We start from the raw sequence: 134,006 nt of genomic DNA on the forward strand, positions 1-134,006 counted from the left end.
CTAAGCACTGAATCAAGAGCCCCTTCTCAGTTTCCTTCCTGAACGAAACAGTGAATCAGGAGTACCCAGCTTCATCATCAAACAGGAAGCTGCAAAATAGCAGTCGCAGACAACATTAATAGTGATAATAACAGCAGTGTTTGGCAGACACCCAAACCTTCATATTGCTACACACATAAAAATTAACTCAGTAAATAAAAATAATTTGGAAATAGGAGCTTAACAGCAAATCCATAAGAGCCTCTACTACTATTACAGACTGCTAGGCTTTGCACTACCCCCACAAAAACAAATCTTAACTCTGATACTACAGGCACTAGCCAGCCACATGGCATTAAGGGTTGTGCCTAGGAGGCCCACAGAGCCCTCTCAGGTGGTCCTCACTCCTAGGAATCCTGCCCTGCCATTGGCTTCATGGAAACTTCAAGCCCCACCCCTCAAAGGGAGCTTGCTATAAATACTGCAAGCCTCACTACCTCCTCTGGCAGTAATGGAAATGGTTCTGGTGGGGGTGACTGGTCCCATGTGCTAGGGTTGGCACGCTGTGAGGTGTTGGGGTCCATAGCCTCCTAGCGGTCACTGGGGTATGTGTGTTAGGGGGAGGGAGGGTTGTGAATGCTGTGCTCTGCTGGTTACTTCAAGGACCTTTTGTGCCCTTTTGACAGTACCTCAGGTGGCAGCTGCTAGCACAAGTACAAGGCAGCAGGGAGTAAGCTGCTCCTGAGTGTCCCACCTGGCATGGGTGAGGAGGGGATGGGGGGAGGGCATGTCTTCAGTGGGAGGAACTGAGCATAGCTTGACTGGATGGGGAGGGGGCAAGATAGGGTGACAAGGAGGGGAGGTATTGGGGATGGTCTCTGCTTCTTAAACTCCTTAAACATGAGTGAATCAGTCCCTCCCACAATAGTGCCCTGATCTGGATCCTTTAGCACCTATGCGGTGTCTGTCTGAGGACAAGGCTAGGGGCTGAGCTGGAGTGATTCCTTCTAGTAAGAGAAGCCACTTGCTACAGCTGCTGACAGGGCCAGGAAGCTTTGCAGCCTCTACACAAGCCAACTGCAGGTGGCCCTTATAAGCTGGTGATCACCTAGCATTTCTCACTGCTTGTTAAGTAGGCCTTTAAGTCAAACAGTTGCAAGGAGACCCACAGGTTTGTTTCCATTATACTAAGTAATACCTCTGTCTGGAAGCTCAAATAGATTTGACTTTTTCAGTATTGTGTATGTTATGGCATTGTGCACAAGACTTAAAGGGTGAAATGACTTTTTTGTTGTTGTTTTGTTGGGGGGGGGGGGTTCATAGCACCTTCTTAAAAATGTGTGTGTAAGCTAGCTTTTGGTGGGAGAGAAATGCTATTTTAGCATGAAATGATGCATGCAACAAGGCTCAGGAAATACAAGCTGTTCTTCAGAATTGTTCAATCTCTGAAGCTCTTGGTATAGCGAGGAAACTTCAGGCTGCCAAATTCAAGGCATTATGTTAAAATGTGATGCTTGTCTTTTCACTTTTTAAACCCATGCTGGTCCTTGGAGTTATTTGTAAGACTGGTGACATGTAACAAAAACAAGTGTTCCTGTCTAGAAAAGAGGGTGGAGATGTGTCCGTTTAGAAGTTCAGTAGAACATGAAAGGCATGTGGCTTTGTATTGTTTGCATACTGTTCTCATCCCTTAGTGGGAGTGTTTTCTAGGAGCATATCAAGTGATACTTCTAAGAACTGTCACATCTTTCTTTTTTTCCTTTTGGTGCATCTCTTGCCAATGAGCTTTGTTCCTGTTAGGGTATCTGGCACTTGCTATAGCTGATTATTGGATAAGAAACTGAAGTGAAAAGCTGGCAAGACCTATACTATAACTGACCTTCAAATAGTGAAATCAATGGTCTTCTATATTGTAGTCTTCAATATTTTATATTCTTTTACTATATATCTTGCTAAATCTTTCCTGCTCTCAAATCTACCTGTTAAGAGTTGCTGATACTAACCAGTCTTTAAATAAGAGGTACAGCTCTATCTTTTCAATTTCATTTTAGGTCTTTAGTTTTTAAAGAGAATTAATTTGGGGTCCTAAATGACTTGCAATTCCAGGCATGTTTAGTGTCACACAGCAGTGGCTTCATGCTGCATATAGTCTCTCTTTCTACACAGTAGAAACTTCTTTTTCTTTCCGTTTTCAAGACCCAGAAGAAGCCAATCAACAGAATTAAAGCAACTTTTAACTAGAGTTAAATACTGAGTGGGCTGGCAGAAGAGAACAGTCTTCCCACCAAGTCAAACTTCTCCCTCACAACTCCAATCGAATACCAGTCTTAGCACGGTGTTCACATGATCAATTTAATGATTACTAAGTGCAGTTAAAACTCAAGCAGTCAAAATTTAAAGCAGTCTGGTACCTGTTAAGTGCCCTCTTAGTGTTGCAAAATTGTTCCCCTTCAGTCAAGGATTATCTCCTTAACATGCCCTCACTTTTAATAGGTCACTGCATCCCAATGACTTGCAGATGTTGAGAGCGAACATATAACATCCCCCTAACCCACAGTGACTTTAATACATTACAGTATTGCAATGACTTATGACGCTTGTGAAACTGGTTACTGATCTCTGTCAGATCTAAAAATACTACCCACCCAGCAGCAACCACAAAACCTGCACTGATTGTTATTTCTGTGACTCAAATCCCATATCTTGGGCTGCTGAATAATCTTCAGTGTTTTGTGGCGAAACAGTATTTTGTGATGGCTTTTATTTCACTCTTGAGTAAAATAAATTGATCACTCCTGGGTATGGATTGTAGCGTCACTCCTTAGGAGAGGATGAACAGCTGATTCCTTCCCCCCTCCCCCCCCAGCTCCCTTATCTAAATGCACTCTTATTTGGGGTTAACATTTATATTCCTTGTGCATTTGTTTCCTTTTTTTTTAAAGGAATAATATACAAATCCCAGTCATAATGGGACTAAACTAGCTGTTTAATGTATCAGATGTAAAAAAACTAGTTCCAAGTTCAATTTTAAAACTAAAGTGTGGAACGTTCCTTTTCCGAGGGAGGCCTAGAAGTTTTCAATTGTCAATCTAGCTTTAATTTTTCCTACACTACTATTTTCTGAGGAAAATGCCCCCAATTTATATTGAAACCTTAATATCAGAGACTGTATTCTGAGAGTCAGTTAATTTGGAGAGAGAACTTTCTTTTCAACTTGGTAACCCTCATGATTAGTATAGAGTTCCAGGGAAATCTTAAGGTGACTTTCCTCCCCACTTCCCTCCCCTCGCATGCATCATGAAACATTATACTGATGTCAGTGTAATGACTGCAGCACATAAAGTGTTTTGCAGTTTCAAAGTTGTATCTTTTTTTTCTCTGCTTAAGTGCAGTACAACTTTTCATAGTTTCATAGTAGGTAGGGTCAGAAGGGACCTGAGCAGATCATCAAGTCCGACCCCCTGCCATGGCAGAAAACAGCACTGGGGTCAAATGACCCCAGCAAGATGTTCATCCAGCCTCCTTTTAGACTCCCAGGATAGAAACCAGCACCACTTCTCTTGGAAGTTGGTTTCAGATCCTAGCCACCCTGACAGTGAAGTAGCGCCTCCTGATATATAGCCTGAATCTACCCACTGCCAGCTTGTGTCCATTATTTCTAGTCACTCCTGGGAGTGCTCGGGGGAACAGGGACTCCCCCAATGCCTGCTGGCCCCCTCTGACTAGTTTGTAGACTGCCACTAGATTTCCCCCCTTAGCCTTCTCTTGTGGAGGCTGAACAGGTTCAGGTCTCTTAGCCTCTCCTTGTAGGGCCTGCCCTGCTGCCCCCTGATCATACGGGTGGCCCTCCTCTAGACCCTCTCCATGCTGTCCACATCCCTCCTGAAGTGCGGCGCCCAGAACTGGATGCAGTACTCCAACTGCAGCCTAACCAATGTTGCATAGAGGGGGAGGATCACCTCCTTGGACCTGCTCAAGATGCATCTGTGGATGCATGACAAGGTACGGTTGGCTTCCTGACCACATCCCCACACTGTTGGCCCATGTTCATATTGGTCTCAATAATGACACCAAGATCCTTTTCTGCCTCTGCACTGACGAGAAAGGAGTTCCCCAGTGTGTAGGTCGTCTGCTGCTGCTTCTTCCCGGGGTGCAATACCTTGCACTCTTCAGTGTTGAAACGCATCCTGTTCTCATCTGCCCAGCCCTCTAACCTGTCCAGATCCAATTACAGCCTATTCCTTCCTTCTAGCATGCCTACTTCATGCCACATTTTAGTGTCATCTGCAAATTTAAACAGGATGCATTGTACCCCTTTGTCCAAGTTGCTGATAAAGATGTTGAACAGTGCAGGCCTGAGGACTGAGTCCTGGGGAACCCCATTGCCCACATCCTTCCAGGTCAAATAAGATCTGTCCACCACCACTCTCTGGATGCAGCCCTCCAGCCAATTAGTGACCCATCTGACTGTGTAGGCATCAACACCGCAGTCTCCTAACTTTTTAATGAGAATGGGGTAAAAGACCGTGTCAAAGGCTTTCCTAAAGTCCAGAAAGGCTATATCCACTGTGACACCTGCATCCAGGGATTTGGTGACCTGGTCATAGAAGGCCACCAGGTTGGTCTGACAGGACCTGCCTCTAATGAACCCATTTGGTTGCCCCTAAGCATAGTCTCCCATGCTGGCCCCTTGGGGACATGTGCCAGGAATATTTTCTCAAAAAGCTTCCCCGGGACCGAGGTAAGACTAATAGGCCTATAGTTTCCTGGGTCTTCCTTCCTCCCTTTTTTTGAAAATGGGAACCACGTTGGCCCTTTTCCAGTCCTCCAGCACATCACCAGAGCACTGTGAGTGCTCGTAAAGCTGTGCCAGAGGTCCCACAATAACCTCTGCTAGTTCTCTCAGCACTCTGGGGTAGAGATTGTCAGGACCTGCTGATTTAAATATGTCCAGTCCCTCCAGAAGTTCCCTGACTAGGTCCTTGCTGACCCTAGGTCTGGGTGTGCCTCCTGCTGGGCCTACGGGGGTCCCAGTGGGGGAGGGATGACCAGGTCCCTACTCAGAAAAATGGAAGCAAATAAATTGTTAAATAGGTTAGCTTTGCTGTCTGGTGCAATAACCAGATTTCCTAGCGTGTCCTACAGAGGCCCCATGTTACCTGGTACCTTCTTTTTACCCCCTTTTACCCTCTTCTTTTTACCTTTTTCAAAAGGTAAGGATCAGTATATCAAACTGTCTGTGTAAACTATGTTAATTACATACTAGTCATGCTTTCAGAACTATCTGGAAGTTATTTTACTGATGACAATATGACTATTTAAATATTATTTTATGACATACCATTGTCAAAATAAAGATTATGAGTAAATGGTTAGATAAAATTGGTTGCCAAGCCCATGGAAAACCTGAGTCTGTAGAGTCTTATCATAGGTCATGTCATTCATGAGCTAGAAGATATTTTTCAGGTGAATTTCTTGTAGTTTACAATTTAATACTCATGTGAGTGAGATCAGTGAGTGATACAATTTTTTTTTTTTTTTTTTCACCAGCAGGGCTAGGTGAAAATATGCAAGGACTGGGAAGAACTAAAAAACAGAAAGAGTCAGTGAAGACAGAATTTAAAGACGAACAGAAGAGATTCTTACAACATAACTTAAAAGATGAAATGTCTAAAAACAATTTGTTTTTGATTCCAAAAGATCTTAAGGGAAACGATTTTTCCTCTGACCAAGATGATCAATGTAACCCTCCTCAAGTACTTAAACAGCCTGCTGTTTCATCATCTAAACACTCTAATCATGCCTATCCTTTTGCATCCAGTAAATATGTTCTTGACCATAGTTGTCCAGCAACTGACCTTGAATATGATCCATTGCTAAATTATTCTGCAGGCTTACTTAGCTCTTCTTTAGCAAAAGAGGATGAAAATGACAAACAGCAATTTCAGCAAATGGAAGCATCTCCTTGTGACAATCAACAGATGTTTTTGGAGACTGTATTTGAAAACAAACATGGTTCTCCAAAGAAGAGAGCAAGGAGCTCTTCACCTATAAAACTTGAAATAAACCTCCAAGAATCTGATGACGATGATGTTCTTGTAATTGATGTTCCTCCGTTGACTCTCACTAAGAAGCCAAAAATAAGTAGGAGCTATAAAAAATTGGAATGGGAAGAAAAATGTGCTTTTGTAACCCTTGCAGATAATCTGCAGAACAGAGACAGAGCAGAAGAATGCAAGTATGCAGAGGAAAAAAGAACATTGGGCAGTGGAGGTCTACAGAAAGATAACGAGGGTTTAGGCAACACTGAAGAAACACTGAAAATGTCATCAAAAACTCAAAGCACAAACTTTCTGGATGTGAAAAGCGATATTTTAAAGGTTTCTAATAACCTCCAGGAACACAGTAACACTCTTACTAATTCTACTGAAAATAACATGCCTTCACTTTATCATACTGTGGTAGGAATGCAGAAAGAGACATTGAATACAGGTAGCACACAGACTGAAATACCCGTGAAAACATCTAATGTTGAAGAACATACTAATTATAACTTCCCAAGCACCCAAAGTATGGTCCAGAGAAGTTGGTGTTCTGAAGATAGTTTAAAAGATAAATCTGCAGTAAACCGGGGTATTCCTAAGAAATTATCAGAAAATACAAATGAAGCTCTGCGTAGCTGGGAAAATGGGAGACATAAACTGCTGGACAACATATCTAGCCATCCATCTGATAAATTAAATTTGTTCAAAGAAACTGGTCCTGATACAGGTGTCTTAATTAAAAACTTTAAGGAAGGAAGTGATAGTTGTAGGATTCAAGCTAACAGCAAAGAAAGTGAAATAATTGTATTAGATTCTTCTTCTGAAGAGATGGATTATAGTGAAGAGGATTCATCGGTCTCTGAATCGGATGATCCCACAGAAGAATGCCGGAGAATTTTCAATGAGTTTGTTGAAAGTGAAGCACTGAAGGAAAAGATGGCTAACCAGGTGCTTTCCTTTGCTTCCACACTTTGTGGTGCTAGTGAGTGGGGAAAAGAGGGAGAAGAATCATCCATATATTCCATGTTATGTCAAATCATGTAATTTGATCTAATGTCCAACTGTATATTTCTCAGACTTTAATCTAGCGTTCCGTGCTCAGAATTGATGAACACATTCAATGTTCAAAGGTGCATGGAGATGCTGATACATGAGATGCTGTGGGCTCTCACAGCTACTCTAATTAAAGCACCGCACCCCTCTCCCCCCACACTCCCAACCTCCCAGAGCACATGTAAAAATGCCTTTCGTACCCAATGCTGTTTGCAGTCTCAGAAACACTTATTTCTGTGTACCCGATGTTGTTCTAACAGCAGCTACATTACTAGGTGTTTTGGCATGTAGCCTGAATGGAAGGGACAGAGTCAGGGCATCTTTTCAAGGCAACACTTTTGTGCACTGTTAGGACATGTCTACATCTCCTATAAATCATGGGGAGCTGTGTCTATTAGCAAACTTGAAGAAAAATTCTAAATGACTCCTTTGGGCACTCGAGCTGAAATTTGATATATGGCGACCTTACATTGTGACTATGCTATTGTATTTTTTTTTTAATGACTTTTTCTCAAACTTGGCGATTAGCTGAGTATGAATTAAATTGAAGTTTTTATGTTCATAGTATTTCATATCTAGAAATATCTTAAGCCTTGAAAATGTTCTACTTTTTCCTGAACATGAGCATAAACATGAATTTCTCACCATGGATCTATGATACAAGAATGCATATATTTCTGCCTAGGGTACCTTTAGATTTTTTTTTATATGTCCAGATTTTTTTTTTCTATTTGTTGCAACTATGAGTAGGAAATTGAGCAAGCTATCAGAGTTTAGGGACTTCATATGGGTTTGTACACTCTTCCTGTAATTAAAAAGAGAATGCATGTTCTCCTTATTCTTATTTTTAATAGGCCCATGGAATAAATACTGAAGCTGAGGCATTGGATTCCAAGACAAATACAGGTTTTGGGCAGAAGAAAAGAATTGCTCATACTGCAAAATTTGATGTGAGTTGTTCTGGTAACTTTTAAGAGCATTTGCTCTCTGCTCATATTATGTGTATATGTGCTAGTTTATCTTCTTCGTTGTAGGTTAATACCTTTTGGGGTGCAAGGTGAGAGATAAATTAAACTAATAGATTCATTCAGTTTTTCTAAGTTCTGTTCTCATTTGTGCCAGAAAGGTTCTATGATGGACAGCTGTACTATTCAGATACTTTTCAGTAATGAAACTCTCACCATAACAAAGTAGGACTCAAAGCTTTGCTCCATTTCAACAAAGCAAGAGTCCATAGTGAGCTAGTAGAGTTTCTTAAAATGAATCACTTTTACCATTTTTTTTTTTTTCAGTACAGCTGTTTCTAAAATACTGCATACATGCCCTCTTCCCCTCCCCCCTCCATTATTGAGCTAAAAATTAAGTCAATTGCGGAATGGTAAGCAAATGAGTATAGTCCCAATGAACGTGATTTGTCTAAGTATAAGCCTGAGATCAGTTATGTTAACTAGCAATTCAAAGCACAGAACAGTCATCCTTTATCTGAAGTGCTGGGAGCCCTGATTTTATAAATTAAATTATTCTTCAAGCGAAAATGTCTATCGCGATAGCTTTAACAGATGTTACGTTTTTATATACCCTTGACAAACATGTAGTACCTGAACATTTATGGAAGAAATGCATTTGGTTCTAGGCTGTTCTTAATTTACATTTTATGCAATATGCAAAATAGGATTATTTTGTACATGGCTTTTGTGTATATATATATTTTTTAGATGTCTAGTGTTAAATGTCTGTCTTATAACACTTATGTGGACATGGAAAACTTCACAAAATAAGCAGTTTCAGAGTAGGAACTCAATCTTTATGGCTAGGGACAGAAATTACATATAAACCAGTATAAGTAATTAGAAACCAGTTCAAATCTAACAACAGAAGTTCAGTGCAGATAAACCACTTTCAAAATGGCAGAAACTGGTTTAAGATGAACCTGGATGGATGTACTATCAGACTTTACTGCTTTAGGTTAAAATGATATTTATTGAACTTCTGCCCCAGATCCCTTCCAGATTCAAGTTAACTCATAGTTGCCCAGCATCCCAGGATGCTTTGCATCTCTCACAAGCCCCACCTCACAGGATGGGTGGGCTAGTGTTGGCCCAAGCTCCAGTGAAGCAGGGAGATATGCTGTAGTGACCTCTGGTCTGGGCCATTGCAAGCATGTGGCTATATTTCCAGAATAAAAAGTTAATGTCTGTTCACTTGGTTATCAACTCAGTCTATGCAGTTTAGACTAACCTGTGAAGATTGAATTGGTTCAGCCTTGGGCTTTTTGACTGTCTGTACATACTGAGCCTAGAAATCTTCTGTTGTCATCCTAACTACATAAAGTGTTATGGGAGGAGAGGATGAGGATAAGGATGAAAATAATAAGAATGTACAGTTGCTTGAGTGGAGGGGGGCGGGGAAACGCACTTAAAAGAAAAGAAGTCTGTAGGGTCTGAAACTCAGTTAGTATGGATTAATGTATCTCCACTCAGGTCAATGTGGCTATGTCACTTTATGCCCATTGAAGATCTGGTCTTGTAGGGTTTTTGTTAATTCTTTTTGAGAGGGAATATGATTATGGGAGCATGGCATTTGGTTACATCTTGTAAATATGTGGCATACTAGTTATCCTTGTAACTTGAAACTGTATTTGACAGAGAGAATATACAGATCAATTATTTAACTTCTAATGTTTTCATGTCTACCAGGTACAAACTAGCAAAGAAATAATTGTGCCTTTTAAAGCACCTCCTCCACAGCAGGCCAATGCCAGAATCCTGCAGGTACAGCACCAGGCAGCGCAGATAACAGCTGCTGTTAAGAGTGGCCAAGCTTTTGTTGCTGCAACTTCTGGGCAGAAGAAAAATGTGTCTGGATCATCAATGACTCAGAGTCAAAGTGTAGGATCAATGGGTATGAGAACTTGAGAAACTGAGATAAACCAGTACTTTTTATTTTTAATAAAATTGTCACTTGGATCAGCTTGGAATCTGTTTTATGAAAATTTTTGTCCTAAATGAGCATACTTTTGAATGTTAGATGCTCCAGTGAACTCTCTTGCTTCACTTCATTATTTAAAATATTACCCATAATCAAGATATTAAGTGTCAGGATAATGGCATTCTTACAAAGGTTCTTGCATTTGTTTTTAGCTGAAGCTTGGTCTAGATTGTTTCTTCTTCTGAAAACAGTTTCTAAGCATTTTAGTACAATTGCAAGTAATCACTTAAGTGGGCAGGACTTTAGAAAAGCCATATAGTATGATACCTCCTCTTCTGCTGCTTCCCCCTCTGAATTTATTTTTCTTTTCCTTACAACTCTCTCTGTTGTAAGAAGACGGAAGACCAAAAACCTTTTATCTTTTTTTTTTTTTTTTTTCATGCTGATGTTGGAACTAAAATAGTGCTATAATAGTTTTACAAGTCTACTGACTTTAATTGAACTTTAATTTTTAAACAATCATGTCAACAAATGGTGTGGTTTTACAGTCCTCTTTTCATGTGAGGGTTTTCCCCCTTTCATTCCACAACAGTTAAGTAGCTGCATTAACTACTGTGGCTTAAAAAACAAAACAGAAACACTTCAGATAAGTAACTATGGGGGAGGGAGGGAACTACTATTTTCCCAGTTTGGGGTTTGTTTTTTTTACTCTGTATTTGAAGTAACGTTTAGTGAGTTTTCATGTGTGGAGAAGGGGGTGGGGGGAAACCAAACTAGCCTCAGAACAGACTGAGCTACTTTTTCATGTTGTGTAACTATTTCCCTTTCTTTCCCCTTTGAAGTGGTACATTGCTTGTGCCAAGCATACATATTAAGTAGAGGTGTGCGAAGTGTTCAATTCTGATTCAGCCTGATTCAAGGGACAGTGATTCAACTTGTTGATTCGGATCACTGTCCCAATTTCAATTCGGCCGACTCCAAATCTGAAGATTCGATGCTGATTCAGAGAAACAGCGATTTGGCCATAGACGCACCTTCATCTAGGTTTTTTTTTCATTTTCTTTTCTACATGCCTTGAGATACCAGGTGCAGCTCATGAACGCTCTAGATGGTTGGGTGAATGGAGCATCCCACAGGAGGAAGGGGGGGGTGGCGACAAATGCTTGGCAGCAGGACCTGTAAGTGGACCAGAAGAACTTCCAATCCACTTCTGGGTCCACTGCCAAGCACATGGGGTGACCCCTCCTCCCATGCCCCCCCACTCGGTGATTGGCTGGGGGGGGACCCTGGATGCCCCCCCACAGGCCCAGGAGGCACCAGTCACTGAGCCAGGGGGTGGGGAGAAGGGCCCCTGCATGCTCTGCAGCAGACCCGGAAGTGGACCAGAAGTACCTCTGGTCTACTTCCAAGTTCGCCACCAAGCACGTTGGGGACCCCCTTTCCACTCCCGTGGGATGCTTCATCTGCCCCACCATCTTGGCGTTCATGAGCTACCTGGTACCTTGGTATGTAGAAAAAACATAAAGCTGTGTCTATGGCCGAATGTCGATTTGTAGAGATTCAGAAGCCTCTGATTCGATTTGGAGAGATTAACGGGTCTCCTGATTCATGTCAGACATTCAGCCGCCAAATGGGGCTGAATAGAAATGGCAACCAAAGTTTTGCACGGCCCTCATATTAAGTATAATGGATATGTCCAGAGTGTAGTGTTTTGAATTAAAAGGCCTGTGTCTAGCAACTTGTTTCCTTAGTCTCTGAGGTTGCATTTTACTTGCTTCATATTACTAAAAAGAATTAGTGGTTGGAAAGTGCTTTATGAGTGAAATTTGTGTAAAAGGTTCGTGAAGTTAAGATATAACTGAATGAATTTTTTTTTCTTTACTTTCCTACTTTACGGTTTGAGCATGCACTTGCCTAAACGCTTAAAGATAATCTTTAGATCCAGTTACTTAGTCACTTCTCTTAAACATTGATATTACTACATATTACTGTAATATCTACATATCTTCCATATAAAATTTAATGAGAAAGTGTAAAGTCCTTCTTATGCTACCTAGACCCTGGCTATTCCTAAAGCTTGGCTAACCCACTTTGGTTAGCAAAGGAAAGGTGGGGGTTTTTTTATGTGCATCTCCCTTCAATGGGAGTAGATTGAGCTAGTAACATTTAACTCTTCACCATGATAAACAGTCTTTCTTTTTTTGTTTTTTTTTTCTTCTTATTTCAGTCTCTTTAAATATGCTTGAAGTTCAGCCTGTTGCAACCAGTCAACTGAATGTGGTTCTACAAGGAAATGCTGTAATGGGAATGCCATACAGATCTTCTACTCTCTCGGTAAAAAGGACTGCACCCATGCCTATGAAGGTACTGTAGCAGGATGAAAACAAGCATTTGTGTGCCCAAATTCTGTAATTGCCATGTAAAAGGCTGTTGCTTTAAATACTGCATAATTTGGCATCTAATAATAAATATTAATCCATGTTTTAAATAACCTCTTGTACTATGTATGCTACTTTGAAATTTGTTATAACAGTAAGTTAATTATTTTGTCACATTTTTCAGCACTAGAACTTTAAGCAGTATTTTGAAATATACTGATGAGAGAATTCTTATTGTCATAGCTAGGAAAAAAATTGAGAAGGAAAAACTGAGAGCTAATATTTTTAATAGAACTTTTAAAAACTTGAAATATATATTTAGGAAACCTGTGGAGTCTTACACAAAATAAAACCAAACTGCTTTGTTCTGTTCTAAGTAACAATCTTGAGAATATATCAAAATAACAAGTCCCTTTAAAAAATCCAATTCAGTATCCCAGGCGGAATAAAAAATAGATGGGAGATAAAGGCCAAAGAGGCAAATTACTGACTATAAATAATAGCAGTTAATATTAACTCCTGCTTTGGAGACCTGAACACCCTATTGTCTTCTGATTTGGCTTTTTGATGCCTCCTACCTCTTTCCCATGCATCTCTGATCTAAAAGTTTCTATGTAATTTTGGACAAAGTATTAATTTTTATAGGTTAAGTAAAAATGTTTCAACTGTAAGTTTTTTTCATACCCTTTTATGCAGCATGTTACCAAACAATAATTTGAAAAAAATCTACTTTTTAAGGTTTCTACACGGAGGAGGCCTTCTGTAATTCCAGAATCCGGATCCAAAGTATCGCATGACACAAGGCAACGATATGTCAACTTCTTTGTTGAAGAATATATGAAAATCTGTAGAACAGTAAATGAAGCATTTGACAAGGTTTGTCACTATTTCAGTTTTTTTTTTTTGTTCTTGAAGTAAATGCAAAGAATGATACAGATTGTATACCCCTGTATGAAGAGATTTGCATAATTAAGGAAAATATCATGTGTATTTAAAAAAAAAAAAAAAAAAAAGTGAAATAATTTCCAGTTAATTTCAGAATGCTGATGAGCTACTTTGACAAAAAAGAGCTGGCAAACCTTACAACTGCTTATTCTTACTCTTCCCTTTCCCATCTGCTGTTCCAGTGCAACCCCCTCTTTTTCTCCCCTGCCCCCCACCCCCAAAGGAAGGGACTTTGCCAAAATATTTGATTTTGAAGTAGTCAAGAAAATTTTCTTCTTGGAATACATAAAAATCTGACTATTTCATTGTCTGGTGAGAAATTTAAAACTGCTGACTTGAAGTTTTGTAATCACCTGCTTGGGGAAATGTATCTTCCCCTGGAAAGCACCCACAACACTTGATTGTTGTGTTCAGTGGAGGCTTATTTACAGTTTATATCAAACCAAATAATTGTCTTAATTGACAGTCTCCCCATGTGAGTGACAAGCATGAGAAGTCTGAACAGATGTTTTGAGTACTGAGTTCTATGAAGACCTTTTGGGAGGTTCACAAGTAAAAGCCTGAAAACTTTAATATCTAACTAAACCTTAAGACCTCTAATTAAAGGTTTTAATAGGGTGTGTGTTTGGTTTTGTTGTTTTTTTTAAATTCCCTTAAATGAAATAACTATTTGCTTGTTCTTGCTTTACTTTTTTTTTCTATTTCCAAACTATATAAGATAGTATATTTCTTTTTTCAGTGTGTATTCCCACTACATATATTTCTTTAATTGTTCAGTAACTGTTCCCTGTGTTACCTTCTCAATCACTTTCTTGTAATACTGTTTCTTTCAGACGTCCTTACTGTTTGTGTGGTGGTGGTGTTATTTTTTTTAGGCTAGAGACAAATTGTATACAAACTAGTATGTGATTGGAAACTAGTTCAAATCTGTAACAACAGAAGTTCACTAGACATAAACCACTTTCAAAATGGCTGAAACAGGCTTAAGATAAACTTGGATGGATATACTATGAGACTTGATTTGAATCTGGAGAGGATCTGGGACAGAAGTTCAATAAACTTATTTAACCTAAATCAGTTAACTTGCAGTCCCCCAGCATCCCAGGATCCTTTGCACCTGTCCCACAAACAACCTCACAGGATGGGTGGGCTAACCTTGGCTCAAGCTGTCTGCTTCAGCCAAGCAGGGAGGCATGCTCTAGTGCCCCCCAGCTTTTGGCCTGAGCCACTGCAGGCACATGGCTGCAATTCTGGAATCAAAAGTGAATGTCACTTGCTTATCAGTTCAATCTATACTGCTTAGACTGACCTGCAAAGATTGAATCCATTCATGGGCTTTTTGATTGTCTGTACTTGGCTGTAATGTCTTCCTCACTTTTGACTTGTCTTCTAATGCTTGTAGTTTTAAACTGTTTTTTGTCATTTCCTTCTTGTTTTATATTGATCTCTCCCTCTTAACCTAGGCATTGGCTGAGGAAAAGGCAATTTATGACCGTTGTGGCAGTAAAAATATGTACCTGAATATTACTGTGAACACTCTTAAAAAGCTGAGGGATCACGGTAGCCTCTCTTCCAATGGTAAGCTATTTCATAGTGGGCATTTCAGATGGAAGGAACAATATCTGATTATTGTTTTGTGTCTCTTCAGTAGGGGAAATTATGCTGCTTTTTACATTCTTCTTGAGTAAACTTATTTCTAAAACTTTCCTTCTGATGCAGTGTATGACGTGTGTGTATATGTATGCTGTAATGTAAAAGATTACCCATGCTGTAATCATTACAGTGAGCATGTGTGTGCTGTAACAATTAGAGCATGGGTTTCAAACTCATCTGGCCCCATGGCTTGGTTGTTGAGCCAGACCAGGACCATTCCCATGGGGAGTGCCCATGGTACCACATCTAGCCCACGTGGTAAATGCATTGCCCCCAAAGCTTGCTGTGCATGTGCGGCCAGCATGGGGTGTGCACTGCTTTTAGTGTGAAGGCTGGACCTGACACTCCAAGTAAGACAGGAGGTCAGCCTGGGGTGCTACATGCAGCTGATCTCTTCCCTGGACCACCTATTGCATGCAGTGCCAAGTCCAGCCTGTGACCAGTCTGCACCTTGTTCTGACCCAATGTGCACAGGAGACCTAGAACCGGCACAGGCAAGCCATGTAAGGCCAGGGCCGGTGTATGGAGTTTAGAGATTCATGGGTCAGAGTCGGCCAATAGACCTTATGTTTAAAACTTGGGTTACAGGAAATCTGATGTTTGGCAAATGCAATTAGAAAAATATTTTTAAATGTTTCTATATTTAGGGCAAGCTAGTGGCAGCAGATCTACCAATGCAAATGGATCCGGAAAGTCAGAAGAGAAAAATGGTAAAAATAGTTGTGTTGAATGCCCTTACTTTACCTCCATATATCTGTATAAAATAGGCTAACCTTATTTCAAGGTGAAAGCCATTTCTTTCCTAACTTCTGGTTTTAAGTTCTTGGATGTTTTTGTTGCACACAAATACCACTCATGACTAACATTTATTTTTTTTCTTCAGGGTTTTGTCCACATTCCTTTGGGGTACAAATGTACCTTAAGTGTTTTTGAGATGGGAAAACTTGTTAACCTCACAATTTGAATGCATACTTCCTTTCATATAGAGTGTATAAGGTGGTGCAGGTTCCCATTCCTCAGTTTCCCTTCAATCACATTGACCAGAAGGTAGTGTCTGTTCTAGACTGCATGCTTGCCCTTGCCCTAGAGTGTCTCTTTCTTTCTCTGGGTAATGCTCTTTTCCTTGTGTGTCCTTCTTTTCCCTCCTCCCTTGCACACTTTATTTTTTCAGGGACAATTATTTTCAGGAATATTTGAGGTTCTCATGGCCTGAATGGCTCACTTTCTCTAGCTGAGTATGACTCCATTTTTATCCTCTCTCCTCACTCTTCATAATGGTTACAGACCCATTCATGGGGTATACCTCCAGAGCCTTTAAGTTTCTCCTGGCAGTCTTATTGCTTGTCCCAAGGAACAGACTAAGGTTTGTCCTGGGATAATTCCTTATTTCTTCAAGCCTCAGCTCCACTGGCCTTATACCAGCCCTTACTTATAGCTACAACAAGGCAATCTCTAGGTGGATTCCACTTGGGTTGTAAAAGAGATTTTAGGTCCTTCTTCCTTAGAGAATGGGCCCCCTGGAAAATCACTCGCCCAGAGATCACTCTTCATTACAGGCAGTCAGCAAGGAGACGGACAACAAAAGCACTTATTATATAGGATAAAGGAGAACAAGAAAAACAGCCCATAAGTTTGGAAACGGAACAAAATGACAAGTAATGTTTCATACTCCCTCATCTGGCTACCACCTAGCCCCTTGGGAGTCCTGCTAGTGTCTTCTGAGATCAGCCTTCCTGCTCATTCTACCAACCCTGACTGCTGGGAACCAGGCCTCCTCCAAAGCCTGAGGAATATCTGAAGACCAGGCTTGTCACACAGGAAGCCTCTGAAATAAAATACAGCCTCTGCCTCCAGTCAGCATTGTCCAAATTGCTCCCAAGTCATAGAATCCTCCAGAGATTTATTTCCCTAGGACATCTGGTTGCCACTTCATTCAGATGTTCTTCCCATTACAAGTAAATAATAACTGGCGTGCCTATCCCAAAAATGTCTGTGTAGTTTAGCTTTTGGCCTAACAACACAATAGCAAGAGAGATTTAGCAGTTATCTACTCCATTTCTTAAGCATGTATCCCTCTGTTCCTTTGAACCATGCCCAAAATCATAAAGACATATACAGACTATGTAACAACCCATATAGAGATGAAAGCAACATAAATGGATAGACCATAACATGGGCTTTTCAAGGAGACTACATGTGCCATATCAATACAACAAACGCCAGAAAAATCTGTATGACACCCCAAGAACTCTTCCCCCTGCCTTAAGACTTGATAGGGTTTGTGACCATGACAGCCACTGAAGTCACTGATTAAGTTGTGGTATCAGCTGGACTTTGCATGGCTTGTAATTTTAAAACCTTAGTACAAGGTGTCTTTTCGTGAATACAATGCAGGACACGAAACTCCTCAAAAGTGGTATTGAAGCATGCCACTCGTGTAAAGTTTTAAAAGTGATATTTTGCCAACACAGCATCAAAACTGATGAGGCATCTTTTATGTTTTCAGCGTGGAATGTCAGCAGAAGGTGCAGATGCTCTCCAAGGATATCTGTAGGGTAAAAATGTAAGCCCAAGTGTTTGAAGTACATGCACATACACTATAGGAATGTGCATATAGATAGCAATTCTTTAAAAAATCTGGCTAACAATAAGTGTGTTCTCTTTTCAAATTGAAGGAAAATACTGATTTTCTAGTACAGGGAATGCTCTTCAGTATGGTCTTCAAATTTAGGTACAATTTATTTAGCACTTTGAGGTATTTTTTTTATATCTGAAACTGAGCTGTTCTTTTGTTTTGGCTGTTGTCAGAGATATTATAAATGGATAAGGTAAATGAGTCAACAGGGATCTGGGCTTTATTTGCTGTGGAAAAATGTGGATTTTCTCATTTAAAGGGGGTTTTACTCTGCAGGTAGCTGCTTGGGGCTGGAGGGAGGGTGATTTTGGAGGCAGGGGACACCATGTACATGCACATGACCAGCATACAGCTAGGCAGGGTGGTGGGAGCAGCTCTGGCACCTGGATACAGGTAAGTCTATTGGTGTGGCAGGAGAGTTGGAGGGACAGGGCTTGGGCACTATCGGGGGGGGGGGCGGGCTGTGGGTGTCAGAGAATGTGTTGAGAAGGCAGGGTGGAGGGAGAAGGTGTCTGGGTGCTGGGGCTGCAGGGATCTGAAGCAGTGCTTGGTGCTGCCAGTGATCCCAGTACTGTGCCATTGCCAGCAGGCCCTACCTGGAGGCACCTGCCCCACCAGTGGGGGAAGGGGGCAGGGGCATCTTATGGGGGTGGTGGGGAGCTGCCAGGGCAGGCTGCTGGCACCAGGGGCTGGTGCCTGTGCTATTAAGGGCAGAGTGGCTAGGAGATGCTGCCCTGAAGTGGGAGACCATGGCCAGGCTACCTGGTATAGCACAGGAGCCCCAGCCTGGAGTAGGTAGTGCCATAGCCATCACCTGGCAGGGTGGGGGCAGCTGCAGGCCCCCTCTGGCAGGGCTGGGGGGAACAAGTTGGCTGCAGGTTGGGAGTGAGGGTCAAGGGCAGGGCTGGGTGTAATAGGGAACTGCATTGGGAGTGAGGGGCAATGGCACGTACAGGGGTAGGGCACTGGTGCATCAGAGTTGCTTAGCTTCACAAAGCAGTATGGCAGGGGATGCAGCTGCAGTTGGACCCACATCCTGGTGAGTGAAGGGGGCAAGGGGAGCTCTTATTTTTCCATGATGATAAAAACAAACCAACAAAAAAACAAACATCTAAAATATAGGTGTTTAGAATTTATTTTATTATGATTAAGGCACTGGTAGGCTTCCAAATTGCTTTAAAATATTAAGTATATCAATAAAACATTGCATGAAATATATTAGTGGTTTTTCATTTTAATTGCAAAAAAGTAAATGTTGGGGTTTTTAGCTAGAGAATTTGGAATTTTTAAAGAGGAAGCCAGGATCCCTGGTGAATCCAGTAAACTTAGAACTGCAAAACAATACCACAACTGAAGTAAAACCTTAAATGTACAATGCAGATGGTTAAGTGACACACTTGTTTAGAGCTCATTTTGACTATATGTGCTTAACCTATTATACGTTTTTACTAGATCTTACAGGAATTGTTCTCTATAGACTACTGAAAGACTACATCCTGACTGACGAACAACTAAATGTAAATCATTTCCCTCAACCAAATCCTGAAAAGCCTGGCAGTGCTGTATTGAACGGAGTTACAAAAACGGCTGTATCTGACCGTGAGTAAATGAGAGTAGGATGTCTGAATGCCTATCCAGAACAATTAAAATAAGAATAGAACTTCAAAGAACACTCTTACACTGGACTTTCTATTTTCCAATCTGCTAAAGTAAAAACTGCTTAAATTTATGATAAAGCATGTTGCTACTGAGGCCCTGATTTCCTTACGAACATTTCCAAAACTAGTGTTCACAAACTGATTTCAGTACACCTAAGCATGTTCTAGAACTAGAATTGTGTACATCTTTGATGCTGCCTACCAGAAAGCTTCAAGACTGACCCAAGTACTTGGAATTGGGCAAAATGTCACCTGTATCTTTGAAAGACCTTGGTGTAGACACTTAGTTTCTGGAGACAGCTAGGGTGTACCGCTGCTACTTGTCCCTGAGGAACATGTGTGCCATTTGTGCTTTGGCACACATCAAGTTACCAGGCTGGGGCCAGCACTGGGCTGGCACCAGCAGCCTTCAGGTGGAGGGGCCTTCTAGGGCTGTAGCAGCAGCAATCCTGGCTGGCATCTGCAGCGTGGCTGTAGCCAGCCCCGCTCTGCCTTTTTTTTTCCTACCCCCTTCCTGCCATGGGTTTTCTTAAACTCTCTGTACTGCTCCATTTGCAGTGCAGAGAACATTCGAATGTGCAGTATGTAGTGGTGCAGATGTGTTTGCACTGCCACATACCACGTGATTGTGCTCATCTGGATGAGGCCCTTGTGTAAGGAGTAAAAAATGTTAATGCTTCTAGTAGATGCCACTATTGATATAAGAATTCATATTGTAATGATACCTTTGTATTGTATACACCTTGAAACAGATTGCTTTTTTGTCATAGTTTCAACAAGCCTTGCAAACAGTACTAAGGGTATATTTGTTTAAGTAGAGTAATTACCTGCTCATTGTTTACCCTAATGATAAAAATCTAATTAATTCAGTTCTTCAGGTTGAATAACTTCTTCCTGGCTGACCATGTGGAAAGTACAATTTTTTTTATTTTTTTATTTTTTTAAGGCTGAACTTTGATCATGAAATTATCATACTTTGTTTCAGCTTGCAAAAGAACATGCTGTAGATGTGGAAAAATATATGCTGTAACTTCTTCAGGAAAGCATATTCGTAAAGAAGAATGCAACTACCATTTTGGTAGAGTACAGAGGCATAAAGGCAAGTATACTTGTTGACATGTAATAAGCCACCATTACCAATCCATAAAGGGAAGACTTTGCTTTCAGTTACTGAATATTAACTGTTCTGACCTTATTTACAGACTTTTTAAGTCTTGCTTTTGCCAGGAGTCAGTTAAAACCAGGACTGTCTTCTGTTCTCTGTGGTTGTGGTTACCTGGCAATGTATCAACCTTTCTTTCTAAAGAAGCTATGTTCTAGGGCTGTGCGAAATTTCACCAGCAGTTTTGTTTTGACTTGTTTCAAGCTCAAGACGGAGAGCTTCAAAACAGCCTTGAAACTAAATGAGGCAAGTCAAAACATTTGAACATTTTTTAAAACATTTTGAAGCTCGAGCTGGGCTTGCCTGTAGGGAAGCAGAAGCTAAAGTAAGGGGGGGGGGGGGGGGGCAAAGGACTGCTTTCATTAGTGACTATGTAGCTGGACAATGACTGTCATCCTTTCCTGAGATCTCTTCCAATCCCAGTGCTCTGGGGGAGGGATGGAAAAACTGCCTAAAAGGCAACATTGTTTGAACTGCCCTGCTTGCTGCCTTGATGTCAGCTGAGCCAGAGGTGCACTTTCCCTGAAACCCCTACACCTATCTCCTTGAAACTTGGCAGGCTTCATGCCCTCAGAAGGGGCTACCATCCCTGCACGTTTCATCCAATTTGGTCCAGAAATGACAGTTTTATAGGCTGTTTTTGAGCTTCCCATTATAGCCTATGGACAAAACATTGAAACAGCAAAACTGTTTCAACGAAATGAAACGGAACAGCAGTTTCAAATCAAAATGAAATGTTCTGTCAAAATGGAACGATGCCATCTCACGCAGCCCTACTATGTTCTTCTGAATTCTCCTATTTAGAGAAAAAAATCCAGCTGCATTCTTAATGTTTCCCTTGGAATAGGGAAAGTTGGCTTCAGTACAGCGTCACTATAGGGCTTAGTTAACACTAAGTAGTTAGTGTTTAAACTACTACCCATTTAGTTGAGTAGTTTAAACACTATTTCCTGAAATATTCTACTAACTTAAATAATGCAGTTTAAATTGCAAATTGAATTGCTCCCAAAGTTAAGAGCTAGTAGAACGTATGTATAGCAAGACTGAATGTACCAGGTTGCGGACTTAAGACTTCAAAAGAAACTTACCTGTTGCCATTCCATGATCTGTCAACTTAAAATGCTGTAAGTGGGCTTTTTGTAGATAGCAATGTAGAAATTAAAACTTATTAAACCTTCTATCATGTGCCCAATACTGATCATAAGGGCTAGGGACAGATATTACACACAAATTGGTTTAAGTGATCAGAAACTAGTTTAAACCTGTAACAACAGGTGTTCAGTGCACATAAACCAGTTTCAAAATGAATGAAACTGGTTTAAGAGAAACCTGGTTGAATGTAGTATCAGACTTAATGGATTTGGCTCAAATTGGCTTATGCAAGGTCTGTCCCAGACCCCTTTCTGGCTTAAGATGAATCAGACTCCCCCAGCATCCTGGCATGCTCTTTGGGCTGGGTGGGGCTCTCTGGTCCACAGCAGAGCTGGGCCCTCCCCTCTGCTCCCTAGCTGGAGGTTGGCACAAACTTGCAGACACAGCAGGGTCTGCTGTTTTCTCCTGTGCCCCCCACCCCCACTTGCTGCTTAAGCAGGGATCCCTTCCTCTTCTCTGCCACAGTAGGGACCATAGCCAGCATGTGGTATGCTAGCTAATACAGAGAGGTGTGTGTGTGTCTCCGATTTCAGTAGGATAGGCAGATAAAACAGTGACTGCTTAGGGTTTTTGGAACTAATTGACAGATCACCCAGTAAGCTGTTTAAGAAGTTTGAACGAATGGAGAGAGGCCATTGTTTTGTTAATTGGGTGATTTTTAAAGACTCCTATTGGTTCCTGGCTGTCTTGCTTGCCTGTCAGTTTGCTACAGACGTTGTAAAGAAGCAGGGAAGGAGATTGAAAAGCTCAGTGTCATCAACAGATGTATGCACTGTACATCTCTTCCCCCCCCCCCCCCCCCCCCCCCCCCCCGAGCAGCCAGCAGAGAAAAGCTTGGGACCATGAGGGCAGACCTCACTAATGAGAGAGTCCTGCCAGGGCCTGGCCAAACCCCGCTTAGCTCACTTCCCTGCCAAAGGGAAGGGAGGGCTGCTATAGTGCTCCCCAGCTTCTAGCCTGAGACACTGCAGGCATGTGCCTGCATTTCCTCAATTCAGAGAGAATGTCTGTCCAGTTTTAAACCAGTTCAGCTTAAGTCAGGTTAGATTAACCTGCAAAAATTGAATCGATTCAGACTCAGGCTTCGTGACTGTCTGTCCCTAGCCAGGAAGTCAATATTGCTAAAAATGTTTTAGCTTGCAGCTTTTTACTTGCATTTAAAGTTAATTACAAGCATTAAAACTTTCTAGTGACTGGTAGAATATGTTAAAATGTTTTAATTTTTGTATGGCAGTTCCTGGTGGCATGGAATCCCGCTACAGTTGTTGTGAAGGAGTTGTGGGGTCTCCCGGATGCCAAGTTGTAAAGGTAGGAACGTTCTGTAATAGGGCCTCTCATGGTTTTGCAGTAGTTTACGGTATTGGATCATACTTTTAACAGGCGAGGCCTTGAGACGCTGTATAACTTTCTAGTAATGATCATATAACAACCCTGTGACAATGACAGTTGCTTTCATGAAAATAGTTGGAAGTTATTATATGGTTTTAGTTACTTTTAATACATTTTTGGAAAATGAGTTTGTCAAATAATTGTCTATTATAGAACCTCCTGTTTCTATATTAGATGTAGTAGGTTGCATGAACAATACTTAATAAGTAGTCTTCCTTTGTTTTGTTCACCAAAGTTGTTTTTAGTGGGCTTTTTTTACTGAAGCACCCATCCATTTGGTTAAAATACTATTATACTCAATTTTTAACACTACTGGGAATTTTACAGCTCCATGTCCATGATGGACGAAAGGAAAACCTAGAAGGTTTTATGAAGACCTTTATCAAACCACCTCCACCTGATGGGAACCATGGGGTGTATGCACTGGACTGTGAGATGGTATGGTCAACTCTTTCATATTCTGAACTTAATTTCAAGATGGGTGTAGGTTCATAGGAAATACTGTAAATTGACTGCTGGTAGCAACATGAAAACCCATTCTACCAACAAGGTATTTAGGCTAAGAGTTGGCTTGTATTCTCTCCTACAGAACACAGTAAACTGAGGGTTGCTACTTAAAAGTTACCTGCTTTCACAACATCAGAGCCTTATTTACAATTTTTAAAGTAATATTTGGTGAATTTTCTTATTAGTTTGCTCTTTTTTTCCTTTGATGGGGAAAATTAGCCCTGCTCTGGGGTATACGTGTTACTAAATATAACGGTCGGAAAGGTTGGACAATTTGATCAATAGCCTTTGTTCCACTATATTAGAACTGAGGAATAGCTGCTACTATAGGCTCCAACAGAGGGAAGCATATTGCCTGATTTGCCAAAGTTGTATGCTGTCAATGTCTCTCTTCCCTCCTCCCACCCCCAAAAGGAGGCAAATACAAAGCTTTTGTACAGACCTCATTTAGAGAGCTACCTTAAACCTACATTTACTTTTGCTTTTATTTTTTAATAACTTTTACTATAGTATACAGGAATAACTCCTAAAAGTTGAATATTTAGAGCAATGGTTTTCAACCTTCTTTTATTTGCGGACCACTAAAAAACTGAGTGGAAGCACAGACCCCTTTGAATGGTAAGTCTGGGTGGTCACATACTTTTGATTTGATAAGTCACATTTTGGGGACCACTTAGATATAATTTGCAGACCTCCAGGGGTCCATGGACCACAAGTTGAACACCACTGATTTTAGAGCATCCTTCATTGCCCCCTGTCACGGTACTCTGTTGGGAGCCACTAAAACTCAAACCACTTGAACCTATTGTGCCTGTGTGGTCCTTCATGCCAGTGATCCATATAAACAGATCAAACAGTAATGTTGAATCTTTCTTTACCACTTGTGGTATTTGTTTTTCTTAGTGTTACACAACACAAGGCCTGGAGCTTACTAGAGTGACAGTGGTAGATCCCGACCTACAGGTTGCCTATAATACATTTGTTAAGCCTGATAATGACATCATAGACTACAACACAAGGTATCCATATATTTGAAAATATCATTATTCTTTTTTTAAAAGTTGTGCAATTTTTATTATGTAAGACTGCCTCTAGTTGAATGAACTTTTCTTGAGACTGTCTTCTACATTACTGTGTATTTATATGATGCTGAAGAGTCCCAGTCATGCCACCACATTATTCCCAGGCACTATAGAAATACAGATCAAAAAGATATACACCCTGACTCAAAGAGCTCATAGCTTAAGTAGGTATGTTCTATTTTGAAAGGCAAGAATTCTTGTGACTGATTTCTCTCCTTATTGGTTGGGATACTTTAGGCAAGTTTCTGAATATCACAATACCCTTCCTTGGGTCTCACAGTTTATCCCAACTGTGCAGTTGGTCTGAGAGATACCATTGACACATTCCTACTGCTTGAATTGCTCAGACGCTCATAGTTACATCACTTCAACACTCTTTTATTTTTATACTTCCAAGAGGTTTTTTTTCCTGGCCATTGGATGGATATTTCAATGCAGAAAAAAAGGCTAGGCTATTAAGCTGGTAAAACCTCATCTATAGATGTCCCAAATGGGTGAGTTGCTCTTTCACACCTAGCTCTTATTAAAAAAAATATATATAGATATTGATTTGTGTAGTGCCATTTTGGACAACATTCTTTTTAGGCAGTGTGCAGTATTTTAGAACGTACAGAAGTACAGGCATCTTATCAAGACTTACTAATAGCCACTGTAGCTGTCACTTGGGCACGAGGTGTATACTCTGGATACAAATAATTTGGCTTTCATGCTCTCCCACTTCCTCATGCAACTCATTCTTGGTTACTCTTTTCGCTGAGGAAGCAGTAAGTGTTTGGGCAGGGCATAAGTTTCAAGGCCTTTAATTTTTTTTTAGCTGCTGCTTCACCATAAAAAGGAGGAAGTGGCTCAGTTTGGCTCTTCTGACATCTTTCTGTCCATAGTGCTTATGTACTCACTTCCTTAGTTGATCAGTCTTGGGCTCATGAGAACCAGCTCGAGTCAGTTGTCCTCAGTAGGTGATCTGAAACCCAGGTCTCTACATCTACTGTGGCACGGTAACATAATGAAGGGTGGGTGACCAAGGCAGCAGCCCTAGATGCCCATTTAGTGGGGGTCCAAGAATGGCAGCCACAGCTGCAGCCAGCCCAACCCTTGCTGCTGCTGCCACTGCCTAGGGTACAACCCCTGATTAGTTATGCCTCTCCTGTGGAACTCATCCCTGAAGAAACGGAAAGAAAAAAATCTACTTGTCTGTCTGAAATGAATGTATGGTGCTTCCGAACCTGACTTGAATAATTTTAGCTGTTCACACGCATTTGAATTGGATATGTTGTACATTTTCTCACTTTATTGAGATTTGCTTGTTTGTATTTAATCTGAGATTTTCTGGAGTCACAGAAGAGGACCTGAAGAATACTACAACAACTATTCGGGATGTACAGGCCATCTTGTTAAACTTGTTCAGTGCAGCTACTATTTTAATTGGTCACAGCTTGGAAAGTGATTTATATGCTGTTAAGGTAAGACATGCAGGGATCAGTTCTGTGAAGCAAGGTCTCCAAGATTGTTGGAAACTTGTTCTGTTCTTAACTTCTATCTTGGGTGTTTTTAAGAAGAGAATTTATTACAGTGTGTACTATAGCCCAGTTAAAAATCAGCCAAAAAAGTGCACCTCCACTTTTTCAGATTAAACTGCCCATGTTATACCTTTTAAACATATAATAAAATATATAGCATGACTATTTCAAGCCATTTAATCATTTTAATATAAGCTAGGAGCAGACATTGTATTTGTCCCTGGACAAGTTATGCCTGTTTGTCCTGGGACAGAAATGTCCTGGAATTGGTGAGTACACACATCACTCTAACTAGGCTGTAGCAAGTATCTAATGCACTACTGCTCTTCTGCCACTGATTCAATGATGTAATCCTGGAATAACCAGGCAGGCACACTCTGCAATGTCCTCTGATAAACTGCTTGTGCTTCTTATCCCATGAACCATTTTTGGATGTCTCATTTATCTTATTTATGGGTCCCTGAACAGTTGCACTTGTCCCTGGATAAGCCATTTTATCCCAGGACAAGTGCATCATCTGTCTGTTGCAGGGGTTTAGGTTGTAGCCGTGTTGGTCTAAGGATATAGGCAGACAAGGTTTCTTGGGTGAATTTGATATCTTTTATTAGACCAACCCAAATGGTTGGAGAATAGTTATTAAGCAAGCTTTCGGGTTCAAAAACCCTTCGTCAGGCTAAGGACGCTGCAGCAGTTTCTGCGTGCTCTTCCTGGATGGAATGAAAAGTAAACAAGCCAGGGGCTGGGCTGGGGAGTCAGTTGCCAGGCAGATTATAATGTATCAAAAATCCAATGTCTATGTTTAGTCCACGATCTCTAGTATCCAGCAGGTTGATGAAATGGAGCTCATAGGCTCGTCTCATCTGTCTGTTACCATAGAATGGAGAAGTTATCACACTATAGATCCAATGTTAGCAAGGCAGGAACCTTTTGCTATTCCATAAGCATTTGAATAGTGAAAGAAATATATGAAACACTCTAAGCTTGAAAACATACTGTTTGCAAGCCAATGCAAGGTTTTCTTTGCTTTTTTTTTGTTTTGTTTTTGTTTTTAGCTATTCCATAACACTGTTGTGGACACATCAATAGTGTTTCCTCATCGGCTAGGTTTGCCTCATAAAAGAGCACTTAAAAATCTAACAGCTGACTATCTCAGAAGAATTATTCAAGATGATGGTAAGAGCCTTTGAGTTTTTATATAAGTGGTATGCATAATGAAGGGAAAGTACTAAATTAATTGAGTAACATAAAAGCTTGTCATTTGTCATAGGTACTTCTGTCTCTCTGCTGTGTCTTCCATAGTAAAGAAAGAATGCTGAAAATGAAGATGTGGGGTGGTAGTTTTCAACCTTTTTGGACTCAAGACACACCCCGCCATAACTTTCGTGAATTGAGTGGCACCCAGTTTCAAAAACAGATTTATATATTATGGTCCTTATCTTCTTCCAAGTGTTTTGAGCAGAGAGGTTAGGAAATCCTTCAGGCAGTGACTATCCTGTGCTGGTGTTATCCACCTTGCTTATCTCCTCCTTTCTGCATTCTCCAAAGCACCCCAGGGTGCCCCAATACTCTGGCTGAGAACCACTGATTTTTGGGGTGAAGTTGTTGCTCTTAAAGTTGTTAACTATTTGTTGGAATGGCCTAAAGAGAGTACAGATCTGAGTACTCTCATCAGCATCTTAAACTAGTAGCATGTTTTTCTTAAAAAAAAAACAACAACCCCCCCCCCCCCCATCTTGGAATATTTGTTCCCATATCTCAAAATGGATTTACCAAAAAAAAAAATATGCAGGTTCTGTGCCTAGGCTTTAGTCATTCTGTTGATGCATAAATATTACTTGAGATGGTTACTTTTAATCCAATAGTTGGTATTTTTCCCTTTCCAGGGTTCAGTTTTAAAGTAAACTTTTAAAATTTAATTTCATATAATTTGTCTCCAATGTGTAGATGCCTGTAAGCAATAATATTATAATATTTTGCAGCTCTGAGCAGCACTCAAACCAGATTGTTTCAGTGAAGTGAAATAGCTTTATGCAGACTTCTGTTTTACCACAGACTGCTTCCAGTTCCCCAGGCTAGCTTGCATAGCATATGCCACAGGCCTACATTGCATTGGGTGCATCAGATGCTACATCACCATGTGCCCATTGTAACAACCTTGGATTGTTTGTTTGCTATGGTAGGGTGCTTAACCTTTTGACCCTATGGTCCAGCTAAAGGCTATGGGGCCAGTATGGGCTGGATCGAGCTCTGGGAACCCTGCACTTCCCTCGCCCAGCCACACAAGCAAGTATCAAGCTTTAGGGCCCTTGTGCTGCCTCTGCCCAGCTTTGGAGCCATGAGAAGCCCTGTGCGCCAGATGACATGGCACTGGGGACTGAACACCCCTGTTTTTTGGCAGTCTTTTTTTAAAATGAAAAACAAGGGTGCTGGGAGGGATTTAAGGAAGTAAAAAGATCTTAAGTAGAACTAGATACAAGCTTCAGCCGTATTACATGGAAGATTTGTTTTGACTATTGTGGCAGCTGAGGTCCCTGTAGCAAGGCAACATGACTGGCTCAGCAAGCTCACTGCCAGTGCTAGCCAGAGGCTTTGGCTTGGAGCTTGCTCAGTGGCAGTGGGGGCAGCAGTGGGAGGGGGAAGGAGACCTTGTGCTGCTAGAGGCGGGGAGAGGTTCACATGACGGTGGGAGGGGGGTGGGTGCTGTACACTGGAGGAGTCCCAGGGAGCCTGTGCAGCTCCTGGCTACTCTGAAGTTGGACAGCCCTGTTCTAGAGGTTTAAAGCTCATCTTTACTTGCCTTTACAGAGACTACCTGCTGATTACAGTCCCTGCCAGTTAAACTGCCAGCAAAAGTCAAAATGGTTAGAAATGAATTCATTTTTGAAGCTGCAAATTTTCATAAGCAAGAAAAAATGTAACTTGGTAGGAGGAGAGGAGAAAGAGGGCACCAACCCTGGGTGCTGATTTTTAGAAGGGCATCAGAATGGCAGCCCCCAGGGAGCCTCCACTGTTAATGCCAATGCTGCAGTGTGTTCACAGAGCTTGTGCTCGGGTAGTAGCAGCCCCTGAGTCAAATGGTAAGGGCCTGCTTCCCTTACTCCTGCCCTGCTAAAAAAAAAAAAAAAAAAAAAAAATTATGACTCTGCAGTGAAGTCTTAATGAATCTTGCAGACAGCTCACATTTTTAGAATAGACTTTGTGAGCAGATCACTTTTCATGGGGTTCAAAAGTGTATACCCAACCTAAGCAGTGAGGTTATAAATGTGAACAGGAAACTGCTATGTTGTGCAGGAAACAAGATATGGACATAAATTTCACTACTTTGGAACAGTTTGTATGTAGTTTTGATATTCAGTATCAAAGGTTCTATTACTATTCTAACAAAAATGAGATTTCAGTAGAGTCAGACTAAATGCTTGTATTTTGATAAATAGTGATGGCTAGCAACATTCCAAGTTGCATATTAATTAATGCCACTTAAGTCTTATCATGGCTTATAGCTCTTTTCTTTTTTTCCCCAAGGTGTACTCTTTCATTTGCTTCTCTAGCTGCTCTTAGTTCTGCTCTACCCAGGGTTGTGTAGGTTTTTTTGTTTGTTTGTTTTTGCTGGGATAACTATTTCTTGGCTATTCTAGAGTAACACTTTTATCAAAGTAATTAAAATAAAACACCTGTTTAAACTTTCTAGTAATGTAAATCTTGCAAGATGGACACCTGCTGCTTTTACTACAGTTTTTTAGAATATAAACAAGAACTCCATTTTTATTGCACAAAGTTAAATTAGTTTTAATCATTTTGTCTCAACTCATTCCTTACTAGACTTTTTTAAATAAAAAGAATGGGAAGGAGGATTGCCCAGCTTTTCTTTCTCTCTCTCTCTCTCTATCTATCTCTCTCTCTCTCGGTAGAGAGAGAACATTCTTTTAAAATCTTGTATACAGATGTGGAGGTGAATAAGAACTCTGAACTTTGGTATCAGCTTGAAGCAAACTTTTTTGTCAGTAAGCATTTCTCTCTAGGAGCTCTATTTGCAGGAAAGGGATTAGTTGGGAGTTTCTGCTGCCTGTATCACTGCTTGTAATTGCCAGGGTTGTTTTTTATTAGTTGAGTGCCTGACATACCTTCCAGTCATAAGTATGAAGCACACCACTGTTACACTGGAAAAATAAGAAATGGGTCAGCTTCATTAGACTCCTGGCCCCTGCACATAGTATCTATGGAAGGATATTGTGTAGTTCAAATACTGCTGTAATGTCTGCCAAATGATGAAGACTATTTAAATAAAGATGCTTTTACATGTGATGTGGAGGAGCTATGAAAGACCTCTAATATTTTGGTTCATCATCTGAGATGCATTTTCTTTCTTTGGAAGTCATTGGGACTCATACAGCTACTAATGCCCTGTATTTTACCTTAGCTGGCTCCAATTATAATACTGTGTATTATGGGGAATGGAATACTGCTTCCCCAAGATCTTGTTCTATTTTCATTTTAAGTGGGTAGAAGTTTTGTCACTGGCTTCAGTGAATTGAACCAGTTCTGTGCAAAAGGAAGCTAGATTACATTCTTATATGCTGATAACTTTTTTTTTTTGTATTCTGTCTTCTCTGTAGCTTTGCTTTCTTTATCTAATGGTACTGTGTTCTAAAATGTGTCCAGTATTTTGTTTCAATTTTTTGGAAGCTATTATTTTATGCCAAAAATTTTTCCTCTTCACTTCCCAGGCTAATGCTTAAGCAAAGCATTAGCCTGGGAAGTGAAGAAGAAAAATTTTTTCTTCACTTGAAGAGGAAAAGGTGTGTTTAAGGTGTGTGATGAAAGCATCACACACCTTAACATTTTCTGAAACAAACCCTCACCACGTAAGTATCTAAACCATGTGTGGCTCGAGTATCCACCCCAACCTACCATGTAGGAACATTCTTCCTCTTGGAGGAATAGAATGACAGTTCAAGTGCTGGCTAATGTAGGTTTGGATGGATAAATGTTGTTTGCACAGACATACAACAGGGGTGTGCAAAACAGGCCATATTAAATTCAAATTTGGCCCCAATCGGGGACAGCAATTTGGCTCACTGTCCCTGATGTATTTTGGCTGAATCCAAATCTAAAGATTTGATGCTGATTTAGACGTAGACACAACTTTAAATGTTGTTTCTACGTACCTCAAGGCACCAGGCATGGCTCGTGAATGCTGCGGCAGATGGAGCATCCCACAGGAGCGTGGGGGGGCTCCCCATGTGCTTGCAGCACTTCTGGGTCCACAAGGGAGCATGGGGGGGGGGGGGGCTGCACCCCCTCAGCTCAGTGATCAGCTGCAGGGGGACCCCAGGTGCCCCCTCCAGACCCAGGAGGCACCAGTCGCATGCTAAGACCTACCTCTGGAGGTGTAGGTTTACCCAAAAGTGAGATTTGTTATCCCCATGCATACTTGAACCATGCCCTCTCCCTTATCTTTCTCAGTCTTAAGTTCTAGTGACTTTGCAGTTGACGAAAAACTGAAGAGCAACATGTATGCACAACCGCTATCTTTTGGTATCAGAAGGATGGAAAACTGCTATGAAAACAGCTTCTGAATATTGTGAAAGCCTGAGGTTTTGGGGGGGTTGTTTTTGTTGTTGTTGGTCTTTTTTTTTTAAACCAAAGACTTGGAACCTAAGCATACTCTCAGAAGGGAGTCTGTCTGTCTGATGATGCATCTAGAAGAACTTTGGTTACAGATTTTCTCTTTCTCTATATGGAATGGAGGGGCTAAGTGCACTATAAAAAGCAGTGAAATCCCTATTCTTCTTTCATAGCTGAATTTTATTTTACAATGGAGTTGCATAACTCAACAGCACAAGTAGCTGTGAGAGCAGGGATGAAACAAATTAGTTTTGATTATCAGGAATTCATCAGTTGTGTTTACATCCTGGGGTGGGGAAATGATTGCAGGGTGCCTTTTTTAATAAATTGTTCTGCTAAACTCTTTCTAGGATGAATATACCTGTATCGAAGTCAAAAGCAAAATACATAGGCACCTGTGTAAAACTTCTCTCAATGAATTAATATAAAAAATAAATCTCAGCCTAATACTGCTTCAAAAGTCTGGCTCCCCTCATGCAGTTGCCACAGTTGACCAACTGTTTTTATGCAAACTTTAGAACTAGAAAATTCAAAGAAATGGCCACATGCTTTCTTACAAGCCACTTGATTTTGCTTCTTTTTTTAAAATTTGAATGTGTATTTAAAAAAAAAAATGACATAAACTAGTTGTGTGAACACATTAAGAATTTTGCCAAAAAAAAAAAAAAATCAAGGCTTATTTTCAAAGTACAATGACTCTAATATTAGTACTTAATTTCCTCAATTCTGTCCCAATGTGACTTTCATGTCCCCAATAGGTCATGAAAACTAATGTTTTGGGATGACACCTTGTGTGTAATAGGAAAATAGTGTCTAAATGAAAGAGTCTGTCATCAGTTATTGTCCCCAAACTTACAAATCCTAAACTTCATGTGGTAGAAATATGCCATTTGCATCATCTGATCCCACCCCGTTTCCCCTGAAATTTTTTTTTTCTCCCCTCCCACCCCCTGCTTTTTTTGGTTGGTCTTTATCAACAGCTTTATTATACTCTCAATTAGGGTTAAATGCAATGTTAGTATACTCCTAGATATTCCAGTTACTCTGGTATGGTGTTACTTTTACCATGCCATAAGTCACCAGGCTTGCTTGGTCAGTTCTAAACTTTTCTAAAGTGTAATAGTTGACTTCCTCCTCTAACCTACCTGATTTTTATGATGGGCACTAATGGAGAAGTATTGCTGTCCTAATATTGTTTTTCTCCCTTTAAATATGGTTTTGTCTCTTATCAGTTGGTGGTCATGATTCTAGTGAAGATGCTGCTGCTTGTATGGAACTAATACTTTGGAAAGTAAAAGAAGATAATAAGGGTAGAAAGTGGTGATCTCTTCATTTCAAGAATGACAGAAGAAATGTGAAACTACTTACTCTTCCATAACTTTCCAGTCCCACTCCTTCATGCAATAGGCAACAGATGATACTAGGAGAACCTTTTTTTCTGTTACTTGTTCACATTTGAAACTTGTATTAAAAGACCAAAATGCTGTAATTATGCTTCATATCCCATGTGTAACTTACTCATTGTATCTATAAGTACTTCTGTATAAGAATGTTAAAGCTTTGGGTGTTGACTCTTAAGGAAATGCTTTTTTTTTTCTTTTAGTATGAAAGTGTAGCTGATAGAACTGAACAAAAATCTATGCTGAAATTGTTACACTGATCTAAACCAGTCAGAAGTTAGAAACTGAAAAGAAGTATTTATGTAATATCTATGTTTTCAGTTTCTGAAAGCTTGTCCCAAACTCTTTCATACACTACTTCAAACAAAAGCTGCATGTCACCTTGCTCTTAACCTCAGAATACCATTGCTGTCCAGGCAACAGATGGATTGGTTTCCCTTCAACTCTTTGGGCCCTTCCCCTCATACATTCTCTTACAAGGTGGAATAAAGACCTAGAGCAGAAAAAAAGTGGAAGAATTCTATGGTATTACTTACCTTTAGAAACAGCTTTGAGGTAATTTAAAGTGGTATGATGTAGTTGTACTCTAGTGATTTATGTTTGTTTAGTTAGCACCTTGTTAATTTTACCTTGCAAAGGTAAGTTCATTTTGTAATTAAGAAGAGTTTTAAAAAACAAAGGGAAAGAAACCCCTTATTTTGCCAGCTGCCTATAGGAACTAAAAAAAAAAAAAGAGTAAAATGTGTTTGTTTATTGTGTGCAGGGTTCATATTGTCTATTCCTTTAGTTTAGTGGGGAGAGAAAATATATTTTATTTGAACGTATACTATGTAAAGAAAAAAATAAGGTTAGACTTGCTGTCATTTGTAGGTTCATGGTGTTAAGGAATAAAGAAGAAAATGGCAAACTGATCTCAGCCTAAATCCAAGATGAAAATAACCATGCCAATCCTTTGTAATGATGCTATGCTACAGGACAATATGTACTTTTACCTGGTGTTCACTAACTTAGCAGTATATGTGGCAGTGGTATTTAGCTGTTGCAATTCTTAACTCTACATCTATGCTACTACTTAGACTAACCATTCTCTTAAGTTAGGCATGTTGGGTACCTCCAGACACACAGTTAGAGGTATAAGTATAGGGTACATGAAACCCAGCCATAGCCTAAGGGGTGTGGGGGATTAGAGAGGGAATTGGCACTGGAGTTAACTTAAAAGTAGGACTGGAATCATGCCCACCTCCCCCAGAGTCTTATTTGTGCCTGGAGTAGCCCTGCCCTGCTCTGGCTAGAAGAGCTGAGCTGCAGCAGCCCTGCTGTGCCTGACCATAGGCACCAGGTGTAAGAAGCAGTGGGTGTCTTGCAATTTAGATAAGACTCTGCTGTGGCCAGATGGCACAGGGCTGCTCTAGTTCAGCTTGTAGGGCACAGGGTTGTTACTGCTTTGTGCTGGAGCTGGGTGGTATGGGGCTGCTTCAGCTTGGCTCCTATGGCCATGGAGCTGAGGCCTGCTCCAGATGTGACAAAGGAGTGCTTGCTCTTGCCCTGTCTGCCCTCCCTCCACAGCAAAGGTTTGCTCAGGCTAGCAAAAGTTATGTTACTCCTCTAGGACCCAGCCTGTGAAGCAAGTTGCATGATGGGATTTAACACTGTCTTTTGTCCCCACCACCCCATGACCCAAAGGTAATCAAATGCTCAAGTCCGGGCTGGAGAGAGGCATCTTGCTCTGCTTGGTATCCTCAACCATGGAACCTGCCCCTGCTTCCCCAACCCTTCTGCAGTTAAGCTTTTAAGCACCCACAAGCCTTTTTTTCTTTAAGGGAGGGGGGGATGAAGGCCAGGCCACCTTCCCTTTGCATTATAGCTAATACCTCAATGCATATGGTGTCATTTACATTGGCCTTATGTTTAAATATACACCGTTCCTGTGCTGGAAGCAGGTATTGTAGCTAGCAGGCTATGAATACAATGGGGGTTCCCAACTGTTGAAGTTGCCCTCTGTGTAAATCAGTTCAACAGAGAGATAAACTAGCAGCTGCTACATCTTCAGAGAATCATGGAAGTGGAGAGCTGGAAGGGACCTCTGGACAATTGGCACGAGCAACAACAAAGCCCTTGAGGCAGCAATCAGCACCTTGCTGAAAGGCCAAGGGCTGGGCTGCTGGACCACGGAGGTAATGGCCTTTGCTGCCTGTCTCTTTTCTGCATATCTAGTATGCCTACCTGCACGGTAGCAGAGTAGCAAGAGGAGCCTGGAAAAGTCTCTGTGGGCCAATAACCTGGTGGATGGGGCCCTCTCCTTGAATGTTAAAGTACTGAGTTCAAATCCTCCTTACATGTTCATTGTTACATAAGCATGGGTAAATGCCAACTCCACATTTTGCAGAAGAGTGAGGGAAAACCCAGATATGAAACAGTAGCAAAATGTGTCTTTTACCTTGCATAGACATTAGCAAAACAGCCGTGAGGCAGGCAGAAAAACAGACCGTTGGACATGTGGCTGTCAGGTGAAGGGCCAGACCACTAGACCATAGTCTGGGCTATTTGCTGTTGCTCTCATTCTGACCTCCTGACTTCCAAGCCTAGTAGCATGGCTTGAACTTGCTGGGTATGCCCTTGTACTCTGGTGGCCTAGTTATATACTTGGGAGCAAACTGATGTGGGTTTGAGTCATCTTCATGGCAGGAGGTCATTGGATTTGCAGCTGCTTCTCCAGTCACATGCTCTTCCTCAGGCCAGTCCAACTGGAAAGGGTAGATTGGAAGTGTGGGGAGTCAGTGGCCATCTAAGCCTAAGAGGCAACCAAAGCCATATTGTCACATTTAAGGGAAATAGGCTAGCATAGTTGGCATTTTACACTCAACAGACTTCGCTCAAAGGGAAAAAAATGGAACATGCCAGCAGGTGCTGTAGGTACCAGGCCCCCATGAATATGTCGTCTCACCCTGGACTTGCTTCTTGGAACTCCTTCTGGCTCCATAAACATCACAGTCTTGCCTCCTTTGGCACACAAGCTCAAAAGGTGACTTTGAGGGACTTCCCATTGCTATCCGTGAGCTCTGTCACTGGTCTGTTGATCAGGTCATGGTAACAGTCTTTTCTGTATGGTACTATGGCTTCAGGAAGGTTGGGCTCGTTTTTCTAGATAAGCTGCAGGCTTCCTCTGTAAGTTTGTTACTCTCATCTTTATGCTTCCATTCTACATGAGGTGTAATCATAGCTTTGACTACAGGGCAGACTTACAAACCCTTGGTCTGTATGTTCCAATTAGTTAGTAAGCTCCTCAGGATAGGGCTTTCTCTTGCTACTTGTCTGTAAACTGCCTAACACAATGAAGAGCTGCTCTTAGCAAGACCTTTATGTAAAGTACAAATAATACGTGTCACGTAAATACCAATAGTTTCTCCCCCATATTCTTAAAAGTATTGAAATTTACCTTTCTCATACAACTATTGACAACAATGTTGTCACAGACACTATATGGTAGCTTGCCCTTTATTTATTTCTTTACTGTCAGTCATCTATCTATTTGAGAGCCTATTTAGTAGATTCAGTTGTCAGACACAACCTCTCAAAGTTGCTTTGTTGAAGAGCAAAATAGTCCTGCTTTCCTGAAAATTACGTACACTAACTGATCGTTGTCTAGATTTGAAAACCTTTACATAAAATCATTGAAGAAAAACTGGTACAACAAGTTAGTACAGTATGTGTTAAAAGCCACACAGCAAATTATATCCTTTCCCATAAAGGACAGGGAAGGGAGAAGAAATTAGGTAAACCTTACCTGTTTATAATCAGAAAGTAATCTATAACTATACATTACGTTATTAAACTCAAATGGAAAATGAAGTTTTCTACCCAAACTAATGTGTTCTACACTGTTTAACATATTTATAAATGTCCATAAATGCCATCTTTCTTCCTAAAATAGCAACATACTCTTTAAGATATATACTTTCAAGTTAAACAAACACTGATATTTTAATACAGAAATTGACTGTTAAACTTAACAAAAGAACAAATAGCATTTACCTTCTTCTCACAGGCATCAGTTAGTTCAAAAATTGTAGTAACAAATTATTTTCATAGCACGCTTTTACTGCCAGTTTCAAAGAGCAGTTATAATAACTAATTATCTTTTGAAATTGCTACTAATAAGAGTTGTTCTGTGTAGGCAAGCAACTGTTTTATCACTGGTACCAAACATAAAGCATTTCTGTTTGAATCACAATAAAGTTTGGATAACACTTGTTATGAGATACTGAAATTCTTATTATTAATTTGGCACACACAAAAAAATTAGGAGGCAATGCACAATGCATTACAATAATTGTGTCCAATGAGCAACATACAGAATTGATCACATTTCCAAAAAAAAACATTGTGGATGAAACATATCAGAGTTCATTACTCGAGTTCATTTCTAGTCAAAACAGTATACACACTCCTACAGTTTATGGAGGCAGAATTTCCTGGAAGATATGCGCATTGGTATCTGTAGTTAAACAACTACAGATATTATACAGAGAGAGCTATACACAATTCTACATGGCACATCATAATTCTAGACTCCTGTTGGTTTTGAAGTTTGTTTAATATATAATCATTACATGAAGATTTTCTGTCTTATGCAGCTTCTTCAGCAGAGCAATCGATGCCTGCATAGGTAAACTTCTCATACAGGGTTGTATTCACATAGGTCTGAAACAATAAGAGAGGTTAAGGTAGGATGGAATGCATGTTTCTTAAGCTCCTCAAGCTGTAGAGAAATTATCCAGTGGTACATTATTACCTTTCGTTCTTCTAACATCCTGTTCAGGGACACCAATATCTGAGCGAAGGATGGCCTTTCATATGGTTTCTCCCGCCAACATTGTCTCATTAGGTCATACCTAAAAGTCAGGTGCAAACCCATTATGACTTGGAAGCCTCTCTCTCAGTACAGTGAATGAGGGTTTCATCTTAAAAATAGAATAAATATCGTATACTTGCAGGTTGGGATTTCCAAAGTAAACTAAGGATTTTAAGTCCTTTAGGCTTCTTCGGAAAGCTGACCTCCAAATACCTAACATGGAGGTTAAAGCTCAATTTTGAAATGAAAGAGAAGTAGCCAAACATAAGACCTTTATACACAAAAAGGCAACTAAGATCCAAAGATCAGGAGAGTGTTGGAACTTCCTAGCCACCCTCTTGCAAGCAAATTGTGTCCTCTGTACCAGAGGCCAGGAGGAAAATGACATAACAGTTACTGCAGAAGCTCTACACCTGAGACTTCTGCTAGGTTCGGTTGGTTGTGTGGCATATGTATGGGCTAATGATCTGTTCCATTGCTTCAGTCACTGCAGTAATAATTACACTGGGCACCAGCATTACTCATTTCTGCTATAAACCCATTTAAATTAAAGCTTTCCTTATTTTACTCAGTCAAATTTCAGGAACTTTTCTATTTGGGCTTAAATTTCCAATGGCTGATCTCTATCTGAAATGGAATCTGTTTTGGAAAACTTAAGTTCTTTGCAAAATGGAGGCAACCCATACTTCATAATAAGTTGAATGCTTCAGAAGTGGGGAAGTGTCACTACAATTTTCCAACCATCCGTACTTACTGTATGAAAAAGGCCTCAATAGTTACCATAACCTGGGCATGTCTACACATGCATATTAATATGAAGCAATAATCATTCTGGAGGTTATTGCCCTTGCCTGCACTGTTTGCACATGTGCCCAGGACCACAGCATGTTGAGCCATGCTGGAACAGCCCTTGCCTCAGGCCTGGGCTGGCTCCCCCTCACTACCCCAGCTGTTATAGTCAGGGGGGCAGGGGGGCATGAGGCAACTGGGCTCCATTCCATCCTCCCCACCTCCAGTTTGGCATCCTCCAAGGAGCACCCCCACTTATTGGCCAGGGCCCATGCAGGCAGGCTCAATCCCCCCCTGACCCAACAGGCAAACATCTGTTTGGTTCTGGGGGGTGGGGGCAGGCTCTAACTTATGGTGCTTTATATAATGCACCATGAGTTTGAGAGGGTGCCTGAACATCTCTAGGCATCATAGGCAATGCATAGAGGGGGCACAGGGGTGGGACACATGCCCCTCTGAGTTTGGCCCTCACCAGCAAGGGAGTGGGAAGCGCCAGCTGGTACCTCCTGTGAAGCGCCAGCAGTACTTCCGGTTTTGCCAGCGGTGCTTCTGAGGTTGGCAATCAGCCGCTGAGGGACTCCCCCTGGTTGGCAATTGGCTGCTGGTGCCCCCCCAGAGTCAGAAGGCACCAGTCACCCATAGTAGGCATCCTAAAAGGTTACATGAGATTGTTTACTTACACTTCGTCATCACAATTGAGAGGCTTTTCCAGTCTGTATCCTTGTGGCAATTTCTCATAGAGTTCAGCGCACGTCATTCCACAGTATGGTGTTCCACCTAAAACATACAATTTTAATATTATGCTAAGCAAATTCTTCTTGTAATGTCATGAAGGAAAGAAACTTGTGATTCAGGCCCCTGGCATACATTACACCTAAGACATGATTAAACAGTTCATCATATCTTAAGTTGTTACTGGTTACATGTCAAAAAATGTGTAATAACTTTGTGGCTGGTTCCTATCATGCCCTTAATTGAACATGTGGCCAGGCGGAGACTCCCTCTGTGGCTGGGAAACCCATCAGCTGATGGGGCTCCTAGCTGTGTGAGCTTGCTACTTGCTGGTGCAGGGGGAGCCCAGGATCAAAATCCCAGGCTCTCTCTGCACTGGCAAAAAGGTGTGATGGGATCTGATGCTCAGTCTCATAATCATGCCTCCTGCCATGCACATGAGATATAGCAGGAAACGTTATTGTGCAGATTGTGCATCAGATCCCATGCCACCTTTACTTGCACATCAGCCAGAGTCCTGAGGAGCACAAGAGGAAATATCTGATGAGGACAGGCAATGCTGATTATCCCAGCTCAGAAAGAAAAATGCACTGAGTAACCATACTAAATAAAAAATATTGTATTTATTATGTGTGCTCTGTTAAAACATGCCTAGTGCCACACCTAGTAGCACTTCCCTCAGCACTCTTCTACCCTCTTTTTTTCAGTCCCTCCATTTCAAATCATGGAAATGAGGTAACATGGCGGCCTTAGATTGGCACTGAGGGCACACCAACAAACACACCTGAGACAGGGAGCCAGTGTGACCATTCACAGTGGGTCCCTGTAAGCACTAAGTATTTGTGGATTCAGGCTTTAATATTATTTGAATAATACTTTTAGAAGCTGTCCATTAAAATTCCTAGAAAAGATGAAAGGGAGCTTAAATTGAAGTACAGCAAACTCTGTAAAAAAACCCTCTAAAATGTAAAATGTAACACTTCTTAAACTGTAATAATTGTCTTTATTTCTTCAAAGAGTCTGATCTAAAGCCCATGCAACATAGAATACTGCCCATCAGCTGCAAAGGCATTTTGATCATGCTCTAAGTCAAATGATATGCTTATTTTTTTAGATTCCAAATTGATGTACTTTTTAAAGTGTGTTATTTAAAAAATAAATTGTTATTTTAAATTCTTTAATGTTTGAAAGTGAAAATATCATATCTTTACTTTTGTAACATGGGGCATGCACAGGACTTGGAAATGTGACCATGTCTGTTTTATAAGGGTACCATGATTAGCTAATGAATCAAAAGAAAACATTGGAAAATGTTTGAAAGAAAGGAACTGCTTAGTGGGCTAAGCCCACAGCTGAGAGCCAAGAATATTTTCTTGGCTACTCGAATATTCTCTCCCAGCTTTCTCCAAGCTGATTTATTTGTATGCTGGTAAAAATCAATACTTACCTAAACTAACAATTTCCCATAGTAGGACACCATATGACCACCTACAACAGGGAGGAAGGAAAAGCGTTCAGAGCTCAACAGGAACAATGAGCAGGTTTGTTATTAAAAACATTATTTAAGTATAATTATATTTTCAAACATAAAATGTCAATGACACGTTTGAGAATACACAAAGAACACAAGATGTGATTAGTTCTTTTCATTATTTGTACATAACTTGCTGTTTAATAGCAGGAACTTGGACTTCCTAACATAAGGGGCTGGATTTTTCAGCAGGCCTAAATCAGTGTAAACAATATTGACTTTAGTGTAGCTGGACCACTTTATGCCTCCTGCCAAAGGTCCAGTCTGTAAACTCCATCCTTTTTTTTCCCCTCGCTCTGTGCAGGCACCAAATTCTTACAGTTTTATGGTGTAAATGCAGGGCAATGTTGCTGAGGTCAATATAATTACTCTAGGTTTCCATTGCTAGAAGCCAGAGAGAAATTCAAATCCAAAGAGCCTAGTTTCACTTCAGTCTTCCAGAGAATTGCCCGTTTTGTTCCTTCTTATTAATGAACTCTAATTCTGAATTCTTTTAAATGCCTCAGATTGCTTAGGACTCCCCTCTCCCCTGGTTTTTTGCTTTTTTTCCTTTGACCAAAGTTGTTGGTGAATCCTGATCATGTTAATCATTTATGAAGTTCTCTGGTCCCAAATTCTGCTCTGTTACACTAAGAGAAATCCACAATGGCTTTATTGCCTTTTGAGTCACTCCTGGCTTACAACCACGTACATGAGGACAGAACCAAACCCACTGACTTCAATCCAACTATTCATGTAGGAAAAAAACTGGCCTTCAATGGGTCCCATTAATGTTTTCAGGGTTTTATAATTTTACTTATGTTCTCTTATTTCATTTATCTGACTCCAAAGAAAATTGTTATTCAAAGGTGATTTATCTTGTGCTTCCTTTTTTCCTCTTCATTTAAAGATTTACAGATGCAAGCTCAAAAGAAATTATTTGGGAAATAATTAAACACTACAGCAGTTGCATAGGAAATGAACTCTATCATCTATATATAAACATCTCAGTAAGTCATGTCTTCCAACATTACCTTCTCCTTTTGTCCCAGGAACTCTGATCCAGTAAAGAACATAAGCATGGGTGTGCCTTTAAAGCTCATGAGTAGTCCTATTGACTTCAATGAGACTATTAGAGCACTTACAGCTAGGTGTGTCCTTTGTTATGACAAGGCCATGGTCCTTGGTCAGATCAATTTATCATACCCTGAGGGGTACCTTTTTCAGGTTATTCAGAGCTGGAGTTCTAGGTGGCCCATCTGACCCAGAAGGGACAGTGAAAATTGTCATGAGACCATAATCAGCCATGGAACTGGCTGACAGAGGTTTGTAATCATTACAACCTAAACTGTAAAGAAAAGCAGCACAGAGGGGACAGCAACGTGGACATGAAACATTAGGACAGATGAAAAAAAAGCACAGCCAGGAATAGATGAACTTGGTTTGGAAACCTGTCACCAAGGGAAGCAAGGCAAGTGCTTGACTATACAGCATCATTTCTAGCCCAGTTTTTGTCTGGTCTATCCCTCCCGGTGACCTTAAGGGGGAAATGGTGGCCTGGATGATGGCAGATCATGAATCCTTCTAATGATCACGGTGTCTAGCCCTTAATTAGCTGAAGCAGCACTGATATCAACTCTTACATCCATCAATTCCAGTATCCCCAAGAGGAGTGGGAGAGGTGCTTGACAATATGGCAAGCTAGTCAGCTCACCTCTAATTCAGTTTCAGTTAGGTCAATCCCTCCTGATGGTCTTAAGAGGGGAATGATGTTACCTCAAGCCATGAATCCCTCAAATGGCCGCAGTGCTGTGCCTATAAGAAGAGCCTAGGCCTACCAATGTTGCTTCAGGCATCCATCAAATCCCAGTTTCAGCTGCCACAGAACTGCTGTCTTCGCAGTTTTCTGACTGAGATTGGTGCCCCAGTGGGCCTTGCAAAGATACAGTTGAGCTCTGGATCCAGACTGAAATGCAGCCATATCTAAGCATCCCATGGACTTTGAAGGTCAGATCTGGATTCACACCAAACCTTAGCTTCACTTATCCATTCTGGTCCACCCCAGCTGTCTGATCATGTGCCAATACACACTCCTGTATCTTTTGAGCTGCACGAAGTAATGACTATGAAACTGACATTAATACCCTGGCTGAACACCTTCTGCCAGGCCAGTGTTTCTCAACCTGCGGGTCATGACCCAAAAGGGGGTCACAAGAATATTTCAAAGGGTCGCGAGCTATAACACAGGGGTGGCGGGAAGGACAGAGGGGCGGTGGGAAGGCACCTGCCCCTTCCAGAGGGGGAAGAGGGAAAGGGAGAGCTGCATGGCCAGGCTGGTGGCACCAGGGCCATTGTCTGTGCTTGTGGGGTTGGGGCAGCCAGGGAGACATTGCTCAAGGGACAGGAGGGGCCATGATCAGGCTGCCTGGCACAGCTTGGCAGCCTCAGGCTGGCAGGGGGGAGGGTGCCACAGGCCTCTCCTCCTCCTCTCTCCAGCCCATGCTGGTGCTAGGCTAGCTCCACTGCTGCCCATGTGAGCCAGAGCCACCTCAGCCACTGTGCTCTGACCTGAACGGGAAGTGAGCATCTGGTTCCCTCTGGCAGGACCGGGGGGGTGGAGAGGGGAGGTTGCAGGTTGGGTGTGAGGTACACTAGCATGGCGGGGCAGGGGACTGGGGGTCAGGCACTGGCAGGACCAGGGGCATGTGGGTTGGGACAGGCCATGGATCTTTACAAATGGGTCCTGGCAGGAAAAAGGTTGAGAACCACTGTTCTAGGCAGAGGTAATGTTATTGTCACTTAGAAAAATGGCTAAAAACGTGCACTTACACATCACTGTTTGTGGTATACACACTGTAATTTAAGGATTCAATCGCCATCCATCGTACTGGAAGTCTTCCCTGGAAAGACATTTGCATTAGAGGCTATCACCATAGACAACGAGTAAAGGTTGACAGTGGAGGAGGCACAACTCCACACCAACTACACCACCTCTGCTGCTGCTGGGTGCTGGCTCTGGCTGAGCTGCATCCCCGTGCCCCATTTTAGGTGCAGAAATCATGCCGCCGCTGCCCCTGCTGCTGCCAGACTGTAGCTCTGGCTCTGGCTCAGCTGGGCTGGGCTGGGCTGGAGCCCCACACCCCACTGTCGTCACAGAAATCTGGGGGGGGAAGCACATGCCCCCTGTGGCTCCCCATGCATCGCCTATGGCTATTACACTAATAATAGCTGTCATTTCTGTTTCAAAATGACCAACCTGAAACCTACTCCACAGGGATTCACGTTCACAATTGTAATAGTATGTGTAAATGACTTCATTCTAAGCAAATATTTCTTTCATTAAATAATTAACAAACAATATAGAGAGTTACTTTGGTCCTCTTTATGATGCAAATGGTATGCCCATCTGGACTGCTCTCTGTGGTTGGCACACACTTATTTAATAGGTCACTGCATTAGCTGTGGAATGATGCTACCACTTGGTGGCAACTTTGGTTTCTTCTCGTTCCCATTTTTTGTTGCTGTTGGATTTCATTTAACATCTTAGCATTTGTGGGCTCATAATCATTGAAATAAAATTGAGGATTGTTTTATTTGTCCTTCATGTGACTTTTTACACCCAAAAACATTGAACACTTATTTAGTAGTAATGTCATACATAACAAAATTTACCCTGATTCAAATGTCTAATCTGAATTTTCCGGACACTGAATTGTCACACCTGTTGCACAGGAGAGGCCATAGCTTGACATAAGGCAACACAGCACTACATAAATCACTAGAATTAGGCCATTTGAAAATTTGCCCCCAAATCTAGTTTTTATTTCATTCTGCTCACACACCCCCACATATACCCATACACACCCTAAATATAGCTGTAATGAAAGTTTTTATTGTTAAGGATACTGACAGGCCTTGGCCAGAATCCTGCATCCAAACAGCCTGAAACTTTGCATGTGTCTCCAAATTCAACACTACTTGGACTTTAAGGAAGGTTCATATCTCAACTTTGTGTCTTAAATTAATCTTTAAAAAAAACAGAGTGATGACCCCTGAGAAAGTATGACTAAGTAGACAACTTTGTTTCAATCCTTACCATTGTCTTTTTAACATAAACTTCTTGACCTCTAGACAATCCAAAATCTGCTATTTTTGCAACATAGTTTTCTCCAACCAAAATGTTTCTTGCTGCTAAATCCCGATGAATAAACTAAAAAGAACAAGCAGAAATTCCCATGTGAGCCATGACCCTTGAGTTTTGTTTTATACTATGTGCTACATTCAAAATTATTGCCACATGCAGAAATGCAGAAGAGTTGACAAAGGAAACCTCTTGGCATGACAACAGAATAAGAAAATCTCTTTTAAACTTTTTGGTGTAATAAGGAAGAGGCGGAAGACAGTTGTGCTATCACCTGCAGATCTCTTACCGCCTCGTAACTTACCCTCCCTGACAAAACATTTTTATGGAGCCACAACATAATTTGGCTAGCAAATGGATGTTCGTATAGGCTGAAGTAGCAACCTGTATGAGCTCATGTTACGACTGATGTCATGTAGTGTTTTTCTCTCTCTATGCAAAAGTTATTAAGATAACATTTAATGTATTAATAAAAGTTAGATTTTAGTTCAGTGGAACTGTGTGAGGCTATTCCCCATTAAACTCTGGGTTGATTATACGTTGACAATCCTTTAGTGCCATGGGTGCATAACAGTCCCTCTGGGGCTCAGAATGGGGGTGCAGACAAAGATCCCTGGAAATGCTGGGGCAGGGTGGGTGGTGGGGTTTGATACAAGCTACCTGCAGGGCTCTGTGCCTGCACTCCTCTTCCTGCCACTACCCTTGCCTCCATTCTCTGGCACTACACAAGATCTCTGCCCAGGGTGCTGAAATTTCTTGTTACACTTCTGCAAAAAGGTGATAATTCATGGCCATGAAACAACCCTGACAAGTGTGCAAAGGAGCAGTGAAGCAGTTGTAAGTAGCAATACATTATTATGTGTAGGAACCTACTGAATTCATGGTGGAAGTAGAGTGCATGGCGGCTCATTTAATCTTGCATGTTCCCCCACGCGCATCTTTCCCCTTGCCCCCCTTCCTCGCTGCTGATTAGCAGGGGACCACTCTGCTCCCTCCTGTTCAGCAGGGAGACTAAAACCATGGTTTTAAACATGGAGCCATTTTTGCCCCCCTGCCAGTCGGCAACAAACAGCAGGGCTGTCCGGGGCCTCTCAGCCAATCAGTGGCAAAAGCAAAAATGTTGCCAGATTTAAAACTGCAGTTTCTGCTTCCCTGCTGATCCAGAATGAGCCACAAGCAGGGCCCCTCCACCAATCCATGGGACAGGGGCATGGGAGAAACTGCAAGATTAAAGGAGCTACAGTGCATCCCACTTCCGCCATGAACTCAGTAGGTCCCTAATTATGTGGAAATATCCCTTTCATTAGATTATTTTTTTTCATTTGGAACTACAAGACAAAGCTGGGTGGGGATGAAATGGCCTATAATACACATTAAGAATAAAATAAAATAAACCAAATTCTGGAGATAAATGTACATGCCAAAGGCCTTCTTGGGGAATGATCTTCAATCGTATTTTGATTTACCATGTTTTTTGAAGTGCTACATAGGTTCCCAAATTATGTAGTGACAAGACCCATCTAGATAAATAAGTGGAGGTGGACAGGTAGAAGAATAGACAAATCAATTCACATTGTAAAAGAAAGAAATATAAATTGGAGGAACAAATAATTAATTGCAGAAATCCATCAAGTATCAATTAGTCATGGCACACATATTACTGTTACGTTACTGAATATATGTAACAAATAATAGAACAAAGCATTTCCAAATCAACTCTTTATGTTTAAAAGGAAAGGAGTTCAGAACTGACCTGTTTTTGGCTTAGATAGTCCATCCCCCTGGCCACATCTGCTGCAAAATGCAGAAGCTGCTGAGAGGACAGGGTGGAGGCAGTACTGTTGGCAATAGCGAATGCTGGGTCTGTCTCCAGCACTCTGCTTTTCCTCAGAAAATCAAGTAAATTTCCATGGGGAGCATATTCAATAGCAAGGTAGAGATACCCTGTTGTAAGCCAGATAGTTTTTTATTACTAAGCAAAAAAAATGGGCAGTAACAAAGTCTGTGCATTTCCATGGATGGCGCTGAGTATCAGATTTAGAAAAAGACAATGAGGTAAGGTTGATTAATGTAGTAGTTTCAGAAGAATTCTTGTGGTTCTGTGGCTCAAAAACAGCTTTTCATTAGAGACATGGTACAATTCATCAGTTCACATTGGTGAGGGCATGGCCAGATAATTAACTGGTATAAATTGATGTACCTCCCATGTAAGGTTCTCTTATGAATCCATCTCAATCGAATGACCACATTGCTTGGTTTTCAAAAAGATTCACTCTTTAAACCTCCTATACCACCAACTATTGTTTTAGCTATATCAGGCTTTTTGTTTATTACAAGCATCAACTTTATTTAACCTCTGCTTGTATTTTATGTTTTAAAGAAGATTTTTTTCTTAACTGGTCTGAGGGCAATAACTTGCTTAATACTAGGAAAATGTTTGGATTGGAAAAATATCTAATTCTATAGTTTCTTGCTTTTAAAATAGTTCTAAAATGACTCTTGCTCAGGAAATAAGAGTATCTTACCCCGATGTTCACATGCTCCCAAAAGATTTATGATATTAGGATGATGACCAAGTTTACACAGAACCTCAAGTTCCCCAGCAAAGTCTCTGTGATCATCCTTTGAGGCATACTCTGGAAATCAAATAAGCATTTATTTATATAGTCCTTTGAATTGCAGTTGTAACCACATGCTTGCTACTATTAATTATGAAAAGACTTTGGAACTGTCTGGGGAATTACTGGTAAAAAGGGAAACTCCATGGTGCTCACTTGAATAATAATATCACTCTTCAGTCCAAAAACAGGAGGCACCTGTTTTTCCATAGCTTTACCAAATAGAGAATTTACTGCAAAATTTAAATCATTGTCTTATTGTCTGGGGAGATAGCAAGCCCAGATGTGTTCTATAACACATATACGGATTCATCAGCCTAAGAAAATGGTCACCAGAAAGACTCTAGTCATCAATCTTCATGCTGAAGCCCCCAAATACCAGTATTCCTTAAAGCATCCAATTCAAGGGCAATAAAGCAGTGAAGCAAGCAAACTCACATCAAAATCTATCCCTAGGCCAGGGAGATCAGTACACCAGTGGTATTTTTAACTTAGCACAGGTACAGACATTACTCTTTTATCAGTATAAGTGATTGGAAACTGGTCTATATTCATAACAGAACAGAAGTTCAGCACACATAGACTGGTGTAAAGATAGCAGAACCCAATCTAGGATTTGCTCCCTTTGCCCCCACCATCCCGGTCCCAAGGGGGGGGGGAGGGGTCTTTTGTTTGCTATTGATAAATTATGCTGCTTACAGAAAACCAAGAAATTTATATTGATTCCGCCTCAGGCTTTTTGAATTGCCCAGGAGGCAAATATTGCCCAGGCAACAGCAGAAATGATCTAACTTTTCATTTATATGAATTAATATGTATGTTTCAGTAGTGCCTGAAGGCTCTAGGTTCAGGATTCTCTTGCACCAGATGCTTTACAGGCATGGATAAATTTCATGCCCCTGTGTCAAAAAAGCTACAATTTTAAAGAAATTTCACATATTTATATCACCGACCTTTCATCCTTTTAATGGCAGCATCCATTCGTAAGCCATCTTTCTTAATTCGTGCTTTAAGAACCTGGCCAAAGTTGCCCTCCCCAATCACATCTTGAAATTTGATGTCATTCCATTCGAGAACTGGATAAATAGTGGGGTCCGGGCTGTTTTTGGCTTTCCTGCTCAGAGTGAGTGTCCCTGAATTAAACTGGACAGCTGGTTCTTCTCTCTGTACAAACAGAAGGCAGGTGTTATTAGCTGTGGCTTATACCACAGTAGCCGTGTCTACATGACACAGTTACTGTGCAGTAGCTCATAACTACTGCACAGTTGTGTTGTTGGGCATAAACTGTGACATGACACTACTGCTCAGTAGTAATGAGCTACTGTGCAGTAAGCATCACTAGGCAAATGTGCCAGGATGCTACTTCACAGTAATACTGGTTACTGCGCAGTCATTTAGTACTTGGTTATGCAAGTACTAAATGACTGCACAGTAACAACTGCACAGTGGGCAGCTCATGTAGATGTGAGCAATGCAGACAGAACTCATGGCCCCAACTATACAGCCCTCTCAGCATATATACATGGGTCCTTCTCTCTCATATACCAGGGGTGAGGTCTATTCTGATACAGTTCTCAGAAAAGGTGTGGCCTGCCAAATACAGAGATACTGAGGCTATAGTAGGCTAGCAGGAGATATCCCTGTAGCTCATCTCCCTTCTGTATATCAGAACCAGGCTTTGTACAATCCTCATCCCTACACAGAGCTGGCAAAGGTGTGGGGCTGCCATTGGCTGCCTCCTGACCTAGTGTTCCACATATGAAAGTTGTGTAGCAGCAGTTACTGGTTCTCAAATTAAACCCATTTTGCAACACAAAATACAGCTTCCCAGAAACAGAATTGGCCCGAGAAGTTAAAACTAACCTTCCTCATGTCTAGCATTCCCTCAGCCACTGCACATATCAGAACATGTAACCTGGTGGTGGAAAGGACTTAGAAAAAGCAAGGCAGAATGGGAGATGTACTGTGCAGGTGCCTTGTTCTTGTAGTGGACCTTCTACTTCATATTCCACAACTGTTATCCCTTCCTCAGCTCTGGGTCAGTAATAGGTGAGCTTTATAATATTGTTCCTTACATAAGTATGTGGGGGGGAGGGTTTATTTGGAAACTCCAGGGTTGAGAAGGTGAGGCCTATTGGGAAAAGATAATAGGTGAGGCCTAAATGAATGGTAACATTGACAAAAAAAACCCACCACCACATTTTGGAAGGCTTGAGCCATTCGGTGCTGGAAGTTAGCACGCTTCAGCTGAAGCATGATAAGAAAGGCCAGGAGGATTGTTAGGCAGGTCATCCCAGCAGAGCCAAGAATAGCAATCAGCAGCATTTTCCCTCCCTTTGATTCATGTTGAGCTGTTAAAAGTGGGAAAAAATGTTATTTAGTAGCATCCAATTAATCATGACTATCCCATGATAGGTAAATATAAGCACCTCCATTTTACAGATAAAACATAAAACAAATAGAGTAGATTTCTAAAAGTGGATACTGCTTTTGGACGATTTAATTTTTTGATGCTTGATGTTAACCACATGGGGTTTGAGTTTCAAAAGTACTAAGAACCTCCTACTCACACCTATTCCAAGTGGAGCTGGAGGACTTCAGAATCTTTTCAAATTAAGATGCTGGGGCCTCATCTGGATGAAACCACTGGTCTGTGGTACCCAAGAGGCCAGACTTGGTGATCACCCCTCTCTGCTTAAACCCTATATATCTATGAAATGTTAGGAACTTAATATAGTTAAAGCTTACAAAGTCAGTTGAGACATTGGCAAATTTTGTCCAATGTGATTTTTCCCAAGACACACAATGTGCCCATAGCAGAGATGAGAATCAAATTCTGGAACATGAGTCTCTACGTAAATTGTGCACGTTTTTCTTAAAATCTGATAATAATTCAGAGGAAATTAGTAAATAAAAAGCTCAGGTGTTAGTAGCCCCTGCTGTGTCCTTAGCTCACTAATCTACAAAATGCCTCTGACCACCTTCACATGGCTTGGGGTGAGTTAGGAATGGTGGACTGACCAACCTTTTGCTTCTGGAAGAGTCTTCAATTGAACAGAATTGTTAGGACTACTTGATCCTACGTTGTTCTGGGCACTAAGCTCAACCTCATATACGGTGTTCGGCTCAAGGCCTTTGAGATGGTATTGAGTAATGGTGGTGTTTCTGATGGTAACATCAATGTGATTGTACTCTGCCTTGCCACAAATTTTGTAGCTGATGATGATGGAGGAGATGGACTCTCCCTCAGCAGTTGACCAAGATATTAAAACAGAGGTGTCTGTAATGTTGCAAGTCTTGATGTTGTTGGGGGCAGGAGGGAATGCTGTGTATAAAAAAAAAAACAACAACCATTTCAGTTTACATCAATCCTTTTTCCTGTACCCAGATAGCCAAGACCTTTACCATTGCTCCCATTGCCTTAAACATAACAAGGATCTGGTTGACAGGATATGAAGTTTGATCGGGTTGTCTGTAAATTTGATATTGCAGTACCACCCTCTTTCAGAAGAGGTCATTCTGCCATTTGGCATGCATCTGGCCAGGTTAGAAGAGGGAAGAGAATATGTCAGGTATTACCATATGCTTTTTTGAATTAAAGTAACATATTTTACTTCCCCACTCAATCAGGATCCTTTATGGTTTCAGTAACCCTTACTTACCCTAGCTAGAGGAGCTATTTCCCTTGTCAAACCAAAGACTAACAGAAAGGGGAAATTCAATGTCAAAACTCATGTTTTGACATTTCATGAGGAAAAGGGCTGAGCTGCTGAGTAGGGGCTAGAGCAACAGCTGGAAACATAGCTTTCTCTTGGAATAACATAATTCTAGTGATATTCTTATAAGCAGATCAGCATAGGATACTAAGAAAATATTGCCTCCAACTGTAAGCACTGTCACTCCTGTAATACATTTAAGGATCAAGTTTTGCAGCCCTCATGAGTGAACACTTACTTTTGTGATCTTTAGGGGTTAGCACAAAGCCGACAGTAGTGGCCCATAAAAGCATGGTGATTTTATGAGCACCCCTGAAGTATGTCTGCTGTGACACCATAACAGGGAGCAGGTAGGAAATGGTTTTAACATTGGTTAACAACTGTTTTAAGGATCCTATCGGCAGCAGTATGACAGACTCAGCTAGATTTTGCTTTCAGGATAGTGCAAAGACAGTGCATTGATTTTCAGAGATGCCGAGTAACAGAAAAGCCTCTTGCTACGAGAAGTACTGTAAGTGCTCATCACTTTTGGGAAACAGGCCATGAAGATAGGATTTTCAAAAGTACCTGCATGATTTAGAAGAACAAGCCCCACTAGAAGGCAGTGAGACCTATATTCTCAAGTCACTGCAAATTTTTTGGATACTCTTTCCTTGGTCTATGCAAATTCCTAGGATAAAAAATAGCTATTCATCTTAACAATGACACAAAACCCAGCCCCAAATGTACCATAAGAGCTTTCCTATTAGTGCAGAGGATTATATTTTTATGGAGACCTCTGATGACATCAAAATTCTACTAGAGAAAAGATAAAGGACTAAAAAGAAAGAAGTGAATCCAGATACTTACTGTCACTGTAGGTCCATGCATACAGATAGTCACTCCACTCTCCAGGGGACCTGGTATTCACACGCACCCGGCACATGTACTGCTGTCGGGGTTTTAATTTATCAATGATCACAGAAGATATATTTCCTTGAACTTTGGTGACAATATGGTCACTGTCGTCATTCACATTCCTCCCTTCCACTTCAATTGAAATGTCATCTTCTGGTTTCTGTGTTATTGGGTTCCATGACAAATTCAGAGATGTCCTGCTCTTAGGAAGGAGGGAGAGACCTTCTGGTGGGGGCAGACCTTGAAAAATCCAGATAAAGAGAGCTTTATTTTACGTCCTCTGCATATTTGCCTACAAATAAATGCTAGTATGAAACTAATAATTTGGGTCTGATCACTAGGCCTGTGCAAATAGGGAACTATTTGATTTGGGTTCAGATTTGACTGATTTGGATGCCAGCTATTCGATTCGAAGCTCTGAATTGGTTTCCCACTTCAATTCGGAGATTCGGCCATAGGGTATAATGGGGAATCAATTAAATATCTGTAACTGTTGTTTTTCTGTCTAATTTGGATGAAACTTGCAGAGATGGTAGCCTCTGCTCAGAGCGTGAAGCCTGCCAAGTTTCAATGAGATAGCTGCAGGGCCTTGGGGGAAACGGCACCCCAAATTTATGAAAGCAAAGCTCATGTCACATGTATGTGTTAAGCCACAGTGGGGTCAAAACTGCAGGGATGGTAACCCCCACAGAGGCCACAAAGCCTGCCAAGTTTCAAGGAGATAGGTGCAGGGGTTTGCGGGAAACTGAACCTCAAGCTGCTGACAGGCAAAACTCATGACAGATGACCCTGTGTGAGATAAGGTGCAGCGGGGTGAAAACTGGAGGGGTGGTGGTCCCTGCAGAGGCCACAAAGCCTGCCAAGTTTCAAGAAGATAGGTGTAGGGGCTTGGGGGAAACTGTACCTCAAGCTGCAGACAAGCAAAACTCATGACATGGGTGACACTGTGTGTGTTAAAGCACAGCAGTGTGAAAGCTGCAGGCCTGTTAGCCCCTGCTGAGGCCACAAAGCCTGCCAGATATCAAGGAGATAGGTGCTGGGGTTCTGGGTTCCTGCACCTCTGGCTGCTGACAGGCAAAACTTGTGTCATGGGTGCTTGTGCAACTGTGTCTGTCTTGGGGCATGGGGGAGGGGAAACTACTGCAGGCCTGGCTGATAGGCCCTGCTGTGGCCACAAAGTCTGCCAGCTGTCAAGGAGATAGGTGCAGGGGGGTTCTGGCGCCCTGCACCCCTAGCTGCTGACAGGCAAAACTCGTGACATGGGTGCTTGTGCAACTGATTGTCTCTGTCTTGGAGCAGAAGCAGTTTGTCTCTGTATTGATTATTTCCTCTCCTTAGTCTGTGGTTTTATAGGTGTTAATCCTTGCTCATTAACTCGTTATCTAGTAGCTAGCTACTTTGTATTGAGGTGGTCCCTGAGTGAATCATGACTGATTGGTAACTCAGTAACTTAGCAGACAGGCCTGCAGTGGCTTTGACCTCTCCCAACCCCCAAGACAGACACAGTTGCACAAACACACGTCACGAGTTTTGCCTGTCAGCAGGTAGGGGTGCAGGGCCCCAGAACTCAGAATCCCTGCACCTATCTCTTTGACAGCTGGTAGGCTTTGTGGCCTCAGCAGTGGCTAGCAGGCCTGCAGCTTTCACCCTGCTGCGCCTTAACACACACAGTGTCACCCATGTCATGAGTTTTGTTTGTCTGCAGCTTGAAGTGCAGTTTCCCCCAAACCCCTGCACCTATCTCCTTGAAACTTGGCAGGCTTTGTGGCCTCAGAAAGAGGCACCATCCCTGCAGTTTGTACCCCAAGGTTCTGAAAGCAAAACTCATGTCACGTGTGTGTGTTAAGCCACAATGAGGTGAAGTTTCCCAGAAACCTGTGCACCTATCACCTTGAAACTTGGCATGCATCCTGCTCTCAGCAGAAGCTGCCATCCCTGCATGTTTCAGCTGAATCAGCCAATAGACAACAAAGTTATAGATATTTCATTGATTCCCCATTATACCCTATGGCCGAATCTTTTCCAAATCGATTCGGAGCTCCAAATCGATTTGGAAGGCCTAAAGCTTCCTGGGATTCAGTTCAGATTCATAGATTCGGCCTCCAAATCATCTGAATCATCTCCAAATCTGAATCATGATCTGAAGCTTTGCACAGCCCTACTGATCACTCAAGTAATAGTTTACACTTTCAAGCAAGGCCTGAGTCTATCCATAATTCTAGTTATCCAGTCACAGCAGAGGCGAGGACTGCTATTGCAGTACCATGTTCAGACCAAGTGGTGAGAACAGCAGGAGACTGACTGGTGACCCAAGGACTTTTTTTGGATGCCTCAAAATCAAAAGGAAATCACATAGGCTGTGTGTAGATGAAATGAGAGGCGTGTGTGCACTACACTTTAAAGCGGGCTAAATGCTTTTGCACTGCTTTAATGGTGTCAGTGTTTGAATGCCTCAGCAGTGTTTTGTGCATTAATTCCAGCCACTGTAGGAAATTTGGTGGCGTAATGTGCCTTAAATGACTTGAGGCGCGGCCAGTGGCAATGCATAGGGGGTACACCCTGATAGCACTGGTGCTCCCTGTGACTGGCTGCACTCACTGCTTAGGGGGGGGCAGGCAGGAGTGTCAGTATGTCCCCTGCAACTACTGGCTGATGACTGCAGTCACTCCCAGAAGCGGCTGCAGCGATCATCAACAGCGATCGACTGTCACAAGATCGGGCAGCGAGATCAGCTGCAGGGTACCCCCCCCCCACCGCCCTGCTTGGTGGGACTGGTCATGGGGGGCGTTAGGGTGCCATGGGCACAGCAAACTAAAACTCTTTTGAGGAGTTTTAGTTTGCTGTCCCTACAGCCCTGGGCTCCATGCAGCTCCATGGCTCTGCAGGAAGCCTTGCAGACAGCCTGACAGCAGCCCAGGAAAACATCTCTGCCCAAGAAAAGCAGCAAGCCTGATCTTTTTTTCCCCCCTGCTCTGGAGCCTGCCTGCCTGCCTGAGCTGTGCATGGGCCTGGTGGTTCCCTCCACAGCTGCAGTGCCCCCCAGGACCGCCTGAGCTGGGTGCCTGCAGGTGGGTGCTGCCTGGGAGGCGGGGGCCACAGCTGCTGTGGAGGGAAGCACCCCCCACTCCCTCCCTGCAGCCCAGGAACCGCTACACCCCCTAGCAGCTTGCCCTCCCCTCCCTACTGAGAGGCAGGTAAGACAGTGGGGTGTGTGCACAACATGGGGATTTAATCAGCCCTAAATTGAAGCGGTGTTTTTTAAAACCCACCACTTTCATCTAGGGCCCCTGTTTCATCTACACATGCCCATAGGCAATAGAAGGAAGGACAAGGAGGTCAAGGAGAAAGGGATTTGGTGCTAGGGGTCTGCTACAGACCCCCACACCAAGGGGAAGAACTAGATTCGGGGCTCCTGAGGCAGCTCTCAGAGACCATAAAAACTAGGGAGGCGGTAGTCATGGGGGACCTAAACTACCCAGAGATCTGCTGGGAGACGCAGACAGCAAAGTCCCACAGTTCACATAGGTTTCTATCCTGTGTACAGGACCTCCATCTGACACAGGAGGTACATGATCCCACTAGGGGGAATGCCTTACTGGACCTGGTATTGGCAACGGGGGATGACATGGTAGGAGACCTACAGATCGGTGGTCACCTGGGGGACAGTGATCACCAAACAATAGAATTCACCATAAGACGTCGAGTGGGTAAGGTAACTAGTAGGGTGAAAGTGCTAGACTTTAGGAAAGCTGACTTCAATGAACTCAGGCGTTTAGTCAAGGACGCACTGCAGAGTAAGAGTTTTGTAGAGTTGGGAGCCCAGGAAGGGTGACTGTGCCTTAAGGAAATGATCCTTCGGGCACAGAGGGAGACAATCCCGATGCGGGGAAAAACGGGGAAAGGGGCCAAGAGGCTTCCTTGGCTGACCAGAGAAATCCAGAGCAGTCTACAGGCTAAAAGGGGGGCATATAAAAAGTGGAAACGGGGAGAGATTACTAAAGAGGAGTATACCTCCTCTGCTCGCACTTGTAGGGAGGCAGTTAGACAGGCCAAAGCTACCATGGAGCTGAGGATGGCATCCCAAGTAAAGGATAACAAAAAATTGTTTTTTAGATATACAGGGAGTAAAAGGAAGGCCCAGGTTGGAATAGGACCTCTACTAAATGGGCAGAAACAATTGGTGACGGACAGGGGGGACAAGGCTGAACTCCTCAATGAGTTTTTTGCCTCAGTGTTCCTAAGTGAGGGGCAAGACAAGTCTCTCACTGGGATTGTAGAAAGGCAGCAGCAGGGTGCCAGACTACCAAGCATAGACCCTGAGATGGTGCAGAGGCACTTGGAGGAACTGGATGCGTTTAAGGCGGCAGGCCCGGATGAGCTCCATCCGAGGGTACTGAAGGCATTGGCTGACGTCATTGCGCAGCCACTGGCGGGAATATTTGAACACTCGTGGTGCACGGGCCAGGTCCTGGAGGACTGGAAAAGGGCCAATGTGGTCCCCATTTTCAAAAAGGGGAGGAAGGAGGACCCAGGCAACTATAGGCCAGTCAGTCTCACCTCCATCCTTGGCAAAGTCTTTGAAAAAATTGTCAAGGCTCACATTTGTGAGAGCCCGGCAGGACAAATTATGCTGAGGGGAAACCAGCACGGGTTCGTAGCATGTAGATCATGCCTGACTAATCTAGTCTCTTTTTGTGACCAGGTTACAAAACGCCTGGATGCAGGAGTAGGGGTTGACGTCATTTACTTAGACTTCAAGAAGGCCTTCAATACAGTATCCCACCCCATACTGGTGAACAAGTTAAGAGGCTGTGACTTGGATGACTACACAGTCCGGTGGGTGGTGAATTGGCTAGAGGGTCGCACCCAGAGAGTCGTAGTGGATGGGTCGGTATCGACCTGGAAGGGTGTGGGCAGTGGGGTCCCGCAGGGTTCGGTCTTTGGACTGATACTTTTCAATGTCTTCATCAGCGACTTGGAAGAGGGAGTGAAGTGTACTCTGTCCAAGTTTGTGGATGACACAAAACTGTGGGGAGAAGTGGACACACCGGAGGGCAGGTAACAACTACAAGCAGACCTGGACAGGTTGACATATGGGCAGAAAACAACAGAATGCAATTCAACAAGGAGAAATGCAAAGTGTTGTACCTAGGGAGGAAAAATGTCCAGCATACCTACTGCCTAGGAAATGACCTGCTTGGAGGCATGGAAGTGGAAAGGGATCTTGGAGTCCTAGTGGACTCCAAGATGAACATGAGTCGCCAGTGTGACGAAGCCATCAGAAAAGCTAATGGCACTTTATCTTGGATCAGCAGATGCATGGCGAACAGAACCAAGGAGGTGATACTTCCCCTCTATCGGGCACTGGTCAGACCAGTTGGAATACTGTGTGCAGTTTTGGGCGCCGCACTTCAAGAGGGATGTGAATAACCTGGAGAGGGTCCAGAGAAGGGCCACTTGTATGGTTAAGGGATTGCAGGTCAAGCCCTATGAGGAGAGACTAGGGCATCTGGACCTCTTCAGCCTCCGCAAGAGAAGGTTGAGAGGCAACCTTGTGGCTGCCTATAAGTTCATCACAGGGGCACAGAGGGGAATTGGTGAGGCTTTACTCAGCAAGACACCCCTGGGGGTTACAAGAAATAATGGCCACAAGCTAGCAGAGAGCAGATTTAGACTAGACATTAGGAAGAACTTCTTCACAGTTCGAGTAGCCAAGGTCTGGAATGGGCTCCCAAGGGAGGTGGTGCTCTCCCCTAGCCTGGGGGTCTTCAAGAGGTTAGATAGGCATCTAGCTGGGGTCATCTAAACCCAGCACTCTTTCCTGCCTATGCAGGGGGTCAGACTCGATGATCTATTGAGGTCCCTTCCAACCCTAACATCTATGAATCTAAGAAATAGGAAAAATATACAAGGATAAAATCAGGGAAGCAAAGATTAAAAGTGAGTTACAACCATTGAGGGAAGTCAAAGACAATAAGAAGGGGTTCTATAAATATGTTAGACACAAAATAAAGACCACAGAAGCTATGCATCTACTGCTAAATAACCAGAAAGCTATTATTTTTAAGAAAGAAGAAAGAGGCTTATAAACAATGGAAGCTTGGGGCGGGCCTCGAGGAGAAGGAATAAAATTAGAATACGTCATAGTAGATGTTTGATTTTTTAGCATATGGCTTGTTTTTATCTATAATTTGTTAATATGATATCCTCCAAAACATTTTGTGTGTGCGGTCCTCAACAACACAACAAAACTTAAGTCACCCAGGGTTACCATACATCCAGGTTTTCCTGGACATGTCCTCTTTTTGGGCCCCCTGTCCTCATGTCTGGGTGGGTTTTTAAAATCCGAGCAAATCTCCAGGTTTTTGTTTTGCCTCTGCTTCTCCCAGGCACAAGCAACTTGCATGCATAGGGCTGGGAGCAGCTGGCAAGGTGATTGACTGTCGGGGGTCACGTGCTCTGCGCACAAGCCCTGGCCAGTAAGTGCATGTGCATGTGTGTGTGGTGTGTGTGCTTGTGCGTGCGTATACATGTATGCGCAGTCAGTAGCTGCATGGGCAGCAGGGCTGTGGGAGTGAGGGGCAGAGGCAGGGCACAGGGATATCACTGCACACCCGCCCCCATAATCGTATAGCCCTCCTCCTATAGCACGCAGCGAACCGGTACCAGCTTCTCCAGTCCGACTGGTGAACAGGTACGAGGCCCTGGCGACCCTGCAGGAGATGGAAGGGGAGGAGGAAACCCTTGGGCAAGAAGAAACACCACGTTCTTCACACTCCAAACAGATCAAGAGATCCACGAGGACCCAGAGGAGGAGGCGACGAGTGCTCGTCATAGGCGACTCCATCCTGAGAGGTACGGAAGGACCCATCTGTCGCCAGGACCCCTCGGCACGAGAGGTATGCTGCCTCCCTGGAGCAAAGATTCGGGATGTGATGGAGGTAATCCAGGCCAGGATCAAGCCCACCGATTACTACCCCATGGTCCTAGTCCATGTGGGTACTAATGATGCGGCCAGGAGAACCCCTGATCACCTGATGGCGGACTACAGTGCTCTGGGTGGCGTGCTGAAGGAGTTCGGTGCCCAGGTGGTTTTCTCTTCCATCCTACCAGTGACCGGACAAGGAAGACAGCAGGAGAACTGCATCCGAGAAACCAACTGGCGGCTTCAGCAGTGGTGTCTCAAGGCAGGCTTCGGCTTCCTGGACAATGACCCGCACATCACGACGAGGGACATGCTCAGCTGGGATGGGCTTCACCTGTCCCCCAAAGGTAAGCGTGTGTTTTCTACTAGATTGGCGGATCTCCTCCGGCAGGCTTTAAACTAGGCTCTTCGGGAGGAGGGGAGTACGAGGGCAGGGGAAGCTGTGGACCACCAAACCATGTGGCACTCACAAGGACAGCCCAGCTTGAAGAAGGAGGACATTGGAAACCTGAAAGCTATGGGGAGACCAGCACTACAGAACAGGTAAAAAACAAGAAGGTAAGAAACAATGGGCCCCTTGGGACTCGGAGCAGGGGGGCAGCAAAGGCACCAGTCGCAGGGCTCAAGTGCCTATATACTAATGCTAGGAGCATGGGGAACAAGCAGGATGAACTAGCGCTCCTGCTTGCACTAAACACCTATGACTTAGTGGGGCTAACAGAGACCTGGTGGGATTCATCCCATGACTGGGCGGTACATATTGAGGGCTATAGATTGTATAGAAAGGACAGGTCGGGGAAGAAAGGGGGGGGGGTTGCACTTTATGTCAGTGAGCAATATGCATCAACCCTCATCAAGACAGAATCCGAGGTTGAGGAAGTAGAAGGATTGTGGGTTAGGCTACATGGGGGGCAAGGAGAAAGGGATTTGGTGGTAGGGGTCTGCTACAGACCCCCACACCAAGGGGAAGAAATAGATGTGGGGCTCCTGAGGCAACTCTCGGAGACCATAAAAGCTAAAGAGGCGGTAGTCATGGGGGACCTAAACTACCCGGACATCTGCTGGGAGACGCAGACAGCAAGGTCCCATCACTCACGCAGGTTTCTAACCTGTGTACAGGACCTCCACCTCACACAGGAGGTACACAGTCCCACTAGGGGGAATGCCATACTGGATCTGGTATTGGCAACAGGGGATGACATGATAGGGGACCTCCAGATCGGTAGCCATTTGGGAGACAGTGATCACTTAAAAATAGAATTCAACATAAGACGGCGAGTGGGTAAGGTAACTAGTAAGGTGAAAGTGCTAGACTTTAGGAAAGCTGATCTCAATGCACTCAGGCGATTAGTCAAGGACGCACTGCAGAGTAGGAGTTTTGATGGGATGGGAGCCCAAGAAGGGTGGCTGTGCCTTAAGGAAACGATCCTTCGGGGACAAAGCAAGACGATCCCCGAGCGAGGCAAAAAAGGGAAAGGGGCCAGGAGGCTTCCATGGCTGACCAGAGAAATCCAGGGCAGCCTAAGGGCCAAAAGGGGAGCACATAAAAAGTGGAAACGGAGAGATCACCAAAGACGAATATACCTCCTCTGCTCGTGCTTGTAGGGAGGCAGTTAGGCGGGCCAAAGCTACCATGGAGCTGAGGATGGCAACCCAAGTAAAAGACAACAAGAAATTGTTTTTTAGATATATTGGGAGTAAAAGGAAGGCCCAGGGAGGAATAGGACCCCTGCTAAATGGGCAGAGACAATTGGTGACAGACAGGGGGGACAAGGCTGAACTCCTCAACGAGTTCTTTGCCTCAGTGTTCCTAAGTGAGGGGCACGACAAGTCTCTCACTGGGGTTGTAGAGAGGCAGCAGCAAGGCGCCAGACTTCCATGCGTAGATCCTGAGGTGGTGCAGAGGCACTTGGAGGAACTGGATGCCTTTAAGTCGGCAGGCCCGGATGAGCTCCATCCGAGGGTGCTGAAGGCACTGGCCAACATCATTGCAGAGCCACTGGCGGGAATATTCGAACGCTCGTGGCGCACGGGCCAAGTCCCGGAGGACTGGAAAAGGGCTAACGTGGTCCCCATTTTCAAAAAGGGGAGGAAGGAGGACCCGGGCAACTATAGGCCAATCAGTCTCACCTCCATCCTTGGTAAAGTTTTTGAAAAAATTATCAAGGCTCACATTTGTGAGAGCCCGGCAGGGCAAATTATGCTGAGGGGAAACCAGCATGGGTTTGTGGCGGGCAGATTGTGCCTGACCAATCTAGTCTCTTTCTATGACCAGGTTACGAAACGCCTGGACACAGGAGGAGGGGTGGATGTCGTATACTTAGACTTCAGGAAGGCCTTCGATACGGTATCCCACCCCATACTGGTGAACAAGTTAAGAGGCTGTGATGTGGATGACTGCACAGTCCGGTGGGTGGCGAATTGGCTAGAGGGTCTCACCCAGAGAGTCGTGGTGGATGGGTCGGTTTCGACCTGGAAGGGTGTGGGCAGTGGGGTCCCGCAGGGCTCGGTCCTTGGACCGATACTCTTTAATGTCTTCATCAGTGACTTGGACGAGGGAGTCAAATGTACTCTGTCCAAGTTTGCAGATGACACAAAGCTATGGGGAGAAGTGGACACGCCGGAGGGCAGGGAACAGCTGCAGGCAGACCTGGACAGGTTGGACAAGTGGGCAGAAAACAACAGGATGCAGTTCAACAAGGAGAAATGCAAAGTGCTGCACCTAGGGAGGAAAAATGTCCAGCACACCTACAGCCTAGGGAATGACCTGCTGGGTGGCACGGAAGTGGAAAGGGATCTTGGAGTCCTAGTGGACTCCAAGATGAACATGAGCCGGCAGTGTGACGAAGCCATCAGAAAAGCCAATGGCACTTTATCGTGCATCAGCAGATGCATGACGAATAGGTCCAAGGAGGTGATACTTCCCTTCTATAGGGCGCTGGTCAGACTGCAGTTGGAGTACTGCGTGCAATTCTGGGCGCCGCACTTCAAGAAGGATGCGGATAACCTGGAGAGGGTCCAGAGAAGGGCAACTCGTATGGTCAAGGGCCTGCAGACCAAGCCCTACGAGGAGAGACTAGAGAAACTGGACCTTTTCAGCCTCCGCAAGAGAAGGTTGAGAGGCGACCTTGTAGCTGCCTATAAGTTCATCACGGGGGCACAGAAGGGAATTGGTGAGTGTTTATTCACCAAGGCGCCCCCGGGGGTTACAAGAAACAATGGCCACAAGCTAGCAGAGAGCAGATTTAGATTGGACATTAGGAAGAACTTCTTCACAGTTCGAGTGGCCAAGGTCTGGAACGGGCTCCCAAGGGAGCTGGTGCTCTCCCTTACCCTGGGGGTCTTCAAGAGGAGGTTAGATGAGTATCTAGCTGGGGTCATCTAGACCCAGCACTCTTTCCTGCTTATGCAGGGGGTCGGACTCGATGATCTATTGAGGTCCCTTCCGACCCTAACATCTATGAATCTATGAATCTATGAATCTACCCCTCCCCCCCGTTGGCTCCCCAACCCCTCCCCGCTCCCCCACAGGTTTCTTCTTTTTTGATTCTAGGAATATGGTAACCCTAAGTCACCCTCCAGCTGAAATAACTGCCTGCCCCTGATCTACAGAAAGAGCTTGTTACTAACAGCCAGCATGGATTCCTTAAGAGCAAATCATGTCAAATTAAATTAGCGTCCTTCTTTAACAAAGAAGTGGATGGGTGAAGGGAAAGCAGGGCAGATGATGTACTTGGATTTTAGTAAGGCTTGATTAAGTCCCATGTGAAACTCTCATAAGGAAATGGGAAAAATGCAAGCTAGATAAATTTCCTACAAGATGGGTATGCAATTGGCTCCATAACTGCCAGCAAAAGGTAAATAGATTAATGTCAGAATGGCAAGAGGTTTTGTGTGGGGTTCCAGAGGGTTCAGTCTTCATTCCAGGGCTATTTAATCTGCTTATTGTCACAAACATTGTTATGTTTGAGGGGTTCATAGGGTGTCACAAATGTTTCCTCGGGTGTAGTTCATTGCATGTGGTTTCATTGAAAAGCCTGTGTTTATGCTGTACCCATGTACGTTACTGTTATCATTATATAGATGATGTTATTCTGTCTGTATATACCTTTATGATTTTGGACATGATTTAGTAAGAGGAGCTTACGGGTATATAATTAAAGAAAAGAGAGTAGGTGTGACTGCTAAATATCTCTTGCTATTGTGATACTAAGGTAAGGACAATTGCTACTCTTAGACGGGTAGAATGAAACATCATTGGGTTGGGCACCCAAAGTATTGTCTCCCTTCAATGTGGAAAACAACTCCTTTATAGCAAAGGCATGTGAGGAAAATGACGTTCATCTAGAAGAATGCCAGATATCCCAGGAAGAGAAGTTTGGGGAAGATTCTGGTGACTCATGAATGATTAGATTAATGCTGATATGGGAGGAAAGAGGAATGAGGGCTGACTTGGAGGTTTTTTAGAGTCTAGCTATGATAGAACCACAGTCTTTTGGATTTTTCCAAAAGAAAGAAGAAAACTGACAAGTGGATCTGAGGCTCTGGTGGAACTGCTTAACAGCTTTGGGCAGGAAATAAAGAAACTTTGAGAATCACCACTCTAGTTTCTCCACCATGTCATTTACTTCCAAGATAATCTGAATTTACCTTGTTCACTTCTAAAGGATTCAGGTGATATTTACTCTGTTTCTGCAAAAATGATTAACATTGTGTAACACAGGTTTTACAAACAGAAGTGCTGCTATGTAACTTGGAGACTGATTTTCCACAGCCTGGACTCTGGTTTCAATGACTAACACCAGTGAAAAGTGAATGCAAAACATTTCTCTTCAACTTGGTAGTATTTCACATGCACTTTCACTGGTATAAACAGTTGCACAAGGCATAAGGCAATGGAAAATCAGGTCCTGGGATTTTATTTCCTTACCACAGTTCCATTACCTCAATCAGGATGGCCAAGATTAGTAGCTCTTTGATTTTCTTTCATGGCTCCTGATCCCATTAGGAGGGCTAATTAATTGTTTAATATGCATGGTTACATAAAGCAATATAGCTACAGGCCAGTAAAAGGGAGACTTTCTTCTTGGGGCTTGATTGAGAACCCACTGAGGTCTAATGAAAAGCTCCCTGATGTCATGTTCTTTGGCACATACATGTTCTCAGGCATCCTTCAGGCAAACAAACACTACATACCAAGAGCAACTGTTGTGAAGCTGGCCTCTGGCCCAGGGTGCCCTTCTCCACCGTCACCTTGCCGACTCAGCTGAACACAAAACTTGTACTCTGTTTTTGGTTCCAAATTATCTAATTTCTTGGTCCTTCCATGTACTGAGGATGAAAGGAGAAAAGAAAAGTAATCTCCTTGTTCTATACTGGAAAAAGCTTAGGAAGGAAATTTGTCAATCCTGAATTATAAAATGTAAGAAGGTAAAAGGTGTAGGTGTTCTGTATCCCCATTGCTCTAAGATGAGCTGCTTAGAAGTACAAATTAATTATCATAGTCATAATTTTATTATTTGTTACTTATTATTTGCTAGAGAGCCACAAGAGCAGTTGGCTGTGACATGGAAAGGGGGTTGAGTTCCCAAGCCAGAGTTCTCTGTACAAGCTGCTAAGTGATAAGCACTTCTAAAATATAGTTAGAAGTGATGCCAGGAGCGTAAAATGTGATCCTGCAGAGAAACATGGAGGAAGAACTTGCATTTGTTCAGAGATCTCATGATTTAACTGGCTTAGCACTTAGGGTAGGGGTGGGCAAAATACAGCCCATGGGCTGGATCCAGCCCACCAAGTGATTATATCCAGCCTTCCGGTGGTTCCTTGGCCCCAGTTGGCCCAGGCATGGGGGGCATCCAGGGCCATGGAAGTGCCACCTGGTGTGGAAGTGCCACCTGGTGCATAGTACAGCCTGTTCTATCCCTGCGTGCAGCTCTTGGGCACACCAAGAGCTATAGTCCATGGGGCTAGGTGGCACAGCAGTGGGGCAGGGGCAGCGCAGTGGCTGGACTTGGTTTCCTGATAGCCCCGCTACCCAGACACACTGGCCCATTCACCCTGCACTTACCACCAGGGGTGCTAGATGGAGCAGGTGGGGTCTTCATGAAGACTGGCCCAGGACCCCTGCAGGCAGGGTGCACTGGGCCAGGCAGATGAGATGGGGTAAATTATGATCAAATATTCTGTATGACTAATGGAATGAAAGCACTGGCCCTTACCTTCAACTGACTTCCATGGCTGGAGGCCTTTAGCAGGCTTGTACAAGAGTTTGGTTAACACAATTGGTCCATCGCCAGTGTGAGGGTCAGCATTGATATCGATGATGAGAAAATTATGTCCACTGTCCTGCATCTTTGGAGGATATTGTGGCACTGGAGGAACTGAGCAAGCATAGGACTATAAGATTAGTTCTTTTATCTGCCTACATTAATAATACACTGGTATCTACCTGGATGCAAAGGGATATAGGAACTGCCATTCTGTATCAGAGAAATGGTCCCCCTAATCCAGTATTCTATCTTTGATAGCTCTGACTTCCATTAGATAGAAGTTGTCTCATGCCCTGCAGCTTGAGAGTTTAGATCCTTCCAAACTCCTTGGGTTTTCTTTCTATCCTGAAAATTATGTTCATTTTCCAAATAATAAAATAATACATGCAACGGGCTGCTATTTGTAATAAAAGCTTATTACTGGTAATATCTGAATGTACATATTTATTTAAATAAGTCCCTGCAATGCTGAGACTAAAAAGAATTGAAGCATTCACAGTGAATCCTAGAAAGCATAACTAATCGGAAACAAAAATGAAACCAACAAATTGCTGACTATGCAGCCATTACTGCATGGTCATTTAGTACTTGTATAAACAAGTACTAAAGCATTTTTAGGGGGATTAAGTATCTATAGCTCTTAAATTTAAATGTTTTCTGAGCACCACCTTGCCTCTTTTACTAAGATGACTTGGTATAAATTGAGGTGCTTCATTGTATCCATTTAGGTTTGAAATTACTTGTTCTAGTGTCTAGGAATCACTGGGTGAACCTACATGTGAAATTAAGGTGAAGCAATAAACTCCAGCTGTTTGAGTTGGAGTAAACTGCTCCCGGGCACAGTTTCTACACGTGTGCCTGGGATGGCAGTAATATGAGCTGGGGTAGAACAGGAACAGGCTGGCAGGGAAAATGGGGTGGTCAGCCCCAGGCTCCAGGTGGCAGTGTCGGGTGGCAAAGGGGCTTGCTGGGGCAGAAGAATGCTGACCCTGTGGAGTTTTGTGGCTAGGTGGCAGGCAGGAGTCTAGACCCTATCCGGTCACTGTCTATGTGTGCATTTCAGCACAGTAAATGATCTTGCCGTAAAAGAGTACTATCTTATGGCAGAGTTAATTATTTTACTGTGACCTAATACTGGCGCAGATACAGATGGTGATGCTTTACTGAAGAGCTAATTAATTAACTCCGCAATAAGGTGCATGTGTAGATTCATCCACTGAATAGGAATTGCCACATGATAGTGTCTTGAAGATTTTTGTAGCTGAAAACATTCAGAGATGTAAACTTGCCCTTCTTAAAATAAAGAGGCAAGGATAGTTAAAGGCAGATGATTCATGCAACCTTACCTTTAACTGTAACTTGGAAAGGCTCCTCCGCCATTCCTGCTACTGTCTGAACAGTGCAGACCCACATTCCTGAATCAGGAGGATGGACTTTATAGATATGAAACGTTGCCTCGGAGCAATTTTGTGTAACAGTTAAGAATGAATTGGGCTGAAAAGAAAAATTACAGAGAGGGCCTAAAAAACATGGACTCTGATAAACATGTCCGTCTCATTCTCCTCTCAGGCCAGGTAAAGACATTACATATAAACTGGTATAAATGATCAAAAACTGGTCTATACCCACAACATAACAGAAGTTTGGGGCACACAGAAATTTTAAAAAGGTAGAACCCAGTCTAAGAGAGACTTGGATCAATGAGGTATCAGACTTAATGGCTAGGGACAGACATTACACATAAACCAGTTTAAGTGCTCAGAAACTGGTTTAAACTTGTAATAGAACAGACATTCAGTGCACATAAACCAGTTTCAAAATGGCCCAAACCAGTCTGAGATAAACCTGGTTTAATGTAGTATCAGACTTAACTGATTTGGCTCAAACTAGTTTATGCAATGTCTGTCCCAGATCCCTTGCTGGTTTAAAATAAACCAGACTCCCCCAGCATCCCAGCATGCTCTCTGGGTTGGACGCAGCTCTCTGCTCCACAGCAGAGCTGGCCCTTCCCCTCTGCTCCCTGGCTGGAGCTCCAGCAGAGACTGCAGACACAGCAGGGTATGCCTGGCTTCCTCCTGCTGTACTCCTGCTTCCTGCTCGCTGCTCAAGCAGGAATCTCCCCCACCCTCCCTCCTTCCTTCCCACAGTACAGACCCCAGCCCCAAAGACCCTAGGCATGTGGTATGCTAGCTAATGCTGAGAGGTATCTGTGTGTGTGTGTGTCTCCAATTTTACTGGGACAGTCAGATAAAACAGTGACCGCTTAGGTCTTTTTGGAGCTAATCAACAGGTCAGCTGGTAAGCTGTTTAAGAAGAGCTTGAAATAATGGAGAGAGGCTGTTGTTTTGCTGATTGGGGTGATAAACACTGTTATCATCCCCATGCTAGCTTGCTCACCTGTCAGTTTGCTGCAGACAGCATGAAGAAGCAGGGAGGGAGATTGAAAAGCTCCATATCATCAACAGATACATGCACTGCACCCCCCCCCCACCCTTGCCTCAGAGTGCTAGCAGGGGGCTGGGGGTTAGCAACACTCCCACCCCTTGAGCAGCCAGCAAGGAAAAGCCTGGAATGGTGCAGGCAGACCTCCCTAATCAGAGGTCCTGCCAGGGCTTGGCCATGCCCCCCTGACTCCAGCTCAGCACTATGTAAAAAAAAGGCAAGCAGCTGTAGCACCCCCCAGCTTCTAGCCTGAGCCATTGCAGGTATGTGCCTGAATTTCCTCAGTCCAGAGAGAATATCTGGGGACAGGGGTGCTCTGTAAAATGAAGGATCAGACCACCAGCAGCTGAGAGGCCTGATTCTTCTTCTATGGAGTGTCCCTGTCCCCATTGCCTGTCACAAGCCTCCTGGGATGCTGGGCATGTCCTGCAGGCTGCCACTGGTGCTGGGATCTGAGGGGCCCAAACCTTCCTTCTACAGAGTGTCCCTGTCCTTGCTGCCCAGAACAAACCTCCTAGACTGCCAAGTGTGTCCTGCCAGAGCTTAGCACCAGCAGCAGCCAAGAGGCCTGATCTTTCCTTCTACAGAGTGTCTGGGCCACACCTGATTGGCTGCTGGGCACATGCCTCCAGCCCCCTGCCATCACTGTGGACCCTCCCCCATGCCCAGCCCTAAGCTTCCAGGAGAGCCCCAGAGTGGGTCACCATGGCACACTAGGCTGTCCTTGGCAGTCTCTAGCATGCTGGGAGGCATGTGGGAGTATCCCTAACCTGTTGGCAGCTTGCATACCCCCCACCACCCAAGAGCAAAAGTGCAATCTGTTTGCTAATTATCCAACCTAAGCAGCTTAGAGACACCTGCGTAAGTTTGACAGATTCCACCTTGGACTTTTTGAATGTCTGTACCTAACCTCAGTTAAAGCTTCATGCAAAGTGCATTGATACAGACAGAAAGCTTCATATTGACCTCAGTGATCTTTGGAACAGTTCCCAAGTAGAGCAATGTCATTTCCTGACTACTGTGGGCTTCACGTTGTAATTTAAATGTTGCTTTATTTTACCTTTTTACTGTATCTAGAATAATAATAAATATAACTTTCATGTATTATGCACCTGGCCTCTCAAAGAATACCCAAAACATTCTGAGATGCAGGATCCAAAGCCTGTTTCTATTGATTTTAGTGAGAAAAATTTCACTTGACTTCCTCCTCTTAAAGTAGGGAGTGCGCTTCAGCCCTCAGTGAAAAACTTCTAATGCTAGGCTGGAAATTCAGCAGTATTTGCACCAAAAAGACTCCATTGTATTATAATACCTGATTGAATTAATAGTCATGAATAGTATTTCCAAAGAACTAGGACCTTTTTCTGCTCTCAGTTCTGTAGCCGTGTTAATTATTCAGAAGTGTTTTATTAGTATTTGGATGAATAATTTGAAGTCTGTGTATTGTTCATGAAATACTCATTTAGATTATATGCTCTTTGTTATTTGTAATGTTTGACTGGTCATTTAAGCCACATGACAATTTTTCTGCTACATCTTTAATTTTATTTAGACAAATCGGCTAAGCACAGACATTCGGAAGGTGAAATCACATTAAAAATGGCTGCCCAATTTAAACTTAGCCCATCCTGGTGCCGACCTTACACTTACAGATCCGGTCTCCATGACCGGCTATCAGTCTAAACCTGTAACAGAATATAAATTCCATGCGCACAAACTGGTTTAAAAATTGTAGAATCCGGTTTAAGATCAACCTGGATCAATGCAGTATCAGACTCATTCAATTTAGGTCAAACTGGTATATGGAACTTGTGTATGCTTTCCCTGTGCTGCCCTGGGGCTGGGCAAACACAGCCACTGGCCCCAGCCCTGGGGCTGCTCTTTTCACTCCTCCCTTCTCTCCGCTCCCCGCCCCCACTGATCTATTTTTTGCTCCACCCCTCCGGCCCCTTGCTCCCCCACTTAGCCAGCCCTCTCAACCTCCATCTTACAAGTCACTCTGGATGCAGCCAATTTTATCAGTGCTTGCTGCTGCTGGAGCCAACCAAGTAAGTCCTGGTGGGAAATGGGCAGGAATGGTGGGGATGTTGGTTTGCTTGGGGGTGGAGAGACCCCCCACCTCCTCCCACCCTCTCCCCACCCCACCCATGGGTCATGCCTACTCCCTCTATCCCTCATGGGTTGTGCCTGCTCCCCAAACCTGCAGGTTACACCTACCCTCTCTACCCCACCCATGGGTCATGCCTCCCCCATTCATCAGCAGACCCCTGATCCTCTCCAGTCTACTGAATCCCCAACTCCCTGGCTAGCCCCTGCCATCCTGACTTACCTGATATCAGGCACCCATTTTGAATCAATTTAACCTCCTCTTAATGCCCCCAAATGTCTGTACTTAGCCACAAGGAACAACAAATAGCAGAGCTGTAACTTAAAATGTTGGTGCTCTGCAGGGTAGAAGGGAGTAGGGGCACTGGGTGCTGAGTACTTATATCATTGCATAGGGGCTGCTGCAGCTGTAACATGGGCTTTTACTGCTGTGGCACAACCATTCCAAAAACAGTTCACTCGCCCACCCCTAACAAATAGATAAAAGCAAATAGTAGAAAGTAAACACTATACTTATTTTGTAATATGCATCAAACTCTGAACCTGATTCAGGAAGGCTTTAAGTGCACACTTAAATTTATCTCTGCAACGAGTATGGCCAAACGTAAATGTGAAGCATTTTAAGCTAAATGTATGCTAGATGCCTCCTGAGACAGGATACATCCCTGAATCAAAACCTCTGCAAATTCTTCCAGGGATGTTGGGTATAGAGGCTGGCTGAAAAATTGACCATAAAAGTATCATGGTATTTTTCATACCAGTAAGGGAGTGCCCTAGGTCAAAAGGTCTTTAGCATAGATTATTTAACAATCACACATAATATCAATAAGAAAAAATAGTGTAATAACCGATCAGGAACCCACCTTGAGGACAGTTCCATCTTTTTTCAACAGTTTAAAATCTTCATTCACAGGACGTGGCTCACCAGTGGCTCTACAAGTAGGTTTAAACTCCATGCCAGAATTGAGTTCCACATCACCTGGTGAGCTTTTTATCTGAGGTGATACATCTGCTGGACCTGTGAATAAAAAATGTAGGATTATAAGATCATAGGAAAGTAGGGTTTGAAGGGACATCATAAATCGTCTTAGTTCAGCCCCCTGCTCAAGGCAGGATCATCCCTGACTAAAGCATCCCAGCCAAGTGTCTGTCTAACCTGCTTTTGAAAAGTTTCAAGGATGGAGATTCTGCAATGTCTTCTGCAATGCCTGTTCCAATGCTTGACCAGTCTCATAGTCAAAAAGGTCATTCTAACCTCCAGCCTGGATGGTATAGACAGGGATGATCCTGTCTTGAGCAGGAGGTTGTACTAAGTGATCTCCCAAAGCCCCAACTCTATTTTTCTATGATTCTATAAAAAGAAAGTAGTGAAATCAGGCTAGGATTGAAGTGGTATGATCAAGTCTTGGTCTCCATCTCCCACAATTTATAAACTTATAAGGCCCTCTAAAGCCTACAATAAACAATATTCAATGGATATTTTACATACCGTAATTAACAAGTATCCTCACAGGGATAGTAATTAACAAGAATCCTCAAGTATAACAAGCGGATCCTCCTCGTGTTGTAGCTCCTGAGAATCTAGTGCCCACTGTGGCACAAAACCAGTGTCCCCCAATCTCTCTGGGCAACTAACACTGTTGCAGGTAAATACAAAATTCTATGCTTTGATAAATTATATGATTTATAGCACAAAAACTCCACAGGATCTAATAGTATTACACTGAATCACCCCAGAATTTAGCCCCCTGGCTTGGCTGCTTCTTTCTCTTTAGTTTTGGAAGCCCTCACTCCCCATGGAGCTGTTCCAAATACCAGTCCCATGATCACAAGCTTAGAGTGCAAAGAAAACCATGAGGTACTGGCCAGAAGAGATTGCACAGTTCATGGGAAGTAGGCAGCAATGGTGCACTATAATTAGGGTGACCATATGTCCCAGTTTGGCTGAGACAATCTCAGATTTCATAGGCCAGTCCTGGATGGTTGAACAGAAGTCCCAGAATTATAAGGATGCAGGGTGCAGTGGAGCAGCATGGTGAACCAGGCAGGTGGGCAGGCAGGCACTGCTGCTGCTGTGCGGGAGCAAGGTGGGCAGACTGGAACAGTGCTCAGCCCAGCCCATCCCCTGCCTGTGCTCAGGGGGAGCCAGGCCAGGCAAGTGCAGGTGGGGTGGTGCCTGCTCCAGTCTACCCACCTTGCTCCCACACAACTGCAGCTGCAGTGCCTGCCTGTCTGCCTGGGCACCATTCTGCTCTGCCTTCCCACTGGACTGCACTCCCTACCCTGCCCTCCCGCCTCTTCCTCTGCCTGTATCAGCACCACTGTTTTGCTAGTGGGGCAGTGTCCCAGATTTCCTTAAAAATAATATGGTCAACCTAACTACAATACAACCTGAAAGCGGATTATTGAGCCCTGGACATACAACCCTTACCCAGGATAGTGACTAATTACTCACTCAGGTAGCTCCACTGAAGCCTATAGGAGTAAGTATGACACAGGCTAGCTCTAAGGTAGGGTGAGATACACTACCATGCTGATCTTAAAACAAAGGCACCAAACAGGCAGTGGATAGCAGAGCCTGGCAGCTGCTGTGCTAGAACAAAGATTCAGGAATGTGCTCTGTGCCCCCTGGAATAAAACTGGGGCAGCTATGATGGGATATCAGTCTTTTATGGAGATGTTCTACCAGCATGAAGTTTTGTTTTGGTCATACTGGGAAAAGCCATTTACTACCGTGTTACCTTGCTTTACCTTCTTTTTCACATTGTAGGCCATGCCAGCCAGAGTTACACACGCAGCCCTTAAATCTGTCACAGCTTCCCTGGTGTCTGCAGTTACACCTGAGTTTACAGTCCGGTCCATAAAAACCAGGTTGGCACTCTGTAAGCACATGTGGTTAAAGTGAGTATTTATAATAAAGACATTAATAAAAACAGTTGCCTAGTATACTACACACCCTCCTCCATTATTTCTGAGCATTGAACTGTGAGGTAAAATTCATGATACCCATTTGGGCTGAATTGCTAAGTGCCGTGTACTGAATTGAAAGCATTAACGTGCGGTCCTATGGAGCACAGTAAAAAGGAAATAAACCAAATCTTAAAGCTAGGTATTGTGAGGTGTTTCCCAATGAAGACATAATTATTATCTGCATTGCAGTGGTCCCAAAGGCTGTTACTAGGTTATGGCAGCATTGCACTAGGTATTGCCCAGGCATATAGGAAGATATGATTCCTGTCCCAAATAGATTACTTTCAAATGGAACTGAAGTTACTCAGCATTTTGTAATAATAAGATAATGAAATAATTAAGTCTTACCCATGGATAAAAACAAGGCCATCAGCCTTATGGATTTTTTCCCCAAAATTTCAGTTGCAACTTAATTAATTGATAGGAAACTAGTACTATCTTGCACTTAGAGGGTGCAAGATGAGCATGCATGTGTGGTTTGTGACACTGCAGACCTGTCTGCTGCACAGCAGACTGTACATGCTGCACATGCAGGTGTATGCTGTGCTGCTAGTTTGCAGTGCAGCAGGTTTTTTTGACACCAGGAGATCCCAGTTTCAGAAAAACCTGTGCCAGAAAAAAGCAGGGTGGCGCACATGGCAGCAGCAGGTGCTGTCTGAAACCAGAGCCTGGTGAGCCACAGCCACACTCCAGTTGCTGGCCAGGCTCTGTGCATGCAGATCGGTGCCACTGGAACATGGGGAGGCCCCCAGGACCCCAGGTAAGGCTACTGGTGCCAGCCCAGGTACTGGCCCCAGCCTCCCCTACCCAAGCTGGGGCAACTTGCCACGCACCAGAGCATGTGTGCACGGGCATTCTCCAGGGACAAGCAGCAACAGCACGACTATGTGCTGCTGCTAGTTGTTCCCTAGAAAAAAAAATGTGCATGCTCATCTGGATTGACCCAGAGAATACCTTTCATCTGAGCATCTTTGAGGTTGCTAAAGATTATTATTCCTGATGAGTTAGCATTGTTGCTCTGAGCAGCTCTTGCTCACTTCTTGTTGTGCTTTGCACACAGCATGCAGTGTGTATCATGTCTGTATACCTTTATCACATTCCAGGCCCCTCCATCCAGTGGCACAAGAACAACCATATGGATCCGGTAGACAGAACATGTAATATTTGCAGCCCGATTTCTCCTCACAGCTCTCTTTGCAGGTTCTCCCAAATGTATTGGCTTCGCACGCTACAGGGGGGAAAATGGACCAACAGTGTTAAGTCTATGAAAGACCAGTACTTCCAGTGATACATCCTTATACAAAGTGAAGAAATAGAAAAATGAAAAATAAAGTGTTACCTTCAAATATTGGGTCCATTAATATCCATACCTGTTGTGAATCATCAGGCATCAAGATTCTAGGCATGTCCTAAAGCTGCTGTTGCAGTGAAGATAATTCCAAGCAATGGTGAGGATTTTCCTAAATTACCACCATGTTTTGGATACTTAGGACCATCTTGTCAGCTGCTGCACATTAGTATAAACCCTTTGAATTTGTTGAAGCTCTGCTGACTTAGGCCAGCATAGAGCCTTTATCAGAACTTGACTATAGCTAAACCTTGAACTATAGCTAAACCTTGAACAGCTTCAATCCCTGATAAAATCTTGTATTCACAGAAATCAGTTGGGATTTTACCATTAATTTCAATAGGAATCGGGGTATTACATCTGGTTTTTAAACTCTTGTGAAGGAGAGGCAAGTTTTATGTCTGTTTCTGGGTGCTTGCTCACAGCAAACAGTCAAGAAAAACGTCCAGATCTCCCATTGGTAACAGATAATTCTAAAAAGGGATGAATGATTCATCATACCCGCAACACACAGTTGCTTGTGAACACTCTGGTTGTATCTTTGAGAGCCACTATAGCAACAGAGGTTATAATTTAGCAAGGAAAACACTATTAATTAAATGGGCAGTGGTCTCTCCTAACACTGTTCTACCAGGGATGGTATCATAAAATGAATGCATAGAAGGCGTTGTGAATACTTATCTGCATGGATAGGCCAATGAACCAATGCTTAAATTTAATCTCAGGTGCTTAAGGTTACTCACCTGCTTAATCTCAGATTCATTTGTTTGCAAGACTAGGGTGTTAGTAGGTTTTACTTTACTGAAATTACAGAATGAGTGGGTCAAAGGGTTTATAGTATGGTTTGGATGGCAGATCTTACCACAGTTCAGGTTAGAACATCTGCAAGCACTGAACTGCAATCATAATGTTAAGGTTTACATATTCTGTAATGCATTTCACAGTTAGAGTAAGCAGCATCAGGTATAGTGACTTAAAACAGGGATACTCAACTCCTAGCCTGTGGGCGAAATTTGGCCCATGGTGCTCCCCACAGGTTGGGATATTTGGTGGCAGTGGAGCAGTGGCAATTAATACTGCCATCCCCTGATGCCAAATTCCCAAGCCCCATGCAGCTGGGTCATAGCTGGGCCATGCCCAGCCTCCATGTAGCCAAAGTGGGGCCAGGCCATGTTCCTTCCCTCTGTGCGGCTGGATCAGGGCCTGCCATGTCCACCCCACGTGCTGGATCTGGCTCACCAGCTGGATCTGACCCATGGACAGACCAGGCACTGCAGCCTACAGAGCAGTGGTACACCACTGACTTGAATTATTCTGAGTGTTCATGTCCCAGAATGACCAGGCCCTAAAAGTTTGGTTAGCAATGTGGATTCAGTTGTAATGTAATATGTTGCTGTGGACAAAGAAGTGATCAGACTAAAGAAAGAATGTTTCCTTACCCTTCTCACACGTTTTCCCCATAAAGCCTGGAGGACAAATGCATTCCCCGGTATCTTCATGACAGATGCCATTGTTCATGCAGGCAGGGCAAATTGAACTACATGTTGGACCCCACTTCTGAGCTTCACAACCTGTTATACAGAAGTACAACAAAAAGCTGGTTTCTGTCTCACACACTAGGCAAACCAGAAAAGGATTAATGGCATTTGCTCATATATAGCACTTCTCATCTATTAGAATCCAGTATATACCAAATCACTTCACTAGAGAAATGCATCCACTTCTGGGATGAAACATGACAACTGCAGTACACAATAGCAACACCCAACACTTTTAAGACAGGAAGAGAAGAACAACTTCTCTTTTGAAACTGTGGAACAGATTTTAGATTGGAATTAATCTAAATAATTAAACAATTTGGATGTTGGCAAGGATGCTTTGTTTAATATTGTTTTCCTCTTGGACTACAAATAGTGAGGATCTCAGAGTTTCATCTCAGCTGAAACATGTTGTGCTTATAACATGCCAGAAGGTCTAAACTCAGCATTGCTGACACTGTGCCAGTATCTGGCAGGGTTTTGCTGTCACAATATTTTTCTTAAACTGAGACAAAAACATAGAGGGCTGAACTCAGCCCTGGTGTAACTATCTCCCCTGATGTTATAAACCAGAGATCAATAAAACATATTCTTCCCTTATGCACTGTGGAAAAAGCCATCAGCATAAATGTAATTTTCAGTATGCACACAAGTAATCATACTTGCATTAGGCAGAAAGTGATCTTTATTGATAACTCTCATGCATAGCCATGTTTGTGAAGGTAATGATAGAGTACTCTCAAGGCAGCTCCAGTAACAAAAAAAGTATTAGAGGAGAAATCTAGATTTGGACCATAATTTTCAGGTTTAGGTTTGTATCTGATAGCTCAACACAGCATTTATATGTCAGAAATTATCTCAAATCCCTAGACATCTAAATGCAGTTCTCAAGAGATGTAGGTTGTAGCCGTGTTGGTCTAAGGACATAGGCAGACAAGTTTCTTTGGGTGAATCTGATATCTTGTATTAGACCAACCCAAATAGTTGGAGAATAGTTATTAAGCAAGCTTTCGGGTTCAAAAACCCTTCGTCAGGCTAAGGAAGCTTCTGCAGTTGGTGTGTGCTCTTCCTGGATGGAATGAAAAGTAAAGAAGCCAGGGGCTGGGCTGGGGAGTCAGTTGTCAGGCAGACTATAATGTATCATAAATCCAATGTCTATATTTAGTCCATGATTTTTAGTATCCAGGAGGTTGATGAAGTGGAGTTCATAGGCTCATCTCTGGAAAGTGTTGTGTAAGTTTCCTTTGAGGATCAGGACTGAGAGATTGGAGAGAGAGTGGTTTTCTTGTGAGAAATGTGCCCTCACCGGTAATTGGGTATTTCTGCCTTTGATAGATTTCCGGTGTGCGTTCATTCTGGTGCGCAGTTGTTGCTTGGTCTCTCCTACATATTTTCCATCAGGGCATTTGGTGCATTGGATGAGGTATATTACATTTCTGGAGGTGCAGCTGTAAGATCCAGGAGTGCTGACGGCTCTGTTGTGGGGTGTAGTAATAGTGGGGGTGGTGTTCTTGTTCTTGTTCTCAAGAGATGACAGTTAGGCGTCCAACTGTAAAACCCTAAACTCTGGATCTGGTTGTGGGACACATTGGTTACTCCAAAAACTTTTCATAATCTTATGACATGCTTTGTTTCACTTTCACGAAAATAATTCTGCACATAGTATAAAATCATGGACAAACAGGGCTATAAGGGACATTGGGAGGTCATCCAATCCAACCTCTCCTTGATCAAGGTAGGAACATCTCTGACTATGCCATCCCAGACAAATGCTTGTCTAATCTGCACTTAAAAACCTCCAGTGAAGACCCCACTGCCATTCTAAGCAATCTGTTCCAACACTTAACCACTCTCAAGTGTTAGAAAGTTCTTCATAATATACAGCTTAAATCTCTCTTTTTTACAGTGTAAATTTCAATATAAAAGATGCCTTTAAGCCTTGAACGGCAATCTATACCTACACAAAAGATATTGTTGTTTCGATGCAGACAACTACAGCTCCCACATTTTCAGGACACGGTCATCATGCATACCAGGCAGCTGAAGCCACAAATTCTTGATGATATAAACTGATGCTGGTTTACTCAAACAGAGAATTTGACCACAGTATATGCAACAAAGGTTTAATCTTAGCTTCATCACAGTATAATTTTAAAATAAAGATCAAGACACAGCAACTTACGTCTGACTATCAGCCTTGTATAAGCAGAGGTGAATGTATTTCCTCCTATGTATCTAGCATAATAGACCCCTGCATCTTGCAGCTGGACAGGAGAGTAGGCTACTTCTAGTTCACCTGGCACTTCATGCCTGGGCACAGCGTGAATGAACGAACCTGAAAGAAGATCAGAAAGGATCCATAATAAACAACTAGAATATCCATTCATCCTTTCATGGTTAGAGGAACTTGAATCAGGCACTGGGTGAAGGCAGCTTGGGTGAAGCAAGCCGTCCATGATACAAGGGAAATCTTCCATTTGAGACATTACAGACAATGTGTTTGAGGCAAAGAACTTTTTTGCCTCTTGTGGAATCATGGAGGGTTCAAAAATTCAGCCTCTGATGTCAGATGAAAGTGGATGCAATGGTGAAGAGAGAGAAAGAAAACTATCAGTCAAATGCCCAGGTTCTGGGCTGTGGAATGAGCAGTGAGTCCAGGTGATCTTGGAGGACAATATGTCAGGGGAAAAACGGGAAGTAGGGCTGAAGCCATGAGGACTACAAAACATAATGGAAGTTGACGGTAGATAGACAGAACTAAGTGGAGGGAGATGCAACATGAAAAACAAAGTAAAGGCACAAAAAGGGAATTAGAGGACTAAAGGGATTGTGGAGGGAAGCAGCTCTGTAGGAATGCAAGCTGACTGAAAGGTGTAAAGAGTGATGTTTCCTCCATGTCATTATATAAGCATTACCAGAAATAATTATTAGGTAATTATAGAGGTGCTCAGATAGCACAGTAATGGTGAGAGATAGAGAGCAGTTACCATTTTTGTAGATCACTGCGTCTTCCTCCTTTGAGACCTTTCTGATGAAGGAAATGTTCACAGACTCTCCCTTATTTGCTGTAACAGTTAAGGCCACTGGGAGGAAGGAAGCTAAAATAATAACAAAAACAAACAAACAGGGGACAGCATGGGATCAGTGGCAGGAACTTTTGTCTCTGTTCAATCCCCATGATGGAAGCTGGAGAATGCTCCACACAGTCATTCCTGGTGGCTTTGCATGCTTAGACTTCCTACCAGAATGCATTAATTCTTTTTACCACCACCAGCCCCTGCTGTGTATTTTGGCAGTCAGGAAGCTCATCTATGCCCTGGAGCAACAACAGGACTAAAGGTGAGGAGAAGAAATTAATATAAATTAAACTTTGCCTGGATAATTGGAAACATTTCCTTATCCATGAGATCCAGTAGGCTGTGAAATATCATTCCCATTCTTTTTATCCCTAGAAACATATTTTGCAGTCAGACTGGGTAATGTACTGGACCATGTATTTTAGGTAAGATTTTTTTTTTCTTTTAGCAAAATTATAGAGAAGTCACTCAGGAGAGGGTTTTTTTTCCCCATTTAACTTCTCTGAAGTTCTAGAAGGTTATGTCAATGTCATGTAAGACTTGCTTAAAGATGGCATAGCATATTGTAAGCCTTTGCTCAAAGTTAGGCCTCCATGCTTTCCTCAAATATTGACAAACACTGCTCTTCAGTGAGGACAACTGAATAACCTACATTCATGGTCAACACTTTTTGATCAAGATTAGGCCCCTCAGAAGATATGGTTTAATCAAATAAAATAATGCCCATGGGAAACTATCCAGCTCAATGATCTTTTTAAATTCTTCAACTAAGAATTTGAAACAATTTCTTTTTGCATAAAACAGAGCCACATTTTCCATACTTTCTTAGTGTTTTCTAATTTTTTCCAGCTAGAAAATAATAACTGAATGTGAAAGGTGACATTTCACTAAGACCTTTTAATTTTTATCTTCTCCCTACCAGTGAAAAATGTGCGCAGAAAAGGGAGGGAAGCAGTCAAAAACATGAAAATCTACCCCCCCCCCAAATTAAAAAAACCCAACATTTTAAGCCAACTTAAATTGAAAAGGTTAATTTCAAAATGTTGGTTTGTTTCAGTATGTTGAAATTAACCCTTTCATTTAAGGCTGGCTTAAAATGTTATTTTCCTTATATTTCATTGGAAAAAACAGAATGTTTAGCAGAAATCATTGGAGGTTTTTGATCAGTTCTAATTATGATTTCCTAGGCTGTTCTTCTTCAGATACAAGGGAGAAATAAATCCTACAAAAGCAGTCTTACAAAGTTAGGAAACTTTGATTTTTCAAGCAGTACTTCAAGAATATTTAAATCATGATCTGGGTGTAAATATGTTACTTCTGTCACATTCCTATTTAGGACAGTGAGTGAACTCCCAGCTGGCTACTGTGTTACTGGGCTACTGTGTTTTACTATTTTCATGGGAGTATTTAGCTTCCCTCTGAGTCGGTCCCTACCACATATTGGTTCCTTCTACTCTCTGTACCTCTGTACTGCATCTATCTTCCTCCTGCCTAAAGTCAGCTGAATTTGCTACCAGAACTACCAGGAGCTACTGGAACTATTGAAGCCTCAACTGGAGTGAGTCACATAAGACTGACATAAGCTCCTACTTGATCCCTAATCTACTGCGCTAAATAAAAAAACAAGTATAAGTCATAGTTTCATAGTTTCATAGTAGGTAGGGTCGGAAGGGACCTGAGCAGATCATCAGGTCCGACCCCCTGCCTTGGCAGGAAAGAGCACTGGGGTCAACCGACCCCAGCAAGGTGTTCATCTAGCCTCCTCTTAAAGACCCCCAGGGTAGGAGACAGCACCACTTCTCTTGGAAGTTGTTTCCAGATCCTAGCCGCCCTGACCGTGAAGTAGCGTCTCCTGATGTCTAGTCTGAATCTACCCACTGCCAGCTTGTGACCGTTATTTCTAGTCACTCCTGGTAGTGCTCGGGGGAACAGGGACTCCCCCAATTCCTGCTGGTCCCCTCTGACTAGTTTGTAACAGGCCACTAGATCCCCCCTCAGCCTTCTCTTGTGGAGGCTGAACAGGTTCAGGTCCCTTAGCCTCTCCTCGTAGGGCCTGCCCTGCTGCCCCCTGATCATGCGGGTGGCCCTCTTCTGGACCCCCTCAATGCTGTCCACATCCCTCCTGAAGTGCGGTGCCCACAACTGGACACAGTACTCCAACTGCAGCCTGACCAGTGCCGCATAGAGGGGGAGGATCACCTCCTTGGACCTGCTTGAGATGCATCTGTGGATGCATGACAAGGTGTGATTGGCCTTCCTGACTGCATCCCCACACTGTTGGCCCATGTTCATTTTGGCATCAATAATGACTCCAAGATCCTTTTCTGCCTCTGCACTGACGAGAAGGGAGTTCCCCAGCCTGTAGGTATGCTGCTGGTTCTTCCTCCCCAGATGCAGCACCTTGCACTTGTCAGTGTTGAAACCCATCCTGTTCTCATCCGCCTACCCCTGTAACCTGTCTAGGTCCAATTGCAGCCTATTCCTCCCTTCTAGCGTGCCCACATCCCCCACATCTTAGTGTCATCAGCAAATCTGAACAAGGTGCTTTTTACCCCCTCGTCCAAGTTACTGATGGAGATGTTGAACAGCACAGGTCCGAGGACCAAGCCCTGGGGGACCCCACTGCCCACATCCCTCTAGGTAGAAAATGATCCATCCACCACCACTCTTTGGGTGCGGCCCTCCAGCCAGTTAGCAACCCATTTGACTGTGTAGGTGTTGAGGCCACAGTCCCCTAGTTTTTTAATGAGAATGGGGTGAGAGACAGTGTTGAAGGTCTTCCTGAAGTCCAGAAAGACTACGTCCACTGCTACCCCTGTGTCTAAGGATTTTGTGACCTGGTCATAGAAAGCCACCAGGTTGGTTTGATAGGACCTGCCTCTAAGGAACCCGTGTTGGTTGCCCCTAAGCATAAGCTCCCCTGCTAGCCCCTTGCGGACATGCACCAAAATAATTCTCTCAAAAAGCTTACCCAAGATCGAGGTAAGACTGACTGGCCTATAGTTTCCTGGGTCCTCTTTCCTCCCTTTTTTGAAAATGGGAACCACATTGGCCCTTTTCCAGTCATCTGGCACCACCCCAGAACACCACGAGTGCTTGTAAAGCTGTGCCAGGGGTCCCACAATGACCTCTGCTAATTCGCTCAGCACTCTGGGGTGGAGATCGTCAGGACCTGCAGATTTAAATACATCCAGTCCCTCCAGAAGTTCCCTGACTAGATCCTCACTGACCCTAGGCCTGGGTGTGCCTCTTCTGGGGCCTGAGGGGGTCCTGGCGAACGGGCTGATCTGGTCCCTGCTCAGGAAAATGGAGGGAAAGAAACCGTTAAATAGGTTAGCCTTGTCATCTGGTGCGACAACCAGATTTCCTAGCGTGTCTTGCAGAGACCCCATGTTACCCAGTACCTTCTTTTTGTCCCCTATGTATTTAAAAAAGGACTTCTTGTTGTCCTTGATCCGGGTAGTTAGTCCCAGTTCCATCTCCGCCTTGGCGGAGAAGTCAAAAAGCCCAAGGCTGAATCAATTCAGTCTTTGCAGGTTAGTCTAAAATGCATAGACTGAACCAATAAGCAAGTGAGCAGACATTTACTTCTGATTCGGGAAATGCAGCCACATGCCTGCAGTGGCCCAGGCCAGAAGCTGTGGAACACTAGAACACAACTCGCTGCTCAGCTGGAACAGATAGCTTAAGTCAATGCTAGCCCACCTACCCTGTGAGGGTGGGTTTATGAGGAAGGTGAAAAGCATGCTGAGATGCTTAGTGAGCTAACTTGAACCTGGAGGGGATCTGGGTCAGAAGCTCAATAAACCCAACACTCTAATTCAGTTAAGTCTGATACTACATCCATTTAGGTTTATCTTAAATTGGTTTAAGCCATTTTAAAAGTGGTTTATTTGCACTGAACTTCTGTTGTGTTACAGTTTTGAATCAGTTTCTGATAACTTATACTGGTTTATGTGTAATTTCTATCACTAACCCTGAAGTCCTCTTTTCATTCGATAGAGCTGGTAGGAAGAACATTAGTGGTCTATTTTCCGTGGGAGGCTGTAGTTCTTTCAAAGTTGAATTGTAGTTGAAATCATGACCATTTCACCAAAATTTTGTTTGAGCCATCCAGCATAATAGTTCTGACAATGTCTACACATCGAGATGAAAATTTAAATGTTCCATTTAAAAATAACTATTGAATGTCAATATTTTACATTTTAAATCATATGAGAATAATGGCAAAAAGGCAATTGAAACGAAAAATTACAATCCATTGAAAAAGGGGGGGGGGGGGGGGGGGAGTCTCCAGAAATGGCATTTTCATTTTCAGCACAGCTCTATAACCTAGGCCATATCATATAAAATGGCATGCATATGCTGACTTGTACAATATTATGTATGTGAGCAGTTCCATTCACTTCAGTGAGATCACTTGTGTGAAATTAAGCAGATGCAGAAGTGTTGGAATCGGGCCCTATAAAGCACCAATCAGTACCTTCTAGGGTGGCACTAGTTTCTGCAGCTGCATGGCCAAACACACAGCTGAACATGGTCCCAAAAGCAGAAAAACAAGAATATTAACAAAAACATCATGAGCAATCCCAGAGCGTTCTCAGTATGTAGGCTGAGAGGTAGTCATAAATAGCAAGCCCACTTCTAAAGATTATGATCTACTTGTAAACAAAAAATAATGCAAAGCTCACAAAACAAACTGTTTGCAACAAGTCTTTCAACCAGCTCCGCTAAAGCATTTGACCTCCATGGGTTTTATTTGCAGCAGGGTTTTCTATTAAATTTAGAGAGCTATTAATAGTTTTTCATTAAAAAGTCACTTTGTAGTTTAGCTTTTATTTTTCCTTTCTCAGTGTGCGTGTGCGTATGTGTTAGTTTATCCATGGGAGAATTTTTTTCATAGCACTGTTGTTAGGACAAGGAGCCCACATTCCTTGGTGGGCTCATTTCCAATGTATTTTTAGATTGTGACTTGTTTAATGATTTCACAATTTGCATGAGCCCTCCCTTGACAGAGACACCACAAATCAGATTGCAGAAGAAACGCCAATGCAGTGTTTTGCTTACATTTCTATATACCCATTATTGTCCCTGCAGAAAGAACCTCTTACATAATATTAAATAATATACCATGCAATATATAAGAATACCACACATTCTACCTATATTATATGCACATGTATACTTAAGTCCATGGCACAAATTCACATAATGGCATGATGCGATCTGTTTCCTGGTCCCAAAAATTGCACCTGCTGCCATGCCACACATGCCTGGCAAGACACATGATTTTGGGATCAGGGATCAGATTCCAGTTGCACCTTTACTACTTGCCAGGCCACAGGGAGCATGATCCTGAGCTTTACCTGCAACAGGAAGTAGAAAACTGGATACTTGGTAAACCAGTGCAGTCCTGGAGCTGGGACTAACAATCAGCTGATATTGGTCTCAGCCCCAGGGCTGCACAGCAACTAATTCAAGACTGCAGTGCAGTCCCAGGGCTGAGACTGACAATCAGCTGATTGTAGGTACCAGCCTCAGGATTGCACTAAGGCTGGTCCTAGGTACACCTCCTATGCAGCTGGTATCAGGATGCAGGGCAGGAACCTTGCCACATGTTTAAGTTGAGACACAATGGAACCTGTGCAAAATTATTGCACATATTTTATTGAATAATTTTGTGGCTTATTTCCCATTTTATCGTGTCATTAATTGCCTGAACATGTGGGCAGGTTCCTTGTTAAGAGATGATTAACAGGTTAATTGCATCTTAGGTGTAACATCTGCCATGAGCCTCATAGACACATCATACAATCCTACCATGGGCTGGAATATCCAGAATTCAGAAGAACTGCACCACTACTTTGAGAAGTTTATATGTACAATCAGACAGAAAAAAAAAATCTTACATTTCCACATAATAAAGGCCAAGATTTCCTAAGTGCTGCTGTGTAAAATTTTGATGTCATAAACTCTTGTCCCTACTGTTAATAATGGGTGAGCTTTGTAAGGTTTTGATACTTGATTTACTACAAAGTGGGCACATCCACATGAGATGCAATGAGCTACTGTGCAGTAGGGTCAAAAACAACCCGTGCACTACCAGGACTGTGCAGTAATGGCTGTTATTGCTAAAGCAGGTACTAAATGACTGCACAATAACAACTGTGCAGTTGGTTGCATATGTAGATGTGCCCAGTATGTATTCAACAGTTCTTATGCTTCTCTGCAAATTATGCCAGACTTTTTTCTTTAGTGCTCACGCTGGGGAATGAATGGCTGAAGTTAGGCTCCTCAATAAAGCATGTGAGTGCATAAATGACCATGTGAGAAGTCCAATAAAACTCAACAAGACTATTTCCATGGACTTCAAGTTAAGCACTTGAATAGTCTAATGGATTAGGACACTAATTCAATGAAAGTTCCAGCAATGGCTGGACGTTCCAGAGTGCTGATTATCCAACTGCTCTCATTGACTTAAATAGGAAATGAAGTGTACTTTTCAATTACACTCAATTTTTCAGTACTGAAAAACCACAGTGCATTTCAAAGCCTTTTGAAAATTATTCAGATCATAGCAATGGAAGTGAAAAAGACCTATTTTCAACTATAGTAGCTTTGCCAAGCCTCACAGTCATTCACTGACCTCCCTTTCCTCTCCCTGCAGCATTTAATAGCTTTGAGAATTGCTATCATGCCTCTTTCTCACCCATCCGTCCAGTAGTTATGAGACAGTGCACATAATAGACTCTCTGGTGAGGTCTCAACTCAAGCTACACAAACTAAAAAGGTTTCGGCAAAAATTCTCTCAAAAGTAGATATATAAGAATCAAGTTTATTCCCTTGCATAACACATGGATCACCAACACTATATTGGCTTTAGTCAAACATGAAATAATCTTTCTAGTGGCAGAGGATGGATTTGGAAGGGCCAGTTCCAAATCCATCCTCTGCCACTAGAGAGATTATTTCATGTTTGACTAAAGCCAATATAGTATTGGTGATCCATGTGTTATACAAGGGAATAAACTTTCTCAATTATTGGCTAGGATATCAGAAGATGTCAGAATAACCATGAAGTTCATTCAGCATAAAATATAAAACCCATTTTTCACCCTGGACTGCCAACAAATACTTTTAGAGTAAAACAAACACAGACACACCGAGACAGAGAACAAAAGAAAGTATCCTTATGTTCATTTACTATGTATTTTGGGTGTGCTTGGATACCACAATGATGATTGCTATATAAGAACCAAGAAAGAACAGACGGACAGACAAATACAACTGCTCATAATTTTTTGTATTGAAAAGCAGCCTAATTGGCTACATGTTGCGGTCTAAATTTTTGGTGTCATAAACTCTTGTACCTGGTCTTACCGATTGATGAGTTTTGGAAGATTTTGATACTTGATTTACTATAGAACATGTATTGAGCAGTTCTTATGCTTCTCTAAGAATTGAGCCAGTCTTTTTGCTTTAGATCTCAGCCTGGGGAATAAGTGAGATCAAGTTTTCCAGCCTGGAGGCCTAATGGTCTGAGTACAGCAGTTGTATCCAGCAACTCCTACCTTTTAAAATTAAGCTATTTTCTGTTTTAAGGGTTTCTACCACTGCACATCACCTTAATACCTGAACACCTTCCATAGAAAGGGAATGTCTACACTGCATCAATGCAGTGTCATGATTACTGGAGCTAATCTGAATGAGAATTCTCTAGTAATAGAAGCAGTGCAGCTAGGTTCATTCAATATTTTGCTTGGGCTAATTAGCTCTTGCTGAGAAGCTGTGTAAATTAGCCTGAGCAGACCACCATGCTAAACTCTGTAGTGCCATGTAGACACACCCAAAATAGCAAACAACAGTGAAATTATTATTGGATTGTATGGAGTTGGCTCTTCTCAGCTTAGAGGAATGGCTTGAGGTAAGACATTTTATTTTTGCTGGTTCTTTTTTTTTGGTGGGTGGGAAAGGTAAAGTGGAGGGGGCAGAGAGAGGGAGAAGGGAGAGATGTCTGTTCTTTGTTCCTGATATTGACTCACCCCAGGGTCTTAACCGTGTCCCTCAACTTCCTGGCCTCAGCTTTCCCATCTTTAAAATGTACGGTGTTACTCAGCTACCTACCTCACTGCCTTGTTTTGAATTTAGCTGGTTTCTCTTCATAAAGTGCTTTGAATATGGTAAACCCAATGATAAAAGTTACCATTTTATTACTTTATGGCTTCCATAAAACCAGGGCAGTTTTTTTTGCCTTATTTTATTACTTCCTTTTGTACATCTAGCTTTAAGCAGAAGCGGTCAGAATGTCTAAAATTGTGTAAAAGAAAAGAACCATCTAAACATATTTATCCACTGTTTCTGAGCTGATTTGAGCCAAATAAGTTCTATTTTGAACACAGGCAGACAAAACTCTTAGGGTAGAGGCGATATCTTGTATTAGACCAACTAAAGAGCTGCAAAATTTTTTTTTTCTTTTCAAGCTTTTGGGCACACATACCCTTACCAGGCAAAGGAGAATTCAAATATTATAACATTTCTCCCAGGTAGAAAAGAAATTTCATCTTGCAAACGGGAAGACAGAGATGGCAGGGTCACTTTGCCCATTCGCCACCGCACCTGTACCCATCAAGTCAAGGTATCAGAAACAAGAAGCCCCCTAGTGGGCCTTTTACATATCTATCATGACCTACATACGGTACCTCTTTGTGACATCTTCATAGTACGTATCCTTGTCACCTCATCTTTGACTTTCCCTTCACAGTAGTAAGCTCCAATCGTTTCACCAGCTTGTTCTCTTTTCCACACCACTTTTTTGGCAGTTCCTCTCTTCTCGTCTTCAGTCACTTCCAGGGGGTTCTGGTGTTGGCTCATCAGGGCCTCGTAGTCTCTTCCGATGGTGACAGACTCACAGGGACGCCATTTGGCAGCAATACAGATAAGAGATGTTTCCGTGTTGCCCACTAGAGGGAATGAATTGATCAGCATCAGGTCCAGTGCTGCTTCCACTTTACCTACAAGCAAACAACAGGTGAGGAGACTTTACCGTAGGGTCTGAGTATTTCTTTCAGCTCTGATTGCTCGGATGGGGGTCTTTCAAAATAATGGCCAGCTTCTCTGACTACCACCTTGCTGAGCTTTAAAGAGAAGAAAATGGTTGCATGTTCATTGTCTTTTTTTAATGAGGCCAGATTGTGCCTCCAGATATATTGAAGGTTCTGTGTTGACACAGAAATGAGCCAGCCGTCTGGCAACACGCTCCTGTCTCATTAGACATTTCCATCCACCAATCCCTACCAAGCCACTAGAACATCCCTTAAGACCAATATAGCCAGGGAACCAGAAGTAGAGTCAAAGGGAGAAACCTGCACTGCAATGGGTCCTTGTGTGCAGCTCCTACCAAACACATCCCTGTAGTATCTAGTCTCTGCTCTTAGAAAGCCATCCTATGTATTAGACATGTGTGATACCTATTTAATGGGGATATCCTACTTTCCATTCAAATACCATTTACTATTGCTTCTCTCATGCAGTGAAGAGAGAAAACAAAAAAGAAGACAGACACATTTCTGTGGAGATTTGAGCTAGGTCCAAAAGCAGGACATTAGATCCAAAGAGCCAGCACATTGGGTTCAGAACTACATAATAAGGGCCAAGATGGATGGATTCCAGTGCCTACAGGTCTGTCTCAATGAGCCCATTGTATTCCTGTATTGAGACCTTCTGAGCCAGCTCCTCACCTGCTTTGGACATGGTGCAGCCATACTCAACAGTGCAAAACAGATGTAAAATGTTACCAAATCAGAATGCCAATTTATGCCTACTTTGCTGAGGCAAAAAGGATTATAAAAGATGTAAATGAGTGGAGAATTCAGTCTACAGCTTACAATGGAGGGGAAAAATGATCAGACATCTGTCCCAAGCCAGCTGGCATATGATGCTAACATTACTAAGACATACATACCTCTGTTCATAGCCAACAGCACACAAGTGAATTGGTAGTGTCTGACAGCCTTTGGACTTAGCTATACCACAGCAGCACCAGGGCTCAGGCAGGATAGGGCTGAGGAGACCCTGCCGACTCAAGCCTACTGATGTGCTCTAGAGTTGGAGGTTCACCAGTGAAACCACTCCAGGCTTGTCCACCACTCAGGTCACAGGCCTATTGGAGACTGAAGGTTCAAGATTAGGTGCAGCAGAAGAGTTTGAAGTAGCCGTTAGAAAATTTCCACTTCTGGAGAACATCAGCAGATTGGGAAGTATGTGCTGTACTTAGTCCCATATTCCTTAAGCCCCATGAACACCATGGTGTTGATAAGTCCTTTGATTCCCCAACTCAAATGAGAAAGTGGTTATGCATATAGTGGCCTGTGGCCCAAGCCTGGAGGAACTGACATGTTTAGAGTGTATAGAGAGATGCTCTTTTCTGCTCTACCACTAAACCTCTCCCTTGGTAAAAGTCCCTTTATCCTTAACCAAACCTTGCAAATTCTATACTGCTTGCTTTTTGCTCTAAGGTCATAAACCCACTTTAAAGCTAAAAAATAATCTTGTCACCTCTCTAATTTGTAATCTTGTGCTTTAAGCAACAGCCCTGACCTGACAAAGCTATCCCGTTTTAAATACCTTGGTGATGAGCACTATGGAAATATGATAGATCAAAGCACCATTACAATATTCATCCCTTAATAGTTTACATACATGTAAGCTACAGCACCCTCTCTGATTAACACTTTTCAAACAACAGGCATTTCCTTTTAATTTTGAAAGTCAGGGTAAGGAAAAAGGAAACTGCATATTTTTCCAGCTTAAACAGGGGAAATAATGGATTACTTTTAAAGTAACACCTTGATTTTCCAACTTCAGATTCAACTGCATGTTGTGGATACACAAACAGCCGCCATACAGCCAAAATTCAGTACCATTCAGGTTGCAACATTTTTTCTCATTTCAGGTAATGGGTGTAGCCTTAGATAAAAAGGTCACCGGGGCTCAGGGCTTACTTTAGTCTTTAAATGTGTGCGTGTGTGTATTCCGTGCTTCGGGCCAAGGGAGGAGGTCCTTCTTTGCACTCAATGCCAGCAGCTACTCAGGGGAACCTTGTATCTTAGACCACATTGACATTAACCACGCCCAGCTGCAGTCACCACCCTTTAACATGCCAACCCAGATAACTTTAAGCAACATAATGGAGAAATGAAACCTCCTGGAAAGGATACAACAGCCATTAAAATAAATATTGTATAAAGCTAAGGGTCAGCAAAGTCAAGACATCCTGTAACACATTACAAAATGACTCCTTTGTATAAAGCTAAAGGTAAATAGACCCTGTGATCTTGTCTAGATTTATATGCATACTTTCATGTCTGGTTGTAATTACACAGGGCCAAATTTTGCAATTTTTACTGAAATGAATAGTTCTTACTCTTTATGCCCCTGAATCTCCTCTCACGTATACCAGTAGGAATCAGAAGTAGTTGTCTTGAAATCTGTATGTACAGATGAGATGGTTTCTACAATACTTATTTACAGGTTTCCCTTGCTTTATGCGGTATATGTGTTCCTGGAAAACAGTGCATATCTCAAAAACTAAGAGCCATCTAGTCTCTTGGTAGCTAGTCTCTCTTGTAAATTGTATCCAATCCTTTCCTACTTACCCTTGCTTACAATCCCTATTGTTATCCCTGTCCATTCCTTTCAATTTATTCTCCCCCCAAATCCTTTTATTTGTTCTTGTCAGTCTGTCTTGATTATTTCCCCTCACAAATAGAAATCTGTGTTTTCCCTGAGTCGTATGTCATCACTGTGCTGGAAAGCACAACATATATTACACACACATTTTGCAGCACACCAAACATCATGAAGTATGCTGGAAAGGCAGGTGCTAGGTCTTCTGGCAGGAGAGGGAGAGGGGGAAGAAGGAGAGCAGCAAGTTCCCTCTGGCCCAAACACAGACGTGCCCTCTTTTCTGGCAGTGATGTCTTCTGCTGCTAGTGGGAGCAAGGTTGTGGTAGCAGTGCCTGCACCTGCACCACCACCACTAACACCACTAACCGGCAGCAGCATGACATTCTCCACCCAGTTTAAGTTCCCAGCGTGAGCCTTCCAGTGCCAGAGGAGGAACTGGATCTGGAAGCAGAGGAGTTGAGGACCATAGCAAAGGAAGTTCTGGGGAAGGAGGGGAGATCTGAGTTTGTGCTCCACAGCCCTCAAAGTTCCCCTAGAGGCAGGTCCCCTTCTCTGGAAGGCACTTCAAAGGAGGTCGTGGGGGCAGGTGGCTCAGCTCCTCCTATTGTTGTGTTTCTGCCTGTTGAGGAGGGGAATAAGGCAGAATCCCTACCCGCAACCCAGAAGCAGGTGGGTAGTCTAGTGTGGGATCATTTTGAGGTGGCAAATGATCTGAGGTATGCTACCTGCCAGCACTGGCAAAGGCAGATCAGCTGGGTCAAGGACATGAAACACTTTGCCACCACAGCAATGATGCTACATCTCATGCAGCAGCATCCCTTTGCCCTTGTTCCTCCCTTGTCCCACCAGTGGGAGTGTGCCCAAAAAGAAGTCCCCCTCTTTCTCCAAAGTCTCTGTCCCCAAGAAGCAGAGGCAGGCCACCCTGGACAAGGGGAGGAAAGCTGCAGACAAAGGGGGATGTGTTACTAAGGAGAGCGAGGTCACCCAGAGCATTCGGAAGATGCTTGCTCTGAAAGGCCAGCCCCTCTCCTTTGTTAAGTGTCCAGGGTTCAGGTGGCTCATAATACTCATGGCCCTGCATGCACCACCTTTAGCAGGACTGTGGTGCCCTCCCTGTATGAGGCATGCAGGAAATACTTGAGGGAGGAGCTGCGCAAGGCAGGACCACAGGTAGCTTTGCACTTTACCTCAGACATCTGGAGCAACCAGGATGGAGATCATGCCTATCTCTTCCTCACAGGGCACTGGTGTGATCAGTCAGGGCGTCAGTAGGCTCTCCTTCAAGCGGAGGTGATGGATGGGTCCCACATGGCAAGGGAGATCATGGTGGCCATGAACTACATGGTGAAACGGTGGCTCATTGGGCAGAGTAAGCTCACCCATGGGTTCATGGTTACTGACAATGGGACCAATATGGTCAAGGTGGTGTGTGATGCCAACTTTGCTGGCATCCACTGTGTGGCATACAAGTTCCACCTCGTGGTCAGGGATGCCTTGGAGGGGTACAGGGCTCCTAGTGACAGTGCTGTCACTACCAGCCAGTTTATTTCAAAATGCAGGAAGGTGGCAGACTACTTCCATTGGAGTATCAAGGGGGGCAAAATGCTGCGGGACAAGCAAGCAGACCTGAGCATCCTACAGCACAAAATTATGCAGGATGTGGAGACTTGGTGGAATTCCACATACCTGATGCTCAAAAAGCTGGTCAAGCAACAGAAAGCCATCCATGAGATGGCCTTGGTTGGGAAGATTGGGATCAGTAGCCCCCTTAACAAAACAGGGTGGGATACTATCTCCCAGATCTCGGTGGTCCTCAAGCCATTCCTCAAGGTCACTGAGACCCTCAGCACTGGTGATTCCCTTGTTAGCCAGGTGATCCCCATAGTGAAGGAGCTTGAGAATGAAATGGAGAAGTTCCAGGATATCAGTGTTCCTGGTGGGGACAAGCCACTTTCACCAGAGGTGCAGGCACTGGTGAAGCACCTGAAGGAGGGCATCAAAAAATGGCTGGATCCATTGTGGTCCATGTGCTGACAGGCACACATGACCAAAGGGTGAAGGGGATTGTCTGCAGCAGCAAAACCCTCAATCGCTGGACAGCGGTTCTGGTGAACAGAGTCAGGACAGAAGGACACAGGCAGGGGGACATGGAAGAGGGGGAACCACTTTCTTGTGCCAGCACTCCAACCACAAGCCAATCTCCTCCACCACAGCTGCTGCCATTGTGGGCCAAGGGCATGGATTCAATGTTGGGGTCCAGAGGCACCAGACTCCACCATCAAGCAGGTAGTATGGAGGCCTTGATGGCTACTTATCTTGCCGAGGATGTGGAGGCTCTGCACTGCAACCCCCTGGCCTACTGGGCAACCCGCAGCCAGGTGTGGCAGGATCTGGTCACAGTTGCCCGGGAACACCTATCCTGTCCACCGACCAGTGTTCCAAGTGAGAGGGTGTTTAGCATAGCTGGGGATGTTGTGACAGCACACCACACCTCCTTGGATCCTGGTTTGGTGGAGCAACTGGTATTCCTGAAGGTGAACCTCCCACTGCTGGGGTTCCCCAAGCTCCACGTGCAGACAGACTGAGTGCCACCCTCCTCACTCTGCACCTATTTGCTTTTTTTATTTGCTTTCAGAACCTTGAGGTGCACTTTCACAGAAACCCCTCTACCATCTGCCTGAAACCTGGTAGGCCTCATGCCCACATGAGGGGCTACCATCCCTGCAGCATTCGTCCTGCTCTGCCTTAACACACACAAGTGATACAAGTTTTGCTTTCAACAATTAGAGATGCACTTTCACAGAAACCCCTGCACCTATATTCTTGAAATCTGGCAGGCTTCATGCCCTCAGAAGGGGCTACTATCCCTACTGTTTTCATCCAAATTTGCAAGAAAATGACAAAGTTATAGGTATTTTAGTGATTCCCCATTATAGTCTTTGGTCGAATCTCTGAATCGGTGCTGAATTTCCGAATCAGCTGAATCAAATCAGGACGGTGATCCAAATCACCAAATCACTATCCCTCCAAATCGACTGAATCCAAATCCAAATTAAATACTTGCTGCTTCATACAGGCCTACTGTATATATGTTTTGTACATATGGTACATATTGGCTATACTCTGCAAGTTTGCACACTCTATTTAGTCAAGAAATCTAATTTGATATGTACCAGCTGAATGTCTGGCCCATACTTGACCAGATCTAAACAGAGAAGGGCCTGAATTCACTTCTAACTTCTCTGAACTTTTAGATTCAAATCTGGATTGAACTCCCTTCATGAAAAAGATTCCACTTGAGTGGTGTAGCTGAGGCAGGATTTTAGCTTGCCATTACCATGGGGGATGAATTTCTGTGGTGCTTGCCTAGTTTAGCCTATTGGCACAGGGCTGTGGCTCTGGCTTGCCATACTGGAGGTCATGAGCAAAAACCTGGGAGCCAAAATATAGAAGTACCCTGGAGGACTGGATCTTGTTACCCAAGAAGGTCCTGACAGTTCTCCATACTTAATGTGCTTGGTGCAAGATGCTACTGAATTTACTACTTTCGTGGCCATAGATTTAAAATCCAAACAAACATAATTGCATTCTTCATTGTGAGAGTGTCTTAATATCTCAAGTAAAAGCAGCAGGATAAGCTACTTTTCTAAGCTTTGATACCTGTGCAATATGGGTGTCAAAAGAATGGTAATACTTTATAACCAAATTGCAGTTCCTTTGAAAAGGCGTACATTAATGACTAACCACAAAGTATAGGACAACTGAGAACCAGATCCATAGATCGTCTAAGTACACTATGTGACTATCCTGGGATAATTAAGAGTTTGTCCATCCACAGATCTTTAGTCCTTGAGGCCAAAATCTTATGGTTATAACCTATTTCCAGTGGAGGTGAAAATGCCATTCAGGTGAAAGTTCTGATCTGATTAAACCTGCACCTTTCTTAGGGCCAGATCCTGCAAAATACTGAATATCTCCTAGAAGGAGCTAAGCTCTTCCAATTCTTACTGACTCCAGGCTTCTGAGACAATTGGACTTGCAAGGCTTGAAGGCACTGGAACACACTCCAAAGGCACTGGATCAGGCCATTAACTCCTCTTGATTTAAGACAAAGTATATCAGGCTGTAATGTGTGCCTTGGCTACAGCAACTTTGTTTGCACAGATGCCTTGATCAAATCCTATTGTCTTTAATCAGGTGAAACTTCCACTTGGCAAAATTGAACCTCAACACTCATGGGAGTTTTACCCAAGCTGGGATGGGATACAGGCTATGGGATTTAGCTTTCTGAGAACACAATAAACATGGAGAGGAAACAGCCTGCATCTGTATCAGTGAAGAACTTATGTATTTCCTTGAAACAATTCTTTGACTCCCGCCCTTCTCCTTGCAGGAATGACCTCTGCTTGAGAGCAAATTGCTGTGTGTGCAAAGGGGGTTGGGAAACACACAGGAAACTAGCACTAGAAATGGGAGGGGGAGCTTATAGAGAATTCATGCCAAAACAGTATTATAACAGAGTTCTGGTTGCTCAATGTGGCCTTGGCCCTTCCAGAATGGGGAAAGTTGCTAATCTGAATCCTCTGAAATACAGAGATAAAGTACTCTCTTATACACTGAACCCCACAACCTTGATGCTGCCCTGGCAGGGACAGCAGCTGGCCATGTGAGTGCAAAGTGCTGAGTGCTGTGCACAACTCTGCACTGACCAGGGGTATGTTGATCTAAATGCCCACTCATGCAGGCATTCAAAGGGTTTAATTTGGGCAAAAACTGTTGTACCCAATCTAACCTAGTTCACCTCAGGCAGTGTCCTAACTTAGACCAAGAATGGGTTAGTCCAATCTAGGAAGGGGTTAACCTGATCTCATGAATGCCTACATGAGCCCTTCAACTGGGAAATCCCAGCCACTGGGTCTAGCCCCAGGACTGTGGTGTTCCTAACCCCCCATTCCAATCCTCATGGGCTATTTTTAGCTCCCCTCCACTCCCCTGACTGACCAACCCCTCCTGTGCCCTACCAACCCACCAACACCACCCCCTGACCTGCCAGCACCCCCCCAAACCTGCCAGCACACCCCCCCCCCCGACCTCCCAGGCCCCCTTGATCTTGCCAGCCCTTCCCCCCACCCCACGTTACTTACTTTGGGGTCTCCATGCCATTCCCAGCAGAGGCAAAAAGCTGTATAGACGACTCCTGGTCTAGTTTTAGGCATCTTAAAGCAAGCTGCCTAAACCTAGACTGGGTGCAGAGAACACTTATTCAAATCCAGAGGGTGCACTGTCACCCACTGGGCTATGGCTGGTAGTACTGATATAGGGGATACTTACTTCAGAGAGCACCAATTCTCTACTCAGCTGGAGCTCATCCCCCTTGTGTAGTCTCAAAGGCTATATATATTGCCAGACACCCTACCTGTCCTCAGCATTGTGCTGTTTTTCTACTGAGGAACAGCAGTACACATCTTTACATTTTCATAGCTAGACCACATGCTCCTACAAAGAGCATTTTAAATATTATTCCCCCAGTGTGGAACAGGGAGGTAGGTCCTAGCTGAGGTCAAAGTCTGAGTAATCTCAGACTAAAGCAGCACTATAATATGAGCTGCAGATCTGAGTTTGCAAATGTTGGAAGAATGGGGAAAATGTAATGGTTTGCCTTTTTTTTTCTTTGGCACTCTCTCTCTGAAAATGCCTGTCCAAATAATTCCCAAATTGCAGTGCTAACTAACCTTCACCTGCCCCTGACAAGGCCTGGACATTTTCAAGATAGTCCTGACAGACACTGGGATATTGAACTTTGAGTAAAGAGCTGATTAACCAGAAATCTCTGCTCAACATCAATTACGGATCTGCTGTCTCTCCTTTTGCTCCCTCTACTTCTCCTTCACACTTGGGGCAATTTTACATGTGTCCGGGGGTAGGGGAGGGGGCACTTTAACTAAAGCGGCTCCAAGTGCTGCTCTAATTAAAGCCCCAGAGCATCTCATGTGTCAGCGTCCCCAAGCTTCAAAATGGTGGCAGGGACATTTTATCTAAAGCTTGTTGAACAGTGCACTGGAGCAGCTGTGTACAGGCACCCCCAGAGTCTATAAGTCAATCTTACCAAGTCAGGCAACGGAATCTCAAGAACGGCTCACAAGTCCACATCAGTTGTGTCCTGAACTGAAATCAGTGTGGTGCCATCTGTACAGTACTGTAGGCAGGATAATTATCATGAGGGCAGACTCGCTGGCCCTGGCACTCGGCAATACTAATTACCCCAATAAATGGCACATTTATAGCATAGCTAGGCCAAAAGAGAAGTCTGACACCGTTAAAGGAAAGGCAGAAAAAATATTGACTATATATGTGATCATGTGATCTGTGCTATATAAATTCTAAGAAATAACAAGGAGGGAAACAGGGAAGGAAGGCAGCAGTGGGAGGGAGGAAAAGAACTTAGAAAGATAAAAAGGTCTAAAAGGGAATCAATCTTTCTTTCATTTGTTAGATTGTTTTGGCACAAACTGGTATGATTTGGGGCTGATAATCTGCCATGCCAATGATTTAGGTTGCTGACAGATGTGCATCTCCTCACTCTAACTCACGGTGTTTCACAGAAAGCACTATGAGTTGGAGTGACTACACCCCCTCCACAACCCAACAGACATTTGCTTGGGTTAGAGGTGCGGGGGATTGAGCTCCATTTTGGAGCTGATACAGGAGGAGCTGCCAGTTTTCAGCCTCTCTCCCCTAGTTCTGCTTCCCCCGCCCCCAGTTGCAGTGCTGTCTGCAGGAAGGGAGAGAGAGAAAGGAGAGGGAGCTCTAGGGTAGGTTTGCCCAGCATGAGCTGGAGGGGTGGGGAGGACAAATGGATTGGAGCCCCCTGCAGGGACAGGGCTGGGCTGCACTAGCCCAGCCCCAATTGTGTGCAGGGACAGACAGAAGTTAATGAAGGTGCTCCAAAGCAGAAGGTGCTCCAAATTACATGAGGGTTCATTTGTTGCAAGTCTGAGCACTTTTAAAGCACTCTGCAGCCATGAACTTCTGTCAGGGCATGGCTGTAGAGTGCTTTCAAGGGGCCTACAGCATGACAGATGTCACTTCTGCAAGCACCCTTAATGCCTTTTTAATCCTGAGTAGCCTATGTTGGTTCCTTAGATTCCTTTGCAGAATAATGGGTGTGTCCTGTCTGGATGCCCTTTTTTTTATTTTTTTTACATGTTATAGTCCATAGACCTCTGTCATCTTTGTTCTGTGTTCTGTCCATATTAGGGTGAATTTACACATTACACTTACACCATACTAAGGGTACTTAAAATGCAAGCATCAACATGTTAAACCTTGTTAATGTGTGCTAAGTGCCCTCTGAGCATCTCAAAGATATGCCATTTCAGGCAGAGGTTAACTCTGGGCTATGCTACCCAGCTCACGTTAGGGTAACTTCAGTCTGCTCCATGGAGCTAAAATAAGCAATTTGTAGTCCTTCAGCATGCCAGGATGCACCACTTCTAGCCCCTGCCCCTGTCCCCAAAAGTAGGGATACAGCCCAGATACCTTGGCTCCTAGCCATGTCCCTGCTCACCGCCTTTTTACTGGCAAGTCAGAGCTGTGCAGACAAGAAATGGTATTAACCCTTCACTGTTTATAGCACATTCTTATTTTAACACTGATTAACATTCCATAGATTTAGTATGTTTAAGTACAGTGTGTAATTTCACCCTAATTACAGAGGGCTGTGTAGCACAGAGACACCATAGACACTCAAGAAACATAAGCAGTCTAGGTGCAGTAACCCGGATATCTCTGTAGGACAATTTTTCCTACAGTGTGCTATACACTTATCTTGTATTTAGTTCATCTGAATGTCTTTTCTGGCCCTTCCCTTGTTCTGAAGGGAAGCTCTTTATTGCTTTTATGGAGAGAGGTTCCTTTGAGGGCACTTATTTAGTACACAGAGACCAACTAGGCTGGGTTCCTCCGTGCTCCAAGTACAATTAAGGCCTATCCTCAAAGGAGAACTCCACTTGGAGGCAGGAAATAACAGCACAGGAAGAACTGAAAGAGGATTTACAGAGTCCTCTCAGAAAAAGGCAATTGCCCACAGCTTGAATGAACTGTCATATAGCTTCTGGCAATGCGGCTATACCAAATGAGACAGCTATAGGTACCTAGGCAGAAATCCTCCCCAAAGAAGCCAGTGATAAAATTCCTAATCTGGACCAGCTTTTAACAACTGGTTAGAAATGGTTATGTCCAGGCACCAGTTTACTACCTAAAACTTTTCTTCAATTTTTTTCTTAGAAAATCTTTCCAGGACTCAGACAATTGTCTCTGTGTGATTGGAGCCTAAGATTCTTTCCCACCCTGTACACACATATGTGGACTTAAGGAACCTAAGTGTGATTCTATGATTGCATCTACACATATGCTTTACTGTGGAGTTGACTAATTAGCTCTGCAGTAAAGTGTCACAGTCTACATGTACACTGGTATTAGGGCACAGTAAATTTATTAACTCCATTGTAAGATAGTACTGTTGGAGACACTACTATCCTATGGCAGAGTAATTTACTCCACTGAAATGCACATGTAGGTGGTGACAGGGGCTGGCTGGACACAAGGGTGCAAAAGGGTGGGGGTTGCCAACTTCCTAGCTCTGCACTTCAGCACTCTTGTGCCCCAGCCAGCCCCTCCACCACCGGATACCACCATCTGAAGCCTGCAGTTAACCCCACAGGCCGCTACCAAACTGGGGCTGCTCTGCCCCAGCTCAAAGTGCTCAGTCCCAGGCACACATCCCAGGCACATATGCTCAGTCCCAGGCACACGTGTGGAGACAGCTCAGCCTCTTGACACGTGACGGGACTGTAACGGTCCCTTAGGTCTGCATAAGTAGGCTAAGAGTGCATTCATGGAGTTATGCTATTGTATGACCTGATCCCTACAGAGAAAAGGGTCTCATGCAGCTTGTTTTTCTGCAAGAGTCTGATGGTAAAAATGCTTATTATGGATAAAAGTTTTTTTATGGTACATTCCACCCACATTTGAAGGAACGGGCTCCTGGTGCTACGAAGAAGAGAAAAACAATGATAAAGTGAAGACAAACACCAAGTTGTTGATGAAAAACAGAAAATTGGCCTAATTGGTACATAGCAAAGGACTATAAATATTCCCCCCCCCCCTTATTTCTCTTCTTTTCCTCCCCTTTCTCTTCCTGTCCCCTCCTCCTCTTTCCTTCCCCTCACTCCAACAATGTCTGAGAACTGAAGATATCTGATCTCCCTTCAAGGAACCAGAGCCCACTTTGAGATGCCTGGCCAGCACTCAATGTGTGTATTATTAGGACTGGTAATATACAGTTACTTGCTTGCTAAGATTGTATCTTGTTAAGATTACTGAAACTGCTAAGATTATATTTATATGCATGCTTGGAGTTAATACTTTATAATGCTCAATAAAACTGATTTATTAAAGAGATAACTGAGCTCTCCTTTGGAAAGAGAAAGAGATAACTAAGCTCTTCACTGGAGAAAACTGAAGCATACTTTAAGGCAGTATCGATCCTGCTCTTTGATGCTTTTTGTAACTCAAGTTTAAGAGTCAGACAATGAAGGGTTACAAAAGTAGGTGCATTAATGGATTTCCATGATGGAATATTATCAGATTTGGGCACCTAGTGGATGGAACAGAATCTGGCCTTTACTGCTTGCAAGTAACTGTTTACATTTTTGCTACAATATAGACAAAAGGGTCCCTCTAAATATGATGAGTTTTCCTCTGGTATACCCTCTTTAGCATCAGTGGAAGTTGTAAGCACTGAGGAGTTTGTAGGATATGGCCTCCAGTCCAAGGCAGGAATTTAGCTGGGGAAATAGGCATCTCTGGGGAGGAAGGATCTTATCTATGAATAATCTCAATATGTAAAGCCCACTCTTTTATCATCAGGGCTGGAGTCTGTATCACTGAAAGGAGATTATAATACAATAAAACCAATAGATTTACATTGTCAGTTATGTGACTAAGAAAATAAATATTTTTTTAGCAACGACCTTGGGGTATGACTATAAACCAAAGAGATACCCTACCAACAGGGCAGCTAAAATCTGTGCTAGGTCTTCATTGCCAAAGATTGGATCTCACAAGCAGTTTAGTATTAGAACAGCTGAAGCATATTCATTATATGATTTATAACTATGGGATTTAAGATTACTTTGGAGCATACTGAAAATATATGACTCAGTTTGCCAAGCCACCTACCCCTCTTATTTTGAGTTCCTCAAAAAAGGTCACAAAAGCAGAAGTCAATATTTAACAAAGGGGTGACCAACCTGCAGCACACATGCCACAAGTGGCACTGACATCAGAAGCATCTGTGTGCAGCATGCACCAGATCAGGAAGAGGGCAGGGAACAGAAAGCAGAGCATCAGATCAAGCAGGGAAAGGAGACTGGAGTGGCACTTGGGGAAAGTGTGGGGATTAATTTGTGGCATACCTGCCAAAAAGGTTGACTCCTACCGATTGAATACAAAATGTTTGGCCTTTCAGGATTTCTCAGTATGTCTTAGTTTGTCTGCTTAGCTTTTCCACTGCAATTCTTCACACTTTGTGTTTTGCATAGTAAAGACCGCATTTTAAACAAACAAATAATGATTTTTAAAAATCTCTTTAGGAATCAAGATTATGGCAATTTTGTTGAGAAAGTAATGGAATCTGACAGCTTCTCTGGTAAACCTTAGAAAGAAGTGAAGTAGTAATTCTTATTACAATTACAATAGGCATGGTATTGAATTAATCTGTGCTCAAATGTATGTTCATCATTTTATTCAGTCTTGGAAAGAAATGAACCATTTATGGATTCAAACTAGGGGTGCACCGATAGAGATTTTAAGGGCAAATACTGATAGCCGGCATTTAAGGAGGATATTGGCTGATACCAACTGATTTCCAATACAGCTGCCACGAGGTGGTCAGTCTGGTGTGGTGGAGGGGGGGGGGGGCAGATCAACGCCCCGCACCGTGATGAAGGGGGAGGCGCTCTGCAGTTGGGGCGCGGGGGGGGGGGGGGGCGCAGGGCGTAGGTGAGGCTTGTAGTGGGTGGGGGCAGCTCCCACCTCTGCTTGCACCCCGGGAGGTGGGGGGGGCGCCCCAGGATCTGCGTGGTACAGGCGGGCTGCAGCTGCGGGGTGGAGGCTTTCCTTGCCAGGGGCTGGGCTCGGAGCGGGCTCCAGAGGCACTGGGGGGAGGCTGCAGCCACCCCAGGCTTTGCTGCCGCTCCGCTCCCAGCCCCGCGTCGCAGCCTGCCGCAGCCCTAGCTTTGCCCATTGCTTGGGGGGAGGCGGGGCGTTCAGCCGGGGCTGCTGGGCTGGGAGCGAAGTGGCGGCAAAATCTGAGGTTGCTGCAACCTCCTCCCAGCACCGCGGGAGCCCACTCCAAGCCCAGCCCCCGCAAGAAAAGCCCTGGGCCGCGCCGGCTCTGGCTCCAACCTGCCCCTGCAGCCACCCGCGCCATGCAGATCCAGGGGCATTCCCCCCTCCCCCCGGGTGCAAGCAGTGGCAGGAGCTGTCCCCACCCCACCACGAGCTGTGCCTTCCTCCTATGCTGCCCCGCCCCAGCTGAGCAGGGGGCATTGCTCTGCCCCGCCCCTCCCCCCATACCCCTTTCCTCCCCCATCCCCTTCCGACTTACCAGCTGGAGGCAGCTCTCCACACTGTCGGCTCTGCTCCGTGCTGCGCTATGGCTGCGCACAGTACAGGCATTTTTCGGCCAAATTATTGGCCTCATTGGGCCGATATCCAATATAGACAATTTTCTTTATATCAGTACCAATCTGATATTGGACCAATGTATCAGTGCAAGCTTGTCCCATTCCTTAAAGGGATAATAAAAGCCTTTGCCAGTAGAGATAATGGAAAAATAAACCCAATGTTTTGCCAACCTTCCCCCCCCCCCCAAACCCATCACCTTGTGATATCTTTGGAGGGTATTGGCTAAATTTGAAACTCTAAGTAAATATTTTGTCAAAATTCTGGAATTGAAAGATTTTCCCATATCTAGTGATGTAAGGATTCCTCATATAGAATTGGGCTATAAGTGCAGTTTAATGATAAACAGTTCTATTACTTCTTATTTTTATTTATTCTTATCTATATTTAAAGACAGTGAAGCATTTTTATGTCCTAAAGAGATCTAGATGTCTAACTTTTTCTGTGACTCAAAGATAACAATGACCCATATTATGTCACTTCTGAGTCAGATTCTTGCACCCAAACTACTTTCATGAACAAACTAAGTTCCATCCTGACAATTGTCTTTTTGCAGGAAAACAAAGCTGATACATACATCATTGTTTAGAAATGACTGCTGCTCAAATGGAACAAGGCTGCCTCCATGACTCAATAGCAAGAAAAGACCAAATTAAGACTACTGCTTATAAATAGCAGTAAGGAACAAAATATAACAAGTCAGATGCTTTAGAAACATTTGGTTGTAATCAGTGGAAAGAATCCCATTGACTTTTAGAGTTTACAATCTAAAGCTAACACCACTTGTTTCCTTCCTTTCTGTTTTCTACGTGTGCTTGGAAAACCCATCTACATGTGCATTGCAGTGGAATAAATTACTCTGCCATAGGATATTACTGTCTCCAACAGTTATGCTGATGCCTGGATTCTATGGTATTGATTATATCTCTCAGAACACTGAAAGATCTTTGCTCTTGAAGCAGGAAAAGTTTGGCATTTTCCTCTGTTGGGATAAGTTATCATTGTGGTGATAACTCCCAACAGTAAGGGAGGCACTGGGGTCTGAGCCTGAAGAATAAAATCAGTTCTCCTACATTCTGGGGACATCTACATGAGATGCTTTAATGTACATTCGAGCTAATTACTGCATAGTAAGCATCACTGTCTACATGTGCTGACCTTACTGTGCAGTAATTTACTTCAAAGGGAATACTCACATGAATAATAGTTGCAGGATCAGATACAAGTAGCTGTAGACAACACCATCACCATCTAGTGCTGAACTTACTATGCCGTAACTTACTGCACAATAAGGGTCAGCACGTGTAGATAGTGACACGTACGAGGCAATAATTAGGTCTATTGTTCAGTAAAGTGTCTCATGTAGGTGCACCCAGTGTAGAATACAACCAAATGTCTTGAAGGTTGATGCAAGTGGGAATTGTCATGCTCCTGTCAGCTCTGATCATGGTGCAGACAGAGATGAATATGTCTTATGGAAGGCAACCGCAGAGGAATGGTATATCAACAAAACACGAGAAGAAGGGAAGGGGTGTTCTCTACAGTTACATGCATCTGATCCTGCAACTATTATTCATATGAGTATTCCCTTTCCAGTTCTAAGACTGTTCTCATAAGTAATTCTTGCAGGACCTAGACTTAAATGAAACAAACCATTAAATGGATGAAAAAAATTATTTTAAGGGAGAAAGGTTGGAAAATACCCATAGTTCAGCTGAATCCAAAGTATTTGTTTTGGTCTGTCTGTTCCTATTCTATGGAAAGTGGAAGTTAACTTAGTGTAGTTTATCCCTGAGTGTAACAGGGTTAAATTATCATGGTTTATTCCCACTGACCAGATGGTGGAAGCCAACAGACAAAATAGTTTCAACAGATCAGCTAATGTGTAATCATGAGTAATAATCACCGTGGTCAGAATTCAGCCTGATATACGAGTCATATTTGACACCCCTGACCTAAACAAATTGTCTTTGGTCTGCAAAGCAAATTGATCAAAAACAGCTGTTTAACTGCTTGGTGGCCATAGAACTTATCAGGGACAGTAGATAATAAATAGATTTTCAATGCAATCAGGTATCTGTTGCTTCTTATAGGCTGGGGACAGAAGTTACACATAAACCAGTTTAAGTGATTGAAAACCAGTTCAAATGCATAATACAACCATGGGTTGCAGAAGGCTGGGGCTAATGAGGCTAAGCCCCCCCAAACATGGGGCAGTTTTGGCAGTGCAGAGGGCCACAGGGCAACTGGGCATGGACTCTGGATGGCTGCAGCAGGGGACACACAGAGGCACAGAAACCCAGACACAGCCTGCACACAGTCAGGATTACAGCCTGGCAGCATGTGGAGCACTGCCCACCACAGCAGGCAAGTTTGTGAAGAGGAAGGGGCATGGGGAGAGCCAGATTGAGGCCCCCACAGTGCAGGAGGGAGTGGAGCAGAGGCAGGGGTAGGGGCTGGGGTGAATGGGGCCCCAGGGTAGGTCATGGGACAGTTGGAGCCCAGGCAGCTTGCCCAGGGGTGTGAGGGGGGGAGGGGTTCTGCTGCTGTGCACACCCCAAAGGGAGGCATGGGGGCATGTGCCCCCTGGACTTTTGTGAGAGGCAGAGGTGGGCTGCCACTGTGGGCTGGGTTCTGCATCCCACTGCTGCTGCCTTGAGAGCTGCATGATGCTATTTGCCTGCTGCCATGTGCCACCCTCACTCACTGTGGGGACTTAGATCTAAACCCCCCCATGACCTTTCCCTTTCCCCCTGCCCTTCCCTCCTCCACAGTCTTACCTGCTTGGTGGTATGTGTGTGTGTGTATATGTACTCAGCCCCCCAAATAATATTTTCTTTCTCTATGAACACAACAGAAGTTCAGTCCACATAAACTTCTTTCAAACTGGCTGAAACTGGTTTAAGATAAACCTGCATGGATGTCGTATCAGATTTAATTGATTTAGGTTAAATTAGTATATGGAAATTCTGTCCCAGATCCCCTACAGATTCAAGTTAGCTCACAGTCCTTCAGCATCTCAGGATGCTTTGCATCTCCCCTGTAAACCCCGCCTTGCAGTGTGGGCGGGCTAGCCTTGGCCCAGGGTTTTTGGTTTCTCCTCTCCAGTTTTTGGATCCTGTGTGCTCCAGCCAATCAGGGAGGTGTGCTCTAACGTGCCACACCCCCCAGCTACTGGTGTGAGCCACTGCAGTCAGGTGAGTGCATGTGATGAAGAGAGGAAAGAGCCTCTTCACAGACAGGCTCACTAACCTAGTGAGGAGGGCTGTAAACTAGGTTCACTGGAGGATAGAGACCAAAGCCCTGAGGTAAGTGGGGAAGCAGGAGACCTGGAGGAAGAACAAGCGGAAGGAGGCAACAGGGGAGGTGCTCTCATTTATTTCCTGAGAAATCAGGGCAATCAACTAGTTACCTCAGGTACCTGTACACAAATGCACGGAGCCTGGAAAATGAGCAGGAAGAATTGGAAATCCTTGCACAGTCACGGTACTATGATGTGATTGGAATAGCAGAGACTTGGTGGGATAGCTCACATGACTGGAGCATTGTCATAGATGGGTACAAACTGTTCAGGAAGGACAGGGAGGGGAGAAGAGGAAGAGAAATTGCACTTTATATGTAGAAGAGCCATATGATTGCTCAGAGCTCCAGTACAGAGTTGGAGATAGGCCTGTTGAGAGTGTCTGGGTTAGGGTCAGAGGGGAGAGAAAGAAGGGTGATCTGCTGTAGACCACCAGACCAGGAGGAAATGGTGGATGAGGCTTTCTTCAAAAAGCTAGCTGAAGTTTACCCATTACAGGCCCTGGTTCTCATGGGGGACTTCAATCACCCTGCCATCTGTTGGGAGGGCAATACAACAGTGTGCAGGCAATCCAGAAAGTTTCTGGAAAGTATTAGGGACAACTTCCTTGTGCAAGTGCTGGAGCAGCCAACTAGGGGCTGTGCTCTTCTTGACCAGCTGCCCACATACAGGGATGAATTGGTGGGGAATATAGTAGTGGTTGGCAACAGTGACTACAAGATGACTGAGTTCAGGATCCTGAGGGAAGGAAGGAAGGAAGGAGGGAAGGAAGGAAGGAAGGAAGGAGAGCAGCATAGTAACGATGCTGGACTTCAGAAAATCAGGCTTCAGCTCACTCAGGGAATTCATGGGCAGGATCCCCTGGGAAGACTGAGGAGGAGAGGAGCTCAAGAGAGCTGGCTGTACTTCAAAGAAGCCTTACTGAGAGTGCAGGAACAAGCCATCCTGATGCACAGGAAGACTAGTGAGTATGGCAAAAGACCAGCTTGGCTTAGCAGGGAACTGTTCAGTAAACTAAATCACAAAAAAGGCAGCTTAATAAGAAGTGGAAACATGGACAAATAACTAGGGAAGAATATAAGAGCATTGCTCAGGCATGCCAGGATGAAGTCAAGAAGGTAAAAATGCAACTGGAGTTGCTGGAGTAGTGGATCTCCAATTAAGCAGTTAAAATATATGCAATTTTTAAAATACCAGTATATAGTTGCATCGTATAGTCCGATGAATTAGTCATAAATTCTGCAAATACATTAACATTTGCAAGGTAAAGGCCAAACCCAAAGAAAGGAACAAAGGCCACCAAAAAAGCATTTTAGAAATCACCGATATATTTGCTTTCCAACTTATGCTATAACCATGGAAAAACAACCATTTTGAAGTCCCAAGAACTATATTTGCAAATTTAACTTCATTAGCCAGTCACCTTCAGTTAGCAACAACATCTTATATATTCGAAGCCACCAAAGGCATTCCAGCAAGGATGTTACTTTTCCCCATTTAAGCTATTTATTTATTCAACCAGGACAGTTACATGACCCTGGTAGTGAGGTTCCCTCTGCACTTCCCCAATATTACCATACTGCTGCTGTGCTTGAGTTTCTGACAATGATAAGTAGAAACTACCCCTGAAATAATTATTTTCTAGGTTTTTCCCTTTTATTATTATGAAAGCATTTTTATTCCATCTAGGTTCTGTAACTCCACCCCTTACTTTTTAGAAAACTTGATTAAGGGAACCAGAACCCAAGCTGTGCCACCATTTCTTTAAAAAAACAATATTTTGTTGCCCATCAATTTAGGAGATAATATAGATGAGCTATAAAATTGACTGAAGTATATGGGAATTCAAGGGACTTGACTCTCCTCTTGCACTAGTATTATGCCAGTATAATTACATTAGTTTTGTGAGCATTACACCAAGACAAATGAAACAAAAATGCTATGTCTTAATGAAACAAAAATCAGAACCAGCGGGTGCATGTACATGTGCAATTAATGTGCCTGGATATACTCTAGCTCAATCTAAGCCAGAGTAAACTAATCTTGATGTCACCATCTACACGTATATTTAAGCTGCAGTAATTTATTGTGGCATATGACAGCATCTGTGTAGATGCACCCAAGTGCAAATGCTGCTGGGTGGATTTACTCTTGAGCAATTTCCTGCCCCCCACTGACCAACTGACTGGGAGCAAATTTGCTTTTGGTCGGCCATCTACACCTGCAAGGTAATTATTCTGTAGTTAACTTGCTACTTGCATTTGCTGCTAGCTGCTCCACCGGCAGATCAGGGCAGGGGGCTGAGACCTGCCCCCCTCCCCTGCAGTTCTTTCCAAGCCCCCTACCCCCAATTAGGGAACTGGAGCTTGGAGCTTCCTGCTGCCAGGGTAGAGAGACATTGTCTCTGCCCAGCTCTGCCACTGGAGCCCACTCCAGCAGCAGGCAGCTCCTGGGGGCAGGGAACAATCTCCCATCCCCTGCCAGGAGACAGCTGTCTCCTAACCCTCCCTGCCAGCCCCTGGGCTAGCATGCAGGGGGAGCTCCCCCTGGCTGCTGCAGGGGGCTGGTACAGGGCCAGAGGGGGTGGGAGTGGCTGCTGCCAGGAGCACCAAATCTTCTCCCAAATCACTGCACCTGTAGATGGCTGCCCAGTAATTTACTCTAAAGTAAACCCACCCCACAGCATTTGCACATGTAGACATGCCGGCTGAAAATCAAAACCCTTCCAGTATGTTTTGGGTAAAAAGGAGAGAGTTTGCATGTAGGATATTGGTGTTGGATGTGGAAAAAATCTCTGCTGTGCCTGATTCAGAGTACTGCTTTATAACCGATATCACGTTGGATCAGGCAGTTCAAGGAGTTGCACTAAGGTCTCCTACACTCCAGTGCACTATCCTGGCCACCTAGATCACTTACTCCCTGGCAATCCAGATGAAAGTTTTGTGGAGACCAATACATCTATGCAAACCATTTTGGCTTTAGTAAGCAGCCAAAAATTCACCAAAACAAAATTTCAATTCATGCCTTCCAACCACTTCTGATCATACCCATCTCCTTCTGAATATAATGGCACTTCACTTTACCTTTTTGGGTGCAATTATTTAGGGCCTAATGCAATGCTTCTTTGCTCCTGCTAATCCCAGATGCTGGAACTGTTCCCTGGGAATATTGGTGGCAGCCCTAAATTAATATGTCCCTTGGGAGCTGCACTGGGCATTTAAAGCAGTCAGGTTTAGCAGTTTAACAGCATTTAAAGCTGTTCAGGTTGCAGTTGTTGTTTTTCATTACCTATCTTTCCAGTCAGATAGTAGTATATCAGGTTACATCTGAAAGGTTTTCTTTGCAACCAGATAGTAAATCTAATCTTAGAGCCATGATCATTTAGACAGATCTCCTGCATACAGTTATGATATTTACTCCAAGTCACACTCTTGCTCCTGACTTGTAGCAGGCTACGGAATTTCAAACAGCTAGTCCTGCATCATGACCATAACTTCTGGATTGTCTAGAGATTCTCTCTGAAAAAAAAAAGCTACAGAAACTTGTCTGCATCACTAGAATAATACCAGTACACAACTGATCAGAGGATTGCAAACAGATGGACTTGCTAGATGCCATAAACCATACACATCTGGAGAGGAGGAACCAAAAACGCTAGCCCTTTCCCTCTGTTGCAATAAAATCCAGATTAGAGCTTTTTACACAAATTCAAGAGTGCTTAAGTTGTTTGCTGAGGGCCATTTCAAAGTAAAATATTTTTTATAGTTTCACAGTCTATTAGTTATACTGAAATTGCTGACATCACCAATCTGAATCTAAACCTGACTATTTGCTTCAGTTAGGACACACTTGGCAACCTACAGCTGTCCAAGCAGAACATATTTCAAGTTCTCTTTGACACTGGCAAAAACATAAGCTTTAAAGCTGTGTATTATTTTAGCTTATTTCTCTGGTGATCCCAGAAGCAAGGCAAGAATAAGAACCCTATTGTCAAATGTCATACTGGCTAGAGATACCGAAGAGGACTTTACTTATGTTTCCCATTGGTTTAAACTGAGGGAGAGAAAATGTTTCACAAAATGAAAAAAAAAATTCTTGAAACCCAAGACTATTTTAACCATCCACTCTGTGCAATGAGCACTTGTGTAGTTGTATGTGTTGTTTTGACATATCTATATTATAATACTATCTTTAATATACTTTTATGTACGACTACATATTTTAATTACGTATATGTGAGGGATATATTTATACACATGATAAGATAAATAATTATTTGTAATTTGTGTTATGGTAGCATCCATATACCCCAAGTAGGGATCAGAGATCCTTTTGTGATATATACCTCACATTGGATACATAAATAATTATCATGGAGTTATTTATTTTAGTGATGTTGTAAAGTTGCTTTTGGTGCATCTTTTCCTGGGTGATCAGAGTAGCTTTTAGGTGGTGTCACCATATATGGATTAAAATGTAACAGATAAAAATGAATCAAAATTATTCTTGCAGCTAGAGACCCATTGGTTTCTCCCACTCCTGGTACTAAGCAAAACTTCACAGATGCAGTTCATCCTAGTGGCCTGAAAATGTATATGCTTCCTGCCAGGAACAGTTTGTACAATTAATTAGAAGTTGTTCCTAATTACTGTTGGCTGTCTGAAGGTTGTAGCTTCCATCTTGCTGGAATGGAGCTCCAACACAATACCAAAACCAAGAGGAGAAAATGTGATTAAGAGCCTTGTCACAAGTTCACTTGCAACAGTTTCAAGTCATTTGAATATGGTGGCCTATTAAAGTTAGTACCTGTTAGGAGATAACTCTTGCCTGAAAGGAAACAACTTTGCAATGCCATGAAGGCATTTCACATGTGCTAAACTGCTTGAATGTGTGTCTACTTGCATTTTAACTGCACTTAGCAAGAGTCAGTTTGAATGTGCAATACCAACCTAAATTTCCAATCTGGTTGAGAATCTTATTACTTATTAGAAGACAAGCGATGCTGTTTACTCCAAACATATCCTTGCTTGGTCCATTAGCATTAACAGGTGAGCAGTGAGAGCTGTGCCCACTCAAACAGAGACAGTCTCAGGCTATGAAAATGGAATTTTCTTCTAAACTAGCTTATGTGTCCAGGTTGTTTTGATCCAGTTTCTTCATTCAACCTCTCATGGTGGCTCATGGGCAAAATGAAGAGAAAAACAATCTTAGCAAGGGCAAGCATGTTCAGATGCATGGCTTTATTTAATGTCCAACTCTGGAGTTAAATCTAACCCTCTTGTCAGAATAAATGGAGATGTGCTTTGGATTGCGCAAATGTCCAGTGTGGAAGAAAACTACACAATTTATCCCATCCTTTCTTTAACAGCATCTTGTGTAATGGACCCTTTTGGCTGTGGAAGATGATGAAGTACTGATATAAGGAAATGAAATTACAGTGTATTTGATGTAACTAGGAACCAAGCCCAGAGGCACTGTCCCCACCTTAGAACAAGGGTGGAGTAGATCAGCAGCACACCCACAAAAGTCCACCATCATGTAGGAAAAGGTTAAGTCAGTTCACAGTCTGTCAGTCGCATTGACTTTAATGCCTCTCCTGCTTAGGGAATGTCAATACTGCTTTCCTGGACTCCGCCTGTTGTATCTAGAGGAAAGCGGGTTAGCATTGTCTTCCACCGCTAGCCCCAGGAAACATGATATCACACTTGAACAAAAGTGGGAAAGCTGACAGATCTATTGAGATGGGTGTGACTCCAGTACACACCTAACTGGTCAAGCCCTGTGGAAAAGGCTGTGACTGGCAGCTCTTCAATACTGAACTCAAATGAGCATACTGTCCACATTTATTGTTAATCTGCATAGCTAGCCTTTGTTTCTCTCACATTCCAATGTGTTAATGAATTTTACTTGCTTCCTGCAGAAAACAGTGTGTGCAATATGAGTTTGCTCTGGGGAAGGGAGATTCAGGGATGATTTGTTTCTGAGCAAAGGAGCTCAGATAAACTGAAATTTTCTTTTTAGTTTCTCTGTTCATAATGCTCAAGGGATTCTCCAACTATCCCTGAAGTGAAGTCAGTAATGAAATGAGAGATGAACTGCTCTAAAGCTACAACTAGCAAGACACTCACATCGCAAGAGAGCAGTAAATGATATATAGTAATTATGTAGTGATGCACACATATCCACACTCCAAATTTAAATTTAAATTTTTGCATGCGTATATCTTCAGACTTTTCTAAATACTTAGATGCTATTTCTAAACTTTTTTTACCTGATCAATAAATTGTAATGTAAGTTATACCACAGTTAAACATTTTTTTCCTCTGCTGTTCCCTTCTGTTTCTTACAGTAGCATCATGTGAATTTGTACTGCATGTGACATTTAAACTAGAAATGTCCTGCCACTATCAAAATGAGATTTGAAGCTGAACTTTTAGGAGTGAACAAGGAACAAGAGTTCTGCTGTAAAGCTATCTCAAGGTCTCTCAGGCTTGTTTCCCTTTCCCAGGCTTTGTTTTGTGTGTCGTATTGAGGAGACTGCCTGGAAGATGGTCAGATGGAGATGCCGGCAAGGAAAGCATTGAATCATAGAAAATTAGGGTTGGGAGGGACCTCCGGAGGTCATCTAATCCAACTCCCTACTCAAGACAGGATCATTCCCATCCAAACCATCCCATACAAGTCCTTGTCTAACCTATTCCTAAAACTACACAAACAACTTTGTCACACAATACTTTAATGCTGAATGACTGAAAGCCCATGGAAAAGGATAGGCTTCCTTGTGCTTCAGAAAATGATCTTCTTTGAGTAAAGCATCTCTGACCTTGGAGATTACCATGATATGAAATAACCTTTTCATTAATGAAATTATAACTGTACATTTAGTGCGTACAAGATCTGCCTACTTGCATGCATTACCCTCTCTTCATCTGAGACATCTTTATGTAGGCAAAGTCAAGATTAAGCTAGTAAGGATAACTCACTAAAGCAGGGATTTAAGAAGTTAGCCCCCCATGTATTGTGAGAGAAACAGTAGAGCTGTGGCATGGCAGAAATTAAAATGAAGTCTTACCTGAAATCATCAGGCTGAATCCATAGAGAAGTAAGTGTGCTAAAGGGTCCATGCTTTCCAAAATGTATCCATCCAGTTTCCACAGCAGCTCATGGAGTTAGGAATATCCTTTAACAGAGTATACCCTTCACTGGTTATTCTTCACTTGCATGGTACAAGGGCTGTTGTTTACAAGTCAAAGGCAAAAACTTGCAGTGCAGGAGCAAACTGAAACAGTCTCATTGCTGTCTGAGTACAGGGAGTTTAAGTTCCTTTTTCCTGTTTCCTTTGTAGATTAGGATGGGAAAGGCAGGATCTTAAAGGCATTTTGTATCAGCAGGATTGCGAGACACTGCAAATCCTATCCATCTAGCAATATATCAAAACACTTATCTGCGGCTGCTGGAGAGGCAGAGGATTAATTTCGAAGAACTGGCAACAGGTCATGGTCAGCGATGTCAGCAACAATAGTGGCATCCTCCAGTAGGCGGGATACCGTGAATAACAAGCCCTCCACCTATGCATGGTATGTGGAAATTGTGATCCTGGCCCCTGCTCAATGTACAGATTTGCTAATGGCACCAGAGGTCTCTATGTTTCAGCACTTCAGCAGAGGGCTTTCAGGATATAATAATCTTTTCATTTATGTATTTAATTCATGCAGAAGGTGACTATTACAAGGCAACTAACCATCCTGCCATAAAATACATTAAAGAAGCATTAACAAGACAACCAGTCAGATCCAATACAGACTAAAGCCAAGGATAACCCCTCCTCTCCACCCCCCGCTTCCCCCACCATCCCCCATTTGGTTATGAAGTTTACTGGAAAGGGTTTTTTTTTCCATTCTGAGATGAGAAACAGATTAAAAAATTAGATGTAAAAATAAATTGCAACCAGAGTTTAATTACTTCAATGGAACTTAAGCTAAAGGGGCTGTGGAACAAAGTTAAAATTACAAACAATAGACGAGTAAAGCCTATGAAACAAAAAAACATGAGAAGCAAGTTAAAAAAACCCAATCTAACAAATAGAGAGGCAACACCCAGAAAATCAAACCACAAGTGCTGTATTTGAAAGAACTCTAGTCTTGTTGATATGCTAACATCCAGAATGATTTTTAAAGGGTGGCAGAGACATTGATTCTTCACTTCTTTTGGAAAATGGGTTCTGGGCCTGATTATTCTTCCACTGAATTCAAAAGAGAACCCTTTATTGCCTTCCATCAGTGTGAGACTGGGTCCCAGGATAGCTTTTGCAAAGGATTTCCAGTTCTTGAGACACGTAGAGGGAGTATAGTTGTGTCTCACAGAGAAAGCTGCAAGTAGGCTGGCTCAGAAGGTGTTGAATCATTCCAGTTCTCCTATCAAATATAGATATTATATAATATATCTGATAGGATAGGATACATAAATATCTATGCTATCAGAGGTAGACTCTGTTAAATCATTCCCAGTTCTCTTATCATATATACAATGTCTTCATAAAGTCCTTGTGCACTTTTAAACTTCAATAACTTAGCTTGTAGGTATGATAGAAAGAATCTGTAAACAGCATTTAAAAGCAAATTTATTAAAGTTTTTGGACAACTAGAGTACACAATGCTAGAATTCATAAGTAATAATGAATTTATTCTTAAATAAGATGGAGCTCTGTGCCACTATGCTCTGAATGTATGACAGTTCCTAAATGACATTTTCCCAGTGAGTGGATAGGCAGAGGTGAACCAATTGCTTGGCCACCTTGTTCACCTGACTTGCCACCATTGGACTTCTTCTTATAGGGACATGCTAAAAGTGTAGTTTACTTGTCAAAACTACGTCCTTCGGTGGAACTTAGGGCTAGGATCACCAATGCAATTAGTGAGGTAACTCAAGAGCAACTGGGAAATGTTTTCAAGGAGTTGGAAAATCAGATTGAGCACTGTATCATGATGGATGGTGGTTATGTTGAAGTCTAGCATTGTGTACTCTAGTTGTCCTAAAACCTTAATAAATTTGCTTATAAATGCCATTTACAGATTGTTTCTATCACACCTACAACCTAAGTTATTAAATTTTAAAAGTGCACAAGAACTTTATGAAGACCCTGTATATGATAGATAGATAGATAGATAGATAGATAGATAGATAGATAGATAGATAGATAGATAGATCCCAGAGCAGTTCCCAGAGCAGCCAATCTCATGTTGTTTTGAGTATATATGATTAGTAGTAAATTACCCATCAACAATGACCGGTTGGCAGGGACACAGACCTGTGTCCGTCCCCCACCCCTGGGTCTGGGTCTGGGCCCGTCTCCCCCCTGCCCCTGGGTCCAGGCCCATCCCCACCTCCCCCCGCAGGTTCGGGTCCGGGCTCATTCCCCCTCTCCCCCTCCTGCCGGTTTGGGTCCAGGCCCATGCCCCCCTTCATATCTGGGCCCATTTCCCCCCTCCTCTGTGCCACACCCCTGGAGGAGCCACTGGGCTCTGATTGTCCCATGACCCACCCTGGCCAGGGCCCCAATCACCATGAATAAGGCCTGGGCTGGGCTGGGTCATGGGACAAACAGATCCCCATGGCTTAACCAGGAGTGTAGCCTGTGGCCCCCCAGTCTGTGCATGGGGCAAGGGCAAGCTGCAGTGGCAGGCTGTGCTCAGCCTCTGTTCCCTGCCCCACTGCTGCTGCATTGATAGCAGCATGGTGCCATGTACCTTGCTGCTTGACCCCCACAGTGGTGGGACTCACATGGCACTATGCCTCTGTCAAAGTAGCAGCAGTGAGGCAGGGAGCAGAGGCTGAGCACAGCTCACAGCTGCAGCCCACCCTTGCCCCGTGCACAGACTGAGGGGCCACGGCCCCCAGCTTTGGCTTCCCTGTGCCGCGCCCCTGGAGGAGCCAATGGGCTCCATTTGCCCCACGACCTGGCCTGACCAGGTCCCAGTCACCATGAATGGGGCCCCACCTGGGCCAGGTCATGGAGCAACCAGAGCCCCGCAACTCATTCAGGGGCATGGCATGGGGGAGCCAAAGCGGGGCACATGCCCCCGTGCCCCAGCTCCTACTGCATCCAGCCCTGTGCAACCCCCACCTCCCACTGCCCCATCCCTCACTGCCTCCCAGGAAAGGGAATCTTTGTAGAATCCAGATCTATTATTTACTAATGGCCCTGATGTATAAGCAGACTGAATCAGAATATCTGCTATAAATACCCACAAATTCTGGGGTGTTTGAAAACTGATTGCAATTGAAAAATATGTACACAGAACTCATTCCTAGCATGAATTCTAATCTATTTTCTTTATCTGTTGTTTTTATTTGCTCTTCATTTTAATCAGTTTTAGCAAGGATCTGACTTTGAAAGGGGTTTGGTCATTGGTCTGCAACTCATGTCAAGCTAAGATAATCAAATCGTCCTCCCTACATCATAAAGTGATCACTGGAGAAGGCAGGGGGGAATTCTACCCTTCCTACATTTATAAGCCAATTAGTAGATATAAAGTAATAGGTAAAGGCTATGGAGGGACGTAACGATATAGCATGCATAATCGAATAGGTCCATTACAGAAGTAATTAATTGTCCTCTGAAGCATTAGGTAATAACCATTTCAATAATCACTGAAATGTAACCACCTCTAGGGTGAAGTATGCCAACTGCTTAATAGCACATAGTAACCATATGCAGTACTTATGACAGGTGAAGGATACTGTATCCAGCTGAAATTGCGGGGAAAGCAGGCAATTATCTGAGTTAGAATTTACCTGGATAATGCTGTCATTATAGGTACCAGAGCTTATCATACCATCTAGTAAACTTCACTTTATTTGTTTTTAATAAAAGAATAAAGCTTGTGAAATAACTGCAGCATTAGGACCTGTGTTTCATTGTAAACATGTGCTTAGAGTTATTCCTGTTTGGAAAAGTACTTATGCACCTTAATGGACATGCTTTTTAAGTTTCACCATAATGTAAGTTAGGTGTGCACTTAAGTGTTTTGCTGAATTAGGTATTAAATAGTCTTCCTTCTATGTATTACTAAGGATGCCTCAAAATCACTTTTCCATACTTTGATCTACATTTCACTTATTCACATAAACTGGCAAGAACTCATACCTAACTGTAAGTCATTGCCAGATTCTTAGCTGTTCCATTAAAGATCTCAGGACTGAATAAAAAAAAAAAAAAAAAAGACTTAGGCACCTGAAACTTCAGTGTTGCAGTACTTATTAGATGCCTGACCACATAAGTGGTATTCAGAGCCCTCAGTTAGGCTATGGGCATATGATCTTTCATAGTGCTACAAAGAGTATGGTATTTTGTAGCCCTACAAAAATAAAACACTGTAGGGGAATGCATGTGCACACAGCCCCTTGGCTGGAATGCTACGAAGTCACTGTGGCTGCATCTACCTGAGACACTGACTGTGCTGTAGTTAGTGTGCAGTCATTTAGTACTTGCATATCCAAATACTAAATGACTGCGTAGTAACTGGAGTTAATGTGCAGTAGCATCCTCACATGGCTTTGTGGTGATGTTGACTGTGTAGTAGCTCATCAGTACTGCACAGTAGTTCATTACTACTGCGTAGTAGCGTCACATCACAGTTCATGCCCCGTGACACTACTGTGCAGTAGTTATGAGCTACTGTGAAGTGAGCATCTTGTGTATACATGGTCTGTGAGGTGTGAATCCAAGTAGAAGGATTCTCCTTTGCTCCCCTGCTCACAGGGGAGCCAGGCAATGAGCCCAATCACTGACAGCCTACCCTCTCAGCCTGCCAGGGAAGATGGGCAGGCTGTCAGTTATAAGTTGACTTCAGTCTGTTGCCCCCAAACTAGAAGCAGCAGCTAACAAAAATAGCTCTCCATCTCCTCCACCACTGCCTCAGGGGTGGTGAGCAGAGTTGCTCGTCTTGTCCCCCACCACCCTCATGCATGGTGACAGGGAAAGGCGGGGGGGAGGGCTGTGTTTGACAGCTTCTGCCTGCTCTCAGCAGGGGAGAAGGTAGCATCAGCTGTTTGGGCTGCTTCTGAATTGTGGGGCAGCCCTTAGATGATCCAGCTGCAGGAAGCCTCCTTAGCTGCTGGCAGCAGGAATACCAGCTGTTGTCATACCAGTGGTAGCTGGGTGGGCTGTCAGGGAGCCAGCCAATCTTCACCCTACCCCTCAGAGTGCAGGGAGGGAGAATGGAGCACTATGGAATGCTGGGGGTTCAAGAGACCCTCTGTAGCCCTATATATAACTTGCTATGTTACATGTAGTGCTACAAAATGTAGCACTTCAGAGTATTTCCTGTTTCAAACAGGAACAGTTCTGCAGTGCTTGTGCCACTTTTGCAGCACTACAGACAGTCTGCATGTGTGTGCACTCACGTTCTGTAGCACAACAGGGCATTTGTAGCATTACAAATGTAATGAGTGTCCACAGCCTTAAGCACCTCTGCCTCTTGTACAGTGCATGGGAAGAGTTAGTCACTGCAGAATAGGATGCAACAAGTTAGAACAGTAAGCAGGGAGCTACCTTAAATCATCCACCTGAGCCAAGCGGAAGTCCTGAGATTGGGAGCTTATCTTAAATCCAGCCTCTTAAATAGGACAGCACCTCTGTCCTCTCAGCATGGAATTCTCTTCTGGAGGTAGGTGCTCACTACCGCTTACAAGTACTGAGCAAAGTTCACACATTTAAAATGTGGCAATGATGCTGCTGCCCAGTTTTTATACAGCAGTGTAGAACAGTCACCAAAGATGTGAAAGACCTACTTTCAATGGCCTCCTCAGCCTGATGGAGTTCATTCATTTTCCTCCACCTCCTGAGAGGGTGCCCTGCCCACCAGCATATAGGTTAATCTGGATGAGAGGGATGAGAGGACTCTCTCTCTTCCCCCTCCCCCCCTCCTGCCCCCGCTTTGTCGAAGCAATGCCACCAAACAGCAAAGAATGCAAGATTCATTGGGTTGGAGGGAAAATGTGCACCAGAAGATACATGACTCTAGTTCAGTGCAGGGGAGTCCAATTCATTTGGTCCGATGGGCTGGATCCCGAGCAGGGGACTTCTTACAGGATGGATGACCCACCTCAGGCTGCAGAAAAGCAGCTTTTTGGTTTAACTGCTAAGACACTGTGCAGCTCCCAAACTCGGGGCCTGATCACTGCTGCTGCTTACACCCTTTCCCCCCTGCCACTGATTTCATTGGCCAGCAGTGACTGAAGACTCTGAATTTGACAGCAGGTGAGAAAGTGCAGGGCAAACAGTGGTGGCATTCACTCCCTGGGTTCTGAAGCTGTGGCAGCTGCTCCAAGAAGCCCCAAGAGCCACAACTGAACCCCTTCTGGGCTGGGTTGCCACTTGGACAACCCTGGCCTAGTGGCTAAAGCATTCCCCTAACAAAAGGGAAAGCTGGGTTTTCCTCCCTGCTGTTTCTTATAGATTCATAGATTCATAGATGTTAGGGTCGGAAGGGACCTCAATAGATCATCGAGTCCGACCCCCTGCATAAGCAGGAAAGAGTGCTGGGTCTAGGTGACCCCAGCTAGATATTCATCTAACCTCCTCTTGAAGACCCCCAGGGTAGGGGAGAGCACCACCTCCCTTGGGAGCCCGTTCCAGACCTTGGCCACTCGAACTGTGAAGAAGTTCCTCCTAATGTCCAATCTAAATCTGCTCTCTGCTAGCTTGTGGCCATTATTTCTTGTAACCCCCGGGGGCGCCTTGGTGAATAAATACTCACCAATTCCCTTCTGTGCCCCCGTGATGAACTTAAAGGCAGCCACAAGGTCTCCTCTCAACCTTCTCTTGCGGAGGCTGAAAAGGTCCAGTTTCTCTAGTCTCTCCTCATAGGGCTTGGTCTGCAGGCCCTTGACCATACGAGTTGCCCTTCTCTGGACCCTCTCCAGGTTATCCGCATCCTTCTTGAAGTGTGGCACCCAGAATTGCATGCAGTACTCCAACTGCGGTCTGACCAGCGCCCGATAAAGGGGAAGTATCACCTCCTTGGACCTATTCGTCATGCATCTGCTGATGCACGATAAAGTGCCATTGGCTTTTCTGATGGCTTCGTCACACTGCCGGCTCATGTTCATCTTGGAGTCCACTAGGACTCTAAGATCCCTTTCCACCTCTGTGCCACCCAGCAGGTCATTCCCTAGGCTGTAGGTGTGCTGGACATTTTTCCTCCCTAGGTGCAGCACTTTGCATTTCTCCTTGTTGAACTGCATCCTGTTGTTTTCTGCCCACTTGTCCAACCTGTCCAGGTCTGCTTGCAGCTGTTCCCTGCCCTCCGGCGTGTCCACTTCTCCCCATAGCTTTGTGTCATCTGCAAACTTGGACAGAGTACATTTGACTCCCTCGTCCAAGTCACTGATGAAGACATTAAAGAGTATCAGTCCAAGGACTGAGCCCTGTGGGACCCCACTGCCCACACCCTTCCAGGTCGAGACCAACCCATCCACCGCGGCTCTCTGGGTGCGACCCTCTAGCCAATTCGCCACCCACCGGACTGTGTAGTCATCCACATCACAGCCTCTTAACTTGTTCACCAGTATGGGGTGGGATACCATATCGAAGGCCTTCCTGAAGCCTAAGTATACGACATCCACCCCTCCTCCTGTGTCCAGGCATTTCGTAACCTGGTTATAGAAAGAGACTAGATTGGTCAGGCATGATCTGCCCGCCACAAACCCATGCTGGTTTCCCCTCAGCATAATTTGCCCTGCCGGGCTCTCACAAATGTGAGCCTTGACAATTTTTTCAAAGACTTTACCAAGGATGGAGGTGAGACTGACTGGCCTATAGTTGCCCGGGTCCTCCTTCCTCCCCTTTTTGAAAATGGGGACCATGTTAGCCCTTTTCCAGTCCTCCGGGACTTGGCCCGTGCGCCACGAGTGCTCGAATATTCCCGCCAGTGGCTCTGCAATGATGTCGGCCAGTGCCTTCAGCATCCTCGGATGGAGCCCATCCGGGCCTGCCGACTTAAAGGCATCCAGTTCTTCCAAGTGACTCTGCACCATCTCAGGATCTACGTATGGAAGTCTGGCGCCTTGCTGCTGCCTCTCTACAACCCCAGTGAGAGACTTGTCGTGCTCCTCACTTAGGAACACTGAGGCAAAGAACTCGTTGAGGAGTTCAGCCTTGTCCCCCCTGTCTGTTACCAATTGTCTCTGCCCATTTAGCAGGGGTCCTATTCCTCCCTGGGCCTTCCTTTTACTCCCAATATATCTAAAAAACAATTTCTTGTTGTCTTTTACTTGGGTTGCCATCCTCAGCTCCATGGTAGCTTTGGCCCGTCTAACTGCCTCCCTACAAGCACGAGCAGAAGAGGTATATTCGTCCTTAGTGATCTCACCTTGTTTCCACTTTTTATGTGCTCCCCTTTTGGCCCTTAGGCTGCCCTGGATTTCTCTGGTCAGCCATGGAAGCCTCCTGGCCCCTTTCCCTCTTTTGCCTTGCTCGGGGATCGTCTTGCTTTGTGCCCGAAGGATCATTTCCTTAAGGCACAGCCACCCTTCTTGGCCTCCCATCCCTTCAAAACTCCTACTCTGCAGTGCGTCCTTGACTAATCGCCTGAGTGCATTGAGATCAGCTTTCCGAAAGTCTAGCACTTTCACCCTACTAGTTACCTTACCCACTCAACGTCTTATGTTGAATTCTATTATTAGGTGATCACTGTCTCCCAAATGGCTACCGATCTGGAGGTCCCCTATCATGTCATCCCCTGTTGCCAATACCAGATCCAGTATGGCATTCCCCCTAGTGGGACTGTGTACCTCCTGTGTGAGGTGGAGGTCCTGTACACAGGTTAGAAACCTGTGTGAGCGATGGGACCTTGCTGTCTGTGTCTCCCAGCAGATGTCTGGGTAGTTTAGGTCCCCCATGACTACCGCCTCTTTAGCTTTTATTTTCTTGTATTTTACATTAAACTTTTACAGAATAAAATACTGAAATGGTCCTGGATGTAGGGACCAGAACCCAGCTCTCCCCTGGAAATGAAGGAGCTTCGTTGCTCTTGCTACACACACAGTGTTCATTTGGGTAGCTAGCAGCTACTGTGCTATAACCCCCTTGTGCAGGAAGTCTCAACAGCTTCCCCACCAGGAGCTGCCACAGAGTAGCTCATGTGCTATAAATACACACTGCCTTGTAGTGCACTAATGTCCTGGTGAACAAAAGTCCTTAACCAGGGGGGCCAACTAGGTGTTACTTGATTTAAATTTTCATTCCATTTTAACTGAGCTACTAGTGTTGCATCCACAGTTTTTTTGTAACTGCGGTTTAAGTAACTTACAGCTCTACAGCAGCTACCTGATTCACAGCTTTGCCACTGTATTCATTGCCCAGGGACAGCCCTCCCTGCCCACAGCAGAGGGAATCCAGACTGTGCAGAAAAGGAGGGAGGAGGCAGTGTTGCTGATTCCAAGTATTTAAAGATAATCATGAGTCACGTTCCTCAAAACAACACGAGTTTGGCTGCTCTGGGAACTACTCTGGGAGTCTTACTTGCTGCCACAGCACAGTAGCAGCAGGAGCACAGGGTCTGTATGTCCAGGTGCTGCAGCTGCTGTGGCCAGGATTAGCCAGGGATTGCCATGTTGGTGGTTCCCAAAACAACATGAGATTAGCTTGAACTCCTCAGTGTAGGTTTCTCCATGTTTGCATAATGACTTTTGAGCCATTATATTTCACATTATAAAACTTTCCTTCACAAAACTAGTTTTGCCGGGGGATGGAGACCAAAGCCCTGAGATGAGTGGGGAAGCAGGAGACCTGGAGGAAGAGCAAGCAGGCGGAGGCAGCAGAGGAGGTTCTCTCATACTTCCTGAGAAATCAGGGCAATCAACTAGTTACCTCAGGTACCTGTACACAAATGCACAAAGCCTGGGAAACAAGCAGGAAGAATTGGAAATCCTTGAACAGTCATGGTACTATGATGTGATTGGAATAGCAGAGACTTGGTGGGATAGCTCGCATGACTGGAGCACTGTCATGGATATGTATAAAATGTTCAGGAAGGACAGCAGGGGAGAAGAGGAAGAGGAGTTGCACTTTATGTAAAAGAGCCACATGATTGCACAGAGCTCCGGTATGAAGTTGGAGATAGGCCTGTTGAGAGTCTCTGGGCTAGGGTCAGAGGGGAGATCAACTAGGGTGATGCTGTGGTGGGGGTCTGCTATAGACCACCAGACCAGAAGGAAGTGGTGAATAAGACTTCTTCAAACAGCTAGCAGAAGTTTCCTGATCACAGGCCTGGTTCTAATGGGGGACTTCAATCACCCTGACATCTGCTGGGAGGGCAATACAGCACAGGCAATCCAGGAAATTTTTGGAGAGTGTTGGGGACAAGTTCCTGGTGCAAGTGCCAACTGGGGGGCATGCTCTTCTTGACCTGCTGCCCACAAACAGGGAAGAATTGGTGGAGAATGTAGTAGTGAATGGTAGCTTGAGCAGCAGCAACCACAAGATGATTGAGCTCAGGATCCTAAGGAAAGGAAGGATGGAGAGAAGCAGAGTAAGGAAGGATGGAGAGAAGCAGAGTAAGAACCCTGAACTTCAAAAAAACAGACTTCCACTCACTCAGAAAACTCATGGGCAAGATCCCCTGGGAAGCCAGACTGAGGAGGAGAGGAGTGCAGGAGAGCTGGTTATACTTCAAAGAAGCCTGACTAAGAGTGCAGGAAGAAACCAGCCCAATGCACAGGAAGACTAGCAAGTATGGCAGAAGACTAGCTTGGCTTAGCAGGGAACTCTTCAGTAAACTAAATCCCAAAAAGGAAGCTCCTAAAAAGTGAAAACATGGACAAATAACTAGGGAAGACTATAAGAGCATTGCTCGGGCATGCAGGGATGAAGTCAGGAAGGCCAAAGTGCAACTGGAGTTGCAGCTAGCAGGGGATGTGCATGGTAATAAGAACAGTTTCTACAAGGATGTTGGTAGCAAGAGGAGGATAAGGGAAAGTGTGAGTCCTTTGCTGAATGAGGGAGGCAACCTTGTTACAGAAGATGCAGAAAAGGCTAAAGTGCACAATGCCTTTTTCACCTCAATCTTTACAGGCAAGGTCAGCTCCCAGCCTACTGCACTGGGTAACATAGTTTGGGGAGGAGGTGAGCACCCCTCAGTGCTGAAAGAACAGGTTAGGGACCACTTAGAAAAGCTGGACATGTACAAGTCTATGGGGCTGGAAGGGATGCACCCAAGGGTGTTGAGGGAGCTGGCTGATGTGATTGCAGAGCCATTGGCCATCATCTTTGAAGACTCATGGCAATCAGAAGAGGTCTTGGATGATTGGAAAAGGGCAAACATAGGGCCCATATTTAAGAAAGGGAAAAAGGAGGATCCAGGGAACTACAGACCAGTCAGTTTTACCTCAATCCCTGAAAAAATCATGGAGTGGATCCTCAAAGAATTAATTTCTAAGCACTTGGAGGAAAAAAGGGTGATTAGGAGCAGTCAGCATGGATTCACCAGGGTCAAATCATTCCTGACCAACACGATTGCCTTCTATGATAAGATGACTGGTTCTGTGGCTGCAAGGAGACAGGTGGATGTGGTGTACCTTGATTTTAGCAAGGCTTTTGATATGCTCTCCCTCAACATTCTTGCAGGCAAACAAAAGAAGTGTGGGCTGGATGAATGGACTGTAAGGTGGATAGAAAACTGGCATTGGGCTCAGAGAGTAGAATAGTAATCAATGGCTCAATGTCTAGTTGGAAGCTGGTATCAAGTGGCGTGCCCCAGGGGTTGGTTCTGGGGCCAGTTTTGTTCAATATCTTCATCAACAACCAGGAAGGTGGCATAGAGTGCACCCTCAGCACATTTGCAACTGACACCAAGCTGGGGGGAGAAGTACCTACACTGGAGGATAGGGCTAGGATTCAGAGTGACATAGACAAAGTGGAGGATTGGGCCAAAAGAAATCTCATGAAGTTCAACAAGAACAAGTGTAAAGTCCTGCACTTAAGATGGAACAATTCCATTTACCACTACAGGCTGAGGACTGACTGGCTGGGCAGCAGCTCTGAAGAAAAGGACCTGGGGGTGACAGTGGACAATAAGATGAATATGAGTCAGCAGTGTGCCCTTGTTGCCAAGAAGGCTAATGGCATACTGGGCTGCATTGGCAGGTGTTTTGCCAGCAGATTAAGGGAAGTGATTTTTCCCTTCTATTCAGCACTGGTGAGGCCACATCTGGAGTACTGTGTCCAGTTTTGGGACCCTGACTACAGAAAGGATGTGGACAAATTGGAGACAGTCCAGCAGAGGGCGACAAAAATGGTTTGGGGACAGGGGGACATGACTTATGAGGAGAGACTGAGGGAACTGGGCTTTTTTAGTCTAGAGAAGAGGAGACTGAGACGGGACTTAATAGCAGCCTTCGACTACCTGAAGTGGGGATCCGAAAGAGGATGGAGCTAGACTGTTCTTAGTGGTGGCAGATGACAGAACAAGGAGCAATGGTCTCAAGTTGCAGCAAGGAAAGTTTAGGTTAGAAATTAGGAAGACTTTTTTCATGAGGAGGGTAGTAAAACACTGGAACAGGTTAGCCAGAGCGGTGGTGGAAACTCCACCCTTGGAGGTTTTCAAAACCTGGCTACACAGAGCTTTAGCTGAGATGATCTAGTTCTGGATGGTCCTGCTTTGAGCAGGGGGGTGGACTAGATGACCTTCTGACATGGGTGACTGGTGCCACCTTAGTCGGGGGGGGAGGGGCATGTGCCCCCCCCCAGTGACCAGTCGGTGACCAGGGGTGGGGGTCCCCCTGCTGCCAATCATGCTGACTGGGAAGCGGTTGCGGCGCTCCCAGAAGTGGCCACGGCATTTCATTCAGTGCTCCTACTCTCCGGCCGGCGCTTGCAGGGGGGGCACTGGTGCTCCTGCCTGCCCCCTGCCCATCGCCTAAGCAGGGAGCGTGGCCTGTCAGGGAGTGCACCAGCACTCTCAGGGGGTGCACGTGCACCCCCATGTACCCCCTACGTTTCGCCACTGCCTTCTGAGGTCTCTTCCAACCCTAACTTTTTGTGATTCTATAATTCCATGAAATGTGGAGGCCAGAACTTATTTTTGGAGGGAAGAGAGGGAAGAAGACCGTTCTATGTAGTCATCAGATTCCAGGAGCTGAGACTTTAACAAATGCACACTGGTGTCTTCATTGCACAGAGGTTAGCCCCTGGATTAACCAGACCACAGAGTCACATGTGAGTTACGGTGCCTTCAGTGGTGCTGCACTCACCTGTGAGGAGGGGCATGCCTTGCAGCCACATGGGGGCATAGCATGTGGCGGGGGGGGGACATCTGGTCTGTGGCCACAGGGTGCTGTGCAGGGACTGGGCGTGCCCCGCCCTGTTGCAACATGGTGCAGCCAGCGGGCTCTAGCCATGGACCCCATGCCTACTCCCTGTGGAGCACCTTGCAGCTGTGCACCAGGCCCCCCCCCCGCACCACATGCCATGCCCCCACACAGCCATGTACTACACCCCCCCACAGGGCCACAAGCCATGTTCCCCTCCCCTCCCCTCCCTCTTGCATGGCAGAGCACACCCTGGCCCCCACTGCCTCCTCCTGTGTGTCTGTCTGTCAGTAAGTTTCCAGGAAGTGCATGTGCAGGTGGCCCAGAGCGTTACAGACAGAAAGACATACAACCGGAAGTGCTGTAGCTTTTATTATATCAGAATTACTATCAGTACTGTAGTATTTTAAAGGGATGCAGCACTGACTGCAAAGCACATTTAGGAACTATTGTCCTTTACTACTAGTTTTACACAACTGGATATTTGTTAAAGACTTCAAGCTCTCTTCTTGTGGTAAAGATTACTTAATAATAGGATCTGGTCCTACTAGCATTTCTGATAGTATTAGATATGCCTCATATAACTTTTTGGTGACCTGAATAGAACTCGCGGGAAAAAGAAATTCCCTAGAGTACAGAGATATACTCAGGAGACTTTCTTACTATAGATCTAGTGACCTGGAGGGGACGTCTTCCAGGCAGGCTCCTCTTACCTCTGTGGAAAAATGCCCTTAACATGCTGGTTCATCTTTCTTTGGAGGACTCTCCACCAAACCAAGGGGCAGCACATGAAGATGGCATTGGGTAGTTTTCAGAAGTGTCTTGGCCAAAGGGATTCTTTGTTCTTCCCGTCCTGCCCCTTAGCAGAGACAAGAGAAAAAGTTATTTCAGAGAAACCCTCTCAAAAGGGGTCTTGAGGAAATAAAATGTTTCTTGTGAAGGACAGTCAACACTAAAAGACTGAAGAATGTAGAGGTTTCTTGGTGACCCTACAAGATTCTTCACACCACTGTGAGCAACATCAGCCAATTAGATCAAGGCTTAATGTGCATAAAATTGAAATGTTATGCTGTAAAATTGTAACATTTTGCTGAATTAAATGAAAAAAATGAAAGCTAGCCCACTGCCAAAAAGATGGCTTTTATCTAACCAAAGTAAACAAAGTAATACTTGTTTTCCAATTATTTGCTGGTAACAGGGATCAAGGGTATTTTTAAGAAGTGATGAAAAATGATAAGTGGAAGCTAGAGGAACGTATGGCATATAATGGCTTGGGTCCCATATAAGGGACTGCCTCCTTCATTATGCTACATCATGATTCTCAAGGTCAGCATTCTTCAATTTTAGCAATGTTTGTTATGTTTCGTTTTTGTTTTAATTTGAACAATGTGGAAGGGCATAATAGTTGGCTTTCAAACAGCTGTGATCCCCTGCTTTTAAAGAAAGGATATGGCTTGGAAGGGACAGTAAGGAGATGGGGAGACTCCCTTGTGTGAAGGCACAAAAATGAGAGTGGGTAGGGATGGGAAGGAATATAGGTGGTGAAGCATTGACAGGGGAGCAGAAAGCAGGAGTGGTTAGGGTGGGGTGGATTGGTTTTGAAATTGTTTTGTTTTTCTTGCAGGGTTTGTTTGATCTTAGCTTGGTATTTTATTCTGTTCCTGTAATTCTTTTACTCTTTTATTGTAGATCACCCTTTTTGGGAAGGGCAGCATATAAACCTAATAAATAAATAAAATCTATATAAAGCCTTCCAAAATTATTTTTCCTGTCACTTTTGTAGTAAGAGTCACCATCTCCAAAAAGTCAAAGAAAACCTCCAGTGTTAAATTTTTTAGTTATTTATCTCTACATCCAAATTCATACCTAAGCTCATCATTCCAGTGTACAATTAAACCTTGCATTTATATACTTGATTGCCACACTCAAACCATATATGTTTATACCTTAACAGCCTCTCCTAAGCTGCTGCTTTCGCATGCTCGTAAGTGGGTGAAACACACAGCTTAGGGAATGAAAACTTCAGAATGGTAACTTTTGAGCAAAATCGCTTCATCCATTTTTGTATTATTAAAGTGTCCAAGAAACACACTCTTTCTAGATCTGCCTGAGACTAAATGATTGTGTTACAATTTTGGGCAAAACCTAGTGGTAATCATGGAAAATGGGAACACACACACACACACACACACACACACACACACACACACACCCCTATTCATTTAATGTTGAAAGAAGGGGAAAAGCATACTCAAGAAAATACTTGGTACAAATATATTCAGAAATATTCTATGAATGTAGTCACTCTCATCCTGTGGATGTAGCTCACTAAGATAGGTAAGACTTCATGATGCTATTACTGAATTGTACTATGGTGAGAACTAATTACATTTTCCTTTTCTTTCATAATAAGTATGGGACTTGACTTTAAGAGATGCTGAAGATTTAAGTTGCTGGGTATTCAACCCCATACTATTTAGCTGAGTGAATGCAGTGGAGCTTTTAACTCCTGCAAGTTCTTCTTCATCTGCAATAGAATAACCTGGGACCTAAGCCAAACTTCTTTGACATTGGTGAATTAAACTCCTACATTCCAAGTTCAGGATGATTTGTTGTGTTTTAGTGCTGTGTTCCCTGTCCACTTATTTTGTTATAGCACTTAAAAGGCCCTTAAAGCCCTACAAATGTTATGTCCATGCCTTTTGGCAGCTTTCTGGGATCCAGTGCTACAAGTAAGAAGCCTTGAATAAAGACAAGGTACATTTTATTTAATCTGCTTTGACCTTCTACCAGCTCTGAAGAATGAAGGATCAAGACTGGAATTTGAACTCAGAGCCTTTCTGGAGCAGCAGAATGCTGTGAGGTTTCCTTCCTTTAAAAAAACAAAAACAGACTGTTTGGTTTGGGAATAATTCAATGCCCATCCCTCATACTTCAGTGATTTACCTTCTCAGCATTGTTCTGGCTGACTGCCTATTGTACTGAGTCTTCAGCAGTCCACATTCTTTTTGTAGATATATTAAAGTCCATTTGTGATTTCTCAACGCAGTTTCTTTTTTCTTGACAATTGCAAAATCTCCCCCACAGTGGGTGCACCTACACAAGATGTTTTATTGAAGATTAGAGCTAATTATTGTACAGTAGGCATCACCATCTACACATTCAAATGTGTATTGCACAGTAATTTGCTCTAATCATAAGAAAATTTGTAGTAAGTACAAGTAGCATATTTACTCTCAGTTACTGCGCAGATTACTTACTGCTCAGATCCACTCAAAGCAGATACTCACAAAGGGATGACCGGGAGTTTCTGTTAGTTGGTTATTTCAAAATTGGTGTCTTCACCCCACAAACCAGGCGATAATTGTTGCTTCTTCATCTCTCTCATCTAGACCAGTTCACTAAAACTAAGTTTTATTGGGCGTCTACAAGAGACACTAACTGCACAGTAGCCAAATAACACTGCACAGTAGTGTATCACAACACAAACAGTGCTAATACACTACTGCACAGTATTTTTAGGCTACTGTACAGTAGAGTCACTAACAAGGCATTCACTAGCACTACTGCACAGTAACTTTGGTTACTGTGCATTTATTTAGTACTTGATTATACAAGTACTAAATTAAATGCACAGTAACCACTGCACATTAATGAATGTGTAGATGTGCCCATTGATTATATTCTTATTCTTACCTTACAGAAGCAGTGCAGAAGTCTATAAAAAGGGTAGACATTATCATAGAAATATATCCTACAAAATACGTCTGTCAACATTAATAAACACAAGTGAAGGGGCTGTTAGTACTCTAATATAATAAAAGTCTTAGTACTTCTGTCTATCTGTCCATAACGCTGGGGGCCAACTATGCATGTGCCCCGGAGAGGGCAGGCGGCAATTGGCTGCACAGCCACCTCCCACCCCTGCAGGGAGCCAGAGGCAGAGGGAGCCCTTAGGCTTTAAAACTCTATTGATTTGTCCTGGTTCCTGTCAAAGCTGATTGGAGTGAGGGGCAGGAGGACTCAGGAGGAGCCTCAGCAGGCCTAAGCAGCCCAGCCTGCCCCACCCCCAGCAACTGCACTTCCTGCCTGTGGGCACTGTCCCTACCATGTGGCCCAACTGCATTGCAGGAGTGAGGAGCACAGAGCCACTGGTAGTGTATGTGTGTGTCTGATGTGGTGTGGTGTGGGTATGTGTGGGTGTGTGTCTTGCATGTGCAGCCAGGGACAGAGTGGGTGAGTGGGCAAAGTGTGTGTGCAGGCAGGGGCAGAGTGCTTGGGCGGGTGTGGGAGTGCAGCCAGGGACAGAATGGGTGGGTGTGGTTGTGGACCCAGGGGCAGAGTGGGCGGGTGGGTGTAGGTGTGTGGCCAGGGGTAGTGTGGGTGGGTGTGGTTGTGCAGCCAGGGGCAGAGTGGGTGGGTGTGATTACGGGCCCAGTGGGTGGGTGGGTGTGGTGGTGGACCCAGGGGTAGAGTGGGTGGGTGGGTGCGGGTGTGCAGCTGGGGGCAGAGTGGGTGGGTCAGTATGGGTGTGCAGCTGTGGGCAGAATGGGTGGGTGGGTGTGGGTGTGCAGCCAGGGGCTGGGTGGGTGGTTGTGGGTGTGCGGCCATGGGCAGAGTCCATGCGTGTGTATGTTCATAGGATGAGTCCCACACGCACACTGCACCCACACTGCCATACGTGCAAACCCCCACATCTACACCCTGTCACACAGCCCAGGCACCTTCTCCCCACACACAGCCCCCCACAAACCCCAGGCCCACTCACCACCCACATATCCACACCTGACATATCCACACATCCACAGCACCCCACAAACCTATACCCACCCCCCCACAATATACAACAGTAAAACTTCATTTTAAGCTATTGTGCAATCTCCCCTATGTACACTGCACAAACATGTAAATCGGGACAAAAATACTTTTTGAAATCAAATTAATGAATGCTGTAGAGCAGTGCTTCTCAAACTATCTGATGTGGCGGACCGGCAATTTTTTTTCCAGTAGGCCAGGGTCCAGTGCCCAGTTCAGCAGGTGGCAGCAACCACGTGTAACAGTGCTACACAAATGCACGACTGGCTGTTTCTTTCTCTTTCCTCACGTTGCATGATGTGACGTCACCTGGAGTGTTGGAACGTACGAACTGTGGTGCTATGACATATCAATGTTATGCTTCTGAAAATATATTTCTTTCTTTCCTGGCAACTCACTGTGGACTGGAGAATATATTTCTTTCTTTCTTGGCAACTCGCTGTGGACCGGCAACCGGTGGCTCACGGACCGGCACCGGTCCACAGACCACCACTTTGAGAAGCACTGCTGTAGAGGTTTCCTTTTTAGAATATAATTGGGTATTTTTCTGGTTCCAATGTGGCACAACCCATTGCTGAAAGGAATACCACTGGAAGCAAGGGGATGGACTTCTGGTGGCAAAGGTCAGGGGCTAGGAGGTGGGACTTCTGGTCACAAAATGGCAACGGGGGAGGTGGGGCACCTGCCAAGGGGCGGAGCTACCCATGCGGCACTCGACAGCTTGCCAAAACTCAATAAGTGGCCTTCCGCCCAAAATAACTGCCCACCCCTGGTTTAGATGGCTGGCCCCAAAGGGTGAGTGGTGGGGGGCATGTAAGTTCTCTCTGAAACGCTCTGTCATTCCTGACAGGCAATTGGCTAGTATTAGATAATAAAGCAGAGTGAAAAAGGACCTGAACTTCTGGCCTTTTTCAAATGGTTCAGCTTACTATCCTGTATTATTGTACTGAGTTTGAGAGAGAGCAAGGTGATAAGCAACTGATTTTAAAAACTAAATAACTGCTTGCCTATCATGAACAATGAGGGAACAGAGAAGCAGTGAGATACACCTGCTTATGCCAGCAGCAGAAATATTGCTTGATTAGAGATGTGCTGATGTACTGTGGCCAGGTATGAAAAAAAGAGTGTGAACAATCACTTCTGGATCCATCTGTATGCATGTTATAGAGATAGCATCACAAGATATTGCGACCAGTAGTTACCAAAGGACTATTGACCAGGAGGACCATTAGCTCCATTGCCAAGCAGAAGGGATGCAGGCCTGAGTCACAGCTATAGAGCAAGAGTTGTGGAGAAGTCTTCAGTGCTCCTGTTTCCTTTGAGGAGCTGGGAATCTTAAGTCTGGGATTCCCATATTACACCAGAATGTGACCTGCCTTGGAAGAGGATTGAAATGTCTGTCAGTTTAGCTAGTACCTTGCTTAGCTGCTGCTATTTCATTTGCTCTCACTGTACAAGGAGCAAATAAAAGAATTGGGTTTATAATTAGCATCAGATATTTACTAACATGCCCAGAAAGACCTGAGCCTGTGAAATTACATTTCAATGGTTTGAGTGGATTGTTTTGGTACAGCTCCTGCTTGAACTTGATCCTTTATCTAAAAACGCAATTGTGAAAAATAATAAAAGGAATAACGGAAGAGGCCTGCCTACTGGTTAGTGCTCTGCTCCTGCAAATTGGGCACCAATTCAATTTATACCACCACCTCTTCTGTAATCATCAGGAGCTAGGTATAGAAGCAGTTTCCTCTGCCTAAGCTTGGGCTGTGGTAGCTTGAAGGCATCAGCAATAAGCTGAGTGATTACTATATTTTCTTGCATCCAACAGGCACCTTTCCCCCCAAAATAAGCCCCTTAAAATTGGGGGGTGTGTGAATAAAGCAGGCAAGCCTGATTTTCTGCCCAGGTTTGGAAGCACCCTGGTTTGATTCCTGCTCCACAGTGTGGTAGCTGTGTTATTACTGTTCAGGTAGCTGAGGGAGTTAATTAACTTAATGGCTCATTGTTCTTCATTCAACAGTATTAATGATCATCTCTCCTTTTTAATGATCTTAATGTTCCTCTAATCAAGCTAACCTTTCTGTGGTCAATTTTGCTGTCTCCTAGCTGCTCCTGGTCTCTTTATTTTAACTCTTTCCAAATCATAGATCCACCCATGGAGACCAATCTTCAGCAGTAACCAGGGAATTAGCTTTAGTTATGCAGGAAACACAGGGTGAATCCATTTAAAATTAGTTTTTATCTCTGTTCTATGCAATCAAATCTTTTCTCTTCATTCTGCCTTTCAAAAGCAAGTTGTGTATTATAATTGGGGAGCATGCTGTTTTTTGAGAAAATATGGTATGTACTCATTTTCCAGAGCATTAAGATCAGATATGATCTGTCAATCAAAAATAAAGTGACCACAGTCCACAGATTTAATGAGAAGATGTTAAAAGAAGGAATAAGGGGGAGGTTCTCAGAGGATAGTAAGCTTCATGGGAACAAAAATAAGAATACAGTACTAGAAGGAACGTTTGTTTGTGATAAAAGTCTTGTGAAGAACAAAAAGGTCTGTGAACTTTCCCAGGCTATTTTACAAAATCAGTACTATGGCATAACAAGCATCTCCCCGCACAGAGTGAAAGGGAATGTTGGGTAGAATGTTTATTCAGTGTGCAGCTTCTTTCCATTGTTCATCAAAATGTGTTATTGTAGCATAAGTGGAATTCAGCAAGCAGTCTGACTGGCTGATGAAGAGTCTGACCTGTGAGGATATTGGACTCCAACTTTATCTCAACAAATAATGGATTAATTGGAATAGCTGAAACTTTAAGAGGAAGGAAGAAACATTAGTGGGAATTTCCCCTAGATAACAGAATCTGGTTTATAGAAATCCTGTTCCATCTTGATGTCTAAATATTATATATGCATAAATAGAAAAGAACATGGTTTACCAAGCTGAATTTGGAAACCACATTCCTTGCAAGAATCTTGATTTTTTCCCATTTCATAACTTTTCTTTATATTCAAGATGACAGCACAATATTCAGAGAAGTTAACAGATGGAAATGACCTAAGTAGGACAAGCCATGGCCAGCACAGCATATTTTCTAATTCTCTGCTCAGTC

At 43.7% G+C, this 134,006-nt stretch overlaps 2 protein-coding genes across 7 annotated transcripts; one reads left to right on the forward strand and one right to left on the reverse strand.

The window, feature by feature from the left end:
• The first annotated feature begins 467 nt into the window (after positions 1-467).
• On the forward strand, positions 468-34,018 carry LOC102559634 (RNA exonuclease 1 homolog). Of its 6 annotated transcripts, none has more exons than XM_019490773.2 (16): positions 468-584; positions 5,530-6,971; positions 7,931-8,026; positions 9,773-9,977; positions 12,232-12,368; positions 13,121-13,258; positions 14,791-14,905; positions 15,628-15,690; positions 19,068-19,214; positions 20,259-20,372; positions 22,822-22,895; positions 23,304-23,414; positions 24,387-24,502; positions 25,887-26,025; positions 27,135-27,255; positions 32,940-34,018. In XM_019490773.2, exons 2-16 carry the CDS (start codon positions 5,547-5,549, stop codon positions 33,029-33,031), a joined length of 3,093 nt encoding a protein of 1,030 aa, XP_019346318.1. In that variant the 5' UTR covers positions 468-584; positions 5,530-5,546; the 3' UTR covers positions 33,032-34,018. The 6 variants fall into 6 exon arrangements, with proteins under 6 accessions (XP_019346318.1, XP_014451809.1, XP_019346319.1 ...); XM_014596323.3 differs by having other exon boundaries at positions 5,533-6,971; XM_019490774.2 differs by lacking the exons at positions 468-584; positions 32,940-34,018 and adding exons at positions 828-1,150; positions 27,350-28,711.
• Positions 34,019-36,586: 2,568 nt separating this feature from the next.
• TEK (TEK receptor tyrosine kinase) lies at positions 36,587-113,292 on the reverse strand. The gene is made up of 23 exons (XM_006268987.4): positions 112,844-113,292; positions 87,737-88,048; positions 78,948-79,058; positions 78,143-78,295; positions 75,862-75,993; positions 74,162-74,302; positions 72,856-72,984; positions 70,968-71,122; positions 66,903-67,050; positions 65,506-65,667; positions 64,484-64,618; positions 52,315-52,602; positions 50,775-51,074; positions 49,943-50,100; positions 48,703-48,913; positions 47,657-47,767; positions 46,885-47,075; positions 45,087-45,200; positions 43,820-43,890; positions 40,928-40,968; positions 39,429-39,525; positions 37,900-37,999; positions 36,587-37,808 (listed from the first exon to the last, which is right to left on the reverse strand). The coding sequence occupies exons 1-23, from the start codon at positions 112,893-112,895 to the stop codon at positions 37,734-37,736; spliced, it is 3,387 nt and encodes a 1,128-aa protein (XP_006269049.1). The 5' UTR covers positions 112,896-113,292; the 3' UTR covers positions 36,587-37,733.
• Between the last annotated feature and the right edge of the window lie 20,714 nt (positions 113,293-134,006).

The sequence above is a fragment of the Alligator mississippiensis genome, chromosome 3 (genome assembly GCF_030867095.1).
Source record: "Alligator mississippiensis isolate rAllMis1 chromosome 3, rAllMis1, whole genome shotgun sequence".
In the NCBI taxonomy this organism is placed as follows: Eukaryota; Metazoa; Chordata; order Crocodylia; family Alligatoridae; genus Alligator; species Alligator mississippiensis.

Bases quoted from the DNA above. Each gene is read 5' to 3' on its own strand.
- LOC102559634 (XM_019490773.2), top strand. From the start codon at position 5,547: ATGCAAGGACTGGGAAGAACTAAAAAACAGAAAGAGTCAGTGAAGACA. The intron at 9,978-12,231 runs GTATGAGAACTT...TTCTTATTTCAG, and splicing joins TCAAAGTGTAGGATCAATGG to TCTCTTTAAATATGCTTGAA. The intron at 23,415-24,386 runs GTATGGTCAACT...TGTTTTTCTTAG, and splicing joins ATGCACTGGACTGTGAGATG to TGTTACACAACACAAGGCCT.
- TEK (XM_006268987.4), bottom strand. From the start codon at position 112,895: ATGGACCCTTTAGCACACTTACTTCTCTATGGATTCAGCCTGATGATT. The intron at 51,075-52,314 runs GTAAGTATCTGG...TTTTATACACAG, and splicing joins TGCATGGACCTACAGTGACA to CATTCCCTCCTGCCCCCAAC. The intron at 37,809-37,899 runs GTAATAATGTAC...TTATTGTTTCAG, and splicing joins GGATGTTAGAAGAACGAAAG to ACCTATGTGAATACAACCCT.